Source organism: Podarcis bocagei (genome assembly GCF_964188305.1).
Source record: "Podarcis bocagei genome assembly, chromosome: 1".
Classification (NCBI taxonomy): domain Eukaryota; kingdom Metazoa; phylum Chordata; class Lepidosauria; order Squamata; family Lacertidae; genus Podarcis; species Podarcis bocagei.
This window is the reverse complement of record NC_138125.1, coordinates 85,726,762-85,870,364: the sequence shown is the minus strand read 5'-3', so window position 1 is coordinate 85,870,364 and position 143,603 is coordinate 85,726,762. Positions and strand designations below refer to the sequence as shown.

At 42.2% G+C, this 143,603-nt stretch overlaps 14 protein-coding genes across 23 annotated transcripts in view; 4 read left to right on the top strand and 10 right to left on the bottom strand.

The window, feature by feature from the left end:
* The window catches only part of LOC308594233 (olfactory receptor 5AR1-like), a gene marked incomplete at its 3' end in the record, with an annotated part of 12,431 nt that extends 11,920 nt beyond the window's left edge, over positions 1-511 (bottom strand). Inside the window, exon 1 of the mRNA XM_081207146.1 lies at positions 416-511. The remainder of the gene's footprint in view (positions 1-415) is intronic.
* A 3,634-nt stretch (positions 512-4,145) lies between these two features.
* On the bottom strand, positions 4,146-5,081 carry LOC308573082 (olfactory receptor 5AR1-like; the record flags this gene model as incomplete). Its single annotated transcript, XM_081169789.1, has 1 exon — positions 4,146-5,081. One exon carries the CDS (start codon positions 5,079-5,081, stop codon positions 4,146-4,148), a length of 936 nt encoding a protein of 311 aa, XP_081025915.1.
* Positions 5,082-27,060: 21,979 nt separating this feature from the next.
* Positions 27,061-31,164, top strand: LOC308572925 (olfactory receptor 5AR1-like; the record flags this gene model as incomplete). Of its 2 annotated transcripts, none has more annotated exons than XM_081169474.1 (3): positions 27,061-27,160; positions 29,220-29,308; positions 30,204-31,164. In XM_081169474.1, exon 3 carries the CDS (start codon positions 30,211-30,213, stop codon positions 31,162-31,164), a length of 954 nt encoding a protein of 317 aa, XP_081025600.1. In that variant the 5' UTR covers positions 27,061-27,160; positions 29,220-29,308; positions 30,204-30,210. The 2 variants fall into 2 exon arrangements, with proteins under 2 accessions (XP_081025600.1, XP_081025601.1); XM_081169475.1 differs by lacking the exon at positions 27,061-27,160 and adding an exon at positions 28,512-28,550 and having other exon boundaries at positions 29,223-29,308.
* A 3,853-nt stretch (positions 31,165-35,017) lies between these two features.
* Positions 35,018-35,974, bottom strand: LOC308594225 (olfactory receptor 5AR1-like; the record flags this gene model as incomplete). The annotated part of the gene is made up of 1 exon (XM_081207135.1): positions 35,018-35,974. The coding sequence occupies one exon, from the start codon at positions 35,972-35,974 to the stop codon at positions 35,018-35,020; it is 957 nt and encodes a 318-aa protein (XP_081063261.1).
* Positions 35,975-39,616: 3,642 nt separating this feature from the next.
* Positions 39,617-41,233, bottom strand: LOC308572981 (olfactory receptor 5AR1-like; the record flags this gene model as incomplete). The annotated part of the gene is made up of 2 exons (XM_081169599.1): positions 41,173-41,233; positions 39,617-40,571 (listed from the first exon to the last, which is right to left on the bottom strand). Exon 2 carries the CDS (start codon positions 40,562-40,564, stop codon positions 39,617-39,619), a length of 948 nt encoding a protein of 315 aa, XP_081025725.1. The 5' UTR covers positions 40,565-40,571; positions 41,173-41,233.
* Positions 41,234-43,057: 1,824 nt separating this feature from the next.
* Positions 43,058-64,496, bottom strand: LOC308594219 (uncharacterized protein; the record flags this gene model as incomplete). The annotated part of the gene is made up of 3 exons (XM_081207121.1): positions 43,058-44,003; positions 47,227-47,318; positions 63,579-64,496. 3 exons carry the CDS (start codon positions 64,494-64,496, stop codon positions 43,058-43,060), a joined length of 1,956 nt encoding a protein of 651 aa, XP_081063247.1.
* Positions 64,497-69,072: 4,576 nt separating this feature from the next.
* On the bottom strand, positions 69,073-71,363 carry LOC308572970 (olfactory receptor-like protein COR4). Of its 2 annotated transcripts, none has more exons than XM_081169578.1 (2): positions 71,033-71,363; positions 69,073-70,097 (listed from the first exon to the last, which is right to left on the bottom strand). In XM_081169578.1, exon 2 carries the CDS (start codon positions 70,085-70,087, stop codon positions 69,140-69,142), a length of 948 nt encoding a protein of 315 aa, XP_081025704.1. In that variant the 5' UTR covers positions 70,088-70,097; positions 71,033-71,363; the 3' UTR covers positions 69,073-69,139. The 2 variants fall into 2 exon arrangements, with proteins under 2 accessions (XP_081025704.1, XP_081025705.1); XM_081169579.1 differs by having other exon boundaries at positions 69,073-70,092; positions 71,203-71,363.
* Positions 71,364-71,555: 192 nt separating this feature from the next.
* LOC308572883 (olfactory receptor 5AS1-like) lies at positions 71,556-85,427 on the top strand. Of its 8 annotated transcripts, none has more exons than XM_081169353.1 (7): positions 71,556-71,691; positions 71,995-72,269; positions 72,370-72,454; positions 79,012-79,113; positions 79,511-79,649; positions 82,163-82,228; positions 83,666-85,427. In XM_081169353.1, the coding sequence occupies exon 7, from the start codon at positions 83,762-83,764 to the stop codon at positions 84,728-84,730; it is 969 nt and encodes a 322-aa protein (XP_081025479.1). In that variant the 5' UTR covers positions 71,556-71,691; positions 71,995-72,269; positions 72,370-72,454; positions 79,012-79,113; positions 79,511-79,649; positions 82,163-82,228; positions 83,666-83,761; the 3' UTR covers positions 84,731-85,427. The 8 variants fall into 8 exon arrangements, with proteins under 8 accessions (XP_081025479.1, XP_081025480.1, XP_081025478.1 ...); XM_081169354.1 differs by having other exon boundaries at positions 71,583-71,616; XM_081169352.1 differs by lacking the exon at positions 71,556-71,691 and adding an exon at positions 71,699-71,895 and having other exon boundaries at positions 79,563-79,649.
* On the bottom strand, positions 75,261-107,489 carry LOC308594215 (uncharacterized protein; the record flags this gene model as incomplete). Its single annotated transcript, XM_081207106.1, has 6 exons — positions 75,261-75,451; positions 88,966-89,782; positions 91,137-91,185; positions 100,991-101,046; positions 103,506-103,652; positions 106,581-107,489. 6 exons carry the CDS (start codon positions 107,487-107,489, stop codon positions 75,261-75,263), a joined length of 2,169 nt encoding a protein of 722 aa, XP_081063232.1.
* LOC308573007 (olfactory receptor 5F1-like) lies at positions 94,273-95,217 on the bottom strand (the record flags this gene model as incomplete). Its single annotated transcript, XM_081169651.1, has 1 exon — positions 94,273-95,217. The coding sequence occupies one exon, from the start codon at positions 95,215-95,217 to the stop codon at positions 94,273-94,275; it is 945 nt and encodes a 314-aa protein (XP_081025777.1).
* Positions 98,319-99,263, bottom strand: LOC308573019 (olfactory receptor 5F1-like; the record flags this gene model as incomplete). Its single annotated transcript, XM_081169675.1, has 1 exon — positions 98,319-99,263. One exon carries the CDS (start codon positions 99,261-99,263, stop codon positions 98,319-98,321), a length of 945 nt encoding a protein of 314 aa, XP_081025801.1.
* Positions 99,376-114,101, bottom strand: LOC308594212 (olfactory receptor 5T7-like; the record flags this gene model as incomplete). The annotated part of the gene is made up of 7 exons (XM_081207092.1): positions 99,376-99,498; positions 100,455-100,586; positions 100,991-101,046; positions 103,499-103,652; positions 111,231-112,060; positions 112,991-113,070; positions 114,070-114,101. 7 exons carry the CDS (start codon positions 114,099-114,101, stop codon positions 99,376-99,378), a joined length of 1,407 nt encoding a protein of 468 aa, XP_081063218.1.
* A 2,011-nt stretch (positions 114,102-116,112) lies between these two features.
* On the top strand, positions 116,113-117,039 carry LOC308573199 (olfactory receptor 8U3-like; the record flags this gene model as incomplete). The annotated part of the gene is made up of 1 exon (XM_081169910.1): positions 116,113-117,039. The coding sequence occupies one exon, from the start codon at positions 116,113-116,115 to the stop codon at positions 117,037-117,039; it is 927 nt and encodes a 308-aa protein (XP_081026036.1).
* A 9,512-nt stretch (positions 117,040-126,551) lies between these two features.
* LOC308594197 (olfactory receptor 8U3-like) lies at positions 126,552-127,496 on the top strand (the record flags this gene model as incomplete). The annotated part of the gene is made up of 1 exon (XM_081207056.1): positions 126,552-127,496. One exon carries the CDS (start codon positions 126,552-126,554, stop codon positions 127,494-127,496), a length of 945 nt encoding a protein of 314 aa, XP_081063182.1.
* Positions 127,497-143,603: the final 16,107 nt, after the last annotated feature.

Here is a 143,603-nt window from a genome sequence, read left to right as displayed (position 1 = left end):
ACCGAACTATCTCTTCCCTTTAACGGAAAGAATGCAGAGATATTGCATAAACCCACTTCCCTCAATGCCAACTAATATGACGAGTCTCTTAAACTTGAAACTTAAATGTTTTATCTGAGCTGAGTTTGAAAATTTGGCTGCAAAGCCTCATGAAAACACTGCTTGGCTAATTAATTTCAGTCCACGTTTAATGAGATCTGCTTTATCTGTTGTTCTCTTAACAGTCACAGACAACATGCAGCATCATACAGAGCCAGTCCATACAGCTTCTGTGAACAGAAAATGAAAATAATTTCTCTGCAACTGATTTGCCTTCAGATAACTAAGCTGTTCATTAATCTGAAGGTTAGAAATTAAAATTCACAAGCACTTTGAGATTTTATCAGGTTAGTCAACATAGCCCAAGTAACTTTACCTGTGAAGATGATAGATGTCATTTCTCAAGCCTTCCAAATCAAGATGCGTAGATAGAACTGCTCATTTTATACTTCATTTGGTCTAGAAACCAAATCCCTGAAATATATGAATGAGACCTGTATCATTAAAATGTTATGTAGGATCTCTCAGCATAATCACCTGAGGACATGCTGTGTGGAAATTTGTTCTTGTTCCCACTGTTCATCCTTAATTAGTTTGAAACGGGACTACTGGCTTTCCATTCAGCCCACACAATATGGTCACAATCCTCATTAGTTATTTTTCTCTACCTTGTTTTCAAATAAGCTCATTGATAAAGAGTATGGTAGAATCAGAAGACTCTTTATTTGCATCAGCCACTAGCCATATCAATAAAATAAAATAGAATATACTGAAGACAGGGATAAATACTTAAGTATAAAAAATACGTTCTGGAAGTATACATCAATAATCAAATAAAATATCTTATTCCAATTGCCCCTGCTAAAAAATTGCAGTTTTTACTGTCACCTTATTATCTTGATTTGCCAGAAGAAAGGACACAGTAGCAATGGTTGAGCAACCTAGTATGGATAGTAGTAGAGGGGTAATAACCTCACTCCTCAAAAAGGGGTATCATTGTCTATTCCCAAACTCATGAACATTGAAGCCAACCCAACAGTGCCAAAATACTTATCATTGGAAAGTGTCTTATGAGTTCTTTGTATTTTGAGTGTGCATTGTTCTCTTGGAAGATATTTAATAGGATCAGTTCTAGGGTTGCTTCTAATACCTGTTTTGTTATTTTGCAGATTTCTTGTAGGACTGATGTCCAAAAGTGTTGAATTTTAGAGCATTCCCACCAAATGTGGAGGTATGTGCCTATAGCGTTGGACCTAGTGGTGCAAGCAAAGCTTGCAAGATCTTGCTGGCAAATCAGGGTGAGGATTCCAACCAGGAATTCAACGTCTGAGTGTGGGGTGCCGTGACCAATCCCCCTCCTCTGACCCCTTATGAGGAGCCCCCTTTACTATGTTGATCCTGCCCTATGCCATTTTTGCATCTGTACAAAACCTTCTTTTCCAAAACTCAGAGGGAGATCTTCTTCCTGTGAAACCCCACAGGAGCATGACATGGGCAGAAGTCTGTCCCTCGGTTGAAGCTCCTCTAGTCCTTACCCCACCAGGCAACAGGGTGCCCTGCCTATTTTGGCCTAAAATAAATTCCACTGTATTAGTGGCAATTCACACAATCCTGTGCACCAATTGTGATCAAGCACAGATGTTCTTTTATGTGTCTCACCATGTTGAGAAGCAGATTAACTTCCCCAGCCTCTCCTTTAAACTGAAACACATAACAAAAAAACCTCACATCCTATTCCTCAAACTCTATTTCTAAGACACGGAATGTGATGTGACCTCTTTTCACACCCAAAACAGACACTTCTAAACATCTACATTACACACCTACACAATTTATTCCCCAAGCACTGAGTTTAAGAAACATAGGGGGTGGGAGACAAAAATCCCACTGGGCTAGCTGAAGTACCCTTTGTGAATCAAGTTTTATCTTCAATGCAGATTTTAGTTTAGAAAAGTCCTCCATTTTTCTTAAATACACTTCCCTTCTTTTCTTTCCCACGTCCAGACTGATTTATTATACCCATTCCCAGGGTTGCCAACTGGATTATTTCAAAGATGAGCTAGTGTGGGGATTTCCATGGAGATGAAAAGGTGAAAAGCCCTGTAGTGGGACTGGGAATTTCTCAATCCAGCATTTTCTTTTATTCAGCCTCTGATGCAGCCTCCCACCCCATCAACTTCGAGAAATGATCCCTCTCGTCTCCACTGCACTGCAAATGAACATAAATAATAAACACCTCCTCTGGTCCACACTTTCCAGTTTCCAGTCCTGTCTCTCAGCACTCCAGCCTCCATAGGCCATCCCAAAAAATACTGCAGGTGGTGGAGGGAGCAGTGCTAGCCTCCTGCCACTCCAGCTCTTTAGTTTGCTCTACTTGGTTTCCAGCCCTGCATCTCACGCCAGGTGTGCAAATTGACTCAAAGCCCCATCTTCCTCTCGAGGCCAGCCCAGTTCTTTTTCTTCATCTGCTCTCCCTCCCACCACAGCGCCCTGGAGACTGAGGCTAATAGGGAGGGGAGGACGCAGCCCCGTGGAGATCCTATGCAATATTTTGCAGAGATGGGAGTTAATTGGGAGAGGGAAGGAAGGCAGACTCCTCAGAGAATGTATGCAATAATTTGCAGTTGATTCCAGCTGGGCTGAAGCTGACTAGCTCCACCTGCAGTCTTCTTTAAAAAATATTTTTTTAAAGACACTCTTGCCCACCAGTAGATCCAGGCTCTCCCACTGCCACCTGGAAAAAGCCAGGCAAAACTGGAGACTTCAGGTCAGCCCTTGGGGATCATACAGCCCCAAATCTTCCCCCTGTATATTTCCAAATTCTATACCAACACAATGAGTAAAGCATTTTACTGTTCCCCTATATTATAGAATCATGGAATTGTCAAGTTGGAAGGGAAGTCAATCCTGCCCAGTGCCATTTCTGCATCTGTACAAACAAACTTCTTTTCCAAAATTTAAGGGAGATCTTCTTCCTGTGAAACCCCACAGAAGCATGACATGGACAGAACTCTGCCCCTCAGTTGAAGCTCCACTAGTCCTTACCCCACCAGGCAAAAGGGGCCCCAGCCTATTTCAGCCTAAAATAAAACCCACTGCAATTCACACAATCCTGTGCACCAATTGTGATCAAGCTCAGAGGTTCTTTTGTGTGTCTCACCATGCTGAGAAGCATAACTGATTGGGATACAAGACAGGGCCTTTTCTTTCTAAGCACTCTCCTGAGAGACATTCATCTTATCTCCCCACTTTCAACTTCAGATTAGCAGCTAGAACCCTTTTGCTCTGCCTAGTTTTTGTGTGGCTTTATTTTACCCCCTGTTGGTTTAAACTGTTAATTAAAAGTGAATACAAAAATTGATTTTAGCAGTTTGGACTATTTATATTGGCTTTTTAAGATGGGAGCCACTGTGAATTAATCTGATAACTACCGTATTTTTCGCTCTGTAACACGCACCCAACCATAACAGGCACATAGTTTTTAGAGGAGGAAAATTCGTAGGCATGCCACCCGTAGGCATTCCCTCCATAACACGCACAGACATCTCCTCTTATTTCTAGGAGGAAAAAAGTGAGTGTTATGGTGCAAAAAATACGGTAAATGTGAGGTATAATTTTTAAAGTAAATAAAAGAGAGTAACATAGAGTGGACAAAGACCATTCATCCACAGTCTAGTAGTTCCAGTATTTAGATCACTGAGTACTGCTGTTGTGATCTGATGGCTGAATACAAAGTCAGACACTTTAGGTTGGCTTTCAAGCCACTTTATTGATTCTGAAACAAAACCAATCAAAACCTGCAGAAGGAAACTTATGTAAGTGCAGAAATCAACTGTAAACTCCGAGGGGAGCCCCTGGGCCAAAGAGTCCAAAAAGCCAGCCTTGTGGCCAACTCCTAAGAAGATCGCTTAGGTTAAACTTGCTTCCTGCACCTAACCACTAAAAGTGATTGAATCAACCCGTTTACACACTATGGACTACAACTGCCACTCAGCAGGTGTAGACAAACAGGCAACTCAGTAGGCTGCTCACAAAAAACAAATACACATTTTCTTTCTTGGTTAATATCTATTGGAAACTGAAACTCATCTTGAAAAGGAAATGAATTAATTTAATGAAATCTTCCCTCTCGTCCTTAGGAAAGCATCTTTCACATCTTTATTTCTCAAACTGTAAATCAATGGATTTAGCATTGGGATCACAAGAGTATAGAACACTGAAACGATTTTATCTTCATCGTTTGAGACCCCAGAATTGGGCCTCAGATACATAAAGATGATAGTCCCATAGAAGATTGTAACGGCCATAAAGTGAGAGGCACAAGTTGAAAAGGCTTTGTGTCTGCCCTGGGCAGAGCGAATCCGCAGGATGGCAAAAATGATGTAGGTATAGGAGATGAGGATAATCAACAAAGTGGTCATGATTATTGAAGTAGCAAAGATGAAATGCACAGTGTTAGCCACTACTATGCTTGAACAGGAAAGTTTCAGGATGGGAGGAACGTCACAAAAGAAATGATTGATAACATTTGAGCTGCAGAAGGACAGGCTAAATATGAATGAAGTCTGAGCAGCTGAATTTACAAAGCCACAAATATATGCACTTGTTACTAACACCAGACAGAGCTTTTTAGACATGGCAACAAAATAAAGTAACGGGTTGCAAATGGCAGTAAAGCGATCATAAGCCATAACAGCTAGAAGACAAGTTTCAACTGTGACAAACAGACAGAAAAAGAAGAATTGCACAGTACACTCTGTGAACGGAATAGTGCTATTCTTTTGTAGAAAGGTCATCAGCAACCTAGGAGCAATAGTAGTGGAATAGCCAACGTCAACCAAGGATAGGTTGCTGAGGAAAAAGTACATTGGGGTATGAAGGTTTGCATCAAGAGCGGCTAGGATGATGATGCCAAGATTTCCTGAGACTGTGACAATGTAGATCAAGATAAATGCCAGGAAGAGAATGGTCCACAACTCTGGATGGTCCATGAAGCCCAGAAGGATGAATTCAGTCACAATGCTGTGATTCGTGTATTCCATTATTTACCCCAAAGTTTCCCTAGGAGGAAGAAAATGAAATTGTGAAACAAGTACCGTATATATTTTTAATCCTCTTGTAAATTTCCTAGCAGTTTAGTGCAAATTTCTTCTAATAAGCACATTTTTCTATGCAGTTTTGACTAATATGAATTTTTTGAACTGATTTTCCCTAATGTAATCCAGTTTTGAAGGTTATTTTCACTAATATATGCATTTTTGTACCTAATGAAGGTGGCATCATAAAATACAGGGTAGTTCACATTTCTAAGCATAGCTGAATTTTGGTTTGCATATTGGTTCAAGAAGTACAAATTAAATCATTTCCACTAAAATGCAAACAAAATTCAATTTAACCTCCATCGCTAGTGGACCTCAAAAATCCACTCAAAAATCTGGGACCGATTCTTCCTATCACCTCCCATGACCTCAAGCCCAGTGGGAGAATTCAGTATCACCTTCCTGGGAGGCAAAAGTCCTTGAGGAGGGTAGGCTAATGAAAGGCATTGTCTAGTGAGGAAGTGTTAGCTTGGAAGGGTCCTATGGACTTAGACTTACTTGAGGACCACATTTGTCACAGTCCTTACACAGTCCTGTGACAGTCCTGAATGTCACAGTCCTGACATTCTTTACTCCCTTACACGAAGAGTGTCTGCATGTTACTATGTCACAGTGATTCAGTCTCCTGTTAGCTGAAACCATGAACAAAATGTTTAACAGTAATTAGAACAACAAATGCTCCTGGCTGGAATCTGTCTCCGGTGACATCTGTTTTTGCTAAAGTCACTTAAAGGGAAAATACTGGAACTTTCTCTGTTAGTGTTTTAAACAACTGGAAGACTGCACTGGATATCAAAACAGGATTTTCCAAGTACTGCACTTCAACTGAAGCACTCCTACCCAGCCTCTGCTTTAAACTGAAACACACACAACATTTATTCCTCAGAGTCAGTGTTTAAGATGGGAATTGTAGTCCACCAAAATAACAATGGCAAGGACCTCTTTTCACACCAAAAGCAGTCATTTCAACTTTCTATATTACACAACAACACCATTTATTACCCCCCCCCAAAAAAATACCACTGGCTAGTTGAAGCCGCCTTTGTGAATCAATATAGCTCTATTTTCAGTCCTGGTTTTAATCTGAAAAACTCATCCATTTTTCTTAAACATACTCTCCCCTTCCACCACTCCTTTCTTTCACTCTAGCATTTTTTTATTCAGCCTCTGATGCAGCCCCCCATCCCCCCTCTACCCCATGCACTTCTTTAAATGACCCCTCTAGTCTCTACATGAAATAAAAATAAATAATAAAACCTTTTCCAGTGCAGACTCTCCAGCCTCCAGTCCTGTCTCTCAGCACTCCATGCTCCACAAGGCATCCTGGAGATGCTGTAGGTGGTGAAGGCAGGAGTCCTAGGCTCCTACCACTCCAGTTCTTCAATGAACTCTCCTTGATTTACAGCCCTGCCAGGTGTGCATGAACACTCAAAAAACCCTCTTCCTCCTCTTGTGACCAGCCCAGTTCTTTTCCTTCACCTGCTCTCACCCTGGAGACTGAGGTCAACTGGGAGGGAAAGATGCAACCCCCCCCCCCGAGAGTCTATGCAATATTTTGCAGAAATGGGAGTTAATTGGGAGAGGAGAGGAGAGGAAAGCAGACTCCTCAGAGAATCTATGGAACTTTTTAGTTGCTCCAGCTGGGATGAAGCTTGCAAGCTCCCTCTTCAACCTTCTTAGTCATATCTGAGCAGGATGGTAACAAGATGAGATTGTCATATTGCTTTATGCTGTCAGTGGCAAAGAAACACAATCCTGTGCATTGACTATGCTCAACTTCAGAAGCTTCCAATATGTGTCTCATTTACAGTTAATTTGGCTTTTTGCTCAGAATATATTGCTTGAATCCCTTTCTTAAAATTTTCTCCAAAATTCATTTCTTCAAGGACTTTTTTCATAAATTCCCATGAAATGTTATCAAATGCTTTCTCAGCATCTATAAACACTAATGCTGCCTTCTTTTCATTTCTTATTTTCAAGTATTCTACGATATCTATAATATTTCTTATACAGTGGTGCCTCGCAAGACGAAAAGAATCCATTCCGCGAGTCTCTTCGTCTTGCGGTTTTTTCATCTTGCGAAGCAAGCCCATTAGCGGCTTAGCGCTATTAGCGGCTTAGCGGGCTTAGCGGGCTTAGCGGATCAGCTGATAAGCGGCTTAGCGGATCAGCTGATAAGCGGCTTAGCGGATCAGCTGTTAAGCGGCTTAGCGGCTTAGGATCAGCTGATAAGCGGCTTAGCGGCTTGGGAAAAAGGGGGAGGAGGAAAAAAACCTTGCAGGAACATTTTCGTCTTGCGAAGCAAGCCCATAGGAAATTCGTTTTGCGAAGCACCTCCAAAACGGAAAACCCTTTCGTCTAGCGGGTTTTCCGTCTTGCGAGGCATTCGTCTTGCGGGGCACCACTGTATTATCCTTCATTTCTCTCCCCGGAAGGAAGCCTGCCTGGTCATGATGTATAAATTCCTTCAGTATTATTTTCATCCTATTAGCCAATATGTTAGCAAACAGTTTGTAATCATTATTTAATAATGAAATAGGTGTATAATTTTTTATTGATGTCAAATCTGTCTCTTGTTTCGGGTTTAAAGTTATATATGCTTCTCTCCAAGCCTCTGGGACCTTCCCTAACTTTAAGATTTCATTCATTGTAGCTTGTAATGCTGTTAATAATTGTTTATCTAATTTTTTATAGTATTTAGCTGACAGTCCATCTGGTCCTGGCGATTTCCCCGTTTTTGCCTGATTGATTTCTTCCAATAGCTCTGTGGATGTCATAGAGGCATTTAAAATTGCTACGTTCTCATCTCTGATTTTTGATAGTTTACTTACTTTCAAATATTCCTCTATCTCTGTTTTATTTTCTGATCCTGTTTTTTTATAAGTCTGTAAAATACTTGACAAATTCTTTCCTAATCTCTTTTGGGTTGTCTAGAATTTTTTTCCTTGACTTTAATTTTACTTAGAGTATTTTTTTTTTGTTTAATCGCCATGCCAACATTTGCATGCTCAAAATATATTTGTTTCTTTTTAAAAATTTTCCACTCTACTTCTTTACAGTGGTACCTCGGGTTACATACACTTCAGGTTACATATGCTTCAGGTTACAGATTCCGCTAACTCAGAAATAGTACCTCGGGTTAAGAACTTTGCTTCAGGATGAGAACAGAAATCACTCAGCGGCGGCGCAGCAGCAGCGGGAGGCCCCATTAGCTAAAGTGGTGCTTCAGGTTAAGAACGGACCCCCGGAACGAATTAAGTATGTAACCTGAGGTACCACTGTACTGATAATCATTGAATATTGTTTGTAATAGCTTGATAGCTTGCTTTGTACTCTCTTTGTTTGGTTTGTATATTAACTGTTTTTCTTTATTTATCAGGGCCTCTAAGATTGCCCTTGTTTTTTGTTCTCTCAATTGCTTTTGGTATGCATTTTGTTGAATTAAAAAAACCGCTTATCACAGCTTTACTGGCATCCCAAATCACCTGAAGGTCCGTTCCTTTATTTAAATTTGTCTTGAAATAGTCCCCTAACATTTTCTCTGCCTTTTCTACCAAATTTTGATAATCTAATAAATCTTCATTCAATTTCCATCTGAAAGTAGAATGTTTTTCATTTTGTAATTCTTAAATTAATGGATTGTGATCTGATATTTTTCTTGGTCTTATTTCTTTTTTTAAACTATTAATTCTAATTCTTTAGAGACCCACATTGCTTTGATTCTTGCACTGCTTTTATGCACATATAAAAAAAGTGAACTCTATGCCTAATGGGTGCTTAAAGGTAAAGGGACCCCTGATCATTAGGTCCAGTCGTGGACGACTCTGGGGTTGCGGCGCTCATCTCGCTTTATTGGCCGAGGGAGCCGATGTACAGCTTCCGGGTCATGTGGCCAGCATGACTAGGCTGCTTCTGGCGAAGCAGAGCAGTACACAGAAATGCCATTTACCTTCCCGCCGGAGCGGTACCTATTTGCACTTTGACGTGCTTTCGAACTGCTAGGTTGGAAGGAGCAGGGACCAAGCAACGGGAGCTCACCCCATCATGGGGATTCGAACAGCTGACCTTCTGATCAGCAAGCCCTAGGCTCTGTGGTTTAACCCACAGCACCACCCACGTCTTGAATGGGTGCTTAGTTCTCCATATAGCTATCAAATTTAGGTTCTCTATCATGCCACAGAATCTTGTTGGGAGTCTCCCTTCTTTAGTGTCTTTTTCCATTTCAAGTGAAAACACCCTATTTAAATTGCCCATTAAAATCATTTTCTGATCTGCAAATTCCAATAATTCTGTCATTCCTATATATACATATATATATATGTAGGTTTTGGTGTCTTCGGGTGTCTTCCCGTGTAAGAGTTGGGGTGTCTAGGCGACGTTTCGACGAGGTCTCACTCGTCATCTTCAGGCTGGTGCTTTCGGCTTCTTGTTACTAGAACAGTCTCGCTCTGTTCTAGTAACAAGAAGCCGAAAGCACCAGCCTGAAGATGACGAGTGAGACCTCGTCGAAACGTCGCCTAGACACCCCAACTCTTACACAGGAAGACACCCGAAGACACCAAAACCTACATTCCTGTACCCGTGAAAATCTACGAAAGCATATATATATATATATATATATATATATATATATATATATATTCTGCTTTCTTTTCATTTGGGGCATAGATTCCAACTAATAGAATTTTTTCACCTTGTACTACAATCTGTACTATGATCACTCTTCCTTGTTTGTTTTCAGGATTTGTTTAGGCTCTAATTTTGGTTTAATGTACAAAACCACGCCTCGTTTTTATTTATTTATCTGCTGTTATAATTTCCATTCCTAATTTTTCATTGATTAGGACTCTTTTACAGTATGTCTACTTGCTATGTGGGTCTTTTATAAGCAAATTACATCTAAATTTTGTTTTAGAATTATATGTTCAGTTTTATTTCTTTTTACTTCATAGTTCAAGCCATTTACATTCCAGCTCCATACCTTTAGATCTGTCATTTTATTAATCTGTTTTCTTTTCCCCTAGTCTTATCTTTTCCTCCTCTTGGTTATTTTAATTATCTATCCCCCCGTATCTCCTTCACCTGTTCCCCCTGTTGCTCCAACCGGTTCTGATGGTGTATATGGGTTATCAAAATCTGTGCCATATCTTTGCCAGAAGTCCTGTGCCTGCTCTGTGTTTGTAAGTCTGTGTCTTTGTTTCTTGTATGTAAAGGAGATTTCTTCTGGAAACTCCCATCTGAATTGTATGTTAACTCTAGTCAAAACATTTGTCAGGAATTTGTACTTTTGGCATTTTTGTAAGAAACGGGGAGGGATTTCTTTCAGCATGAAAATCAGGTTTCCATCAATCTGGAGTCTGTTTTCATAATTATTCTGGACTATAGCGTCCTTCAGCTTTTTAGAATTAAAGATCACCAAACAGTCTCCAGGCAACTCCCTTGCTTTAGCAGATTTAGTCCTCACATGATAACAGCTGTCCATTGCTTCTGCAATGTAATCCTGTTCTTCACCCAAGCATTGAGCAATTACGTTGGCTAGGTAGGTCTTAAGATCCAATTCCCCCTTGTCTGCGACACCCCTCATTCTTACCACCTGGGATTTCTGCCTCATCTCTAAAACCGCTTCACAATCTTCAAATTGATCCGGTCTACCAGACAGTACCACAATATCATCCCTTATTGTCTCCTGTTCCTTCTTTATGTCTGCATTCTCACTTGCAATTTTTTGAGATTTAGCCTCTAATCCTTTCACAGAAAGGTCCAAAGCTTCTGTTTTGTTTGTTTGTTAAATTTTCCAGTTTGTTGGACATTTCTGTGACCATCTCAGTATTTTCCCCCAATTCAGCTACCACCATTTCAGACTGTTTTTGCATTTCTTTTAACATATCGTTTTAAAATTCTGTCAGAAAATCTGCCATTTCTGGAGAGACAGGTCTATCAGGTGTCTCCTGCATAGATCCTCTTCTAGCCACAGGAGCCTGTTTCTTAGTTGTTGTCATTCTGAGTTGCACTACTTCTTTACCAACAAAACTTCTTTTCCCCTTCAAAGCAATAATTCTTTTAACACTATCTTATCACCCCTCCAAGGTCATAATTCCCCCTTGTTTTGTTCCTACTGCCTGACCTTAGTTAGAGCACACAGAGTGAAAGAAAAAGAGAAAGTATCAAACAAAGGAGAAGGAGCAGTTCAGTAGTACAAATACCCTGGATTACAAAGACATCTCCAGAATGTAAAAGTAGAGATTGAAATTTTGATTAATCCTCTCAACATCAGTCTGTCGCCATCTGTTGGAGCTGTTAAAGAAAAAGGCCACAAGAGTAAAGATTAATTTTCTCCAGTCCAAGTAATGTCCTCTGCCTTCCTTTTGTAGTCAAATGTAACTTTCATCCAAAATCCTAAATGCTCTGGTTTTCACCAATCAATTTATTTAACTTGACAATGTGCAAAACCTCCAGCTATTTCCAGGCACTCACCCCTTCCTCCTTGTTTCCAAGGTTAGATAAGTGTTCCCCTGCATAGCTTTGGTTTAGATTGTGAAGATCCAGGTATTTTCAAATAATTCCAAAGAATCCAGTAATATGTTGTCCAAATAAAAGGAAAAAGGAAAAAAAGAAAAGAAAAGAAAAAGGAAAGAAGATTCCGGTGCTCTGGTCTTCACCAATCGTTTTATCTGGCCTGACTACAAGCCAAACCTCCAGCTATTCCCAGGCACTCACTTTCCCCCCAAAGTTAGATGAGTGTTCTCCTGCGTAGCTTTGGTTTAGATTGTGAAGATCCAGGTATTTTCAAATAATTCCGGAGAATCCAGTAAGATGTTCTCAAATCTAGGAACTGTCACTTCAAGTTCAAGATCAATATTATATCCAATAGAGTTCAAGATCAAGATCATTATTTTGTCCAATAGAGTTCAAGTTCAGCAAAGCCATTTCCGCCTCGGAGGAGATGGGGTTGCGGGCCAGCTCCACCCACACACGCGCGGGGGCTGGCCTTTGCCCCCGCGCGAGAGCAGGGAATCCCCGGGCGTGTCACTGAGCCGGCCAGCCAATCAGCTGGCCGGGGAGGTGGGGCCTGGCCTATTTAAGGCCAGGCACGCCCGGGGACCGCCCTCTTTTCACCTGGGCAGCAGAGAGGTTTTACCTTGAGGTTTTCGGAGGGGTTTTCTTTTTTCCGTCTCTTTTTCCGTCTCTTTTACTGCGTCAGCCGCCGCAAGCCTCACCTTCAGTCGCGTGCACATAGCCCTGTTGGAGCTGAAATCACTTTTGTGCTGAGCTGAAATCACTTGGGCTGCGGAGGTGCGCTGCAAAGGAAGGCTGAGGGGAGCGAGCAGCCACGCAGCCTGCTTCGCGCTGGGAAGGAGATGGACACAGCAGAGAAATTATTCCATTCCCCGGAGCAGAATCACGGACCGATCTGTAAGCGTCGCGCTCGACGAAGAGGGGTAACGTATACAGGCGTCTGCCTTTCGCCGCTCCATCCAGAAACCATCCCGTTGCTCCCCTCCTGCCCGTGTGCGGACTGCCCCCGGTGGTTTTTCCCTTCTCCAATTTCTGGTTCCCTTTCGCTGTAGCGCCCTTCCAAGCTCGCTGATCCGGCTCACAGCCACACCGGTGTTCTCTCTCGCCTCTTGTCCCCTTCCCTCGGTGTTCCCCTTCCCCCTGGGTATTTGTCCTTGCCTTCTCCGTTTCATTGTAACTTGCTTTCCTTCGCTTCACCGTCCAACCCCCCCCCCCGTGCTGGTCTCTGCTTAGAGTGCTTTCCATTCCCCGGGTGACTTTGGTTGGGCTGGAGTTGTTTTCGCTGTGTTTTTTGCCGCGTTTTGCCGTGCTCCAGGTCTCGGCTGCCGCCGCCTTCCTGGGCGTGAGCATCGAAGCCGCAGCTACCATTACTATTAAGGGCTCTTGGAAGGGCAGCCTGAGAACGCCATCTTAGGGGTGTGTGAAGCGGCCACTTTTTGGCAAGGAAGGGGGAAGAGGGTAGTAGCGGGCGCCATCTTGGTGAGGTCCACGTGGTCAGACCCGGCAGCCATTTTAGGTGTGTCCAGTGTTGTCTTTCGACCCCAGTGTTTTACTGTTACCTTTATTTCAGCTTGCCATATTTACTGATCCTTTGCTGCAAGTCAGTATTGTTCTTAATTTTCCCGTTTGCTTTCATCGGTTGGCTATTCCCTTTCCTGCCTACCCGCTACTGGGTGTTCCAGTTTGAAAGAGATAAATCTCGTTTACTTTGTTGTTAGCCAGAAGTCTTATTACTGCCCCTAATTTTACTGTTTTCGTTCAAACAGTTATAAGGTTCCAGCAGCATCTATAACAATACCCCACTTGGTTGCAATATAGCATTAGCTTTATAGTAAATAAATAAATAAATAAATAGATAGATAGATAGATAAACAAACAAACAAATAAATAAACAAATAAATTAAAAAAATTATTTTTTTAAAATAAATAAATAAATAATAATAGTAATAAAACTTTTCCAATAAATAAATAAATAAATAAAAAATAGTTAAAATTGAGTAATAAAAGGGAGGGTTAGGCCCTTGCATACTCCTGAAGGTCTCAGGGCGACTGCCCTGATTACCTGCTGGCCTTTCTATAGCAGCTGAAACCAATACTCAAGAACCAATTGGGTCACAGCGTCCCTTTCTAAGATTAGTTGGACCAAAGGCTTTTTGCCTGAGTCGGTTTTGATATTACTGAACTAGTTTAATCGGTAAACGGGTAGGCCAGTGTTGAGAATACTGAACTGTTAGTAATCTGCAAGCTAATACAGCGCTGACAATACCGTGCAGGGCGCAAATTACACCACTAGCTGCGCAGGTTTAAATCTCTAGGCGTATATTTAGGGGTCGGTTACCCATCCATTACACTATGGCTTCCGGAGGAGACCAGCAGGCATCTACTTCAGCCAATCTGCCAGCACTTCCTGCGGGCAATGGGGGCGCCCAAGTCCCTTCCTTGCCTTGTGAGCCTCAAGATTTCGCCCAATTTTTTATGGCCTTTGAAACGTTTTATAAACGGTGCAGGTCGAAAGGGGGTCTGGTACCTTCAGCACCGGAACCTTCACAAGATGTCATACCCGACACTCCTCCCGGCCTGGTCCAGCAGGACATCCCCGCTATCGCAGGCTGCAGTAGCCAGGCTGAAACAGTGAATATGGGTCGCCCTAATACCCGTTCCAGGGCAGCCACCGCTAAGAAAACAAACCAAAGCATAGACAAAGGAAAGGCGCCAGCTAAGGGCTCCGGCAAGGGGAGGGCCACATCCAAGGGCACCAGTGGTAACCATGGCTCACAAATTCCAGACATTCCTAGTGTATTTCAGGAACAGCAGGCCCACTGCAGCTCAACTGAGGACAGTGCGGGTTCCGCGCTGGAGGACGAGCACGTGGAACCGATCACCCCCCAGCCGGCGGCAAGCGCGAGCGCAGCCAACGTCGAGGTTCAAGGTGGGAAGAGGAAGTCCAAAAAGAAGCACACGTCCTCTAAGAAGAAGAGAAGTAAACAATCAGAGACCGAGGATGACTCAAGTACGTCATCCTCCGATTCAGATAGCGAGGGCACCATGGATTGCTACTGGGGGTTGGGGGAAGAGAATCACGGGATCCCGCTTTGGACACACGAAAGGAGGGCCAATTCCCATCGCAAGACCTTTAATGGCGTGTTGGCTTGGAGGGATGGGGCATTGGTGGAGGATGTCAAAGTTGCCACTCATCAATCCACCGATTTTATCTTGGGGTACCATTTGTCCCAGAAGAAGAGGAATAAGATCCTCAATGGGGACTACGTGGACATGTTTACCCTTCTCCCTCCGACTAAGTTAACAGGAAAAGGGGAAAAGAGGCACTCTTATGGTAAGCGGAGGTACAGGACGCCTAGGGCGGAGCGCACCTTTGAGAACTGGTTGGACGGGTACCAGGTGTTTATGGGAGTTGTGTGTGCCGCTTATCCTAGGCGCTCTATGGATTTGGTTGCCTATTTGGCCCACATCAGGAGGGCACACGCCCTCGTGGGAGAAAACGCTGCTTTAACGTACGATGAGAATTTCCATAGAAATGCGTCTCTCCTGCCTTCTACCCGCTGGGATCTAACGGATCCTAATTTCTGGGGCGAAGACGTCAACCCCTACATCGAGAAGAAAAACCAGGAGGCCTCCAAGGCGGGTAAGACAGAGCCGAGGCGCCGCCGACAATGCTGGGAATACAACAGGGGCGTATGCTCGCGGCCCTCCTGTAAGTATTTGCACGAATGTGAGCGGTGCTGGGGTAGCCACCCCGCCTCTGCCTGCTTCAAAAACAAACAGCAGCCCTTTCAGGGGGGCCGGGGGTTCTTCCACAACAATAATAGGGGCGCCCCCCGGATCCACCCACCAGGGGCCCGCTAACCGTCAGTAATCGGTACCTTGGTTTAGCCTCCTCCCCCATCAAACTTCAGCCCCTCAAGACCTTGCTGGACCAATATCCCGATCGAAAAGCGGCACAGTACCTTTGGGAGGGGTTCTCCATGGGTTTCAGAATCCCAGTGGCCTCCCCCCAACACCGGGGACCCACAAAACCAAAAATCTGTTAGGGAGAGGCCAGAGATAGTAAAAAAAAAAGATAGAGAAGGAAATCAGCGCAGGCAGGGTAGCAGGTCCTTTTACAGAGCCCCCAGTGGAGGGTCTTCACTTATCCCCGCTGGGTATCGTGCCAAAAAAGTCCCCAGGGGAGTTCCGCATGATCCACAATCTCTCCTACCCAAGGGGAGGCTCAGTCAATGATTCGATCCCTCAAGAGCTTTGCACGGTGAAATATGCCTCCTTTGATCAGGCTGTAAAAATGATCCGCAGATTTGGGCGTGGGGCGCTCCTTGCCAAATGCGACATTGAGTCCGCGTTTCGCCTGCTTCCGGTTCATCCGGCAGATTTCCGTTGGTTGGGCTTCCGATTCGAAGGGGCGTATTTCATCGACAAAGCTATGCCCATGGGCTGTTCCATGGCTTGCTCTGCCTTTGAGGCCTTCAGTACCTTTCTTGATTGGGCCCTTCACGCCAGGAAAGGGTCGTAGGGTGTGTCCCATTACCTCAATGATTTTATTTTGGTGGCAGAGGACGGGCAGCAATGCGCAGCGCTCTTGGACGCCTTCACGGCATTGGCAGACGAGCTGGGGGTGCCCCTGGCCGCCGAAAAAATGGAGGGTCCCGCTACCGCTCTAGTTTATTTAGGCATTGAATTGGATACCGTGGCCCAAACCTCCAAATTACCCAAAGAAAAGTTGTTAGCCCTCAAGGAGGTGATTCAGCAGCTTCTCCCCCTAAAGGAGGTTACACTAAGGCAGATTCAATCCTTATTGGGCCACCTGAATTTCGCTTGCAGGGTGGTGGCACCGGGTAGGCCTTTTTGCGGCCGGCTGGCCAGGTTGTCTGCAGGCCTAAGGGCACCCCAGCATAGGGTCCGCCTTTCCAAAGATGTCAAAGCTGATCTAGAAGTCTGGTTACAATTCCTCGAGAATTACAACGGTGTATCCTTATGGCAGGATTCTATGGCTCTCAACGCTGAATTCCAAGTTCAGTCTGACGCTGCAGAGTCCCTAGGTTTCGGAGTCTATTTCAGGGGGCAATGGTGCGCAAGAAGGTGGCCAGAGGAGTGGTGGGGCCAGCCCATTTCTCGGGACCTGACGTTCTTAGAATTCTTCCCTATCCTGGTGGCAGTTCATCTTTGGACCGAACAGTTCCGCAATCATAGAGTTTGTTTCAACACAGATAACCAGGCAGTGGTGGCAGTTCTCTCCAGACAGTCTGCGCGCTCCCCCAGGGTCGGAAACCTATTACGGTCCTTCGTTCTCCTATGTCTCAAACATAATATATATTTCTCAGCCAAATTTGTACCCGGCATTAATAATGATATTGCGGATGCCCTATCTCGCTTTCAGATGGAGCGCTTCCGCTCGTTAGCGCCGGAGGCGGAGCTGTCATCGATGCCTTTCCCAGAGCATCTCTGGAGTCTTGGGAGCAGGAAGTGTTGAAGGGAGTATTCGGTGCAGTTTCCCCCTCCACAATGAGATCCTATAAGAAAGCGTGGGCCGACTTTCTGAAGTTCCACAGTAGATTACCCAAAGCCATACCGAATGCTGTCCCCTCCACAAGGGAGGTCTTACATTATTTGGCATACTTGAAGGACTTGGGCCGGGCACCCAAGACTCTCAATATTCAGTCCGCCGGGATTTCATATTTCTGTAAAACCTTTTTCGCCACTGACCCGTGCGCTTAGTTTATAGTACGCAAGACCCTAGAAGGCTGGCGCCGGCTCCAGCCTCCCAGCTCCGACAAGAGGAGGCCCATAACTTATGATGTTTTATCCCAGATACACGTAAAATTACGCGAAATTTGTTGGTCAAAATATGAAGCGCGCCTATTTTCCGCAGCTTATTCCTTAGCCTTCTTTGGGGCCCTCCGCATAGGGGAAGTGGTCTGCGAGGGAGGGGCCACCCATGGCCTGAGGGGCATCCTCATAAGTGATATTCAAGTTCAGCAATCAAGTTCAAACAGTATTAGCACTAAAAAACCCCTCACAGAAGGTATTTCTTACCAGAGGGATTAAGGTAGCCTGTAAGACTTCCACTTACAAATCTCTTCCCAGCAGTTGGCAGATAGCCAGAAAACAGAAGTTGACTTCCTTTTTGATTTCCGTTTTCACCAAATTAAAAGAAAAAAAGGAAATAAAAGTAAAGAAAGCCCAAAGATGTTTCGGTTTAGTAAAATTAGAATAAAAATCTCCTGCTTACCGTGACAGTCTGAGACTTGGACTCACAGGTTCGCAATGCAGACGCAAGTGCTCTCGACCACTGTCCCTCCCCCCCGCCTTTCAACAGTGTTTTACTGGGCTGTGTGTGGCGGCAGAAGAACCCTTCGACGTTCCACAACCCCTAGTTCAAGTTCAGCAATCAAGTTCAAACAGTATTAGTCTCACAGAAGGTATTTCTCACCAGAGGGATTAAGGTAGCCTATAAATCTTCCACTTACAAATCTTTCCCTAGCAGTTGGCAGATAATCAGAAAACAGAAGTTGACTTCCTTTTTGATTTCCGTTTTCAACAAATAAAAAGAAAAAAGGAAATAAAAGTAAAGAAAATCCCATGATGTTTCGGCTTAGTAAAATTAGAATAAAAATCTCCTGCTTACCATGGCAGTCTGAGACTTGGACTCACAGGTTTCGATGCAACCGCGAGAGCTCTCAACCGCTCCCCCCCACTTGCCTTTCAACAGTGTTTTATCGGGGATGGGGGGGGTGGCAGAACATCACGCTCTGCCGGACCCTTCGACATTCCACAACCCCTAGTGGAACTTTCGGGGGGGGGGGAGCCTTGCCATGGTGCTTTCCTCTCTATCCCCTGCAGGTCTCGAACTCATCAGACGATCAGTTCTGCGCTGCATTTTCCTATTAGCAGGAAACCGGAAGTGCCAAAAAACCACAAAATTTTTCCATGTGTGCCTCTCACTTTATGGCCAATACAATATTTCATTAAATTAAGTCAGTTCTTTTTCAAGATGAGCTTGAGTTTCGAATAGATATTAACCAAGTAAGAAAATGTGCATTTCTGGTTTTTTTGTGTGAGCAGTCTACTAAGTTGCCTGTTTGTCTACCCCTACTGAGTGGCAGTTGTAGTCCATAGTGTGTAAATGGCTTGATTCATTCACTTTTGGTGGTTAGGTGGAGGAAGCAGGTTTAGCCTTAGCGATCTTCTTAGGAGTTGGCCACAAGGTTGGCTTTTTGGACTCTTTGGCCCAGGGGCTCCCCTCGGAGTTTACAGTTGATTTCTGCTCTTGCAGAAGTTTCCTTCTGCATGTTTTGATTGGTTCAGTTTCAGAATCAATAAAGTGGCTTGAAAGCCAACCTAAAGTGTCTGACTTTTTATTCAGCCATCAGGTCACAACAGCAGTACTCAGTGATCTAATAATGGAACAACTAGACTGTGAGTGAATGGTCTTTGTCCTGCTCTATGTTACTCTCTTTTATTTATTTTAAAAATTATACCTCACTTTATTTATCAGATTAATTCACAGTGGCTCCCATCTAAAAAAGCCAATCTAAATAGTCCAAGCTGCTAAAATCAATTTTTGTACTCATTTTTAATAAACAGTGTATACCAACAGAAGGGTAAAATAAAGCCACACTAAAACTCAGCAGAGTAAAATGGTTCTAGCTGCTAATCTGAAGTTTAAAGTGAGGAGATCAGATGAATGTCTCTCAGGAGGGTATTCTACAATCTGGGTGCTTAGAAAGAAAAGGCCCTGTCTTACATCCCAATCAGTTATGCTTCTCAACATGGTGAGACACACCAAAGGATCACAACTGATGCACAGGATTGTGTGAATTGCAATGGGATTTATTTTAGGCCGAAATGGTTTGCTAGTAGTGGCTTAGTCATGCTGGCCACATGACCCAGAAGGTGTACGGTGGTACCCTCAGCCAATAAAGCGAAATGAGCGCCGCAACCCCAGAGTCGGCCACAACTAGACCTAATTGTCGGGGTTCCCTTTACTTTTACCTAGGCCGGGCCCCCTTTTGCCTGGTGGGGTAAGGACTAGAGGAGCTTCAACTGAGGGGCAGACTTCTGCCCATGTCATGCTCCTGTGGGGTTTCACAGGAAGAAGCTCTCCCTCTGAGTTTTGGAAAAGAAGGCTGTTTATACAGATGCAAAAATGGCATAGGGCAGAATCAACATAGTAAAGGGGGCTCCTCATAAGAGGTCAGAGGAGGGGGATTGGTCACGGCACCCCACGCTCAGACGTTGAATTCCTGGTTGGAATCCTCACCCTGATTTGCCAGCAAGATCTTGCAAGCTTTGCTTGCACCACTAGGTCCAACGCTATAGGCACATACCTCCACATTTGGTGGGAATGCTCTAAAATTCAACACTTTTGGACATCAGTCTTACAAGAAATCTGCAAAATAACAAAACAGGTATTTGAAGCAACCCTAGAACTGATCCTATTAAATATCTTCCAAGAGAACAATGCACACTCAGAATACAAAGAACTCATAAGACACTTTCCAATGATAAGTATTTTGGCACTGTTGGGTTGGCTTCAATGTTCATGAGTTTGGGAATAGACAATGATACCCCTTTTTGAGGAGTGAGGTTATTTTTTTTTTTTATAAAAATTTTTTTATTGCGTTTCTTTCCATAGGTGAACAAATTTGTTTGGACGACAATATACAAGAAACATTTTCCATATATATAAAGAAAAACATAGAAAAAAGAAAAGATCATTATAAAATTTTTTCGACATCTTTTTGGACCTCCTCGCATCCTCTCAGCATTGCGTTCATCATTCTAACCAATTCAGCAATTTATTATCTTATTTCCCAACTTATTATACCTTTGTATTTATTATGTTACCAATTTCAAAAATTTGTAATTTAATTTTAACACTCTTAATAAACATAATATTTTGTTTCTAGTTTGTCTCATTTTTTTCCATCAATACTTACTTTATCATTTACTTAAAATAAATTGCAGAAGCATAACGTTTCTTAATCGTGCACAATCTTAACACTCAAACAACTTATAATGTTTTTGCAAATAGTCCTTAAATTTTTTCCAGTCCTCCTCCATTGTTTCTTCGCTCAGATCTCGAATTCTGCCGGTCATTTCTGCCAACTCCATGTAGTCCATCAGCTGCGTCTGCCAGTCCTCCAGTGTGGGTAAATCTGGTGTCTTCCAGAACTTTGCGATAAGAATCCTAGCTGCTGTGGTTGCATACATAAACAAGGTTCTGTCCTTCTTTGGCACCTTCCGGTCCACCATGCCCAGAAGAAAGGCCTCTGGTTTCTTAGAAAAGGTATATCTGAATACCTTTTTCAACTCATTATGTATCATTTCCCAGAAGGCCTTTACTTTCGGGCAGGTCCACCAGAGGTGAAAGAATGTCCCTTCTGCCTCCTTGCATTTCCAACACTTATTATCAGAAAGATGGTATATTTTAGCCAACTTGACTGGGGTCATGTACCACCGGTATACCATTTTCATAATGTTCTCTTTCAAGGCACTACATGCCGTGAATTTCATACCGGTGTTCCATAACCTTTCCCAGTCCTCAGACATAATGTTGTGTCCTACATCCTGTGCCCATTTTATCATAGCAGATTTAACTGTCTCATCCTGTGTGTTCCATTTAAGCAGCAAGTCATACATCCTCGAAAGTACCTTAGTCTTTGGTTCTAGTAACTCCGTCTCCAGTTTCGATTTCTCCAACTGGAAACCCACTTTTTTGTCCATTTTGAATACCTCTTGAATTTGAGCATAATGTAACCAATCTCGCACCTTACCTTTTAATTTGTCCTGGCTTTGGAGCTTCCAATTGTCTCCAACTCTTTCAATCAGTTCCCAATATTTTGGCCAATAGGCCTCCATATTGGGCTTTTTTTTAGAAATCTTGGCTTCCACAGGTGATAACCACCTCGGGGTCTTGTTTTCTAATAAATCCTTATACTTCATCCAAACGGCAAAAATTGATTTTCTGACAATATGGTTTTTGAACAATTTATGAACCTTCGCCTTGTCATACCACAAGTATGCATGCCAACCATACACATTATCAAACCCCTCCAGATCTAGGACATCGGTGTTTTCCAACAGGAACCAATCCTTCAACCAGCAGAAGGCTGCAGCTTCATAGTACAACCTTAAGTCCGGCAGGGCAAACCCCCCTCTTTCTTTTGAGTCGGTTAATATTTTAAATTTTATTCGGGGCTTTTTGCCCTGCCAGACAAACTTAGAAATATCCTTCTGCCATTTTCCAAAACATTCCATTCTGTCCACGACCTGAAGGGTTTGAAATAAGAATAGCATTTTTGGCAAAACACACATCTTTATAGCTGCGATTCGGCCTGACAAGGTAAGTTTCAATCTTGACCAGATATCCAAGTCTTTTTTAATTTCCAACCAACATTTTTCATAGTTATCTTTGAAAAGGTTTAAATTTTTGGTGGACAAGTATACCCCCAGGTATTTCACTTTTTTAACCACACTTAGCTCTGTCTCTTTCTGATACCCCTCTATCTCTGTAGGTGTCAAATTTTTGACCAAAACCTTAGTTTTTTGTTTGTTTAACTTGAATCCCGCCACCCGACCAAACTCCAAAATAAGTTCCAAAACTCTTTTTGTGCTAGATACTGGCTCCTGTACTGTCAAGACTAGGTCATCTGCAAAGGCTTTCAGTTTGTATTGTTTCGCTCCGACCTCTATACCTTGCACCAACTGGTCCTCCCTAATCATATTCAGCAATACCTCCAGAACAGAAATAAATAGCAGAGGGGATAAAGGGCACCCCTGTCGTGTCCCTTTTTCAATTAGAAGTTCATCCGACACCACATTGTTCACTATCAACTTGGCTTTTTGCTCTGAATAAATTGCTTCTAGTCCATTTTCAAACCCCCGTCCCACTCCCATCCCCTTCAGGTTTTTCTTCATAAACATCCAAGAAATGTTGTCAAATGCTTTCTCCGCATCAATAAAGATTAAAGCAGCCCTTGTGTTTCTAATTCGCAACAGCTCCAATATATCAATAATATTCCTGGTGTTATCAGACATGTGTCTACCAGGGAGAAAGCCTGCTTGGTCCTTGTGAATTACTTCGTTTAAAACGTTTTTAAGTCTACTTGCTAAAATGTCTGCAAATATTTTGTAATCCACATTCAGGAGTGAGATGGGACGGTAGTTCTTAAGCTGAGTCTTTTCCTTCTCTGACTTGGGAATCAATGTGATGAATGCTTCTTTCCACGTTTCCGGTGCCCTTCTCCCCTCCATAATCTGGTTGCAAACCTCCAACAACGGTTGTATCAAACAATCCTTCAGAGTCTTATAATATTTGGAGGTGAGACCATCTGGGCCTGGAGATTTGCCAAGTTGCATATTTTGGATGGCACCTTCAATTTCCTGTTGAGTTATTTTACTGTTGAGAATTGATCTTTTATCTTGACTTATTTTAGATAGTCCATTTGTCCTCAAGAATTGGTCTATTTCCGATTCTTTCTGAGGCCCCTGTGCATAAAGTTCCTTAAAGTATCTGTGGAAGCACTTTCTTATTTCTTCTGGTTTCTGAACTATTTTTCCTTGAATCTCCAGGTTTGTGACTGTGTTTAGCTTTTGTCTTTTTTTCAATTGCCAAGCTAACAACTTTCCACATTTATTTGCTGATTCAAACGATCTCTGCTTCATTTGTTTAATTTTCCACTCAATCTCTTGATTAATCAATTTCGAATATTGTGCTTGATGGAATTTGATCTCTCTTAGCACCTCTTTTGACTTCGGATTAGTTCTCAGCTTTTTCTCTCCTTCACTTATTTTCTCTAGAATTTTTTCCCTTTTTCCATTCCAAAATTTTTTCTTTATTGTATTCTGTTGTATCAGAAACCCTCTCATTACAGCTTTGCTTGCGTCCCAGATTGTTCTTTTCTCCACCGTAGTGTTCAAATTTATTTCAAAGTAGTCCTTTAGCGTTTTTTGGGCCTTCTTAACGATCTCTTGATCTCTTAGCAAGGTGTCATTCATTCTCCATCTGAAGGATCCAGTTGGGAAAAGTCTCAATTCCATTTTTAAGGCATTATGGTCGGAGCAGGTTTTTGGGCAGATTTCCACTTTTCTCGTTTTCGGGGCCAGTCCTCTAGATATCCAAATTTGGTCGATTCGTGTCCATGACAAGTGGGCCTCAGAAAAGAAGGTTCCTTCTTTACCCAAGGGGTTCCTTGTCCTCCAAATGTCAATCAAGTCCATATTGTCTGTCATTTCAAAAAAGGTTTTAGGGAGTCTGCCGTCTGTTGTTAAATTTTGATTTTGGGATTTGTCCATATTTGTAGACACCACCCCATTCATATCTCCCATCACGATAATATTAGAATAGTCCAAATAGTCCATCATTGTCTCATGCAGCTTCTTATAAAATTCTGATTTTCCATCATTTGGCGCATAAACTCCTAATATCAAAATCTTTTCCCCTTGTGTTTGGATTTCAATTGCGAGAATTCTTCCATGATCATCTTTAAATAAGAATCTTGGTGATAGGTTCTCCTTTGCATAAATTACAACACCTCTTTTTTTGACTTTGTCTGATGAGATAAATTCTTGGCCAAGTCTTTTATTAATTAATACTTTCCTGTGGAGCCTAGTCACATGTGTTTCTTGAAGGCATATTACATCCAATTGTTCTTTTTTCAAAATATGGAATATCCTTCTTTTTTCCGGAGAATTCCCGCCATTTATGTTCCAGCTAAGTAGCTGCAGAGACATCCTGTTCTATTTTAAACGTTCTTAAGATGGGGTGCCTTCCTTTTGCTCAGATCCCGAGGGTGCAGGCGTTGGCCCGCTTTCAGGCAATATTGGTGCTGGTACAGCTGGAAGCCAATCCACTCCTTTTTGGAGATCTTCTCCGTGGTCGTGAAGGAACTTTTGGTTATCTTCAGGTGTTCTAATTTTAACCTTCCTTTCTTTGTAGGTGAAGGATAGTCCTTGTGGAAACTCCCACCTATAGGGAATTGCGTTGTATCTCAGCAATTTTGCTAGTTCTGAATAGGTGGCTCTAAGATCCAACAGCTGTCTCGGAATATCTCTATAGATTTCCACCCTTTTGTCTTGTATTTCAATTGCTTTTTTGAAATGAAGACCTAGGATCTTATCCCTCTCTTCCTTTGATCTTAAAATTATCAAACAGTCTCTGGATCTATCTTTCTTTACCACTCTTCCCAGTCTATATGCCGAGACAATCTTAAAATCTGTGTCTTCCTTTAAACCCCAGAACTTCGAAAATTCTTGTGTTAAGTATCCAATCAAATCTCCTTGCTCTAGTTCTGGTATGCCTCTCAATTTGATGTTATTCTCGCGATTTTTCAGTTCCACCATTGACAGATAAACTTGTTGTTCACCCACCTGTTTGTGCAGGGGCTTAACTTCTCCTTTTATTTCTTCCACTTCTTTTTGTAGAGCTCCCACTTTCTGGATTGCTTCTCCAGCCAATTCCCGATTTTCCGCTGTTGCTCCTTGCAAATTCTCTATGGCTTGTGTGTGCTGGGAAACTTGATCAGTCAATTTTTGAATCGAGGAAGTTGCTTTATCTATCTTCAAAGACTGGTCGTCCACCTTCTGGTTTAAACTTGATAGTTGCTCCAATATTTGTTTAAGTAGTGTATCTGACCCACCTGCTGCCATATCTTCCTCAGTGGACTTCTCAGTTGTTTCCCCTTGTTCCCTTTGGGTCACCAGTACAGCTGGAACCGACGATCGGCGTCCTTGGGTCAGTGTTGTTTGTACAAATTGTGTTGGTTTTCTTTCCTTTTCTTTCTCCTTGGCCTCTTTAGATTCCTTAGCTTTAGATGCTCTTGTTCTCCCTGCACCACTCATTACACATCTGTCAGTGTTCAAGGTCAAATTGTCTATTGTTCCATGGGAAAGACAAATTCAATTATGAACAACCGGTAAAGTGGAATTCAAAACAAAAGTCAGTTCCCAGGATTTTATAATCCGAAAGCCCTGTAGGGGGAGTGCCACCAAGTTTCAAAGACAAAGAAGGAAGTAGTCCGCCATTAAAGTTCCAAATTTTTTTTTTTGACTCAGTAAGTTCAATATCCAACAGTCCCTTCAAAGATTCAAAATTCCCCAGAGCACCTTTTAAAGTTCAACAAAGTTTCACAGGGGGTGCTTGCAACAATATCACATCCAAACTTTCCTGCTCAAATGTATCAATTATACTCCGACAAAGTTTTTACAAAATTTGCAACTGTTTCCGCAGTTTAGCACAGTCTCTCTCTCCGGCAGCCCGATGATCTGGCTCTTTAAAGATCACCCCAAAGGGAGGGGGAGGTAGGAGGAGACCCCCCGTTACTCGTTCTTATAATCAAAGTCCCTTTCCACCTTCAGTTCAGCAGAAAAAAGAGCAGATTTAATAGCACGAAAAAGTTAAAGCTTCCCAAAGTCCCGTTTCAAGCGCTTCCGCTTTTTAAAGCTTTGCTTTGATCTTGTCAGCAATGTCGGAAGACGGACTTCCCTTTTTTCGTCTCCCGCTTTCAGCCAAATTTACGAAATTCTTTGCCAAATTTTAGTCCCCTTTACTCACGGGTATGTTACTTGCAGTTTGGTGTTGATTTTAGGAAGAAGGATCAGCGCTCATCTGTAACAGCCGCGCGGCTTCACTTCCGCGGAAAGAGCGATGAACTCACAGCACCGCTACCCCTCCTTCACTCCGGGTCTCCTTACGGGGTCCCTTCTGTGTTTTCGGAGCAGCTTCTGGTGCCCGCCGAGTCCCACGGCCACGGGCTCACTCTACCCGTGGTTTATCTTGATGGGTCGTCGCTATGCCGCAGCGAACGACCCTTTTCCGCGGAGCCCCTCTTCAGAGCTCGAAGAGGACCGCCATTACAGTTTCGCGCCGCCCCCGGAAGTCTGAGGAGTGAGGTTATTAACCCTCTACTACGATCCAAACCAGGTTGCTCAACCATTGCTACAGTGTCCTTTCTTCTGGCAAATCAAGATAATAAGGTGACAGCAAAAACTGCAATATTTTTAGCAGGGGCAATTGGAATAAGATCTTTTATTTGATTATTGATGTATACCTCCAGAACCTATTTTTTATACTTAAGTATTTATCCCTGTCTTCAGTATATTCCATTTTATTTTATTGATATGGCTAGTGGCTGATGCAAATAAAGAGTCTTCTGATTCTACCATACTCTTTATCAATGAGCTTATTTGAAAACAAGGTAGAGAAAAATAACTAATGAGGATTGTGACCATATTGTGTGGGCTGAATGGAAAGCCAGTAGTCCCGTTTCAAACTAATTAAGGATGAACAGTGAGAACAAGAACAAATTCCCACACAGCATGTCCTCAGGTGATTATGCTGAGAGGTCCTACACAACATTTTAATGATACAAGTCTCATTCATATATTTCAGGGATTTGATTTCTAGGTAATACCAAAGCAAGTATAAAATGAGCAGTTTTATCTACGCATCTTGATTTGGAAGGCTTTAGAAATGACATCTATCATCTTCACAGGTAAAGTTACTTGGGCTATGTTGACTTACCAGATAAAATCTCAGTTATACAGATTTATTTTCATTTTCTGTTCTTAAAAGTTGTATGGCTGGCAGACCTTGCTACATATTGTCTCCTGCATGTTTCCTATGGCTGTTAAGAGATCAACAGATAAAGCAGATCTCCATTAATGTGGACTGAAATGAATTAGCCAGGCAGTATTTTCATGAGGCTTTGCAGCCAAATTTTCAAACTCAGCTCAGATAAAACATTTAAGTTTCAAGTTTAAGAGACCCGTCATATTAGCTGGGCATTGAGGCCAGTGGGTTAATGCAATATCTCTGCTTTCTTTCTGCGAAAGGGAAGGGATAGTTCGGTTGGTAGAGCATGAGATTCTTAATCTGAGGGTTGTTGGTTCAAGCCATATTGCAGGGGATTGGACTAGATGATCATTGTGGTCCCATCCAGCTCCAAAATTCTCTGGTTCTATGTATTTGCAGCTTAAACACTGCAGGCACGTTCCTTTTTTATTCGCCACAGCAGCCTAACAAATGAATGGGAAGACACACTTTCAGTAGGAAGAATAGCACAATTCTTCCCAGCTTTAAATTTCTGTTTACTCAAGTGGCAGAGATGATGACATTAAAGTAAAAAGAATGAGAAAAAAGAAACATGAAACTACATGGAAGCCTAATATTTGATGGATTTAGGAAGGCTAGATGGACCTGTCCCTTTGCTGTAGTAGCGTGCTACAAAGGCTGATTAAGGATGTTCTAAAAGATCAACTTTTTGTGAACAAAACATATGGGTCATGTGGAGAAACTTGTGACACTAGTCAGAATTAGACTAGTGAATCTGTCAATTTCAGTTTCTCTTAGTGCCTCATTTTTCCAGTCACTAATTCTGTTTTCCCCATTTCCACAGCAGTTTGCAAAGTTTTATTTTTTTAAAAAAAATATATGTGGGGAAATACATATCAATTTTTGATGGTATTTTGCCTAATCAAGAAAAAAATATAGAAACCAAACACTTCCATTTATCATTCTAAGCTGCTTGGGGAAAGTGGGTACTATGTTTGCAAAAAGCACCCACTCCTGTCAAAAAATATAGCAATTAAAAAAAATCCTAGTTAGTGAATGGGCAGAATGAATTAGGCTAAGACAGTGCCACACTTTTCTAACTATTCTGTCTGTGCAAGCATTAGAGCTTGTCAGATGAAATGACCACCCCCCTCTTTCCTCTGTGTACTATTCTGCAGGTTACCCTTGAGTCAATTTCTGGGGTGTTGGGGGAAGGAGAGGGCCAAAAGCCCTGTTGTAAAAGTGTAAGTCTGTGTCTTCCTCTGTCAAGGCTGGTGAGGTGAATCCTGCCTTTAATTTCTAATCTCAAATGGCATCTCGGAGAAAAGCAGGTGAGTTTGCAGTGGGAAAGTGGGGAGCAGAGATAGGGTTCAACACACCCTCTTGCCTTTCATTTGAAATTTCTCCCACCCCTGCCATTTTGTGCCAGTCTTTGGCACAACTTGCATTTTTAGGTCATAAGTCTGTCCTGTACTGACTTGCAGTTGCATAACATTGAAACCTCAGCTCAGAGTTTGCAATATTATGCACATGTATTTGGGCTTAAAATCTACTGATGTCAGAGTAGCTAATGCCTCAGTAAAACAAGATAACATGGGATTGCATCTTTCCATCTTCCTTTAAAATATGGGAAAACTCTGTCCATGCTATATATTTTATTAATTATGATGAGAGGTCCTAAAATGTGAACAGTGAAAATAAGGAATTAGTGACAAACCTACATTTGTGCTAAGTCAAAATATTATCTTCTACAGAAATTAGCATATGATAAAATAAAGATGAGTACCAGTGCATCACATCTGAGGTTGCCAATATGAATGACACATTGTGTATTATGAGTGAAATGACCATAGCTTCCATTGGTTTGGTTCAGAAATAAACTAGACACACATACACACAATGAAATGGGGGAAATGAGACTGAACATTTATGTGCCAATCTGTTCTTTGCTCCCTGACCCTCAATTGGTAACAAGAACTGTCCCGGTCATTTGCTGTTAGTAGGCTGTGGAGAAGAATCCGAACATCCACAGAGGACCCTTGAGACAAGAGCAAGTGAAGAATTCCTGGTTGCTCACCTCTTCTGTGAGGTAAGAACAGCCTTTGATTAAATGAGAGAGGGAGAGAGAAGAGAATATCACTTTACATGTTGCTATGTGTTACACCTAGAGAAAAGGTTAAGCAGCTCCATGTCACCCTAGTCATAAGCATGTGGCCTCATAAAACTACTGCTGTTTGGAACAAAATGTTAAAGATGATTTGCTATTCTGTGTCATATCGATTATGGAAGTAGTTCTCTTTCATCATTGTTCTCACATGAGAGCACACCTTTCTGAAATGGAAGAGGGAAACTTCACAATTACTGAGTTTGGGATTCACAGATAATCGGAATACGCACTTACTTCTCTAGCAAGCTGATTTACATGTCATGACAGAACATTCAGAAGAACCTAGCACTTAATTCCTCCCATTGTGCTTCAGGTCATGGAACATGATATTTTAAAAGATTGTCATGGTTTCTGATCCCTTCTGCAATTTTCATACAAGTCATCACTTGATTGTGCATTAATTAGCCCCAGTGCTGGTAAAGATAGTCATAACTAGGGGTAGATGAGAATTTGGTTTGGGTTTTAATGAGAAACCACCCAGTTTACACTTTTCAAACCAATATGATAACCCAAATCTTTCAACCAAATCTACACTTCTCTGAATTTTGTGATGCAGTTCTCCCAGCTAATAATATTTTTTTAAAATGCATATATTGTGGAAAGGGTGCACAAAAATGAATATATTACTGGAAATAACGCAGAGAACTGAATTAGGTGAAATCACTTGCCAATATGTATATATTAATTGAAACTTCATGCAAAAATGTGTTTATTGAAAGAAATTCACACTAAAATGCTGACACATTTTCATGAGAATTTTTAAGAATAAATAAATAAAATTACTTGCTTTTTATTTCCTTTTTGCTTTTCCTCTTAGGAAAACTATGGGATTAATGATGGAGTACACAAATCAAACCATGGTGACTGAATTCATCTTCGTAGGCTTTATGGAACATCCAGAAATGTGGGCCCTTCTCTTCCTGCTGTTCCTCTTGATCTACATTGTCACAGTGTCAGGGAATATTGGCATCATCATACTAGCCACCCTTGATGCAAACCTGCACACTCCCATGTACTTTTTCCTTAGCAACCTTTCCTTGGTTGACGTTGGCTATTCCACCACTATCGCTCCCAGGTTGCTGATGACCTTTCTGGAGAGCAATAATGCTATTGCATTCACAGAGTGTACCGTGCAATTTTTCTTTTTCTGTCTGTTTGTCACAGTTGAAGCTTGCCTTCTAGCTATTATGGCTTATGATCGCTTCACTGCCATTTGCAACCCATTACTTTATTTTGTTGCCATGTCTAAAAAGCTCTGCATAGTCTTAGTAACAGGTGCATATATTTGTGGCTTTGTGAATTCAGCTGTTCAGGCTTCGTTGATATTTAGCCTTTCTTTCTGCAGCTCAAATGTTATCAATCATTTCTTTTGTGACATCCCTCCCATCCTGAAACTTTCCTGTTCAAGCACAGCAGTGGCTAACACTGTGCATTTCATCTTTTCTACTGCAATAGTCACAACCACTTTGTTGATTATCCTCATCTCCTATATCTACATTATTTTTGCCATCCTGCGGATTCGCTCTGCTCAGGGCAGACACAAAGCTTTTTCCACCTGTGCCTCCCACCTCACGTCTGTCACAATCTTCTATGGGACCATTATCTTTATGTATCTGAGACCCAATTCCAGTGTCTCAATGGATGAAGATAAAATTGTTTCAGTGTTCTATACTCTTGTGATCCCCATGCTAAATCCATTGATCTACAGTCTGAGAAATAAAGATGTGAAAGATGCTTTCATAAGGATGAGAGGGAAGATTTCATTAAGATCTCATTAAATTAATTCAGTTATTCTTCAACATGAGTTTGAGTTTCCAGTAGATAATAACCAAGAAAGTGTGTATTTGTTCTATTTGTGTGTGTGTGTGTATGTGTCCTGGTGTGTTGCTTTTTTTGACCATTCCACACTTAATAGTCAGTAGGTGGCATTAATAGTACATAGCATGGTTGGCTAGCACCTGTCTGTCTTGGGAGACAATGGATGAGTTTGTCCTCACGGGTGAAGTCAAAACGTTGGAGAGTTACATTGGGCGGTTGGACATTGGGGAAGCCTTGATATTGGGTAGAGGGCAGCTTGTAGCCTCTGTCTGCCCCTCCTTGGTTAAGGGTATTTTGTTAAAGGGATCGGGGGGGGGTGTATGACTGACGCCCGGACAGGGACCAGGGTCATATCACACCTCTAACAGGGACCTGCCAGGGGGATCCGCTATTTGATGTAGGTCATAGGCCCACTGCCCATGGTGGTCTACCATTAGATGCATTCCCAGCAGATGGCCTGGAGTGATTTAAACTGGCTTCACCCAATGTTTATGGTCTTTTCTCCTTTGGTCACTACTGTGGATACATGATCTGTCTCCAGGCATTAGCTGGAATCTCCTTTCTTGTAACTTAAATCCATTGGTTTGGATCCTAGCCCCCACAGAAGGAGAAAACAATCTTGCTTCATATTCCACATGGCAGCTCTTTAGATATTTGAAGCTGACTATTGTATCACCTCTCAGTCTTCTCTTTTTCAGGTTAAACACACCCAGCTCCCTTAACCATTCCTCATAAGGCTTGGTTTCCAGACCTTTTATCACCTTGGTTGCCCTCCTCTGTACACGTTCTGGGGATCACGTAGAACCCCCAAAAGTGGCATGTCTGGGAATTTCCAGAGGTATGGCAACCCTACTATTAACTCATGTTCAGCTTGTCGTTTACTGAGACCCTTATATCCTTTAAACATGTACAGTACTTACTGGTAAGCCAGGTGCCACCCATCTTATATTCATGCAGCTGGTTCTTCCTGCCTAAATATAGAACTTAACATTTCTCAATATTGGAATTCATTTTGTAAGTTTTGATTCAGTCTGTTCAGGTCAGATTGAAACAACAACAACAATTTATTACTTATACCCCACCCATCCGGCTCAGTTTCCCCAGCCACTGATGTGGGTGGAGAATTTCCTTTGCTAAAATTCTTCCCACCCTCCATTCTTCCCAGTCTCAGTGGAGGATTTTGAATAATCTATTACATGCAGCTTGCATTTTTCAGATTGGCACTCAAGCTGCAATATCATTCTTCTAGTGGTGTGCTGTGTGTGATACACTCCAAAGGATACACATCACTGCCAGTAGAGCTTGTGCAGGAGTTTTTAACTGTTAAAAAACATGCACTATCTAGTCAGAGACTTCTAAGTAAGCTTAGCAGTAATGGGAATAAGTGGGGACAGTTCCTCTAGGGAAAAGTAAATGACCGAAGCGGAGGAAGCTTAGAGTAGGAATAAACAGACCATTCTCACAATGACGGAATGCAAGAAGTGGGTCACACAAGGAGCTATGCTAAGACTGGTTCTTTTGAATTTGCTTATAAAATACCTGATGTTATCTGAGCAGGGTGGTAACATGATGAGACTGTAATGTCATCCATGCTGTCAGTGGCAAAGAAACACAATTCTGTGCATTGACTGTGCTCTACTTCAGAAGCTTTCAATATGTGTCTCATATCCAGAAGAATGATTGGTTGGGATGCAAGACAGGGCTTTTAAACTTCAGATTAGCAGCTAATCCATTTTATTCTACTGTGTTTTAGTCTGGGTTGCCTAGTTTTTATACTATTTTTTTTGGTCCCTCTGTTGGTTTTAACTGATTACTAAAATTGAGTGCTAACCATGATTTTAGTAGTTTGAACTGTTTTCATTGTGTGAGTATTGTGATGGTGATCTGATGGCCAAACCAATCAAATCCTCCAGAGGGAAAACCCCTCTAAGTGCAAAAATTAACTACAAACACCAGGCAAAGCCTGAAACCCATAAGGGAAGCAAACCCCTGCCTGTGGGAAGTGGAGATGTGGCAGTAGTACCACCTACCCACTTTACCTGGCCAAACCCTGAAGGCAAATAAGCAGGTTTCCCCTGCGTGAATCCAGCCCAGGGTCCTAGAGCTCCAAGCAGATGAGGCAAGTTGGTCTCATAGGTGTTCCCTATCCAGCTCCAGGGCCCCAGAGCCCAAGATTCAGCTTCAGGGACATCCCCTCACCCCAAAAGGTGCCTAAGGAGAGGTTAAAGCTGCCAAGGAGTGTGGTGGAGTGTGGTGGAGTCTCCTTCTTAAGCAGAGGCTTGACAACCATATGTCAGGAGTGCTCTGATGGTGTTTCCTGCTTGGCAGGGGGTTGGACTCGATGGCCCTTGTGGTCTATTCCAACTCTATGATTCTATGATTCTATGATTCTATGATTCTAAGCTCCTTCCTACACATAACCATCCAAAGTGACTGAATCAACATATTTATATGCCACAAGAGCGGAGGGCAACCTATAGACTTCAGGAGCAAGGCTTCAACACCTCCCAAATGCAATGCGTCAGGAAGATTTGGGGCATGGCAAAGCAGGACAGAGTCTCAAACCCACATTCCCATCACGTTCACCTCCCAGAATCTCTCAGTGACATCTATGCTGGCTTGGTCATGACCACAGAATGGAAAACGACAGGATCCCCAAAAACATGCTGCAAAGGGAGCTGGCTTCTGGCACCAGGCCAATTGGCAGACCAACTCTGTGTTGTGAAAGATGTCTGTAAACAGGACGGGAAGGCTGGCAACATTAACACTGTTGTGTGGGAATCCCTTGCAGGTGGCCATAGTGCCTGGAGACAGTCAGGCTGTGTATTCACAGCAGTGACGAGAGGAGGAAGGACGGCTGGATGGAGTGCAGAAAGAAGGAACGCCATGGTGCATCTTTAGCAGCAAAACCAGATGCCTTCATCTGCCCCAGAAGCAGCAAAACATGCCTCGCCTGTATCATGCTCTACAACCAAAGCAGGTGCTGTAAATCTCCAGCACTTTGACTTCACCCATGAAGGCACACTCATCCATTGTTTCCCAGGGCCGACAGAAGACAGCCAATAATACTGTGGGATAATAATGCCACCTACTGACTACTCAGAGAGGAATAGGCAAAAAAAGCGCAACCTATGGCAAACCTATGGCACGCATGCCAGAGTGGTGGCAAACCTATGGCACGCATGCCAGAGTGGGCACATGGAGGCCTCTCTGTGGGAACGCGCGCCATCGCCCCAGCAGTGCCATTCTAGGTGTACATCTGCCCCCCATGTCATTGTGGGGTGGAAATGCTCCCTAGAGCATTCTCTGCCCGCAGCAGCCTTGGGGGAAGTAGCGTTCCCACCAAGCAGCTAGTTTCTGTCCACGCTGCTACCCCCACACCACTGTGGGTGTGAAACTGTTTGTGTAGGAAAATGAAAAGGTGCACATGTTGGTTGCTGCGTCAATGTTTTTTGTTGATTGCTCCCTGCCATTGAGCATTGAGACTATCAGTTGCTTCTGCTTCTTTTCTGCGTGTGAGTGTTTTTCTGCAACCTCCCCCCCTCAAAAAAAAGCTTCAGCAACTCAACAACTCTTAGCAATCCTCCCCCCAAAAGCTCAACAACTCTGGGGGCATGGTATACACAAAAAATTGCAGTATATTCATTTGTTTATCCTGGAAGTGCCATTTTGATACGTGGGTTTTTGGTTCCAGTTTGGGCACTCAGTCTCTAAAAGGTTTGCCACCTCTGCAGTAGGACAATTACACACACACATACAAATGAAACAAATACACATTTTATTTCTTGGTTAATATCTATTGGAAACTGAAGCTCATCTTGAAAAGGAAATATATTCATTTAATGAAATCTTCCCTATCATCCTAATGAAAGCATCCTTCACATCTTTATTTCTCAGACTGTAAATCAATGGATTTAGCATTGGGATCACAAGAGTATAGAACACTGAAACAATTTTATCTTCATCCGTTGAGACACTGGAATTCGGCCTCATATACATAAAGATGATGGTCCCATAGAAGATTGTGACAGACGTGAGGTGGGAGGCACAGGTGGAAAAAGCTTTGTGTCTGCCCTGAGCAGAGCGAATCCGCAGGATGGCAAAAATAATGTAGATATAGGAGATTAGGATAATCAACAAAGTGGTCACAACTATCACAGTACATAAGATGAAATGCACAGTGTTAGCCACTTCTGTGCTTGAACATGAAAGTTTCAGGATGGGAGGGATGTCACAAAAGAAATGATTGATAACATTTGAGCTGCAGAAAGAAAGGCTAAATATCAACGGAGCCTGAACAGCTGAATTCACAAATCCACAAATATATGCACCTGTTACTAAGACTATACAGAGCTTTTTAGACATGGCAGCACAATAAAGTAATGGGTTGCAAATGGCAGTGAAGCGATCATAAGCCATAATAGCTAGAAGGAAAGTTTCAACTGTAGCAAACATACAGAAAAAGAAGAATTGCACGGTACACTCTGAGAACGGAATACTGCTATTCTTTTGTAGGAAGGTCATCAGCAATCTAGGAGCGATAGTAGTGGAATAGCCAACGTCAACCAAGGATAAGTTGCTGAGGAAAAAGTACATTGGGGTATGAAGGTTTGCATCAAGAGCGGCTAGGATGATGATGCCAAGATTTCCTGAGACTGTGACAATGTAGATCAAGATAGATGCCAGGAAGAGAATGGTCCACAACTCTGGATGGTCCATGAAGCCCAGAAGGATGAATTCAGTCACAATGCTGTGATTCGTGTATTCCATGTTTTACCCCAAAGTTTCCCTAGGAGGAAGAAAATGAAACTGTGAAACAAGTACTGTATATATTTTTAATCCTCATGAAAATTTCCTAGCAGTTTAGTGCAAATTTCTTCTAATAAGCACATTTTCCTATGCCGTTTAACTAATATGAATTTTTTTGATGTGATTTTCCCTAATGTAATCCAGTTTTGAAGGTAATTTTCACCATTATATGCATTTTTGTACCATAATAAAATACAGGGTAGTTCACATTTCTAAGCATAGCTGAATTTTGGTTTGCATATTGGTTCAAGAAGTACAAATTAAATCATTTCCACTAAAATGCAAACAAAATTCAATTTAACCTCCATCGCTAGTGGACCTCAAAAATCCACTCAAAAATCTGGGACTGATTCTTCCTATCACCTCCCATGACCTTAAGCCCAGTGGCAGAATTCGGTATCACCTTCCTGGCAGGCAAAAGTTCTTGTGGAGGGCAGGCTAATGAAAGGCATGGTCTAGTGAGGAAGTTTTAGCTTGGAAGCAGTGGCGTAGCGTGGGGGGGTGCAGGGGGGCCCGGCCGCACTGGGCGCAACATCGGGGGGGCGCTCGCACTCGCAGCTCTCTGCCCCTACCTGGCTCACTCACTCTCTCTCACTGCAGTGCTGGCTGTGCGAATCCGATCCGAGCAGCTGGGTCACCGCCCACTGTGGAGGGGGTGGGTTCCAGGCGTGCGGTGCGGAGAGCGAGCGAGCGACTATCTGGGGGAGGGACAGTGCAGTGGCCGCCCAGTGCAGCGCTGAGCACGGGAGAGAACCACACCAGACCAGACCAGGCAGCAGCAAGAAGAAGCTGGCAGCAGCGGCAGGTTAGGGGTTAGGGGGCGCAAATTACTTGCCTTGCCCCGAGTTAGGGGGTGCAAATTACTTCCCTTGCCCCGGGTGCTGACAACCCACGCTACGCCGCTGCTTGAAAGGGTCCTATGGACTTAGAGTTACATGAGGACCACATTTGTCACAGTCCTGAATGTCACAGTCCTGATATTCTTTACTCCCTGTATGCATGTTAGTATGTCATAGTGATTCAGTCTCCTGTTGGCTGAAATCATGAATGAAATGTTTAATGATAATTGGAACAATGAATACTCCTGGCTGGAATAGTCTGTCTCCGGTGACATCTTTTTTTGCAAAATATATTTAAAGGGAAAATACTGGAACTTTCTCTGTCAGTGTTTTTATCAACTAGAAGACTGCACTGGATATCAAAACAGGTTTTCCAAGTACTGCACTTCAACAAAGCACTCCTACCCAGCCTCTGCTTTAAACTCAAACACACACACACAACAGTTATTCCTCAAAGTCAGTGTTTAAGATGGGAATTGTAGCCCACCAAAATAACAATGGCAAGGACCTCTTTTCACACCAAAAGCAGACATTTTTAAATTTCTACATTACACAACACAATTTATTACCCAAGCACTGAGTTTAAAAACACAGGTGTTGGGAGCCCAAAAAATATAACTGGGCTAGTTGAAGCCGCTTGTGAATCAATATAGCTCTATCTTCAGTACTGGTTTTAGTCTGAAAAACTCATCCATTTTTCTTAAACATACTCCCCCTTCCACCACTACTTTCTTTCACTCCAGCATTTTTTTATTCAGCCTCTGATGCAGCCTCCCCCCTCCCATCCACTTCTTCTTGAAATGACCCCTTTGGTCTCCACTTGAAATGAAAATAAATAAGAAACACCTTTTACAGTGCAGACTCTCCAGCCTCCAGTCCTGTCTCTCAGCACTCCATGCTCCACAGGGCATCCAGGAGATGCTCTAGGTGGTGAAGGCAGCAGTCCTAGGCTCCTACCACTCTAGTTCTCCAATGCACTCTCCTTATTTACAGCCCTGCATCTCATGCCAGGTGTGCATGAACCCTCAAAAACCCCTCTTCCTCCTCTTGTGACCAGCCCAGTTCTTTTCCTTCATCTGCTCTCACCCTGGAGACTGAGGTCAACTGGGAGGGAAAGATGCAAACCCCCCTGGAGAGTCTATGCAATATTTTGCAGAAATGGGAGTTAATTAGGAGAGGAGAGGAGAGGAGAGGAGAGCAGACTCCCCAGAGAGTCTATGAAGCTTTGGAGCTGGCTCCAGCTGGGATGAAGCTTGCAAGCTCCCTCTTCAACCTTCTTAGTAATATCTGAGCAGGATAGTAACAAGATGAGATTGTAATATCGCTCTATGCTGTCAGTGGCAAAGAAACACAATTCTGTGCATCGACTGTGCTCTACTTCAGAGGCTTTCAATATGTATCTCATATCCAGAAGCCTAATTGGTTGGGATGCAAGACAGGGCCTTTTCCAATGTGGCACCCAGATTGTAGCATTACCTCTCCAGAGAGAAACACCAGACTCCCACCTTTTAAACTTCAGATTAGCAGCCAATCCATTTTATTCTACTGTGTTTTAGTTTGGGTTGCCTAGTTTTTATACTAATTTTGTTGGTCCCTCTATTGGTTTGAACTGATTACTAAAATTGAGTGCTAACCATCATTTTAGTAGTCTGAACTGTTTTCATTGTCTTTTAACAATGTTATAGTTCTCTGCAAACCATGATGGCTTGGATTTATATTTAAAATGTGAAGTATAAATTTTTAAATAAAGAAAAGAAGATAACATTGAGCAGAAAATAAAGCAAGCCAACTGGAAGACTAGCTCTGCATTACAAAAGATTTCTGCAAACGTGACATGAATGCTAGCAACATTAACCCCATCATGTGGGAATTCCTGGCAGACAACCACAGTGCCTAGAGACAGTCAGATCATGTATCCACAGCAGTGACCAAAGGAGGAAAGACCACTGGGAGGACCACAGAAAGAAGAAATGTCATGGTGCATCTGTAGCAGCAAAACTAGATGCCTTCATCCGCCACAGATGCAACTACACATGTGTCTCTTGTATCAGTCTCTACAGCCACAGCAGCTGCTGTAATTGCATGCCAAGACCCCATGGACCTGCAGCTCCCTAGGGGTGAATACATAGACAGGCAACAGTATATACGATTTGTGGATCAAATAGGCCACCACTTTTATTAGTTACAGATGTGAGTGGTTTTTCAAAAACATTGGGTGAAGCCAATTTAAATCACTCCAGCCCATCTGCTGGGAATCCATCTAATGATAGACCACCATGGGGAGCGGGCCTATGACCTACATCAAATAGTGGATCCCCTGGGCAGTCCCTGCTAGAGGAGTAATATGACCCTAGTCCCCGTCTGGGTGTTGGTTATAGGCCACTCTCCCCGGATCCCTTTAACAAAATACCCGTAACCAAAGAGGGGCAGGAAGAGGTTACAAGCTACCCTCTACCCAATATCAGGGCTTCCCCAATGTCCAACCACCCACTGTAACTCTCCAGCGGTTTGACTTCACCCGTGAGGACAAACTCATCCATTGTCTCCCAATACACACAGATGCCAGCCAACGATGCTATGTACTATTAATGCCACCTACTGACTATTAAATGTGGAATGGGCAAAAAAAGAAAAAGAAGAAGAAAAAGCAACACATCAGGACAATTACACACACACACACACACACACACACACACAGAGAGAGAACAAATACACACTTCCTTGGCTATTATCTACTGGAAGCTCACTCATCTAAATAACTGACTTAATTTAATGAGATCTTTCCAGTCATCCTTAGGAAAGCATTCTTCACATCTTTATTTCTCAGACTGTAGATGAACGGATTTAGCATTGGGATCACAAGAGTATAGAACACTGAAACAATTTTATCTTCATCCATTGAGACACTGGAATTGGGCCTCAGATACATAAAGATAATGGTCCCATAGAAGATTGTGACAGATGTTAGGTGAGAGGCACAGGTGGAAAAAGCTTTGTGTCTGCCCTGAGCAGAGCGAATCCGCAGGATGGCAAAAATAATGTAGATATAGGAGATGAGGATAATCAACAAAGTGGCCGTGACTATTGCAGTAGAAAAGATGAAATGCACAGTGTTAGCCACTTCTGTGCTTGAACAGGAAAGTTTCAGGATGGGAGGGATGTCACAAAAGAAATGATTGATAACATTTGAGCTGCAGAAAGAAAGGCTAAATATCAATGAAGTCTGTGCAACTGAATTCACAAAGCCACAAATATATGCACCTATTACTAAGACCAGACAGAGCTTTTTAGACATGGCAACAAAATAGAGTAATGGGTTGCAAATGGCAGTGAAACGATCGTAAGCCATAATAGCTAGAAGACAAGTTTCGACTGTGATAAATAAACACAAAAAGAAAAATTGCACGGTACACTCTGTGAATGCAATAGCATTATTGCTCTCCAGAAAGGTCATCAGCAACCTGGGAGCGATAGTGGTGGAATAGCCAACGTCAACCAAAGATAGGTTGCTGAGGAAAAAGTACATGGGAGTGTGCAGGTTTGCATCAAGGGTGGCTAGTATGATGATGCCAATATTCCCTGACACTGTGACAATGTAGATCAAGAGGAACAGCAGGAAGAGAAGGGCCCACAGCTCTGGATATTCCATAAAGCCCAGAAGGATGAATTCAGTCACCATGGTTTGATTTGTGTACTCCATCATTAATCCCATAGTTTTCCTAAGAGGAAAAGAAAAAGAAAAAAGTAAGTAATTTTATTTATTTATTCTTAAAAATTCTCATGAAAATGTGTCAGCATTTTAGTCTGAATTTCTTTCAATAAACACATTTTTGCATGTATTTTCAATTATTATACACATATTGGCAAGTGATTTCACCTAATTCAGTTCTCTTTGTTATTTTCAGTAATGTATATATGCATTTTTGTACATATTAATTGGTGGAAGAACTGCATCACAAAATTCAGAGCAGTGTAGATTTGGTCTAAAGTTTTTGACTATCATATTGGTTTGAAAAGTGTAAACTGGGTGGTTTCTCATTAAAACCCAAACCAAATTCTCATCTACCCCTAGTTATGACTATCTTTACCAGCACTGGGGCTAATTAATGCACAATCAAGTGATGACTTGAATGAAAATTGCAGAAAGGATCAGAAATCGTGACAATTTTTAAAAATATCACCTTCCATGACTTGAAGCACAATGAGAGGAATTAAGTGCTGGGTTCTTCTGAATGTTCTGTCATGACAAGTACATCAGCTTGTTAGATAGGATGTTCCATTACCTTCTCCCACTGAGTGAAGTTTGGGGTTTCTCCTTACCAGGGCTATAGGGGAGGAGAGGGAGAAACCCCTGTTGTGAAGTTGGAAGTCATCAAATGGGCTCCTGTTCATGAGAGTTGTTCATTGAATCCCACCAAATAGTTATAAATGTCAGCCATTGTTGAGCTTAGGCATGAGTCATCAGGTCATAATCAACACATGATGTAAAGGACCCCTGGATGGTGCAGGTATGAGAAGGATTTTTTCCAAGTGAGATGCACATTACCTGGTGGACAGCTTTCTGGAGTATACATGGCAGTTGGGTGGGATCGGATCGGCACACACCCACGAAATCAGAAATCCTCAACTGATGCCCATTCATTTCTCATGTAAGCATAGTACTCAGAAACAACCAGCTCAAGCATAAGACTTTGAAGAGTCTGGTGCAATCATCAAGTGCATGTTTCATATTGTTACATACCCACATTGCTGCTTCCTAGAAAGATTTGCTTCCAGTATCTTTTTGCAGCAGCTTCCATCCATACCACCTGCTATTCTTGAATCTTGGACAATAAAACAAGCTTCAATAATTAAGGCTGCAGTTATTAGGGGGAGTATATATGGCTGAACTCAATGAGTTTTACTTCTAAGCATAATATTCCATATTCTATTATGTTTAAACAAATACAACTGGGCACAGGTTCTTTCTTTTGACTCCCCCCCCCCCTGATTTTGTGTCAGTTTGCTGCAAATGTCAAAATGAAAGGCTTTTAAAGAGTTGGTACAATTGAATGCAATATCTCTTACCGACATAACAAAAATGCAGAAAAAATGATGATGGTATCTATTTCAGCTTTATTAGTCAAGCTGGTAACTCTTACCAGTGGAAAGAAAGGTCATTTCATGACTACAAGCGTATCACTGTGTGCATTAGCAAGATGTGTTTATATATGATTCCTTGGAAACTAGGGACATAGACCCCATGGGATTTTCTAAGTAAGATATAGCTGAGATTGCAACATTCCCTTCAGGTCCACTAGGGAATAGTAGATGACTACAAAGTAATATATTGTCTCAGATCTAGAGCACCAGTTCACATCACTTCTTGGTAGTTGTTGTTGTTTTATTTAACCAGTCTACATTCCAAGAATACATGAGTAGTGTACAAAAACAGAATATCAAACAGAATACAAATCATAAAGCAATGCTAAAAACACAAAGCCAACAAGAATTTGAAACTGCAGAACTAGAATGGACTAATTCAGGAAGCTTTGGGAGAAAACAAAAATTCTCAACACATTTGGAAACGTAACAATGGGTGGTATCCAACTAACATGTCTCATTAGTGCATGGATTTTGACTTGCACAATGAGACTTTCCCCCCTCTCCCCCCCCGTGCATCTCCTGTGGACTCCCCAAATCTGCTCCAGAGGGCTGAGAGAACCCCAGAACATATTTAGGGGCATGTGGAAGGAGAAGGGGGGGAGTCCCATTGCGCAAGCCTTAGCTGACAATGCATCAAAGTGAGTTAAACATATGTGATAACCAGGTGTGAGGCTCGGGGGGGGGGAGGGGGAGGGGAGGGAATCCAATACCACCCAAGGCATGGATCAAAACTTTCAGAATAAATGGAGAACATGACCAACAGAGAAATCATTTTTTAAAAGGTCAATGTATTTCATCCCAAGAGCAATGTGTGTGTGATGAACCTACCATGGTTTTTCATAGTTCACACAGATGCCCAAACACAAAGAATTTAACTGAACATCACTGGCTCAAAACAAGTCCCTAAAGAGTCACACGTGTTACAGGTAGCATCAACAGTAACAGGAAAAGTGGCTTGCTTGTAGGAACCATTGGCCACTGCTGTGGGGTAACTGGACAGGGGGAATTCATGCCCTTATGGCAATGATGGTGGAGGCAGGATGAAGCAGTTGCAGAGTGGCTACTTCAGAAATGCCACTTTGCCTGCTATCCTGCACACAGCATCTTTCACATCTTTGTTCCTTAGGCTGTAGATGAGAGGGTTAAGCAGGGATGTCACGAGAGTATAGAACACAGAAACTATTTTGTCCTGATCCTTTGGGAAACTGGAGCCAGGCCGTATATACATGAAGATGATGGTTCCAAAGAAGATAGTGACTGTGGTCAGGTGGGAAGCACAGGTGGAGAAGGCTTTGTATCTGCCCTGGGCAGAACGGATCTGCATGATAGCAAAAACTATGGCAATGTAGGAGACCAAGACAATGAGAAAAGTCGTCAGTGCAATGACAGTGGATAAAATGAAATGCACCGTGCGAGTGACATGGGTGTCAGAACAGGACAACTGGAGTATAGGAGGAACATCACAGAAAAAATGATTAATGATATTTGAACTGCAGAAGGACAAATTGAATATGAAAATGGTATGGATAGTTGAACTTGCCAAGCCACAACTATATGCAACTACCACCAATATGGTACACAACTTCTTTGACATAACAGCAAAATAGAGCAGTGGGTTGCAGATGGCTGTGAAGCGATCGTACGCCATCACAGCAAGAAGGCAGGCTTCAGTGGTCACAAACAAACAAAAAAAGAAAAACTGCACTGTGCATCCCTTGAAAGAAATGGTTGTCTTCTCTGCCACAAAAGTTGTCAGCAACTTGGGGGCAATGGCAGTTGAATAACCAATATCGATAATGGAGAGGTTTCTCAGGAAAAAGTACATTGGGGTGTGGAGCCGAGCATCCACACTGGTTACTATGATTATCCCAAGGTTGCCTATTATTGTGACTACATAGATAACCAGGAACAAGATGAAGAGGGGGACTTGGAGGTCAGGGTGGTCCATGAATCCTACAAGGATGAATTCCATTACAGAAGTGAGATTTTGCTTCATTATTATTCCTCTATAATGAGATAAAAATAATTATTAGCATAATGTGACAATCAAGGTCAACCACATATTTGCTTTTCTACATCCCTCAGGAGTATATTGTGAAAAGGCAATAGAGATGATCCCTGCTTGATGTGTAATAGGAGGAAATTCAAAAGGGTAGGTACCACCACACTAAAAGCCTGATTCCTATGTCATATGGTATGGACTTTCTAGTAAGATGGAATCTGCAGGAGGCCCTCTCCTGAAGTGTGAGGTGACTGATCTGGTACATAATGAAACATTACAATTTCATAATACAGCATCAGACAATTGCAAAACAGGGACAGGGCCACATTTTTAAAAAAATAAATCATAAAAATAAAATGATTTCAGGGTTCCCCAACCTTGGTGCAGCCACTGGGAATACCTTCTCTTTTGTCCCATCCTAAGTGGGACACTGAGAAGAGTCTCTCATTATTATTATTATTATTATTATTATTATTATTATTATTATTATTATTATTATTAAATTGTTTTGTCAGAAACAGTAACATGGTTTCTGCTTTGATGAATTTGTTCACTAGACATTGATGTGAAATGAATAAGAAAATTCACTGAAGCAGCCCTTATTTGGGGGAAGACCAGTCTCATAATAACTGGATTGCTTGGAAAAGTAGCCTCCATCATTTCATGTAAAGAGAGGTTGAGAAAGCCTTCGTCAGACATTTTCTAGAGCACAGTTTCAAGTCTACCGACTTTGCTTTAAATAACCAGAATAAAAATCCATTAATGAAAAAAGAGCTATAACCAGTGCCTTTTTTCTGGGGGTATGCATACCCCTAAACATTTTGTGAATCTAAATTTGGCCTCATTGAGAGGCAGTATTTCAATATGAGCAGGAAAATGAGAGTACCCCTAAACATTATTTTAGAAAAAAAGCACTGGGTACAATGGAGGTTTTGACTGAGTAGTTCTCTACCTACTACATTGAATGAGGGAGTTAGCATTCTTACCAGCAGTTTTGAAAGGAATAACTTAAAATGTTGTTGTTTCCTACCTTTTCCTCCCCCCTTTCTTTGTGTAGAATTCAGGTAGACTATTTTGAGTAGCAAATCAGTTTGACATCAGAACATATATTTAGAATTAGGTATAATAAGCACTCAAGTAGGCTTGCCAACATGCATTCTAACTGTAATTTCCACAGCAACGTCCTTCCTTCTGGGAGGATGAAGTCTCTCTCTATATCTTTCTGTATCTCCTTGTCTCTCTCTTTGCACAAAACTTGCTAAAACTGAATTGCTGGCATTTTGAAATTCTCTCACCCCCACCACATGCAGAAGTGCAATCTATTGTGCCTATATTTTGTGGGATGTACTTCTGGATGAATAATGGGCACCTATTGGCTAGTGCTCACAACATCATTAATGTCCAGTGATGCATCTTTTCCATCCATATACCAACATTCTTTTACACATCAAAAAGTAGGTATTAAAAATTATGTTATTCTATGAATTTTAGATTGCAATCCTTAAACACATTCACATCAGAGTAAGTTCCGTGCTCCCAAATTTTACAGTGCAAATATAATATGCCAGTCAGAACTTGTTGCACCATTGCAGCTGGGCAGTGTGGATAATCTAGCCTTTCAAAATATTTCTGCACTGGTTGCACCCAGCACTTTTTTTTAAAGAAAGCCTGGATTGTGGCTGTGAGTCCCAGAATGGTTTCTCTTCTCCCACTTCTCCCACCTGTGAAAAGCCCCTCCCCATTTATTAAATAAATAAATAAATAAATAAATAAATAAATAAATAAATAAATAAATAGCCCTGCAGCACCCAAACAGTCCTTAGGGTTTGCTGGGTCACAACAAATATAGATAAATAAGGAGATATTATAAATGGATGATTAAAAAGATAATGCACCAATAATGATCCCCTTGACTTTAAAGTGGTTTTGCATGGGTTGGAGTTTGGCAATGCCAAAATGAATAAACTTCTAGATTAATAAATGGATGATAATACATGGATGAATCTATGTGATGTTCGTACCTCACTCAATGTTTCTGAAGATCAGCTTTGGCTGCGTAGATCCCTAGGAAACCTGCAAGAGATTTGTAATGCAGCATCACAAAGGGCTTTCAATCTCTACCCATCTTTGGTGGCTACTGAAAACTTGTTTAGCTTCCAGACAATTTAGCTGCTTATACTTCTGATTGCCAGAGAACATTTTTTTTGCCAATATTTCATGTGTCAACCATAATAAGAAGAAATAATCTAAGAACTCTTACCTGTGAATCACAAAATGTAATTCCCAAAGCTTAAAAAGCAATGAAATGTGGATAGAATTTCTTGCTTTATAGCTGGTTTGGTATTGAGCTAGAACAGAATTGCTGAAATTCTCAAGAGAGAAACCCATATCATTAAAATATTCAGTATGACCTCTTCGCATAGTCATCACCTGAGGACCTGCAAGCTGAGAGTTTATTTCCATAATTGGTTTGAAACAAAACTGTCCCCATGCCACTCATTTCAGTACATATTTTCAACCATTAATCTACTCCATGCCACTTTAATGTAAGCTTGCAGATAGAAGTCATTTATTCTTTGCTTATTGCTGCTTATTTCTGCACTATTTCTGCTAGTGCAATACTCACAATGCAGTAAATCAGGCTTCCTCAACTTTGGCCCTCCAGATGTTTTGAGACTACAATTCCCATCATCCCTGACCACTGGTCCTGCTAGCTAGGGATCATGGGAGTTGTAGGCCAAAAACATCTGGAGGGCTGATTGAAGAAGCTTGCAGTAGATTCAGCAGCAGCTGCAGTGTATCTTATCCCCCAAATAATGAGCAATGAGGCTAACCTAACAATACCAACATATTTGGTATGTTGGCCTTTGGCAAATTAATCACTATATGGCCTTTAAAAATATATAGGAGGTTTATTGTTTTGGTTTGTTACTAAGTGTTTTGTGTTTTTATATTGTAAACCATCCTATCATCCTTGGATGAACGGTGGTATACAAATATTATTATTATTATTATTATTATTATTATTATTATTATTATTATTATTATTATTATTATTATTTCTCATTACCACGTGTGAAGTTAATACTTTGGGCTTCTTGTCATCACACACTTTGAATAAAATAGTGCAAGTCCCCCTGGGAGTGAGGGGACTCGATGCACGTCATCTGTCTCAGGAGGAACTGTATTGATAGGGGGAACATGGCTGTCCCCATGTAAATACTGACACTCCTGTCTTTACTGGGAACTCTGGTCTTGTGCTGGTCCCGGGGGGAAGGTTACCATTGGCGTGGTCAAAGTCCGGTCCTGGGTCACTAGTCTGGAAACAGTTCACAAAGAGCGAGGCGGGGTCCGAAGCAGGAAGCCGGGCGGGGACGGGAACACTGGAAGGTCAGGTCTGGGTCCGGGCAGGAGCAGGTATTCAACGACGTTGCTCCCACAACCTGGGACCGGGCTGACTGGCCTTCATCTTCTCTGAGGCCAGGGGCGGTCCCGGCCCCCAGGAGACCCGCCTCTCCCGGCCTTAAGGCGAGCACTCCTCCTGGGAGAAACCAGTTCCCTCCGCCTCTCTGCCCTGAGCCTCTGCAGTTCAGGAGAGGCTGAGGAGTTACTGGACCCAGGGGGAGACTCACCTTCCTCTGGCAGGGCCGGGAGAGGCGCACCTGTAGGCACTGTGTCCTCAATCACCTCTGGAGCTAGAGTGGAATCACCTGGCGCCTGCTCCTGAGGATCCGGCACAGGTGCAAGCGCTTCAGATCCAAGGCCCCGCCCCAGCTCAGCTGGCCCTGGAGGTGGGGACTCCTGTTCAGGCTGGGGTTCCTCCGGTTCAGCCTCTGAATCGGATTCCCAGGCCATTACAGGTCTTTACCAGAAACTGGGTGGAGGAGGCAGAGGAAGTAAGATGCACTTAATCAACATCACACTAGTAGATGACTAGGGCCACTCCCCTTCCCGGGGGGGGGCGGTGTTGCAGGCAGGCCACACACTTTCCCCGTGTACAGCGGGGGGGGGGGGCTGACAATGCCGCCTGTGTCACGGGGAGTCCTGGCCATGTCACGCCCTCGGCTGACCAATCCAGTCGGCCAGGGGGCATGGCTTGTGCTATTTAAACAGCCACGTGGCTGGGGGCTCTTCCTTCTTGCTTCCCACTTCGTCGAATCTTCCGCCCTCCTGCCCTTTTTTCATGCATTTGCCATCTTGGCCTTGCTATGGACCTCAGTTGGTTGCCTGTTAAGGGGGCCAGGTCGGAATTTTTCCACTTGGCAAATTGACACCAGCCATGTGGTTTTCGCCTGCCTCGTAGCAATCGTCACAACTTTGTAAGGTTTGGCAGTTAGGCATTGGTAAAACCTGGTTTATGGGAGGGGAGGTTGTGGCCATCACCTGCCCCTCCTCTTTAAGGGTATTCCGTTAAAGGGATCCGGGGGTGTGGATCTTGTCCGAAGCCCGGGTAGGGGCTAGGGCCATGCCATGACCCCATTAGGGACCCTGGGGGAGCTCTCAGTTGATGTACATCAACAGGGCTCCCCCTACTGGTGATTGACCCTTACTGGACTACCTGCATAGTGGGCAGGAGTCAGATATAGTCAATTCAATTCCAGTGACTAAGCCAATACCACTCTCATTCTGTAACCAATAAAGTTGTGGCCTTAATTATCCCATTAACCTAAAATACTGGTGTCTTATGTGTTTTATTATTCAACAAATGGGGGAGGGCTCAGGGCCTTGACATGCAGCTAGCCTTCCTCACTGATATCAGCATCCTCTGTTCATGTGTTGCATCTAACTAATCAGCATCTAACTAATCAGCACTTGAACAATTCTACTTATCCCATTGGTTTCTGGTAAGGGTGGAAATTCCTCTTTTTGACTGCACCACAATGGAATCTAGAGGTTACTACTGGACGGCACTGCTAGAGTACACCATGGGCAACAATGCATCTGTTATAGCATCTTCCATGGTATAAAAAAGCACCCATTTTCCCTTTCTTAATTTTGAAATGTATCATTACCTCTTAGTAAAGGTTAATGGTGGTGATCCCTTTAGCAGCTTTAAGTTATGTGCCTGACAATGATATTAAGGATTTGTTTCAGTTTTCATGTCAACATTTGATCTGCTGATGATGGGTCCTAGTCGAGGTCCCTACTTCAAGGACACAGTGGAACAATCCAGCAGTTGCATTAAGGAAGAAGTTGCATTGAAAAATAAAAATAAACATGGAAACATCCATGCCTTTCTTTTAGGAAGGCACATAAGGCTGCAATACATGCCTGGATTGTGAAGATTCTAGTCCTTGTGTCAGAGGACATTTTGACAGACACAGGGAGATACAAAAGTGGTATAAATAAAGCAATTTTAGACAAAACAGGTATGTGGCTATTTATTTAAATGGGCAGTGGTTAAACATATGTTTAACTCTTGTATTGAGTTCACTGCTGCTTAAGTGTGGTTGGCTTGTGTCCTAAATGTAATAGACATTAAAGCCACAATGGTAAATATATGGTGTGTAAGTAAATCCCACTGATATTTTGAATGGATGTGCTGTTGGTTATAACTTTGATACATGTACTAGTGGTTTCAGACGGAGCAATTTCATAGCTCTATAAATACTTGAAGAGGAACATTTCACAAGTTTTTGCTCAAGACAGCTACATTTTATTAAATAAACAAGGTTGTTAAAACAGCTAAAGCAATAGCAAACAGTGTGATGGACAGATCTAACCATGTCCAGGAAAACTGACATTTTGGTGACACTATATTTATTGATCATGATGAGAACTGTAATCTGCTATATTGGTCATTGAAAGGTGACCAATCTTTAACAAGATGCAGAAGATGGACATATATTTAGGTATGCCTAGATTTACATTTTTGGATCATATCAATTGACTGTGAGTGACAAGGAAGTAGAGTTCCTGAAACTGACATGGTAAAAGGGCACATGCATGTGGATGCAAGCCCGCACCCATTACTGATTTTGAGAGTTGATAGCGGCTAACTTTGCAAGCTTGAATGGCACATAAAAACTGTTCAAGTTCAAAATCACAGTGCTGATAGCTTTCTGTTACAGAACCATTTATTTATTTATTTTTACATACCAGTCCCTAAGCAAAGCTTTTATTGAGAAGAAAGTTTCCTTTGTATAGACCTCTTCAAAGCAACCTTCACTTCCTTGTTCCTTAGGCTGTAGATCAGGGGGTTTAGCATAGGAATTACAAGAGTATAGAACAAAGAGATGAATTTGTCATGGGCAACTGCAAACCTGTAATCAGGTCTTACATACGCGAATATGGCAGTTCCCACAGCAGTCAAGTAGGAAGTAATAGTGGAGAAGGTTTTGCATCGACCTTCTGTAGAATTGATTCAGAGAATGGCTGCCAGGATGTATATGTAGGAAACAAGAACGGTTAAGATGGTGCTTGACAAAATAATGATGGAGAAGATGAAATGTACAAGGTGGGTAAAATAGGTGTTAGAACACGACAGTTTCAGAATGGGGGGCACATCACAGAAGAAATGATTGATGACATTGGAGCCACAGAATATCAAACTGAGTATGAAAATTGTCTGAACAACTGCATGCACAATGCCATAGGTATATGCAACCATAATCAAGAAATGCAGAGTCTTCTGGACATGATAACTGTATACAGCAATGGGCTGCAGATGGCCGTGAAGTGATCATATGCCATTGCAGCCAGGAGGTCACACTCCCTGGACACAGAAATGCAGAAAAAGAAGAACTGAATTGCACACTCATTGAATGAAATAGATTTGCTTTCCATCACAAAAGTTATCAACATTTTGTATTCTGTATTGTTGTATTCTGTTGTATATTCTGGTGTGATGTGGGATGTTGTGTTATTAAATGTTGTCTGTCAAATAAAGTTTAATAATGATGGTGATGTGATGATGTTATCAACATTTTAGGAGCAATGGTCATTACATAGGCAACATCCAAGAGAGACCGGTTGCTGAGGAAGTATGGAAGTACATGGGAGTATGAAGTTGCCAATCCATCCTGAGCAACATAATCACCCCAAGAGTCACAACATAAATGAACAGAAACACCAAGAAGAGGAGCATCTGGAACTCTGGGTGCTCTGTAAAGCCCAAGAAAATAAATTCTGTCACAATGGTCTGGTTTTTTGTCACCAATTAGCCCAGATAAGGTCTCTTCTGCAGGTGAATATATATAGGATCTACAGTTATATAGTAAGCAGATGATGGTTGGATTGCTTTCTTCACAATTCCTATATGCCAGGGACTGGCAACCTTCTTGGGTACATTTGCAAATCAGGAAAATTGTCATGAGCGCCACACACACTACAACCAAGTACACAATGCATCTTATCCTATTGGTCAAAATAGGATGCTTCTTTCAAGCCCAGAAGGGCAACCTGTGGGCAGCAGAGAAGGTCCATGGCCACCTGATTGATGATATTTTCTATACGCCTTTGCAAAAGTAAGCTCTCGTTGATTTCAGCTGCAATATCTGTGAGCAGGATTGCAACTTTAGGTTCTAGCCTTGCACTAGTTTCACTTAGCTGAGTAAGAGCAATGAAATCCTAGCAATGCCTATGCAAATCTCTGCATCCATCTGGTATCATCAGGTGGCTCTCTTCTGCAGAGAAAAACAAGATGAATTTGGGATATTAAGGGGTAAGGGTATCTTTCTCATGAGTCCCAAAATCATCTGAGTTAAAATCATCTATGATTAAAACATTAGACATTGTCTGACTGATGATTGACTTAAACTTGAGTAAAACAAGATTGATAATTGCTAGCATTACTAACTCTCAGGAATCATTATTGATGAAAATGTGCTCTTTGTTAGAGATCTTTAAAAGTTAAACTATTTCATCAGTTCATGAGTTTTCTTTGAAACTCATTAAAGGTGATGTGTAATAATCTTTGGAGGAGGCATGCAGTCATGTGATTAGGTCCCGAAGGCATGAACAATAACTGAAGAGCATCATGTGCCTCATCCAAAATTCATATTGTTCCGAATCGCATCCTCAGCTAACCATTAAACTATATCAAATGCAAATGCCTCATGGAAATAACACATTATGCTGTATTGTGCAGGAATATTTTGAGAACAGACACTCTTCCTGGGTAAGTTAATTTATTCCAGCTTTCTTGAAATAGAGTTGAAAGTGAGAGGGCTGGGTCAATTGCCAGAAGAGGATGCTTGTAGAAATCATTCAAACAAATTTTACTCAGGCTTCCTTCACCTACCGCTGGCTATCTTCCCAGACTCATTGTAACACAGGGATATCTTTTCTTCTAAAACAAGGACAGGGAACCTGTGGCTCTTCAGAGAGTGTGGGACTCCAGCTGTGTTCAACCTGACCCAGCATGGCCAATAGTCAGGGATGTTTTATGTATGTTCTATATGAATATTTCTGCTACAGGAGCAGGGGGAGCTGCAAGCAGGAGTGGGAAACTACAATCAAATAGATTGCAATAATACTTATTCTCATTTCATTTCTTAAGAACAACCTTGAAGTCATTTATCATTGCACTGAGTACAATGTTCCACAAAATTGGAAATATTAGGGGTGGTAGTCAACTAAATATTTGAATACAAGGATTAGCACGAGGGCAATGGGACTTTCATTCCTCCATGTCATCCCGAAATCTGTGCTGGGGGGTTGGAAGAAATCCAAAACAGATATAGGGAGCTAACAGAGGGAACAGATGGGGAGAGTGTTCCAATGTACAGGGAGAAATACTTTTGCTAGTAGAACAATTTGCTTAGTGCTATGTTGAACTTGATTTAGTCCTACTTCTGTAAGTATCCCAGCTCAACATTTGTGTAAAACTCCTGGATTAGAAATATTATATGGCTATTTCTATTGATACTTAAAACTTTTCAGTAGCAAATGGGACAAAGGAGGTAGATAGCAAAGGAGGGGAGTACCACATATTATTTGTTTTAGGAATAAATAAGCAGTAAGAATAGAAATGCTGGATTAGTATTGCATCCTTGTATGGACATCATGTTGGTATTTTGCAGTTATACAATATTAGAAATTACATGGTCATTATTAAGATATATATATTTTTTTAAAAAAGGTAGGATGTATTTCAAACATAGCTTCAGCTTATTTCAATGGAGCAGGTAAAATGGAATGTAACATGGAATGTAAAAGAGTTTAACTTTAGTAACACTGTACTAACTATAGTAACACTGCAATTCTAAGCAGAACTCAATGAGAGTTAAAGACGTGGGGAGGACTGGGCTGCTGGTTTGAAGGCCATTTGCCAAGCAGCATCACATTAACTCAATGAAGGATGTTACGGAGCAACCGATATACTGGGGTGCCTCTGTGTTTCTCATCTAAATTTCTCCTCAGGTTTTGAAATTTCAGAACTGGAGAATTTCCCCACTGTTTTATATTTTATTGTTTGTATTTCTGAATGTTGCACAGTGCCCTGTACATGCACATTTTACCACAGATTTTTGTGCATTTAATGCCTTCTAGGGTCATGTCCAGTAAATTTATCTTTGTGGGGCCCCGTAAATTTTGCTGTAATGTGCATGTGTGCAGCAAACTATCATAACATGTATTGTAATCCATGCCCCACTACAAAACACCTGCACATCTTTGTGTGTGTGCGTGTGCACGCATTGTTGCTTAGAGCCACATTCAGTAGCTTGAAAAGAAAAACCCAGAATGGTGAATGCAGAAGAGTGTTTTATTCCATCTTCAAACTTGTTTTCTAGCCACATGAGGGCTGGCCCATGCATTCCACCATATTGGTGAAATAATTCCTATCTGCTCGGTAACAAATAGGGTGTGAATCTCTTTCCCCATTTCTTACCTCTATTTGTGATCTTCCCATACTGTTTGCTATACTATGGCAGCTATTGTATTCACAGTACTATTTTTGCTCTCCAAAGCAGTCTTCCAGGTGTTAAAACCGCTGACAAAGAGGATTCATTTCCAGTATTTATCTTTGAAATATATTCTACGAGGGCAGCAGAGAACAGTGTCACTAGAAACAGAGTATTTCAGCCAGGTGTTTCCATTGTGCCAATTACTCTCAAACATTGCTCTCTGTTTTCAAGTGAGGCTTTTGGGTGGCTGATGAAGATACAGTTGTAAAATGTGCTGACAATTTTGGAATCATTTTCCTATGAATGTGACCGTGTCAGAGACTGGGCAGAGGAGGAATGGTGGAGACTGTCTCCCCAGTTTGACCCTTCCAGGGAGAAGGAAGAGGAAGACAGTTTAGAATTACAACAGGGGTTTGAGGGAGGTCACAGCTCAAAGGCAGATGAGGGGGAAAGTTGGGAAATAATGGGAGAGGAGGAGAAAGTACCAGGAGGCAGTGCCGGATTTATGTATAGGCCAAGTATTCTGAAGCCTAGGGCCTCTAAATCTAGGGCACCTCGCCAGCCTGTCCGCTCCCCAGTGGGCAGTCTCCCCTCTCCCAAAATTGCAAACCTAAGACTTCATGCAAGGGCAGGGCAACTCAGGCCCAGCAACTAAGAGACTCAGGGCTAGCCAGTGGGGCCCAATTTGAAGCAGTGGGGCGTAAGTTGATTTTTTTTTGGTAGGGCCTTAGTTCACAGCCAAATATAATAATTTATACCCCGCCCATCTGGCTGGCCTTCCCAGCCACTCTGGGCGGCTTCCAACAAAATATTAAAATACACTAATGCATCAAACATTAAAAGCTTCCCTAAACAGGGCTGACTTCAGATGTCTTCTAAAAGTCTGGTAGTTGTTCTCTTTGACATCTGGTGGGAGATGTACCAAGAAGACCCTCTGCCTGATTCCCTGTAACTTGGCTTCTCGCAGTGAGGGAACCGCCAGAAGGCCCTCGGCACTGGACCTCAGTGTCCGGGTAGAACAATGGGGGTGGAGATGCTCTTTCAGATATACTGGATCGAGGCTGTATAGGGCTTTAAAGGTCAGCACCAACACTTTGAATTGTGCTCGGAAAATCCATCTAGATTGCCCTGGTGTGGGGGCCCTCTTAGGAGTGGCACGCAGGACCCAATTTGGCCAAATTGCTCCAATTGCCCTAAGGTCAGCCCTGATGAGACTGTGCAGGGGTTGGACTGACAAGCCTTCTAGGTCCCTTCTAGGTCACCTTCTATTCAGAGTACAGGCTCAAGGACTTGTTATGTAGCAATGGAGATTTATGTTACTGCTTTATGAATGAACACTGTGTTTTATGAATTACCTAAGAGCCACCAATAGGGAGCTCTAGAATCTGACAGCTAACCAAACAGCGACCTCTATTGCTAAAAGCAGGTAACCAGCAGGGAACACTTCAGCTCAGCCTTTGCACTGTTGACTGAACATCCCCTGCTGTGCAGATAATGAAGAAAGCTCATAAATTGTATCCCTTCTTTCGTCCTGGCCAACTCTATTACGCTGGTGTAAACCCTGGTGCACCGGGAACCCAGAACAACAGCAAATAAACTCCTCTCATACGTCAGCAACTGATAAGACTTGTCAACCAGCTCTTCCAAAGTCTTCCTAAATTATAAAGCTCCAAAATACAGGCCAAAAGAGAACAGGCCTGGGAAGAGCGAGGCATGCAATGGGCACCACCAGTGAAAAGGCCCTGCTCCATGTAGCTCCTGCCCTGTCATTTGATAGGGTGCCCACTTGCCCTCCTTCTTGACATGGAATGCTCTTGACATGGAATGCTCTCTACTGGAGTCTCCAGATCCAGTACAAAGACCATAAGAAGGGAGAGCAGGGACCTTGAAGTTCCTAACAGCTGTTAATCAAGCAAGCAAGCACACAGGTCACCTTTGTCACAGTCAGGACACCTATTTCCTAGCCAGGCCTGTGCCCAATCTTGTTTTTGTACAATCTTGTTTGTTCTGAGTAACCAAAATTATATTGTCAGCATATACAAGCAGAAAAGTTGTTTTCCTTCATTTGCAAGGAATCGTACAAAACAAAGTGGCACTAATAAAGAAAAGTTCCAGGATGGCAACAGAAAGCAAACTAAAAATGCTTTTGCAGTTCATCAAAACTATCCAGTACTATCAAGTTATAGGAAAACTGGTGCTATTAACAGTAATCCTTCTAGTTGATTAATTGATTCAGCAACTTCCATGCACATGATATGTGATGCTAATTATTTCCCCAGATAGTTAAATGATAATAGAGGCAGCTACAGTTGCAAATGACAACAAAATATCTGTGAAAGGAAGAGGAGCAGGTTTGCTCAAGTGTGTTGCAGGTAGAAATACTGTTTGTAATGAAGTGAGAGAAGTAGTTTACTTGCTCGAATTAACAAATAAGAAAGTTTTGAGAATTTAAATTCTACATTAAAATTAATTACTTAATTGAGAAGGGGATTGTAACATAAACCCTGGGGCCTAATTTGAATAGCAGAGTGCCTGGTATCTGGTGGGCAATCTCATCCTTTATTTCCACACTGTGGCTGCAGACCAAATCACCTGTCAGGAGAGTTATGAGAGTCAGGTGAGGGTCAGATGCCTTGTCAATCCCAGCACGTATATAAGAGGCCTTTGCCCTGGACGGGCCTTTGCCCAATAAATGACTGTACAAAAATAACCTTCATGCAATCACATCACATGCTTTTGGGCAGCATGTCATCACTGCTACACACAGGTAATGTTGGACAAGGAAGAATCTCAAATGAGCTCATGGAGCCCAAAGTAACAAACATTGCATATTCCAATGCTAGAATTAATTTTAGGAATTATTCTACTGAGAAATGTGAATTTATAATAACAACTTTGTGTCAGTCCATGTATAAGATTGAGAACTGTGAATTGGGTTGCTTCCCACTGAAATGCAAACAAAATCAAATTTCTTCCTTATCCCTAGACTGCAGACAACACACCTGCAAATTAGGTTAAACTGTGTTGAAAACTTTTATTTTCTCCCAAGCCTTCCTGAATTGGCCCTTTCTATTTCTGCAAATTTTAATTATGGTTGGCTTCATGTTTTTAACATTGTATTATGATTTGAATTATATTTGATATTCTATTTGTGTATACCAGCCATGCATTCTTGGATTGTAGACTGGTTAAATAAATAAATAACCCAAAGAAGAAGTAATGAAGGTATGTGAACTGGTGCTATATCTGAGAGTTGTTACTTCACAGTCATCTACAAATGCTCAGTAGGCCTGAAGGGAATGCTGCAATCCCAGCTATATCTTACTTAGAAAGGTCCATGGGGTCTATGTCCCTAGTTTCCAAAGAATTATATATAAACAATGCTTACTAATTCACACAACAAGACTCTTGTATTCATGGATGAAATACCTTTTCTTTCCACTGGTAAGATTCATCAGCCTGACTAATAATGTTGAAAGAGTTGTTGTTGTTGTTGTTGTTGTCCTTCTTCTGCATCTTTTTAAACTGTGTGCAAAATAGATATTACGCTCATAGAATCATAGAATTATAGAGTTGGAAGGGATCATGAAAGCCATTTAGTCCAACCTCCTGCAACGGAAGAATCTTTTGCCCAATGTGGGGCTCGAACCCATTAACCTGAGATTAAGAGAAGCGAACACGGAGCAATGGATCCAAACTACAAGAAAGAAGATTCCACCTAAACATTAGGAAGAACTTCCTGACAGTAAGAGCTGTTCGACAGTGGAATTTGCTGCCAAGGAGTGTGGTGGAGTCTCCTTCATCAGAGACAGGAGTGCTCTGATGGTGTTTTCTGCTTGGCAGGGGGTTGGACTCGATGGCCCTTGTGGTCTCTTCCAACTCTATGATTCTATGATTTTAAGAGTCTCATGCTCCACTGACTGAGCTATCCCAAGTTTGCTGGACCAGCTTTTTAAAGGCATTTCATGTTGTCATTTACACCATACTGATACAAGATCTGGGAAAGAAGTGTTAAAAGAAAAAACAGTGTCTAATTGCATTTTTGAAAACATACTGCAACGTGGAGTTTTATGCCTAGAAGTGAATCTCACTGAATTTACTCCCACTAGTAACTGAGGAAAAGACTGCAGCCTTAAATGGTGAAACTTGTCCAACATTCAGGAATAATCAACTGGAGTGGTGGTGGTGTAGATCAAAGCTGATGCACAGAAGATATTGGACATACGATTTTCATATGTTACCATATGAAACATGTATCCAATGATTGCACTGGACTATTTAAAGTCTCATGTCTCAGTAGGGTGTTTCTTTCAGAGTACAGTTTACTGCTTGGCAGGGGGTTGGACTCGATGGCCCTTGTGGTCTATTCCAACTCTATGATTCTATGATTCTATACTATACGTTAATGAGAAATTAATGGGCTTCAATTGAGGATTTGTGCTTCTGTATAATGTCAGAATGATTCTTCCTAGTTTCATCCAGTGTGGGAATCTACCCATCTCCTTTCTGTTGCTCCATAAACTTTTCAAGGCAAGGCACAGTTTTCTTATTTTTCTTTGGATATAAGGAGTGGAAAGGTTTGTATGTACCTCCACTGAGAGAGGTGGTAGGCTTCTGAATACCAGTTGCTGGGAATCAAATAAGAGAGTGCTGTTGCCTTCAAGACCTGCTTCTTGGCTTCCAACAGCCATCTGGTTGACCGCTATGAGAACAGGATGCTGGACCAGATGGGTGACTGGCATGTTCAAGCCGTCTTTTCATATGTCCTTACTTAAAGCTTGCTCGGAATGCCTATTGGCAGGATACATGGATACATAATACCAACAAAAACAATGGGCTATATCCGCTCATGCACTTCCATTTGCAGAAGGCTCTTTGATTTAGCAGAAGCCTCGACTAATGGAAGCAGTTTCCTTCTATTTCTCCCTGCAACCTTCTCTACCACTTACAGTGCTGATTTGGGGTGCCCGCCAATCTTTAGGAGCAGAGTTTTGGAAGGCAAAGGGGATGCATGGGAGATTTCTGAAAATCACTTCCCACCCTTCTTTTGTTCGTGGAAGCCTCTTTTGGATCAGAAGTCCTTCTATGGTGAAAGAGCAGCATTTTATTTCATTTATTTTAGCAGAACGTTTATACTACACCCTTCTTGTGTATTAAGAACATCACTCTGGCTGATAACATAAAACATCTGTTGAACTTTCTATATGTAAAACAATTATGAAAAAGAGAAACATTGGATACAACATATTAGCCAATGTACAGTGGTGCCTCACAAGACAAAAATAATTCGTTCCGCGAGTCTTTTCGTCTTGCGAAGCACGGTCCGTCGCAACTGCGCCTCTTCAAGCGGCTTAAAAAAAAAAGCGCAAGACGTTTTCGTCTTGCGAAGCAAGCCCATAGGGAAATTCGTCTAGCGAAGCAACGCAAAACCGAAAAACCCTTTCGTCTAGCGAGTTTTTCGTCTTGCGAGGCATTCGTCTTGCGGGGCACCACTGTATTGGACATTTTTCAAGGTATTGGAAATGTAGAACAGAAGAAGGACCTGGTTGGCTGAGATTAGAGGATCATCAGCTCCAACATATTGCTTCAAACAGTGACCAGGTAGATGCCTCTCAGAAGCTCACAAACAAGGCATGCCTGTGGTAGACCTCCCCTGTTCTTCACTCCAACATGCAGTATTCAGAGAAACAGCCTCTCGCTGACTTTTTAAGAGAACTTAATTTCCCTTCTCCTTTCTGCTGACTTGCCTCAGATCGGTAAAATGATGTTACCATTCCATCCCAATAATATTTACTCAGAAAGAAGACTCATTGCAGCTAACCGATAGTACTGGAGACTGGAGTTAGGTGTGATGCTTGAGGCTCTAGTGGAGCAGTGGCTATTTTGTTTTGACCTGAGGGTAACAGTCAACCTTGGCCAATCCTCTGAGGGGTGCATGCCAGTGATGGGCATGGACATCCATGCTCTTACACCTGCTGTTATGTGCATGAGAGATGCAGGACATCGAGGACACATGCACAGCTTCTCCTTAACTAATCTGTGCAGAGAGGGTGGTTATCAATGCTCAATCAAATGATCAATCTGGATGCTGGGTTGGATGAAGAGATTTAAATTTCTTTGCCTACCCCTGTACCATGTCTACTTAACCCCCCCTTTTTTGGTAGGGTTGGGTAGAATAAAGTGTTGGGGGACTGTACCACTAGGACCATCCCTGCTCTAGTGGAAGGAACAAAACTGCTACTGTTAATGAGTGTTGTGGAACCTATTGAGGTGCATCATGCAGTAGGCATTTGGAATGCAGTCATCAAAGAAAGGGCTGGCATTATTCAAAAATGGTGGACCAAGCAAGTGTGCATGAACTTGTCTTGAAGAACTATTAATGTTGGTGCTCATTTAATTGCAAATGCTCCTTCTCTCTTTCAGTGGAGAACAAAGGAACATAGATGGAAAGAAAGAATCATACCAGTGTGACAGAATTCATTTTTGTGGGATTTATGGATCACCCAGAGCTTCAGATTCCTCTTTTTGTGCTGTTCCTTGGTATTTATATCACCACCCTGGTGGGGAACTTTGGTATGATTATTTTAATCCGGATTGATGCCCGACTTCAGACTCCAATGTATTTCTTCCTCAGTAACCTGTCTCTTGTAGATGTTGGTTATTCAACAGTCATTGCCCCTAAGATGCTCATGACCTTTATATCTGAAAACAGAACCATTCCCTTCATTGAGTGTGCTGTGCAGTTTTATTTTTTCTGTATCTTTGTAACCAATGAATGTTGTCTTTTGGGTGTGATGGCCTACGATCGCTTTGTAGCTATTTGCAATCCATTACTTTATCACACCGCAATGTCCAAGAGACTTTGTATCTCGCTTGTCATTTTGTCATACATAACTGGTTTTGTGAACTCCACTGCACAGACAATTTTTATATTTAGTTTGTCTTTCTGTGGCTCCAATGTAATTAACCATTTCTTCTGTGATATCCCTCCAATCCTGAAGTTGTCCTGCTCTGACATCCACAGTACAGACATTGTTCATTTTACCTTGTCCACAATAGTTGTCATGAGTACTATCTTGATTGTCCTAGTGTCTTATGTTTCCATTGTCATCACCATCTTAAAGATCAACTCTGCTGAGGGTAGGCGCAAAGCCTTCTCTACCTGTGCATCCCATATCATGGCTGTCACTATCTTCTATGGAACTCTGATCTTTATGTATTTGCGGCCTACCTCGGGCTACACAATGGACCAAGACAAAATTATCTCAGTGTTTTATACACTGGTGATCCCTATGCTAAACCCTTTGATTTATAGTCTGAGGAACAAGGAAGTGAAGGAAGCTGTGAAAAGGGCAATCGGCAGAAAGATCTTTGCTTGTTGATTAGTCAAACTTCATTTGAGAAAAAACTGATTTGGTAAGATAACTTTCTGTACCCATTGTTAAAGTATCTATTAAAATCTCTTTGATCCTGTTACACTTTACAGTCTTTCCTCAAACTCATCCCTTTTGAGGTTCCTCAGAATACCAGACCATCTTTGTTTAAAAGCAGACTTTGTGAGCCCTTTGTCCCCAGAACTCAGGAGCCTGGTTCATCACAGGACCCTCCTATGGGCTTCTCCTACATTCTTATGCTCAGGTTCCCCCCTCTTCCTTCTCTTAGTCTAACATAAACAGTATTACTGCTTCCTTTCTCCTCCTAGAAACCTTCCCCTTGGCTCCCTAGAAAGCTAGGTTGCCAGCCTCCTCCTTGGCCTGTCAGCATTTGGGTCATCTGTGGCATTGAGGCAGAGGGATCCACCATCTTCCTTGCCTGTCTGTGTTCCTGTTGGAAGCATCAGATGCTGTGGGTGTTTTACCCATAGGACTTTTAAAAAGCCTTTCATAAAGTCCATCACCACTGAGTTCTGAGTAAGTCATGGGATAAGGTGACCAGTGCTTTTATTGATAAGTAACTGGAAAAAGAATAGGAGGCAAAAAGTAGAAATAAATGAAATTTTCACAATGAAGAGAAGTAAGGTGTATGGGGTTCCACAATGATCTGTATTGGGACTGATACTTTTAAATCTGTTCATAAATGAAATCAGAGGTAAGCAGTGAGAAGACCAAATTTGCCATTGTTGGTGACACCCAGTTATCAGGGCTAGTAAAAACAAAAAGCAACGGTTCAGAGGTTCTTGTGTAGCCAGGGATATGAGCACAGAAGTCCACTTCATGGGGGGAAATCACCACCTAGACTGGTGTGTTTCCTTCTGAAAATTTTTCTTTTGAGCCTGAGTCCATCAGCTGGAAACTATGAGAATCTAAGACACTTGAACCTGAGCACCCACACACAATGTCAGGGGCTGGACTGAGGAGGAATGGTGGGGGCTGCCCCCCTTCTTCTGAACCTTCCTGAGAACAGGAGGACAGTGTAGATTTAGAGCAGTGGTTTGCAGAAGGGTATAGTTCACAGGCTGCAGAGAACAGAAGCTGGGAAATACTAGAGGAACAGCAGGAAGAAAGAGAAGCACCAGGAGAGAGGCAGCCAACAGACGTGGTGTCTTTGGAGAGCATTCCTGACCCCCCTCCCCCAGGATTAGGAGTGCTGTGAGAGTAGCCAAACATAAAGCTCAGAGACAGAAAGCCCAGACCAAGTGGCACAGGGATGACGTAGTATGAGAGAGATGAAGGGGGGGGGGAATGTTACTTGGAACAATGTCATTTCTAGGAGAGAGATGCATTATTTTGTCTCTTGCTGTGATTACTGAATAAACTAATTGCTAAGAACTCTTCTTTTATCTGCTTCTTTGCTGCTGCCGTGGGAGTGATAGGATTCATTGAAGCCTTGACACCCAAGATGAATGAGAAGGCTGTGATTTTCAATTATCTGTTAGCAAAAAGAGCACTTGGGAAAGAAACAAGTCACCCCAAGAGTGCTATCACTCTTCTTTCTGCTTTCACTGTTCTCTCACAGCCAAAACGTAGGACAAGGTTGCTCCACATGAAGAACGACTGTTTATTTCTCCCTTAAATCACTGTGATTGGAACAGACTGTATTTTTCTAATTAATATTTTAGATTAGAGGGTTGTTGTTCTTTAAATCAAGTAAACAGTAATATTACACACACACACACACACACACACAATCCCATGTGATGTTAGGTAGGTTCCATTACTGGATGTAAAAACTATATTTCTGCCTTGTCTTTCAGGAACAAATTGTGTCTGGGTATCTGATTGTGTGGCCTGGCCTTGGTGGCTTTATTATGCTGCTTTTCTGATATTATGTTGGACAGCTAGATTTTAAAATATGGGATTGTTTCACTGGTTTGTTTTGAAATGTTATTGATGTGAATTTTGCTTTTGTATTTTGTGTGTATTGCCTTGGGAAGCATTTTATTCTTGGGAGGCGATAACCAAATGAAATGAATAAACAAAGGCATTTTCTACACCAGCTTATTTTCCCTCCATTTTATTTTATTTGTACATCATATTTGTATATCAGACAAATTAAGACAATATCTGCTCTCCCCATTTGACCTCCAACTCATTCAAAAGAAATGACTGAATATGGTATGGGGAATCTTTGACTTTGAATCTTTGGATATTGTTGGACTCTAACTCCCATCCACTCCAGCATGCCCAGTGGCCACAGATATGAGCTATGGTCCAACATCTGGAGGTCCACAGATTGCCCATCCCTGCAGTCTAAACTATCCTGAGACGAGGAGACTCAGATTATTTCTTTTGGCAATTGATCACTTGCTTCAAAGCATCCTTTACCTCTTTGTTTCTCAAGCTGTAGATTAATGGGTTCAGCATTGGGACCACCAGGGTGTAGAACACAGCTGAGATCTTCTCCTGTTCTACAGAGTACATGAAACTGGGCTGCAAGTGACTTAAGCTTACTGGTCCATAGAACAAAGTCACAGCTGTCATGTGGGAAGCACAGGTGGAGAAGGCTTTGATTCTGCCCTCAGAAGTGCGCATCTTTATGACAGAGGAGAGGATGTAGAGGTAAGAGATTACAATGACCAGGAGTGTAGAAATAGCAACTGTCGCAGAGAAGGTTACCAACAAAAGTTCATTAATATGGATATCAGAGCATGCAACTTTCAACATAGCTGGGGTATCACAAAAGAAGTGGTTGATTATACTAGGGGCACAGAATGACAGTCTCAGCAATCCAGAAGTATGTGTGATGGAATTCAATATCCCCCCAAAGTATGCCCCTGCTACTAAGTAAATGCAGACACTTTTGGACATAATAGCAGTATAGAGCAGGGGATTACATATGGCAATATAACGGTCATATGCCATTGCAGCTAAGAGGAAGCCTTCGGTACTCACGAACACTACAAAGAAGCAATGCTGAGTGATGCATCCTGCATAAGAAATGATATTAGATTGTGCTAAATTCATCAACAGCCTTGGGGCAAAGATGGAAGAATAGCAGAGATCAACTACAGAAAGATTGCTAAGGAAGAAATACATAGGGGTGTGAAGCCGGGGGCTAATCCTGATCAGTACTATCATCCCCATATTCCCAGCCAATGTCAGAATATAGATCAACAGGAATATCGCAAAGAGAGGAACTTGAACCTCCAGCCGATCTGTTAGTCCAAGAAGGATGAATTCAGTCGCCATAGTGTAATTGTCTGCAGCCATTTAGTTGTGATGACATGATACTTGCACCTGGTTAACACAATGAAAAGAAGAGGGTCATCACTTCTGATTGGTGGCACTGTTGGTAGCACAGTTACCAAGCCACTATAAAGATTTAAATAGTTATATATTGTTATATCACATTTAAATGTGAGCTTACCTAATTCAGACTTTTCAAAAGAATCAGCAAGCCAAAACACACACATACTTTGGCACTTGCACTTCTCTGAATCTTGCAATGAAGTTATCCAGTCATGTACTGTGTAACAAATAAATCCTATACTAGTGTGTTGTGTATAAAAATCCATATATTTGTTAAAGTAACATGCAAAAAAGCATAATAGCAAGGGAAATGGCTTTGTAAAAATGTTTTTATATGTATATTAGGAGGAAATTGCCCAGAAATGTGTGTATTAGGAGAAATAATGAAAATAACACTTCTCCTTTTAGAGGCCTACCGAATTTTTGTTTGTCAGAGCTACACATTATGAGGCAAACAGAAGGTACTCAACTATTGTCTTCTTCCTAATACTAATTTACAGGAGGAAATAAGCAGGAACTGGATATGGGACAGCCATTTTATCTTGGTTTCCCTTCAGCTGGACTACATGACTGGAAATTAATCCAAGGGAATGACATATTGGAAGGGCACTTGAAGGGAAGAATTGGGGGTAGGGCACAGAAATAGTTAAGAATCTCTATCTTCTGATTTACCCCTATAAATCCCCACCACCACCATTTGCATTATTTCATCAAATTAGGGAACTCACATTTGCTGATGGGTACTTATGTTTTCGGGACACGGGTGGCACTGTGGGTTAAACCACAGAGCCTAGGACTTGCTGATCAGAAGGTCGCGGTTCAAATCCCCGCGATGGGGTGAGCTCCCTTTGCTCGGTCCCTGCTCCTGCCAACCTAGCAGTTCGAAAGCACGTCAAAGTGCAAGTAGATAAATAGGTACCACTCCGGCAGGAAGGTAAACGGCGTTTCCGTGTGCTGCTCTGGTTCGCCAGAAGTGGTTTAGCCATGCTGGCCACATGACCCGGAAGCTGTACGCCGGCTCCCTCGACCAATAAAGTGAGATGAGCACCTCAACCCCAGAGTCGGTCACGACTGGACCTAATGGTCAGGGGTCCCTTTACCTTTATCTTTACTTTTGTTTTCAGGCCCTTGTAATTCTAACATTACATTCCTGTTCAAGGAAAGTATTTTTTAAATGAACAAACTGAATGAATGTTTATTATTACGGCTATACAGCCAGCATAGTGAAATCAGAAATTCAGAATATTTTTTACATAAACATTAAAACAGTCAAAATGGAATTTAACAGTCAATATACTAATTGAATAGATTTAAAATATGTGTCCAAGGAAATATAAACTCCAATTAAATAGGCAAACAAACTCTGTTCTTACCAGCACCTTTGTTGGATTTGTCAGGTTCAGGCATGAATCACATACATCTTCATTATCAATCAGTTTGCAATGGAAAACGAAACACTGAATGCAGTTTGCTTGCTGCTACCTTAAAACATGCAAAGGAAATCTGGAAGTCCCAGCTACAGCCGACACCATCTGCAAATAATAGAGGAAGGCAGTCTACCTTGACCAGGAGGCTGGAATGAGTGCATGGCAGCATCACTGCACAATTTTTACAGGACAGTTGATCCCAGATTCAATGGTTTATGATGGGGAGGGATTTTTTATTATTATTAATGAAATCCCTGAAGCAACTCTAGTCTCAGAGAAAATAATTAAAAATTACACTTGTGGGAGCTCTGTTTTTTAAAAAAGTTAATTAAAAATTGAATTGCTGTTCTTTCCCCCCTCTATTTGACTATAAATAATGAACATACCTTTCCTCATAATTTATTTTGTTCATGCTTCAAGTACAAGGAACACCATAATCAATATTTGAGTTAGCCCAGTCTTCAGCATGATATAAATAATTTTCTCAGTTTTATATATGCCATATGGGCAGTGGCGGACTTTGGGCTCTCAAATTCCAGTGGTGTCCTGTGCAATGTCAAAATTCAGCACCCCCTGCCCCTCGTGCTCCTTTCTACAGCATTGTTGTGGTGCCCTTTGTGCCCAAACTGGTCATGCTAGCAGTTTGAAAGCATGCCAGTGCAAGTAGATAAATAGGTACCACTGCTGCAGGAAGGTAAACGGCATTTCCATGTGCTCTGGCACTCGTTACGGTCCTTCATGCACCAGCAGTGGTTTAGTGATGCTGGCCACATGACCCGGAAAACTGTCTGTGGACAAACGCTGGCTCCCTCAGCCTGAAAGCGAGATGAGCATTGCAATCCCATAGTCACCTTTGACTGGACTTAACCATCCAGAGGTCCTTTACCTTATCTTTACCTTGCTACCCAAAAACTGTCTTTGATATGGGGAATGTATTCCATTGCACTTGAGCCAGAATCCAACAATGGCAGAGCTGGATCCTTTCCACCTGTCTGAATTGCACAAATGGTGGTGGTGTATGTACTCCAGTGTACATACAGAGTACAGTATGTACTCTTGAATCAGACACAGTCTCCACAATACAATTTGACTGGGCATTTTGTACTGTTTTGTATCTAATTGGCCTAAAGGGCTGTAAAGGATAGCATGAAGTTTAGGAGTGGATAGGACTTTTGCTTCTCTTCCTTCATAGATTCAAGAAACTCTCCTTGCCTGTCATATCTACCATGTCCATGTAAGGATCTCCCATGTATCACTACGAGGGAAATTCTCTCAACACACACAGTGGTATTGCAGTGCATTCAGTCATTCAAATCCTGTAAGAGAGATACATTCTTGGACGGTCTTTCTGTGCACATATGCAACCTCCCACAGGTGTTGCTAAAGACACTGATGTGTGTCAGCATGCAGACCCCAAATACCACTACATTGCTTGACCAAGAACTGTTGCACATCTAAAGGATTCACTTTAAATTGCATTGTGTGCGGTGTTTCATTTTGTTAATTAAGTTGCACTAGTTTTTGCTGTCTTCTAATCTTTACAACCTTTGACACATTCTTGCATGTCTGTAATGGGGAGCTTAACTTTTGTGCTCCTATTCCAACCATAGGGTGTTAGCTGAGGCAGTCACGTATGCTGCTTTTGTTCTTAGCAAAGACATGGGTGGCACTGTGGTCTAAACCACTGAGCCTTTTGGGTTTGCCGATTGGAAGGTCGGCAGTTTGAATTCCCGCAGCAGAGTGAGCTCCCGTTGCTCTGTCCCAGCTCCTGCCAACCTAGCAGTTTGAAAGGATGCCAGTGCAAGTAGATAAATAGGTACTTCTGTGGCAGGAAGGTAAATGGTATTTCCATGCACTCTGGTTTCTGTCACGGTGTTCCGTTGTGCCAGAAGTGGTTTAGTCATGCTGGCCACATGACCTGGAAAGCTGTCTGTGGACATACACCAGCTCCCTCGGCTTGAAAGTGAGATGAGTGCCGCAACCCCATAGTCACCTTTGACTGGAATTAACCATCCAGGGGTCCTTTACCTTTTACCTTTTTCATTCTTAGCAATGCAGCTGCTACTTTCATGGTCACTCGTTTTGGTCTAGTTTCTGCTCTGAAGTAACCTGACCATGTCAATTTCCCCAACCACTAAGGGCAGAATCCCATTGTTGATAGCAAATGATCTGCATTTGACTGGCGTGGAAGGACTGTGTCATGCTCCCATACCAAAACACAGTAACGGTGCTTCTTAACCAGGAATAAGGAAGATATCTTTATTCAGGCTAGTGACAGAAGAGGCTCAGCAGCAATCACAGGGCCCAGAAATCATGATTCCAAGGTACAAGGGTTAGACAAGAGATACACATTTGAATGGAAGCAATGAAGATGTCCCAACAGTTACCACACTCCTCCCACCATGATTTTAAAGACAGGGCGAGCTCTCACACATGACTTTCTTGCTTTACAAGATTTCTGTGAGCACAAATGTAAGCTCTGTTTGGGCTGATGCATGGGCTCACTGTGTCTTGCCCTCAGACTCTGGATTCACTGCCACCTCTTTCTGTTCAGTCCCTCCTATAGGTTGGCCGAAGTGCTCCCCCTACCCCAGTGAAACTCTGTGCTTCACAGGAGGGGCAGTGGAGAGAGCCAGCAGATTTGCTTCTCCCCCCCCCCCCGATATCTAGAGTTGCAAGAGGAGAACCTCCATCTTCCATCCCCGGCTGGCAGCCTTCAAGGTTCAGCCTCCACCACTTCTTCTCTCTGCTCCTCTTCCATTTGGGACTGCCAAACCATGCTAGATCCTGATGAAACTGAGAGGCCTATGACAGACTGAACAGAGAAGGAAAGCACAGTGTATGCATTTAACATATCCAGGGAATTCTGAAATACACACCTTCTCAATTCCCTCATCTCCTGACAAGACAATTGGCATTTAATTCATTCTTTGTAGGGTAATGCTGGACCTGAAGTTCCATGTCCCTCGATGTCCATAGACAGGAAGGTTTAAGGTATATGTGGTGGGCTGGAAAAAGATGCAGTTGCTAGGATTTTATTATTCTATTGGTATAGGTCACCAAAATACATTTGGAAATGTTCCAGTATGTTCAGTTGATATAAGGCCATGCCTTAAGATTTTATTGGCATATAGGTGGCCCAGTCCACCTATACTTGGTAACTGTTAAAAGAGATATTTATTGAAATACCACTTTTCTCTGAATCACTTTTCTTAGAGCACATTTTACATCCTTGTTCCTCAGACTGTAGATCAAAGGATTCAACACAGGTATTATCACTGTGTAAAACACAGAGGCTACTTTGTCTGTGTCAAGAAAGTAGCTGGAGCTGGGTCTGAAGTACATGAAAAGAATGGTCCCATGGTATATGGCCACAGCTGTGAGATGGGAGGCACATGTGGAGAAAGCTTTATGCCTCCCCTCAGCAGAGCGAATCCTGACTACAGCTATAATGATGAATACATAAGAGATTATAATGACCAGCAAGGTGCTCATTTCAAATAGGCTACCAAAAATGAATACCAGCATCTCATTGATGTAGATATCATTACAGGCCAGTTTCAGAAGAGGCGTGAGATCACAAAAGAAGTGATTGATGATATTGGAACCACAGAAGGACAGTCTCAACAAGCCACCTGTCTGAATCAGAGAGTTCACAATACCCAAGAGGTAGGATCCTGCTATCAGACCTGCACAAAGTTTCTTGGTCATCACAGAAGCATAGAGCAGGGGGTTGCAGATAGCCACATACCGGTCATATGCCATGGCTGCCAGAAGAAAAAACTCAGTAGTGGCAAAGATTGCAAAGAAACAATATTGTGAAATGCAGGCAGCGTAAGTGATGCTTTTGTTTTCTACTAAAAAATTCACCAGCATATTAGGTGTGATGGTGGTGGAATAGCAGGCATCTAGGAAGGACAGGCTGCTGAGAAAAAAATACATTGGGGTGTGCAGTTGAGGATCTATGCCAATCAATATAATCATCCCAAGATTCCCCACCAGTGTGGCAATATAGATTATTAAAAAGACCACGAAGAGTGGAGGACACAGCTCCAGATTTTCTGTTAGTCCAAAGAGATTGAAGCTGGTTGCCATGGTGTAATTTTCTTTAGCCATTGGATTCATTCACACTTTCCTGTTAGGAAAAACAAAGCAAGATTTCTTTATTAGATATGGGACACCATAGCATTTTAACCTCTTTTTGTCTCTTTTTCTCTAACCTCAGTAGTTGAACTGTGTGAGCTACAATTGTTTGGCTGAGAGGTCCTCTTTGATGGACCTTTATTAACTGGAGACTTTTTTAAAAAGTGATATCTGGTGGAGGGTTTTAAATCTGGTTTTGCCATTGCACCCATCAATCACCTGGACAGACTGTAAATTCCACAAAATTAATTATTGCAGCTAAAGTGAGCCATTAACGCTCTTAGACCTCTTGGCTACTTCACAGTCCTGCTTCAATTAGATGGAATCACAACTCAAATAAAATGGAATTTGGCAAGAGCAGTGGTCTCTATATGCTTGCTCAGAACTGAGTTTAGGTTACCATGTACAGATTTCACCACATTAGAAGTACATAAAATGTCAAACTGGAAAAAGCAGAATGATACCATGTCCTCTGTGGGCTGCTGGGGAAAGTTCCATGTCATGTCAATTCCCAATACCCTCAAATGATACAACTCTGACACCATTCTAGCTCATAACAATTTACTGTTTTAAGTTACAATAGTGAGCCTGGTGGAATCTGCACACATTTTTTAAAAAAACGCAGTGAAAATGCTTTTAAAAAAAACACGTTTTGAAAAATACATTGAATTTGTCATAGCTCACTCTCGCCATCTAGTGTCACATTTGTATATTGCACATTACAACACACTTAAAACATTTTATTTGCAGCTGTATAGCTGGGTCCCCTACCCCCAGTTTCCATAGTCCTCTAGAACTGGAGTGTTAGAGCCACCTTAAACGTTGGGCTACCCATTCCCTTATCTTCTAGTTCAACACTCCCTGCCTCTGAATTTGACACTGCTCTGGAAGGTGAAGTTCTCTCCACTGTTGACTATGGACCCCTACCACACTGGCATCAGCTGCACTACTCCTCTTTTGATGCTTCCAGACTCTTCTCTTTTCTTCCCCCACAGCTCTTCATCCCATTTCCATTTCTCAAGATCTTCTACCTAACTCTTCCCTTTGAGCATTATTCTTTCTCTTAGACAAGTGTCTCCATCATGGACCTGGATCACTCTCCCTGATTGAACCTCACTTCTATGTCTCCTCACATTTACATAAGTAGATATGTCAAAGTTTCTTCTAGTCTGAACAATGTTGCCCTTTTCCCAGATCACTCCAGTGAACGTTAGGAACATTCTCTTAAGTTTTCAAAATTGGAACAGTTGAATAAAAGAACCACACATTCTCCAAGTCTTTCCCCACATCTGGCTGCAACCACCCTCCTAACCACAAGAGAAACGGAAAGTTAATTCATGGCTAAAGTTTTATTAATTGTTTGGCTTTTATATTCAATAAAACTACTAATGACATCACAAAACTACTAATGACATCACAAAACAAATTTATTCATCTTTATTTGGAAAATATGAATCTTGGATGAAATATAACAGACCTTATTCTGGAGGGCACAAATCAGACTATTTCTGGTATATCAGTCTATTTCAGGGAACCTGCCAGCACCACCCAAAGTCGGGAACGTTGTGAGCTGCCATATGAGATGGGTAAAGAGAACTGATATCCATGAGGCTCAAGGCAGCCCTCAAATGACCAGAGCAATTGCTGTTATATGACTGGGGGTGGGGGACATTCTCTGGGACATGGACCAGATTGCACAACTTAAGACACACGGACCATGAACACAGAGCTTCTCCTATGTTGTTGTTGCATCTCCCATTTTAGAACTCAAAGGCAGCCAACAAAACCAGGTCTATTGATCCTCTGATGCGTCACCACATTTTCCTAGTGAGTTTGACAGGCCCAAAACAGACCTGAGATATTGTAATGATTTTCTTTATGCTTTTCAGACATTTGATAAACAAAGTGAAGAGGCAACCATGAATAAATATTTAGCAAGCTACAAAAAGAGAAAAGTCACTAATGCTATGAGAATTACCTGTAGAAGAAATGGAAGATATCCAGTTGCTTAAGAAGTCATTCCTGAAACGAAGTTGTGCTTTTCTGAACTACTTATGTGTATCATAGAGAGATTTGAGGCAAATTACATGACGTTTTCAAAATTATCTCTAATAACAAAACAACACAATTAAAGTTTCTCCCAGTGGTGTGTTCTCCAAGAAAGGTAATTGATCTCAAAGGTATTTGTGAATATTGTCCCTGTTTGTCAAATGCTTCTTTTACTCCAAAGTAATTTTTGAACTTTTCGTACTTCTGCTTTGCAGTTCTAACCACGTGTTTATTATCAGCAGCACTGTTGGCAACAGATGTCCCACCCACCCAACTTGCATGTTTTGCCCCTACCCAAAGGTAAGCAGGCAATACATGTGTATGGCCTTGCTGTGGAGTTACTCGGACACCATATTTGGGGCCAAGGAGGAAACAGCCTACATAATTTGCCTACAAATTGGGCTGGTTTGGAGGTTTTGCTTACCTCACAACAAATGTGATGTAAACTTGCTGGTGGATAAAGGCATTGAGCTGAATCCTTAATCTAAACAGAGGGGGTGGAAATAAGCCCAATTCCCTTCTTGTCAATCAAGAAGGTTCACAAACCTGCAGGGACGCCATTTAGCCCCATTGAAACAAAATTAATATAGCAGAATTTCCTGTAATGCCTGTCTCCATAATGGAGGTGGAAGTACAGCCTTAAAGTAGGAAGCACAGGAATATAAGATGGTGATGTACTCAAACCCCTGGCTCTTCTAACTCAGTATTGTCTACACCTACTGGCAGTAGCTCCATAAGGTTTCAAGCAGGAGTCTCTGAAACCCTCCCTCAAGATGCTGAGGATTAAACCTGGGACCTTCTGGAAGCAAAACAGATGCTCTACCACTGAGCAGTGGCTTAATAATACTCACCCCTGGAAACAGAGCTAGAATATATCCATGAAAAACGTAAATCAGTACAACTTATGCTAGCTTTCCATGCTTAGGATTGCTCCCTAAACCACCCTTTTCAGTGGAAATACATCCCAGTATCAATTCCCAGTGAAATAAGGGCATATAACTGATGAGATTGTTTATTTTATTGGACCAAACAAAGGCATATTCTTGTCCCCGCCCCCGGTTTTAAACAGCATGATTCTATGAATGTTTAATTGGAAATAAGTACCATTGGATTCAATAGTTCTTATTATCAAATAAGTGTGTATAGAATTGCAGCCATACTACCCAGTCCTAGTATTTTCTGGTAAGTGTGCACAGAATGTTATAGTTGTTCAGTGGAATTCCTGATCTGCACCTTGTGTAGAAGTAAATGAGAGTTCAACCCCAAGAATGCATTTTAATGTTTTACTGTGGAACAGTTTTAAATGCTAGTCAGGTATAAACATTACATGAACAGAATAGTAAAGTAGCACAACTGCAAACAAGCAATGTGGTTCAGTTCTTTATGTTGTTCAGTAAACTTTCCTCTCTCAAATCCCATCTCTGACTTCCGAAGTTTCATTTCCTACTGTAAGAGTTGCAGCTCTGGTTTCCTGGAGATGAGTCATCAGGAAGTTTAGCTCCTTGAAATCTAAAAACACCAGCCTTCCGCTTTCACCCAGAGTGGAACCTCTCGTTTAAGGTAAATGTCTCTTTACAACATTCCAAATACAATGTGTTCAAACACAACATTTTATGTACATGAAACTTACAACTTTAACACAGAAGAGGACTGCAGTCTTGCCCTAAATTCCTAATGAGTGAAGAGGTCATAATGTTTTACGCTCAAGTTGAAGTCGCATTCATGTTCATATTGGATAATACAACTCCTACTGGCTTGCACTCTGCTCAGTCCAATGTGCTCTGAGATGTCTGGCTTCCAATCACCCTTCAATATGTGTGCAAATATTCCTGTCTAAAATTCAAAGAAACAGTAGTTTTATTCCTATCATCCTAAAGCAAGAATGTCTGGAAGTTTCACATCAAAGAATACTCAAAGATATTTGGGTGCAAGTATAGATAATGAACATTTTGCAAGTGTGATATGAAGAAATAGCTCAGAAAAATATCTGAGGGAGGATAAACCCAGTTTCACTGGTGCTAAATAAATAAATTTTGTATTATAGTGAACTTATTTTCACTCTTTCTAAAAGCATTTCATTCTTCTACCAGTCTTATCACACCAAAGTGAAATTTAAGCAAAAAGATCAATCACTGAAATGCCACTAAACTAATGCTAATCATCATTAGCATATTATTAATTACTATCATTATAATAGTCACCTAATGCAGGAAAGGTAACTTATAGAATAAAAATGCAGAGTTAAAACCATCAACCATCAATTCACTAACAAAAAAATAACTTCAATAATTACAGCAACATCAGCAACAGTACATTAGTGGGCCACAACAAGCCTGTCACAATTAACCAAATGCCTGGGGAAAAGAGAATGGTCCAAACTTTTTGCCAAAAAGGCATTAAAATCAGTGGGAGATTTTTCACTGGGGCCACAACTGAAAAAAGAAAAAACCCTTCTCTTTCTTTACATGTGGTATTGATGGACAGTCCATACGTATGTAGGGGAGCAGGGTTGTGCCTGCTGCCCTGCCAATTTCTATATGCATTGCACAAAAGCCTGTTCATCTACACACTTTTTACCTGTTTTATTTAACTTAATTTTGGAACCATTTGTTATGAAACATCTCAAAGTGACGTAACAATAAAAACAACAAAAGTAAAACTATATATGAAACAATATCATACATTAAAACAAGTTCAAATCCAATAAAGGCAGAGACTGGAATTAAAATCTCCACTGAAAAGGATTGTTGATGACATGTACACTTCCCACCCAATTATGAACCATTAGCAGGGCATGGATTTGTACATAAGGAGGTACACTCTGTCTGTGTAACATGCTGAACTTGTGCAGAATGAAGAGGAGACCCTATGGGTGAGATCCTGTGACATCTTTGTGTACATCAGTGGCATGTAGATGCACAGTGTGGACTGAATTGGATTTATCCTTTAAGCTCATAGGTAAACATTGTGCAAAGCTGTCTGCTGTCAGCTCCACTGTAAATGGGTTTACAAAATGGGCATCATGTGTCAGAGAAGGTCAGATGTGGTGCTGATCAGATCCATTCTTCTATAACAGAAAATAGATTTGCTTGTGTTTCTTTCTTCATTAATGTAATAATAGCCTTCTCTGTGCCACTCTCCTCAGGGCATCCTTAACCTCCTTGTTTCTCAGGCTATAGATAAGGGGATTGAGCATGGGAATGACCACAGTATAGAAGACTGAAGCCACTTTGTCTGTACCCAGGGAATAACTAGATCTAGGTCGGAAATACATGAAGAGAACTGTGCCATGGAAGACTGTAACTATCGTGAGGTGGGATGTGCAAGTGGAGAAGGCTTTTTTCTTTCCCTCAGCAGACCTTATCCTTAGCACAGTAATGGCAATGAAAACATAGGAAATAATGATTGTGACAATGCTGCTCATTTCAGCAAAGGTGCCCAATACGAAAACACATAGTTCATTGATGTAAGTGTTTGTGGAAGAAAGTTCCAGCAAAGCAGTGATATCATAGAAGAAATGGTTGATGACGTTGGAGTGACAGAAAGACAATCTGAGCAAGTAACCAGTGTGTGCTGAAGAGGTCATGAAACCCATATGAATGTTACTGTCAACAGCTGTACACACCTTTTCGGGGCATGATAACTGCATAGAGCAAGGGGTTGCAGACGGTGACGTAACGGTCATATGCCATCACAGCAAGCAAGGAGGCACTCTGAGGTTGCCAAAAAGATGAAAGCGTAGTATTGAAGAACGCAACCTACATAGGTAATGGTGGCTTTTCTTACTAAGAGGTCCGCCAACAGCTTTGGAGTGATAACTGTTGAATAAAAGCTGTCAACTATGGACAAGCTCTGGAGGAAGGAGTACATGGGAGTCTGGAGGTGGGCATCAGCATGGATCAAGGCTACCATCCTGAGATTCCCCACCTGGGTGACCAGGTAAATCATTAGGAACAGCTCAAATAAGGTGATCTGCACCTCCCTGGAAGCTGTCAGTCCCGAGAAAACAAATTCAGGGGTAGATGTAGTGCAACTCATGTTCACCATTCATTCAATTCCAAGAGTTACTGCACCAGAATAAAAAAGGCAAAATTTAAACTAGGATAACACAGAGAGCAATTCTTGCAGCCTTCCCCTTGGTTCACCACTGTAAGCACAAAGTGCGGGACTAGATGGGTCATTGGCCTCATCCAACATGGCCTTTTTATGTTCTTCTGAAAATAGATGTATTGTTATATGTCTGTGTTCTGATATCCATGCACATATGTAGCAGAATCCAATGCAACCAATCACCTTTTAATGGTCAATGCTGTCTGTTGCTGAAAGCAGCAAAGCAAGTTGCTAGACTGCTTCTGTGTGCCATCTGTCCTCTACTTTTACCCTGTGTGACAGTTTACCAGGACCAAGAAAGACTTTTGCTCTTGGGCACAAGAGTCCTGTCAGAACAATGAGTGCAAATGAACAGTCTTTCTCATATACATAGACCCATGGATTGGAGACCATGACTTATTATTCTTTGCATTGCTATCTCCCCACTCTGAGGAATTCTTGAACTATTTTAATATATGACTTCAGAAAGAAATGATGGGTGATAGATGATAGATAGATAGATAGATAGATAGATAGATAGATGATAGATAGATGATAGATAGATAGATAGATAGATAGATAGATAGATAGATAGATGACTGACAGACAGATATAGATATCACATATGATTATATCCTGATTTCTTTTCTGGCAACCTGAAATCCATTTGGATGCATAACCATGCTTACGGGATGGGATTTTTTTCTTGATTCATGGAATCACAGAATTGGGTGGAAGATCTAGGTTTTTGTGTGTAGCATGCTATTGCTGTGGAAGAGAATGCACTGCAGAGCTGTTCTGGGTTCATTATAATGCCTTTCACCACTTGGGAGCAGCATTAATCACATAAAGTTGAGCATTCTTGGGGAATAGCAGAGAATTATGCGACACCTTAGTGGTGCCACGAGACATCTCCCTATCCACCCTCTGCAGCTGATGAGCATGTTCACTCCTCTAGAATGTAAACGTCTTGCAATGTTGTGTAAACATTTCTCATTTATTGCTTCTTAATTAGTTACAGTTTACAAACTGAAAATCTCAAACTTGCTTCAAGAATTCTTCCTGGTGATGGAACACACCATACAACAAACGTGCTTGATGCTTGGAATACAAGATTTCCTGCTGCAGTAGGTTGTCCATTTAGCTCCCAATGTCACCCATCAATGAACTAAGTCAAATTAATGGGGTGGGGCAAATTTTTCAGCCTGAAGGCCACACTCACCTTAGGGCAATTTTCTGGGGGCCACATGCAAGCGGTGGGAGGGGAAATGCCCTTAGGCTTCTGATTTTATTAAAATGTTAAACTAGCATTTTAGCCACCTTCTCTGATTGACTTTTTTAGTGTCTTTGTGTGCTGGCATTTTTAGTTGCACTTTGAGGCCCCCAGGATTCCACCCCCCTTGAAATAACTTCTTTTTAGTAATTGGAGACATATCCAAATGCTTCATACTCAAAATAGACTCATTGAAATAAATGGTTTTTAGTTGTTATTATGAGTTTTGGGAGGTGAGATCCTCCCCCCAATAACCTCTACATTCAGTGAAGGGTTAGAAATTCATGAGCAAACTCATAAATTCATGAATTTAGCAAGGGCTGGAAATAATACTAGCTAGCTTCCTCATGAGGCTCACTGTGTGTGGGTCATTGAGGAAACAAAAGGCTGATAAAGGCCTGCTTTGTTTGATAATGGCAAGGCATTGGCAAAACATCAGACTCTCTGCCCAGTAGCTTTTAAGGTTGGTAGGGTTACCATTGGCCGGATGAAAGCAATAGCAAAAAAGAAGAAGCAAGCCTTTTGCAGTGGACTTGAGAAACAGAGGTTGCCATGGTTGGGGCAACAGAGGCTGGGGATGCTGGAAGCGGAAGGTTTGTTTTCTGCAGGTACCACTAGGAAACAGGAGGAGGAAGACATGGCAGAACTTCATGTTAGGACTGAAGGGCAGTCGCCATGCTGGCTGGCTGGAGCAGGCTGTTACAGACAGACACAGCTTTGGTGCTCAGGATGCCTCTGAATCCAATGCTGCGCTGTTGGAAAGGACAAGCCCCTCTAGAGATGCAAATGCTGTGAGCTCTCCATAAAACTCAGGTGTAAATATGTGTGTAAAAACCGTACTTCATAAAGACCCTAGCCTCTGTTGTGCCTCATTTCCTTCAAAGAAACACAAACCCTGGTGAAGTGTCAAGAACCCTGGAATCTCTTGCTACTGCTCAACAGAGATTGGGGTGGCTTGATTCCACTCTGAATACAACTAATGTTGGATACAACATTTGGGTTTTCTGAAAGGGGTGGGGAACCTCCAGCCCACAAGTCTTTATACTTTGATCATGTAAACCACCCTGTGATCTTTGGATGAAGGGTGCGATAAAAATTTAATTAATAATAGTAATAAGTCAAGTGCAGGGCCAATTTACAATGGTCCCAGGGTATGATTGGGAAAGCACATGGAGCCATTTGGTAAAGCTGAGCACGTCTGGATCTGGTCAGTACCTGGACAGGTGACCTCTGCAAACCGCATTTATGTCAAATACAAATGTAAGAAAATAGTCACAAATAATTGAATAAAATGCAAAGTAAATGGGATGTCATTGGTAGGACTGTTGGGGCTTTTGGCTGGCTGGAATGACTCCTCAAACTCTCATAATGCCGATTGCTTGCCTGAAAGAAAGATGGAGAGGTGTATGGCTAGGTGTGTAGAAGTTTACTACACAGAGTGAAGAATCACATTCACTGCTCTGTGCACTTCTGCCTCTGTTTCCACCCACCACAGGCATTTGGCTCCCAGAAGCTTGTCAGTGAGGGAATGTGGCCTTCAGATTGAAAAAAGATTTCCCATCCCTGTTCTACGTGAGCAGGAATTCTGAATACACAGGTAAGGCAATAAGTTTCAAGAGACCATTGTGATGAATATAAGATCTGGACTCCAGCATGCAACACTGAACGACCTATTCAAAGGGACCTTATATGGTGTCTCTCTCCCTCTCGCCAACCAACTTGACAACCAAAATGACAGGTATTATTTCCCTTTTAACAAAATGAGGTGCTCAGGTTGTTCCATCAAAATGGGTTCTTTACTCATCTTCATGTCAGGCAACAAACTTCTGTGCTTTTAAAGAAAGTACTGTGTTTTTGTTTTTTGCAGTTTGCTAAGTTTTCCTATCAAATGTTAGTCAAAATACTATGAACTTTACTTAACTTTTCAAGGCAACTTTTCTGCATGTCATTAATCTACCCCCCAGGAGATGCAAAGGGCATTTTAATTTTCCCAGCAGGTCTTGTCTTGAAAGACAGAGATATGAGTTTATCTCTCTATCAAAGCAGCATTATGTTGGATGGAAGGAAACCATCAGCTCTGTTCTTACATATCCTCTGGAACAGAGAATGGCTGTCATCCTTCTTATCTAACAGGTATGACCATTTCTCCAATGTAAAGGGGAAAAAGGGCTGGTGATGAGATGTTCAGAGAACTTAGAAGCTTTGAGTGAAGCACGTGTGCCAAAGTGTGAGAAAGTGATGAGAAAGATACTCTTCTTTGGAATATTTCAAAACAGTACTGTTGCTTTCTTAAAGTATCTTTTGAAGCTCTTGTACTAACGCAAAATATAATTTCAATAAGACTGAAGGCTTGATTGGTAGATATATCAACTAAAGTTTGTTAGTTGATTGAGTGAAGGTTGGTAACTCGAATTAGCAAGAGCCAAATGTGGCAGAGGAGCCAAGAGGTTATTAGGGGGGCTAAATTAGTTGCTACGAGTTTCTATAAAAGGGAATCAATAAAAGTTAAGGAAAACTTTTTATTCTTACATTAAATTCAAGTTACATTGCACTTTAAAAGAATATATGAAAAGGAACCTGTGTTTCTTGTAAAATCACTATGGGATGTTTTATGGGAAGCAATGCATAAACAAAATGTTACAGAGGCTTGACTGACCTCACTCAGAAGCCATGCATTTAGTGTCATTGGTCCTATGCTGTAAAACAGGGACATCCAACTCCCAATAGACTGCAATCTGCTCACAGTATACAAAAACTGGCAGTGATCTACCCATTGTTGTTGAGCTTTTTTGGGAAAGGCAAAATTGTTTTAGGAAGCCAAAATTGTTTTCCCCCCTTTGGGTGGTCAGGGGGAGGAGCTCACTGAGGGGCCCAAGATCTACCAGCATCTACCAGGAACACCCCACAATCTACCAGTGGATCATGATCTACCTGTTGGACATGTCTGCTGTAAAACACTCCCCAACAGAGATTGGGCAGGCATCCTCCCTTTTGACTTTTCAGATGTCTCTTAAAGACTTTTCTATGGCCTATGCAGTTGTTTAGAATTTTATTGAGTAACCAATCATAATAATTATAATAATTGCTCTGTATTACCTTTAATGGTTTTTATGTTTTTATATTGCACCGTACTGCCCTGATATTTTATGAGATGGTGGTATATAAATACATCAATTAATAAATAAGAGTAAGAATAAGAATAAAGAATAATGAGGTATGGGTAACATTACATTATTTTAATGAAATTGACTAATTGGTTAAAGAGCTAAAATTATATTAAATTCGTTGATAATCCTATATTAAAATTATGCTTACCTATATTTAAAATTAACTAAAAGGCAGACAAGGTTTTAAAAAGCATTTAGGCACCCCTTAATCATGATTATCATGCCTCTCTCCCCCTGCTCTGTCATTGCTATACATCTATATATTGTGATAGTATTATATGCCCTAATGCTGAAGTAGGGAGTGCCTCATCATTTAACATATAGCACTTTTAATTTGCACAGTGTTTCATAATCTTACAATGAGCACTGACACTTTATGGAATAGATTACTGCTCCCACCTTTCAGAGGCAGTGTGTTTTTCAGGGCCAAAAGATGGAGCATGAGTCTCTTAATCTCAGGGCTGTGGGCTTGAGAGCCACATTGGGCAAAAGACCCTAACGATCCCTTCCAACTCTACAATTTTATGATGCTATGATGCAAGTTCTCCAGGCCATAGTTCCAACCCGATCCGACAGGTTTGGTGTGAATTATTATGAGAGCATTGCATGGGTTAGTTATCCCTAGACCCTGCACTTTCTCTCTGAAAGTGCTATGTGAAGTAAAAATGCTAATCTGCATTCTTAGTAGACATTGAAGGATATGTTCCTCCTGCTACTGAATTCATGCTCCCCACAGTGCAGATGGCAATGGAAGCAAAAGCCTGTCACAGGGCAGAAACTAGCAAGGAAAGGGCCAGAAGGAGCACCTTAGTCATATTATTGTCTCTGATAATACTTGAAGCATTATCCCCAAGTTTCTTCAGATGCTGAAGTGCTAAAACATTTTGCTCAAGTTTTTGAATATATACACCCACCCATATGGTTGGAGCCCGTTATGACTGAATTCCCGTTTTTATAATATTCTTTTACTGGTTCTATGCTGTAGCTTTGTTTTTATGTATTCACTGTTTTATTGTATTTTGAAATAATAGGCAGCTCAGAAATGTTTTCAAACAAACAAACAAACAAACAAACAAACAAACAAACAAACAAACAAGATTTTATACCCCCTTTCCACTGAAGTACACAAGGCAGCTTACCTAAAATCAGCACAGTACCAAAATACAACCCCAAAGCAAAATGACATATTTTCCCTATGTACCCCTCAGCTAAGTTAGTGAAACTCTTCACAACGAACTCCTCACAGAAACTCCTCACAATGAAACTGATTTACCTTCAAGTTTTTACACAGTGGCTGGATATGGGGGTCGTCCCTTATGAAGTAGTCTCTGTAGCTACGGTGGAGCAGGTGAACAGGGAATCAAACAGAAACGGCTCTCTCGATTGGTTAACCTGGATTTTTTTTAAAAAAGGTGAACTTGTGTATACATTCTTGGACTGTTACGTGTACAAAATGCTAAAACTTTCTCTTTCTTGCAGATACCCCCCCAAAAAATTTGTCACCCCTCCTTACATTTTTCTAGTGATAGCCATCATCTCATGGAAGTAAGTACTGTGCTCACTATCATCATGATTTGTTTTATCATCATGATTTACTAGCAGCTTTGGGGGGCAGAGAGGGATTATTTAAGAAACCAGAAAACAGCTCAGCCTGCAATCCTAACTCTGCTTTCTTTGGAGTGAGCCCCACTGAATTAAGTAGGACTTCCTTTTAAATATACATGGTTAAGGTTGTGCTGTAAACAAGCTCTCTTGTTCTGAGTTTTATATAAAAAATAAAGTATTATATGTGCATAATTGTGCTTATATACTGAGAGAAAGATAGAGCAAAGAAGGAAGCAGGGAAGTACCATAGTATTAAAAATACTTTAAATGCACACATATCAGTGGTGTAGCGTGGGGGGTGCAGGGGGGGCCGACCGCACCGGGCGCAACATCTGGGGGTTAGGGTTAGGGGGCGCAAATCCACGGGTTAGGGGGCGCAAATTACTTGCCTTGCCCCGGGTGCTGACAACCCACGCTACGCCACTGACACATATATACAGTGGTACCTCGGGTTACAGACGCTTCAGGTTACAGACTCCGCTAACCCAGAAATAGTACCTCGGGTTAAGAACTTTGCTTCAGGATGAGAACAGAAATTGTGCAGCGGCGGCACAGCAGCAGCAGGAGGCCCCATTAGCTAAAGTGGTGCCTCAGGTTAAGAACAGTTTCAGGTTAAGAACGGACCTCCAGAACGAATTAAGTTCTTAACCCGAGGTACCACTGTACACACACACCTCTGCCCCCATTAGTTTTTCACTGATTAAACATTTGTATAAGCTACTGTTTTATTGTTTTAAAGCTGTGACTGTGTAAATATCTTCCTGTTGGTTTATAGTTTAATGCAGAGGTGAATAACTGGTCGGCCCCATAGGTTGCTGGCATCCTAACACTCATCAACCCCAGTCAGTCAGTTGTCAGGCATGATGGGAGTTGTAGTACAGCAGCATCTGGAGGTCCACAACTTCCCCAACTCTATTCTACTGACTGGTGTTCTTTATTCTGAAAGTTTTATTCTGTTTTAATACAAGTTTTAAAACTAATATATTGCATTATGAAGCATTGCCTTGTTGTGTTTTATAGTTATATTCCTGTTCACCATCTTGAATGCAAGTAATGCAGAAAGGTTGTGTGTGTGTGTGTGTGTATCATAGGACATTAATGGCAGACATTGCTGTTACATGTGGCACATCTCCCTTTTGCCTTCAGCAAGCAGGTTTTTCAGGATTTGTACTGTAAAGCTACTGATTCTCAATTTATTCACATCTCCAAACACTATATGCACAACTTGAATATATTCATATTATGCCAAATAGGGCCACTCATTTTTATTACCTGTATGACAACACTTGTGAAGTTTTTCAGTGGGATAAACGGTGATTATACAAAGCAGCGTTTCAGAATGGATGGGTTGTTAAGCACATTCACCTTCTCTTTCAGATACAGGTAACAGACAAAATCTGAGGGGAAACCTGCTCTTGGAACAACTTCTATGCCGTCTCCCTACTCAGATTGGCAAGTGCTGCTTCTGCATATATGAATATGCAGACAGAAGCAATGGTCAAGGGGAATCAGACAACAGTGACTGAGTTCATTCTCCTTGGTTTCACAGATCATCAAGAGACACAGGTAGTCCTCTTTGTGCTCTTCCTGGCCATCTATGTGGCCACCCTGGTGGGGAACATCGGCATCATGACGTTAATCTGGATCAGTCCCTCTCTGCACAGTCCGATGTACTTTTTTCTCAACAATCTGGCCTTCCTAGACCTCAGTTACTCCTCTGCCATTACTCCCAAGATGCTGGCCAGTTTCTTAACAGGAAGGAAAACTATTTCGCTTGCAGGATGCATTGCGCAAATGTATCTGTTTGCTTCCTTTGCAGATGCGGAATGCCTCCTGCTGGCTGCCATGGCGTACGACCGCTACATGGCCATTTGTAACCCGCTGCTTTATCCGGTTCTCATGTCACGCAAGGTTTGTGTCTGGCTAGTAGCTGGCTCCTATCTCACAGGCGGCATGAGCTCATTTATGCACACTTACTTTACATTCCGCCTCTCCTTCTGCAATTCCAATGTCATCAATCATTTCTTCTGTGACATCCCTCCTCTGTTGGCCCTCTCCTGCTCCAACACCCACTTCAATGAAATCCTGCTCTTTGCCCTTTGTGGATTCATCCAAACGAGCACTTTCGTGTTCATCCTTATTTCTTACGCCTGCATCCTTTGCACCATCCTAAGGATCCACTCAGCAGAAGGCCGCCACAAAGCCTTTTCCACCTGCACGTCCCACTTGACAGCTGTCACTTTGTACTATGGTACTCTTCTCTTCACATACTTGCGCCCAAGCTCCAGCTATACTCTGGACACAGACAAAATAATCTCAGTGTTTTATACTGTGATTTTCCCCATGTTGAACCCATTGATCTACAGCTTGAGAAATGAAGAGGTGAAGGATACCCTCGGCAAAATATTGCAAAGGAAAGTGATGGTACTCAGAGGTCGATAGCAAGATTTCCATTTATTATTGGCGGCATAAACACCACCACTTGCCATACAGATTTGAATCTACGGATCCACAACAACAGAATGCTACACCCTTTACAGTACTTGTGGTTGTATTGTATTTAAGGTTGCCCCACATCTGGAATTTCCCGGGCATATCTGGAATATTGCATTTGGAAGCAGTGTCTAGGTAGGAATCGCAAAAATATTTGGGAAAATCCAGACGTATGGCAACCCATGTCAGCAATATTGTTTTTGGCTATTTCCCTTAAAAATAACTCAAAAAACTTCAAAAGGGTTTGCCCAACAAATTTGGCCAAAATTCAAAAAGCTAAACAACTTTGGCAAAGGAAGAAGAAGCTCAGCAACTTTTCTGGCTGGATTTTCACCATTTGGAATATGTTGACCCTAATAATATTGCTTCAATTCGGTTTTGCAGGTGATCATTACTTCATTTAAAACCATTTACTTAACCAGTGATATTTAGATGTTTAATGGCTGTGTGGGACATAGCAGCTTTCTAATGGAAAAGTTGGAGAACATTACATCTTTTGGAAGAGGTGATGAAGACATTTTCAAATAGATACACTGTGAGTCATGTGATTTGTGGATCACGGTCATAAAGTTTCTATCAGTTATGAAAACACTGTAAGTGCTCTGGATAAGAGTTCCTATAAACAATTTATTGGGACAGTATAAAATAGTATTTTCACTGAAGCTTTATTCAGAAATTGCTCTCTTCATGCTCAGAAGCATCTTACTGAAAACACAATGCTGGAATAGATGGACCTGTGGTTTGTACTGTCAGTGATCACCTTCTAGACCTGGAGACACATTTCTAATCATTTTCTGAATCGCCATGAGTGCATCATGATTATATGTCACACACAGTTAGGAATGGGCCTAATGTTTCCCAGTGGACAATTCAGTGTAAAAGAGGGTGTTTCAGGGGTTGAGAGATCCCCATATGAATATATTTAGGGTAGGCCCTTATGCATCATCAAAGAGGCGGACAAAAGAGGGCACATATTTGCATAAAATTAGCATCGGGTAATGCACACAGATAGAAATAAATAAATTACTATAATTTAAATAGAAATATGTCTCACCATAGTGAGAAGGAATGTGACCTGTGTGCCTTCTCAATCTGTTGTGGTTCAGGTGTTGTTGATGAGGAGTTTCAAGGCTTCCTCACCCTGTCCCTCCTTGTGGTTCTTTAAGCTGGACTAGACAGCTTTAAACAGTGGACTGTCCTCTGTAAAAGTAGGACACACAACCACCCTAGTCATATTTGCCACCCCCAACAGGTGTTACTTGGGCATTATTTTTGTTCCCCTTTAAAATTGCCCTTTGCAATCCTAGTAATGGTGATGTTGCTGCCCAGCCAATCAGATTTGGTTATTTGAGGGCAAGCACAGCTAATGAAGAGCAAGTAAAGGTCTGAATTAGTTTGTTTTGCTTTTGGTGACATCGTCACATAGCCAGATCAGAGTGGCATTGCCGCTGTTACTGGTGGGAGATGGGCACTTTGATGAAAAGTGCCACAGTAAAGCTGCAGCCATTTTCAGTAGCAGTAGCCACCAGTTATAGTGTTGCCATTGGAACAGGGAGCACCGAGCTAAGGAGCACACTCACTGCCTAAATTGCTGGGACTTCTCTCTGTAATGGCCTCAGGAGAAAAGGGGCCCTGATCACAAACGGTGAGTGGGATTTTTGCCAGGGGAGGAAACCACATACACCCCCATTATAACCCAGCCTTAAGGTAAAGGTAAAGGGACCCCTGACCATTAGGTCCAGTCATGACCGACTCTAGAGTTGCGGCACTCATCTCGCTTTATTGGCCGAGGGAGCCGGCGTACAGCTTCCGGATTATGTGGCGAGCATGACTAAGCTGCTTCTGGTGAACCAAAGCAGTGCACGGAAACACCGTTTACCTTCCCGCTGGAGCAGTACCTATTTATCTACTTGCACTTTGACATGCTTTCGAACTGCTAGGTTAGCAGGAGCTGGGACCAAGCAACGGGAGCTCACCCCGTTGCGGGGATTCGAACCGCTGACCTTCTGATCGGCAAGTCCTATGCTCTGTGGTTTAACCCACAGCGCCACCCACGTCCCTAACCCAGCCTTAGATAATAAATTATTTGAAGGGTGGTTGTGAGTGCTCACAGAAAAGGACAAGAAGCCCAATTCATTTAATTTGTGTTTCAGTGACTGAGCCTGGTCTTCATTAATCTCCACCTGCTGTGTGTGTGTAATTCCCCCCCCCCAAAGGATACAGAGTGCATCTCCAGACATGCAGTGAACATGTACCTGGAAGCATAGGTGCCAATTCCCTGGAGCCCTGGGTGCCTGAGCACCCACAAGATTCCTCATGAAGGGGCCAGGCACCCACAAATTTCAGTGCCAGGGGCATGTACACTGCATGGCACCCACAGCCCTGGCGACCCATGGTCATGGGCCCAAGCTGGCACTCCTGCCTAGAAGCCATAGTTATTATTTCATTTTAGCATGCGTTTATGGAAATGGACATCTCTACTTGACATTGTATGATTTTGCCATAGTAAATACCAGCAAATCTGTTCTGCAACCAAAAGCATGAACTGGCCCTTTCATGTTGTATTCCTGCACACAAAGAGTAGGGAAGGGGGAGAAATTTTATTCAGTTCTCCTTTAAAGAGGGAATCTAACTAAACTGCACTTTCTGAAACAACACAAGGAGCAAAACACAGACATCCTTCAGAATTTACAATTCTGAAAATTTTGCAATGCAGTTCCCCAAGCAAGTAATCTCTCTCTCTCTCTCTCTCTCTCGCTGTGTGTATGTGTGTGTGCGTGTGTGTGTGTGTGCGCGCGGTGAGGTATGCATGAAACTGCATATACTGGTGAAAAGCATACAAACGTGCATTATATTAAGGGAAATTGCTTTGCAACTATGTGTGTATTCGAATAAATTCACACTAAAATGCTGATGAATTTTCATGAGGACTTTAAAAACTAATTCACATTAAAAAAACAACAACCTTCTACATCAATTTGTAAGTGTGGAGAAATGAACTCCAGATTGGAAAAATGAGAAACTGAAATCAGCAAATTTGCCCATCATCACATGGGTGTAAGCTCAGTGGAAACTGCATGGCTGACCCATGAGGAAACATGTATAGGATTGTTCTCTCAGTGAAGCAATGCTGTTTTTTTTTTTTTTGCTGTTGATGTTCAGGCTCACTGGTTGAATTGGCTCATTTCTGCTACCTGGTTTTCTGCCAATTTCTATCTCATGCTTCAACTTACTCACTGGGAAGAGAGAGTGAAAGATGGCACCAAGAAGCAATGAAGAAACACTCCTTTTCTCTTGAGTCAGTACTATTCTGTACTAGGGGATCCTCAGATTCTACTTCTTTCTCACATTACATCAGCCCTTTAACAAGCACAAATCAAATTTCATGCCAAAAAGAAAAGAAAGAAGGAGGATGAGATGAATAATGGAGGATGTGGAGGAAAGAGCCAAGTAATTCTTTCCCTATTAAATATGCAGGAATACGGTACAGGGAAACACCAATTATCAATGAATAGGTTTTAAAATGTTTCCACATTTATGTAATGTGGTTTCAGGGTTGGGGGTGCTTCCTTCTCCCTGTTCAGAACCCCTCCCCCTGCAGTGTCAGATGAACAAAGATATCACTGAGAAAATGACATTCTTCCATTCAGAATAGGAATCATGGAAAGATGCTATATATCCTAAGTCAGACAATTGGTCAATCTAGCACAATATTTTTTTACTCTGACTGGCAGCTGCTCTCCAGTATTTCAGATGGGGATCTCTCCCAGCCCCACCTGGGATCTTCTGCATGCAAAGCAGATGCTCTACCAGTGAGCCACATCAAAACAACATAGTACATTAGAACCAAACCATGTAGAAGTGTGGCTTCTTCATACTCAGGTGTCTCTGACCAGGTTTATATATTCTTCTAGACCACTCCTTTACAAGTCTATCTGTACACAAAGTAGATAACAAATGGACTAAGAAGAGCTTGTGTCCCCTTTTCTCTGCATTTCATCACTAACAGCAGCACGCATTTCTCTCCAATGTTCTCTTCAAGGCGTCCTTCACCTCTTTGTTCCTCAGGCAGTAGATCAAGGGGTTCACCATGGGAAACACCACTGTGTAAAACACTGAGATTATTTTGTCTGTGTCCATGGCATAGCTGGAACTAGGACGTAGATACATGAATAAGAGGGTGCCATAGAAAAGGGCAACAGCTGTCAAATGGGAGGTGCATGTGGAAAAGGCTTTGTGGCGGCCATCGGTTGAGGGGATCCTCAAGATGGTGCAAAGGATGCAGGCATAAGAGATAATGATGAGCACAAATGTGCTCATTTGGATGAATCCACACAGGGCAAAGAGTAGGATTTCATTGAAGTGGGTGTTGGAGCAGGAGAGGTTCAACAGAGGAGGGATGTCGCAGAAGAAATGGTTGATGACGTTGGAACCGCAGAAGGAGAGACGGAAGGTAAGACAAGTGTGCACCAGTGAGGTCATGCTGCCTGTGAGATAGGAGCCAACTACCAGACATATGCACACTTTGCGTGACATGAAAAGTGGATAGAGGAGTGGGTTACAAATGGCCATGTAGCGGTCATACGCCATGGCAGCCAGCAGGAGGCATTCTGCATCGGCAAAGGCAGCAAACAGATACATTTGCACAATGCATCCTGTAAATGAAATGCTCTTCCTCTCTGCTATGAAGTTGGCTAGCATCTTGGGAGTAATGGTGGAGGAATAACTGAGGTCCAGGAAGGACAGATTGTTTAGGAAAAAGTACATCGGGCTGTGCAGAGAGGGACTGATCCAGATTAATGTGATGATGCCAAAGTTCCCCACCAAGGTGGCCAGATAGATGGCCAGGAAGAGCACAAAGAGAATGGTCTTGATCTCCTGACGATCCGTGAAACCAAGGAGAATGAACTCTGTCACTGCCGTGAAATTCCCCTTGGCCATTTCCTCCCGTTTTTGTTTCATTGCATCTGGATCTATGGTAGGTGAATCAAGAAGAATGAGCTGTGGGGACAATGAAATGGTTTTAGACAGTAGTTTCCTCTGCCTCTCTCTTGAAACTAGAAGAAGGAGAGTAAATATTCTCAAAAGCTGCCTTGTATATTTTATAGGGAGGTGTGTGATATATGGCAAAATTAAACAAACAAACAAACAACAACAAATATATAAATAAATATTATCCTTGTGAGAACATATTGGGTGTGGTTGCAGCTGCTTGAAGGAGCAGTGTGGGAGGGCTCATTGCAGAGAACAGTCTTCTTTTTGAAAGATGTTCTCTATTTGAAGGGCTACCTGGTTCTCAGCCAGGCTATCACATGACGGCTCCTGAGGCTGCCTCACCAGTAGTGGCTGGTGAGGAGGGGCAGTGCCCATGCTCATGGCCTTCTGTCAGCAGAGCTGCTACTACTTACTGGGAGTCTGAGGCAATGAGGGGGTTAATGCTGTGCAAGTGCACTGGTGGAACCACTATTAGTTTAGTAACTTGGGCCACAGCTTAATTGGCATTTCACGAAGGAGATCTACAGAACTCTGATTGTGGTGTAAACTATTGCTAGAGTGTGTAAAAGTACCTTAAATGGTTAATTTGTAAATGCTATGGCTCAAGTATGATTAGAAACCTCACTTGCTGACCTGAATTTGCCTTATCTCTTTGATGATAAAGGACACTTTGCACGTGCTCAGAGCTACTGTATCTTCCTTATTGCCATGTATTTCTCAGAGTTGAGCCTTGGCATTAAAATATTTTACAGGGCTTCAACCTCATGAAATTAATGTGAAATTAAGCCAAAAATGGCACTGCATAATAGTCAACATGCTTAGAAATAAGTTGTCTTTCTGTGTGTTTACTGACTGCTCAGAACAACTTGCTGCCAATAGACGTCTGTTTATAGAACTTCATTCTGTATAACCACTTGCTTATTTTTTTAAAAAAATACCCAAAGTAGTATATGCAAAAGCAGTAAAATGCAAAAGCAGTACAAACAGAACACCTAAGTGCCCTCATAACATTATTGGAAAGAATAGGTCACTTATACTATTGTATAGTTTCTTTTCACCCTATGCAAATTATAAGAAAACAAGTTTTCTTACTTTTGGAGGTTGTGCTTTCCTGACATTTTTAAAGGAAAGCAATAATTTGATGAATTAACGCAATTTGAGCTCAGAAAACCATGTAGAAGAACATACAGTAAAGTGACTTTGTGAAGCGTTTATGAATAATAGTCACAAGCTGGAATCTTTGAAGTGTCTGCATCAAGGAAGACAGCAATTTACCACTGTGTTGCAGCTGCTAAGATAGCAAAAATTACCATATTCAGGTCAATTTCTCCTTAAATGGTTCTCATTTGTGGCAACTTACCTGTGAAGCACGTAATGGATTATCCATTGTCTCATTGCAGGAACTGTTGCTTTTGAAGGTTTGCGTTAATCATCATGCTGTTGAGACAAAGTCCCTGGAGAACTTGAGGGAAGCTGGGGAAGGGTCCAGGAGGAAAGGGACTGTTGCATATCCAAACCAAAGAGTTACAGGTATATCACAATACTGCAGGGGTAAAACATGAATCCATGAAGGTTGGTGTCCTAAGTTTTTAGGATGGAAACACCAGTGCTCATATTAACCAGTGCTCAGAAAGCTTTTGAAATGCTTTCCCTTGTTTCCACTACAGGAAAACAGCCCTAAATGGCTCAGGCGCCAAATACCTGAAAGACCTTCCCTAAAGACCCTCTCAGGTGCTGAGATCAGCAGAGGAAGCCCTCTTGGTAGTTCCTCTGCTCTCAGAATCTCAGGTGGTGGCGGCATTCTCTGTGGCAGCCTTTTAATTTTATTGGGTTTTTTTATTTGTTTATTTTGTATTGCTGTTAGCCGCCCTAAGCCCGGCTTCAGCTGGGGAGGGTGGGATATAAAGAAAAAATTATTATTATATTATTATTAATTTGTGGAACTCCCTTCTCACAGAGGTGTGTCTGGCACCTTCATTATACAATTTCTGGAGAGTGCTGAAGGCGTACTTCGTTACTCTGGCCTTTGAAACTTGTGTATGTTTTCAGGACCCACCTTATTTTTATGATTGACATTTTTTTAAATGATGTTGTGCTTTAATGTGATAACCCACCCTGGAAGCTTAGGATGAAAGGTGGGCAATAAATAAATAAATAAATAAATAAATAAATAAATAAATAAATGTGGACTTCGGATACGTGAATGTGACACAGGTATCTTGGCCCTATTGTCCAGCATTCACCAAGTGAAGTTTGCTTCTGGCCTAGATTGGAGTGGTGGTAGATGTTCCTCACTGCAAGGGTGATGGAACACATTGGGTAGCTCACCCCCAGAGACTGATGGAACCTGTTGGATTCCTGAATGCTCTGCCAGGCTTTCCAGTGGAGAAAGCTGTTGATCATGGTCTCGCTGTGGAATGGGAAGATGAGACAGGTGGTTGATAGAGTCACTGCTAAATGTCCACTCCAGCATTGTGGAACCCAAGTGACTCCGGGGTATTCTGGTGAGCTACAGGCTATGAAACAAGCCAGATGAAGACTAGAGTACAAATGATGCAATTCATATTTTGAAGTCCACCCAACACTGGTTAGTACACAGAATCATGTCTCCCATGTGGCAGGTGTCCTGAGCACACCCAGCCCAAAGATGACAAACGGATGGTAGTTTAATTCTTTATTGACAAAGCACACACAGTAGGTGCACTAAACATACCCGCTTCTGGTGCCTAAGTAGCTTGCATCCTCTCCTCAGACTTGTGCTCCAAGCTGGACCGTTGGAGCAATAGCACGTCCATGCCTCTGCCCAAACTTATGTACCATCATCTGATGGCGCGCACACAAGCAACCTGCAACTTCTCCTACACAGAAGTTGCCGCTGTGCCTGCTTCTTCAAGCCCTTTGTGGTCCTGGAAGACAGCAAGGAAGGGACGGAAGGCAACCAACCCCCTTCCTTTGGCAAGTGGTCAAGAGAGGAACTGCAGGCATTTTGAATGTCATGCATTATCTAGATCATTCTAATCTGGGTCCACACCTGGCCATGAGATGGAGCCAGTCTTGGTTGCTCTGATGGATGACCATTACCAAGAGTGGGACATGGGAAGTTCAAGCTTTCTCCTGCATCTCTGTCTCTCTGTGACCTTGGATTCCTCCATCTTGGGCTGGCTCTGTGGGATGGGAATTGAAGGCACTGTGTCCTGGTAGTTCTTGTTCTACCTACTGTACATGGTCATGTCCAGTAGCATTGGGGAAGTGCTTTTCAGCACCCTGGCAATTATGCTTTGGAGTGCTGCTGGAGCACTGTTGTATACCCAGTGTGTGTGTGTGTGTGTGTGTGTGTGTGTGTTTGTGTGTGTGTGTGGATCTAGCCTTGAAGACATAGCAAATATTTCTAGAAGATTACAAATTCACTTAAATGGAAGTTAAGTACTTAAGTACCCCATGTCACCAGACTAGAATACTTGAAAATATCTAAAAGGTAATCCATATCAGTGGGTAACTTACAGAGAATTGCTGTACTTTACAGGGGATTACAATACCATCAGTTACATGAAATGTTTAAATTAGATAGAAAAAAAAATGTTTTTCACACCAAAGCTCACAATTCGAAAAAGAATTTCTACAAAACAAAGAGAAACTTTTGTACAAAATATATAAGTTGTTATTAGACTGGGAAACAAAAGATGGGCGTGTTAAAGCACACTGGGCGATAGATATAGGACAAAACATAGATTTTAACCTCTGGGGGAAACTGAAAAATTGATTTGAAGTTTACAACATGTTATTATTTGAAGGAGAACTACTTGAAAATGATTTACAGATAGTATCTAACTCTGAGTAGGCTTGCAAAAATGTATAAGGCTGAATCAGATAAGTGCTGGAGATGCAAAGATGTGGAGGGAACATTCTTTCATATGAGGTGGATTTGTAAAAGGTTAAAAGAGTATTGGGAAATGATCCATAATAAACAGAGTCTTTTCTGTTGGGGGTAACTCAGACTGAAATTCCCAAGTGTCAAAAAAGGTTATTTATGTATACTACTACTGTGGCCTGTGTTTTGTTAGCCCCAAAATGGAAAACGAGCGAGGTCTCAACCAAAGAATGGCAACTTAAACTGACAGAATATAAGCAGCTTGGATACTTAACATATAGACTAAGAGAACAAGAAGAACACGTGTTTAGAGAATATTGGGAAACATTTATTGAATATATGGGAAATAATTGTGTACAGCTGAAAACGTTGGCAGCATTAAGATAAATTCAACAGTATAAATAGTTGTGATGGATGCAATAATGGAATACTGAATGGTATAGTTTTTGTAAAATATGCAGGGATTTATGATACGTAATGAACCATGGAAAGGGAAGAAGGAAAGTCATTGATATTTTAAGGATGTAAAAATGAGTATTTTAATTGTAAAGTAGAAAATTTAATAAAAAATATATACAAAAAAATAAAAGCTCATCCATCTGACTTGAAAACCTTTTAAAGTAGCAAGCTATAGTAAGTGAGAAGATGCGCTTTTACCTGTTACTCTCTTCATTGCCTCCTTTACCTCCTTGTTCCTCAGACTGTAGATTAAGGGGTTGAGCATTGGGATGACAAAGGCATAAAATAGAGAGGCCGTTTTATTCTGATCCCCTGAATAGTTGGAACTGGGCTGTAAATATGTAAATAGGCCAGTTCCATAGAATATGATCACAGCAATCAGATGGGAGAAGCAGGTGGAAAAGGCTTTCTTGCGGCCCTTGGCTGACTTTATCCGGAGCACCGTGAAAAGGATGTACAGGTAAGAACTCAGTATTATCAAGAGAGAGCCCAATATATTGATTCCAGCACAAATGAAAACTAGTGTTTCAGCTATGGATGTATCAGAACATGAGAGCTTGAGTAGTGGGGGGATCTCACAGAAGAAATGGTTGATTTCATTAGACCGGCAAAAAGACAAAGTACCTACCAAAGTGGTATGAATGATTGAGTTCAAGAAGCCGGCTGTGAATGCTCCCCCAGCCATCCTGACACATCGGGTGTGTGACATGATTGATGTGTACAACAAAGGGTTGCAGATGGCCACATAGCGGTCATAAGCCATCAGCCCAAAAAGCATGCATTCTGTACTTACCAGAGCAACAAAGATATACAGTTGGATGAAGCATCCCAGGAAAGAAATGGTTCTCCTCTCTGATAGTAAAGTTCTTAAGGCTTTGGGGGTGATGTTGGAAGAATAGCAAAAATCTAAGAAAGCCAGATTACTGAGGAAAAAGTACATGGGGGTGTGAAGCTGAGAGTCCATTCTGATCAGCAAAATCATCCCTAGGTTGCCCACCACAGTGATAACATAGATCAGCAGCAACAATGTGAAGATGGGAATCTTCAGTTCTGGTACATCTGCAAGTCCCACAAAGATAAATTCAGACACAACACTGGTATTTTCTGTAGACATTTTTGTAGCTGATTTATTCCTGCTATTTTTATTTCGAATGAAGATGGATCTTTTTATGATTTCAGTTGGGGGAGAGAATGGATTCAGCTGGGAAGAGCGAATGATATACCTTCAGTAGTCATAACCAAAAAAGTCTGGTTGTACTAAGTAATGCATTTCTTGGGTTGTCAATGTGTACAGACAGCTTGTGTGCCTTAGGTTGTAGAGCATAATTTTTCTTTTTCTTCTCAATCTGCAAATAAAAAATAAAGTAAGCCTTTTCTGTCTGGATTTTCACTGTTTGAAAAATGGCAAGCCTATGTCAGAGATCTCCACTGTACATGAGCACAGATGCAGAAATTCCCAACTTTCTTGTTTATTCACTGATTAGAAATGGAGTTTCTTGTTGAACTGAATGCAATTGTATTTTCTCAGGGTCGTTTTTTTTTTAAACCCTCAGTAAATTATATGTAATTAGTTACACATTTATTACGTATGTGCTGTGCTACTACACTAATAGATGACTCATTTCCCTAACTCTCTGAATTATATGGCCCTGAAGAAAGTAGTTGTCCACCCATGAATGATGGGCAATACCTCCATCATTCATGGATGAACAACAGTTACTATGGGGGGATGATGGTTTTGTGATTGGCCTTTACCTGCGTCCCTAATGTTAAATAGAGAGATATGGGGCAGGTCTGGATAATATAATGAGTCTGTGCATGACACAAGTATGTGACGATTGCTGAGGGATTGCAGCTTTCAGCAACGTGGATTTTGGGGGTCCTGTCTGGATAATGCCCTTAGACCCTTCCAATTATTGGGCTCCTGTCCCCAGTAAGGGTTGGAATCTAACAGAGGAGATTGCTGAACTAGTCAGAGAAGTTTCCTTGTAATAGAATGGCTTTAGCTGACTCCTTAAGTATCCTCTGTGGCATCCAAAACAAATGAGCTAGGCTAGCACTAGGTGATGGTGCCTTACAGACTAATAGGGGGGCCTTTCATCCACTTGCGCTCACCTAGCTGCTAGAGAGGAAAACAATAATCTGGTGGGTGGGTGTGAAGTGAGCTTGAAGCAGGATGGAAGCTGGAGAAACAGAGACATGCTGGAACTGTGCTATATCCAAAGCTGGGACTGATAGAGAAACAAGATCTGGTGGGGTGTTAATGCTGTGAGCTCCTCCATCTTATGCTCAGATTATATACTGTATGTGTCTAAATGAAACTAGATATCTTAAATGCACCACAGTCTTCGCTGAGCTTCATTCCAAGGAAAACGAAACCTGAAAAAGTGCTGGAACCTCTAAAATCTCCCACCACTTGGAGATTGGGTCTGCCTGGAACAGTATTAACATTTCTTTGGAGGATGATTCCATCTGATACCTGCACTGAAGTCCTCCCATTTCACATATATACACTGTTCACTCTCCTTTTTTCCACACATCTCACATTCTAACTACCCAAATGCCCCATTCACACATCAAGCAGTACTCACCCATCCCTAAAAATACACAGCCCATTCTCTCATGCGCACACTCTTTCATATATATGTGGGTGTGCACCGCACACAGAGAGAGACACACATGTACACAAAGCCACCATTCATAACCTCAGTCAGAAGCACTGTAAAAGGGCAATAATGATAGAACACATGTAACTTGATGGGATCAGAAACTACCTACCTGTATGACTATGAAGAAAGTCACCTGACATTGGAAGTGCCCCACCACCAACCTTCAGAAGTGTTTTCTTTCTGTGACTCAGTGATTCACCTACCAGGTACCATTAAGTCCTCAATAAAGTAATCATCCTAGTAAGCAAAGAGTGTGTGACTGATTTCATTCAGGGTCATGTCTACCCCATCTGCTGAGGTTAACAAAAGAACTATATCTTTCTGCCACTGTGCCTTAAATTCCTTTTGCAAGTATTCATATGGGAACAAACATTTTTATACTAATTAGAGCATACATTTTTTTATCAGGGACTTTAATCTCCAAGGAATAAGAAAGATCCAGAGACTCAGAAGTTTCCATTTCCATATTATTGGACCAGCTAAAAGGTAGACCATTAACAGACACAACTTTATTAATTGAGCTTGCAAGCAACACAGACCACATTTCCAAGGCAAGGATGAACTCAGCTCAGCTACTTCTCCACATAGTATAAACTCTTTCCATATCCCTTTAGCCCTGCAGATAATTGCTTGTACTACCACGTGAGGTATGAAACCAGCCACCCAAGTTCTTTGGATTCTTTCAGAAATGTATATTCTATCTTTCTGAATATAAGGGCACTTCTGTACAGCCAGCTGAGAAAAGTCTGTGTACTTCCTCCAATATCATTAAAATGGCCAACCAAGATTGCTTCTGTCCTTCCTTGATTACATTTCAATTGATTTTCTTCCAAAACTATGAAAAGTTTAGAATTTGCAGTGCCACGCCAGGATTGAATTGTGGAAGCAATAAGTAAGAGCTGGGTGTCATCAGCATTGTGACGACATCCCACCCCCAAACTACAGGTGACTTCTTCAGGTAGATGTCAAAAGCATGGGAGACAAGATACAACCATTCAGTGCCTACCTGTCAATGGTCACATTTTAGGGAAACAGTACCCAGCACCATCTTGTATTTCAAGAAGTAGCATAACCACACAGAACAATGTTTTTTTCTCCTTCCCCAAAACCTTCTTACCCTTATGGTCCAGAAGGATTCTACACTGGGTGTGGATGAAGGAAATCATCAGAGTCCAAAACAGTCTGGAGGGCCCCAGGTTTCCCACCCATTTTAATCAATTTGGGAACACATGCATTCAGCTCTACCATCATTTTTGCATTGCTTCTTTCTTGCAAATTTTGAGGGCCTCTTTTGGGGGTATGTTTTCTAATAGCTCAATGCTCATTGTATCAGGGTGAATACTTGACTATCAACTCCAAATACAATGGGGATCCATATGTTCTCTAAAATATTTAAAAATATGGCAAAGAACATAGACAGTTCTGTTGCATTACAGATATGTTTAAATGAAGAACATGCTTAAGTACTTTACATAACAAGGCTAGAGGACTTGAATAAAATCTAACATGCAATCTAATTAATTCGACAGTCTGTTGATATAGTATTTTATAGTAAATGTGAAAATGCATTCTTATCCATCACTCTCTTCATTGCCTCCTTCACCTCCTTGTTCCTCAGACTGTAAATTAAGGGGTTGAGCATTGGGATGACGAAGGAATAGAACATTGACACAACTTTATTCTGATCCTCTGAATAGTTGGAACTAGGTTGTAAGTAAATATATATAGTAGTTCCATAGAATATGATCACAGCAATCAGGTGGGAGATGCAGGTGGAAAAGGCTTTCTTGCGGCCCTTGGCTGACTTCATTTGGAGCACCGTGAAAAGGATGTACAGGTAAGAACTCAGTATTATCAAGAGAGAGCCTAACATATTGATTCCAGCACACATGAAAACTAGTGTTTCAGCTATGGATGTATCAGAACATGAGAGCTTGAGTAGTGGGGGGATCTCACAAAAGAAATGGTTGATTTCATTAGACCGGCAAAAAGACAAAGTGCCTACCAAAGTGGTATGAATGATTGAGTTCAAGAAGCCGGCTGTGAATGCTCCCCCAGCCATCTTGACACATCGGGTGTGTGACATGATTGATGTGTACAACAAAGGGTTGCAGATGGCCACATAGCGGTCATAAGCCATTAGCCCAAAAAGCATGAACTCTGTACTTGCCAGAGCAACAAAGAAATACAGTTGGATTATGCAACCCAGGAAAGAAATGGTTCTCCTCTCTGATAGGAAATTGCTTAAAGCTTTGGGGGTGATGTTGGAAGAATAGCAAAAATCTAAGAAAGCCAGATTACTGAGGAAAAAGTACATGGGAGTGTGAAGCTGAGAGTCCATTCTGATCAGCAAAATCATCCCTAGGTTGCCCACCACAGTGATAACATAGATCAGCAGCAACAATGTGAAGATGGGAATCTTCAGTTCTGGTACATCTACAAGTCCCACAAAGATAAATTCAGACACAACACTGGTATTTTCTGTAGACATTTTTGTAGCTGATTTATTCCTGCTATTTTTTATTTCAAATGAACATGGATCTTCATATGATTTCAGTTGGAGGAGAGGATGGATTCAGCTGGGAAGAGCGAATGATATACCTTCAGTAGTCATAACCCAAAAAGTCTGCCTGTACTAAGTAAAGGGCATTTCTTGGGTGGTCGATATGTACCGACTGCTTGTGTGCCTTACGTTGTAGAGCATGATTTTGCTTTTTCTTCTCAATCTGCAGATATAAAATAAAATAAGCCTTATCTTAACGTCTAGGGATATTACAAACAATATTTCTATAATTTAACAAATATCATTTTGCAACGTTCCATTCCTTAAACAATGTTTTTTTTCTTCAGTTTTCTGGAAAATCCATTATCTTTAAGATTTACAGTAATATTTTGCTGTATGAATTTGCATCTGCTTTCTTTTCATTTTCAGGTTTGAGAATTTAAGATGCAATTCATATATATATATATATATATATATATAATTATTTGAAGCTGTTATCCTAGGCTTACTTACCTGGGACTAAGCCACATTGCATTCAGCTGGAAATACCTCAGGGTAGACTTATATGGGATTTTGTTCTTAATAACTTAATAGCTAAATAAGACATACAGAGCTATATATTTTAGTGCTTTAGCCTACAATTGTCACCTTGTTCTAGGAAGGACTATGCAGGCATACCAGGGGGCTGCTACATGCACATCTTCTGCTCGAAGGAGAACTCTTATGTTTGTGTCTGGTTTAAAGCCAGCCCTGCCATTAGACACAGTAAGGCAGCCATGAAAAGTAAAGTGGGAAACAGCCGCTAAGCATCAGGGAGCTCTGTGTACCCAGTGAGGGTTAGAATCTAACAGAGGAGATTGCTGATGTAGTCGGAGAAGTTTCCTTGTAATAGAATGGCTTTAGCTGACCCCTTAAGTGTCCTCTTCGGCATCCAAAATGAATGAGCTAGGCTACCACTAGGTGATGGTGCCTTTCAGACTAATAGGGGGGCCTTTCATTCACTTGTGCTCACCTAGCTGCTAGATAGGAAAACAATAGTCTGATCGGTGGGTGTGAACTGAGCTGGAAGCAGGCTGGAAGATGGAGAAACAGAGAATGCTGGAACTGTGCTATATCCAAAGATGGGACTGACAGAGAAACAAGATCTGTTGGGGTGCTAAATGAAACTAGATATCCTACATGCACTACAGAAATAAACCCTGGTTTGATTACACCTGTTTTGAGGCCAAGAGAGTCCTGCAAAATGCTTACAAAGCCGCCCTGACAGCTGAAAATTCTGTCAGACAGCAAGCCTATCTTGCTGTCCGTGCCCTAAAAAAAGAGAGTATAAAGACCTAATAATCCACCAAAATAACGCCTATACCAGAAAATGTTGGCTGGAATTAATTAGTGCGGCAAAAGCAAAAGATCAGACACTATTCCGGAAATTGGTAGCTTCTGGCACCCATAAGGCTATTTCCCCCTTAACCTCGCAAATTCCCCCTAACCTTTAGGGCTCATTCTTCCAATCTTAGTATGAGAACGCTGAACCTCCATTATGGAATTATAATATAGAACAACTGGCTAAATGGCCACCAGTTTCAGTAACTGAAGTGAAATCATATATAAACCAACTGAAAACGGCCAAAGCCCCAGTCCCAGAAGGCATTATGCCAGAAACGATAAAAGCACAGGCGGATTTGTGGGCACCTTTCTTAGACATCCTCTTTACTTACATAGATGACACTGGTCGCATCCCAAGGGAATGGGGAACAGCCATAATTGTCCCATTCTATAAAAAGGGTAATAGAGGGGACCCAGCAAATTACATTCCGATCAGCTTAAGTGTGATTAGTAAACTCTACTCAAAGCACTTCCTTAATAAGTTGACAGAATGGCTAGAGAATGAAGATCCTGGCAATAGAACAAGCGGGCTTTAGACCCGGAAGGTCCATGATAGATCACTGTCTAACGTTGCAACATCTCATCAATAAATATAAATCAGGAGGGCAGGCCTCACTATATGCTGCTTTCGTTGATCTAAAAGCAGCCTTTGATACAGTCTCCAGAAGCAGACTCTGGGACAGACTACAGGGTACCACAATAGATAGAAGGCTTCTGTTCCTAATTCAGGCACTGCACGCAAACACTGCTCTTAGAGTCAGATGCTTAGGACATCTAACAGACCCCATTAAAACCTTCAAGGGAGTCAGGCAAGGGTGCCTTTTGGCCCCCTGCTATTCAATTTCTATTTAAATAATTTAGGATCTGCACTCAATGACTTAGAACTTCACCCTCTGAAGCTCGCAAATCGGCATATTTCGGTCCTGTTATATGCTGATGATACGGTAATTTTATCTAGAACCCCCATTGGACTCAAAAGAGCACTAAGAAAGCTCGCAGCATACTGTGAAACTGAATGTCTCAAAATCAACGATCAAAAGACCAAGATACTCACTTTTGGGGGAAAACCAAAGCTTAGAAGCTGGGAACTTCGAGGCCATAAATTAGAACAAGTCACAAATTATAAGTATCTAGGAATGGTGGTACAGGCCTCAGGAACAAACTTCACATAAACTTCATCGGGAGCTCAGCAGAAAAAACCCACAAACTGTATTCTTAAATTTTTTAGAGCACAAGGGGGCTTTTTCATCCCTGCGGCACTAAAATTATACAAGGCCAAAATGTTGACACAGCTCCTTTATGGATCCTTTCTGGGCCCACCTTCCTCTGCTTTCTCCCCCCTTGAGAGAGTTCAGTCTAAACTCCTTAGAGCTCTCCTACAAGTCCCCAGATGTGTTTCAAATGCATGGATTAGACTAGAAACGGGGATGATGAGAGTGGAGGCTTATATCTGCCTAGCATCAATTTACAAATGGCTGACATTGAATCTGCTCCCCCGAGGAATAGCCTCACTGATCCTCTGCGACCAGTTCCAGTCAGGCTGGCTGACAACAGTCCTGAACACCCCTCAGAAACTGGGTTTTGCCCCTCAAGCCCTTCTAAGTCTGGGGTTGGGCCAGTCAAAAGCTATGGTCAGGCAAAGAATCACAGACACCGAGAGACATCAGGACTGCTCAAGGTGCCCTGACTATAAAATTGGAGAAATCGAGAGATATATAGCCACACTGGCAGCATATCTCTTCTTTCTCGTATCCAAAAATGCTAGAAGGGCCTTTACACTCACCAGAAGCTTGGCTCTGCCCTCGCTGGTCCTGGAAGGAGCCTTTTAAAAAGTCCTATATGCTCAGAGACTTTGCGCCTGTTCATTGGGGGATATAGGAAGCCCAGAACACTTGTTCTTTACATGTCCCTTTTATGAAGAGGCACATAGAAAGACCATTGATCCCCTACTGGTGAGGCTCGCAGATCTACCGGAAAAGCAAAAATTTGACCTTTTCCTGTTAGGCAAAGATCATAAGACGACATGGATGGTTGCCAGATTCTGTGTACAGATCTGTAGGCGCAGACCATCCCCCGACTCAGACTAGTTCATGAAGAAAATCCCCAAACTCAGTTCCATGGGTGACTCTGGGTCTTATCTATGCGGTAGCTTATCTTAAAGTTTTAAGTGTCTATATGCTTATCACATTTATAAATTTTAAATTTATTGTGGTACATTGTTTTAACTGTTTGTTTTCTTTCTGGGATTGTACCCCAAGTGTGTTTTATAAGCTGGTCTCCGACCGTAATAAATTATCTATCTATCATGCACCACAGTCTTCGCTGAGCTTCATTCCAAGAAAAACGAAACCTGAAAAAGTGCTGGAAACCCTAAAATCTCCCATCACGTGGGGATTGGGGCTGCCTGGAACAGTATTAAAATTTCTTTGGAGTGTGATTCCATCTAATACCTTCACTGAAGTCCTCCCATTTCACATATATACACTGTTCACTCTGCTCTCCCCCCATCTCACATTCTAACTACCCAAATGCCTCATTTACACATCAAGCAGTACTCACCCATCCCTAAAAATACACAACCCATTCTCTCATGCACACACTCTTTTATATATGTGTGTGTGTGCACCGCACACAGAGAGAGACACACATGCACACAAAGCCACCATTTATAACCTCAGTCAGAAGCACTGTAAAAGGGCAATAATGATAGAACACATGTAACTTGATGGGATCAGAAACTACCTACCTGTATGACTATGAAGAAAGTCACTTGACATTGGAAGTGCCCCACCACCAACCTTCAGGAGTGTTTTCTTTCTGTGACTCAGTGATTCACCTACCATGTACCTTTAAGTCCTCAATAAAGTAATCATCCTGGTAAGCAAAGAGTGTATAACTGATTTCATTCAGGGTCAGGTCTACCCCATCTGCTGAGGTTAACAAAAGAACTATATCTTTCTGCCACTGTGCCTTAAATTCCTCTTGCAAGCATTCCTATGGGAACAAATATTTTTATACTAATTGGAGCATACACTGTTTATCAGGGAACCTGATCTCCAAGGATTAAGAAAGATCCAGAGCCTCAGAAGTTGCTATTAACTTATTTATTTATTTATTTTCTATACCACTCTATATTTTTAAGAAAAATCGCAAAGCGGTTTACAGCAAATTAAATCTATAAAACATAAATAAAGCTATCTGAAGAAAGTCAAATATAGAGTCAAAGCAGCATAATATAAAACTAAAATATTATCTTAAAGATTTCTAAAAGGTAGATCATTAACAGATACAACTTTATTGATTGGGCTTGCAAGCAACACAGACCACATTTCCAGGGCAGGGATAAACTCAGCTCAGCTGCTTCTCCCGATAGCATAAACTCTTTCACGCTCCCTCTAGCCCTGCTGATAAATCCTTCTAATACCACCTGAAGTATGAAACAAACCACCCTAGTTCTTTAGATTCTTTCAGAAATGTATATTCTATCTTTCTGAATATAAGGGCACTTCTGTACAAAGAGTCGAGAAAAGTCTGTGTACTTCCTCCAAGATCATTAAAATGGCCAACCAAGATTGCTTCTGTCCTACCTTGATTACATTTCAATTGATTTTCTTCCAAAACTATGAAAAGTTTAGAATTTGCAGTGCCTCCACAGGATTGAATTGTGGAAGCAATAAGTAAGAGCTGGGTGTCATCAGCATTGTGATGACATCCCACCCCCAAACTACATACATTGTGATGACATCCCACCCCCAAACTACAGCTAACTTCTTCAGGTAATACTCTTCTCCAAGAGTATTAAAAGAACTGGCAGATGTGATCTCAGAACCACTGGCAGTCATCTTCGAGAAATCCTGGAGAACAGGCGAAGTCCCGGCAGACTGGAGGAGGGCAAATGTTGTCCCTATTTTCAAAAAGGGGAAAAGAGAGGACCCAAATAATTACCGCCCAGTCAGTCTGACATCAATAGCAGGGAAGATTCTGGAGCAGATCATTAAGCAAACAGTCTGTGAGCACCTAGAAAGGAATGCTGTGATCACCAATAGTCAGCATGGATTTCTGAAAAATAAGTCATGTCAGACTAACCTGATCTCATTTTTTGACAGAATTACAAGCCTGGTAGATGAAGGGAACTCAGTGGATATAGCCTACCTTGATTTCAGTAAGGCATTTGACAAGGTGCCCCATGATATTCTTGTAAAGAAGCTGGTGAAATGCGGTCTTGACTCTGCTACCACTCAGTGGATTTGTAACTGGCTCACTGACCGAACCCAAAGGGTGCTCATCAATGGTTCCTCTTTATCCTGGAGAAGAGTGACTAGTGGGGTGCCACAGGGTTCTGTCTTGGGCCCGGTCTTATTTAACATCTTTATCAACGACTTGGATGATGGACTCAAGGGCATCCTGATCAAATTTGCAGATGACACCAAACTGGGAGGGGTGGCTAACACCCCAGAGGACAGGATCACACTTCAAAACGACCTTGACAGATTAGAGAACTGGGCAAAAACAAACAAAATGAATTTTAACAGGGAGAAATGTAAAGTATTGCACTTGGGCAAAAAAAATGAGAGGCACAAATACAAGATGGGTGACACCTGGCTTGAGAGCAGTACATGTGAAAAGGATCTAGGAGTCTTGGTTGACCACAAACTTGACATGAGCCAACAGTGTGACGCGGCAGCTAAAAAAGCCAATGCAATTCTGGGCTGCATCAATAGGAGTATAGCATCTAGATCAAGGGAAGTAATAGTGCCACTGTATTCTGCTCTGGTCAGACCACACCTGGAGTACTGTGTCCAGTTCTGGGCACCACAATTCAAGAAGGACACTGACAAACTGGAACGTGTCCAGAGGAGGGCAACCAAAATGGTCAAAGGCCTGGAAACGATGCCTTATGAGGAACGGCTAAGGGAGCTGGGCATGTTTAGCCTGGAGAAGAGGAGGTTAAGGGGTGATATGATAGCCATGTTCAAATATATAAAAGGATGTCACATAGAGGAGGGAGAAAGGTTGTTTTCTGCTGCTCCAGAGAAGTGGACACGGAGCAATGGATCCAAACTACAAGAAAGAAGATTCCACCTAAACATTAGGAAGAACTTCCTGACAGTAAGAGCTGTTCGACAGTGGAATTTGCTGCCAAGGAGTGTGGTGGAGTCTCCTACTTTGGAGGTCTTTAAACAGAGGCTTGACAACCATATGTCAGGAGTGCTCTGATGGTGTTTCCTGCTTGGCAGGGGGTTGGACTCGATGGCCCTTGTGGTCTCTTCCAACTCTATGATTCTATGATTCTATGATTCTATGATTCTATGTCAAAAGCATGGGAGACAAGATGCAACCATTCAGTGTCAAAGGTCACATTTTAGGGAAACAGTACCCAGCACCACCTTGTACTTCACGAAGCAGTATAACCACACAGAAAAATGTTGTCCTCCCCCCAAAAAAACTTCTTACCGTTGTGGTCCAGAAGGATTCTATGCTGGGTGTGGATGAAGGAAATCATCAGAGTCCAAAGAAATTTGGAGGACCCCAGGTTTCCCACCCATTTTAGGCTCATTTGGGAACACATGCATTCAGCTCTACCGCCATTGCTGCATTTTTTTTTTTTTTTGCAAATTTTGAGGGCCTATTTTTGGGGAGTGTTTTCTAATGGCTCAATGCTCATTGTATCAGGGTGGATACCTGACGATCTCCTCCAAATACAAGGTGGATCCATATATTCTCTAAAATGTTTAAAAATATGGCAAAGAACATAGAAAGTTCTATTGCATTACAGATATGTTTAAATGAAGAACATGCTTAAGTACTTTACATAACAAGGCTAGAGGACTTGAATAAAATCTAACATGCAATCTAATTAATTTGACAGTCTGTTGATATAGTATTTTATAGTAAATGTGAAAATGCATTCTTATCCATCACTCTCTTCATTGCCTCCTTCACCTCCTTGTTCCTCAGACTGTAAATTAAGGGGTTGAGCATTGGGATGACAAAGGAATAGAACATTGACACAACTTTATTCTGATCTTCTGAATAGTTGGAACTAGGTTGCAAATAGACATATATAGTCGTTCCATAGAATATGATCACAGCAATCAGATGGGAGATGCAGGTGGAAAAGGCTTTCTTGCGGCCCTTGGCTGACTTCATTTGGAGCACCGTGAAAAGGATGTACAGGTAAGAACTCAGTATTATCAAGAGAGAGCCTAACATATTGATTCCAGCACAAATGAAAACTAGTGTTTCAGCTATGGATGTATCAGAACACGAGAGCTTGAGTAGTGGGGGGATCTCACAGAAGAAATGGTTGATTTCATTAGACCGGCAAAAAGACAAAGTACCTACCAAAGTGGTATGAATGATTGAGTTCAAGAAGCCGGCTGTGAATGCTCCGCCAGCCATCTTGACGCATCGGGTGTGTGACATGATTGATGTGTACAACAAAGGGTTGCAGATGGCCACATAGCGGTCATAAGCCATTAGCCCAAAAAGCATGATCTCTGTACCTACCAGAGCAACAAAGAAATACAGTTGGATGAAGCATCCCAGGAAAGAAATGTTTCTCTTCTCTGATAGTAAAGTTCTTAAGGCTTTGGGGGTGATGTTGGAAGAATAGCAAAAATCTAAGAAAGCCAGATTACTGAGGAAAAAGTACATGGGGGTGTGAAGCTGAGAGTCCATTCTGATCAGCAAAATCATCCCTAGGTTGCCCACCACAGTGATAACATAGATCAGCAGCAACAATGTGAAGATGGGAATCTTCAGTTCTGGTACATCTGCAAATCCCACAAAAATAAATTCAGATACAACACTGATATTTTTTGTAGACATTTTTGCAGCTGATTTATTCCTGCTGTAGTTATGGTGAATGAACATGGATCTTTGTGCACCTTCAGATGGGGAAGGAAGTGAAGTCTGCAGTGTAGTGTGCTGCCTATTTTGACATCTTGCTCTGTGAAGAGGTCATTTGACTTCTCCACCCCCTTGCCAGATATTAAGGGTGTGCGTGGACAGAGGCAGTTGGAGATAGAGTGTGCTGAAATGCCTTCAGAAGTCATAACCCAAAATGTCAGAATGTACCACTGTACTTAATAATGAGTATTTCTGTGATTATCAATTCGTACAGGCTACTTGTGCGCCATAGCTTGCAGAGCATGAATTTCTCCTTTATCCTCAATCTGCAAATATAAAAAAACATTATCATAATACCTAGTGATATTACACAGAATAGTTATATAATTTAACAAATGTTACTCCCATAGTTCATTAGCGGAATAAATTCCATATAAATTTTAGGGGGAAATCTATTTTTTTCTTCATTTGCACTAATATCCAGCTTTGTGAATATGCATCTTTTTAAAAATCATTTTCAGATTAGATCATTTAATATGCAACTGTTATCTTTAAAAATGCTTTGAAGCTGCAATCCTATGCCTTATTACTTTGAAGTAAGCTCCAAATCATTCAGTAGCCGTTACTTCAGGGTAAACAGGCATCAGATTGTGGTACGGATTTAAGTCAATGTTTTAAGAATTACACAGCTATATATTTTAGTGCTTTATACTACTATTCTCACACTGGTCCAGGATGTCCTAAGCAGGCATGAAATTCTGCTAGTCTCACTGAGCCTAGCTCACTGAGTCTCATCCAGCAAGTTTGAGGGGAAGGTGCCATGGGAGAGGTTAGGGTCTGCTTCTTTTATGTTTCTGACCTATCAGATACCCCATTCACAAGTAGTATTCATCTTCCCCTAAACACGCACAGAAACATCATTCTCTCATGTACACATATTTTCATATACATATACATTCACACACAAGCTCCCAGAAATACACTCAGCCACCATTTCTATCCCCAGTCATACGCACTGTCCAAGGGCAGTAAGGAGACAACTCATCTGATCTGTTGTGATCATGTACTACCTACCTACCTTAATTAATGTGAAGAAATTTACTTGACAGTGGAAGTGCCTCACTGCCAGACTTCAGTACCATATTGTTTCTGTGGTTTGGTGATTTTATCGTAATGTAAATAAGTCCTCAAGTAAGTAATTATCACAGCAACTATAGATCTCACTGAGGCCAGTTGTCCAGTCAGCTGAGGTTGGCAAAAGAGCTATATCTTTCTTCCACTGTGCCTTAAATTCCTTTTGCCTTTAAATCCCTTTTGCATGTATTCATATGGGAACAAACACTGTTATACTAATTGGAAAGATATACTGTTTACTAATTTGAGGGACTTGATCTCAGAGGAGTAAGAAAGACCCAGAGATGCAGAAGTTGTCATTTCCATATTTACTGAACCAGCTAGAAGATAGACTATGACACAACTCCTAATCAATAGCCACAACTTTATTGATCAGGTTTATAAGCAACACAGACCATATTTCCAAGGCAGGGATAAATCACTCAACATTGTATCAGGATAAGTGCCAGGACCAATGATGGTATCACTTTCAGGTTAGTAGGCTCCATACAGATAACTGAGCTCAGCAGCTTCCCCACATTAGATGAGAGACAGGATGGAACCCTTCAGTGCTTGCCTGTCAAAGGACACAGTTTAAAGCCACAGCTCCCCAGCACCATTTTGTGGGACCTTTATTCCAGGAAGAAGTTTAACTAACGAAACATTCTTTTTCTCAGAACCATATTATGCTCATTGTCTTGAGGGGAACAGTCCAGAGTCTTCTCCAAAAATAAAAACAATTCATATGATCTCTAAAATTATACATAATATGATTGGAAGCATGGATACTTCTGTTAGATTACTGATACATTTAAATGAAGAACATGCTTAAGTACTTTACATAACAAGGCTAGAACACTTGAATGAAATCTATGGTGAAATCTAACTGAAGAAGAAGAAGAAGAGTTTGGATTTGATATCCCACCTTTCACTCCCTTTAAGGAGTCTCAAAGCGGCTAACAATCTCCTTTCCCTTCCTCCCCCACAACAAACACTCTGTGAGGTGAGAGGGGCTGAGAGACTTCAGAGAAGTGTGACTGGCCCAAGGTCACCCAGCAGCTGCATGTGGAGGAGTGGAGACGAGAACCCGGTTTCCCAGATTACGAGACTACCGCTCTTAACTACTACACCACACTGGCTCTCCTGAGAGGCAGAAGAAATAATTCATCCTCAGCTAGTGGACCTATTTACCTAAAAGTACTACCCAAAGCTTCATGTTGATAAATTAGCTTACTGAATGCTGACATAGCATAGCGGCTGAGTGACTGGGTTATAAATCGGGAACTCCCCTTCAGGAATACATCATCTCACTAGGTCTGTGGTGAGGAACTGGAGCTGCCCAGCGGGCTTCATTCTCATCTCCCCCATTCCCCATGGGCCAAGCTTGACAGGAAGGTGGTGTCCATGTGTCATTCACACAGTGTCAGGACAACTAGGTGACTGTCAGGACTTACAAAGAGCTATAAGCAAAGCCATGGAAGGTCTGATTTTCAGCTGACTAGTAGACTTATGAAAGCTGTTCTCCCTCAGTCCACAATGTGGGTTAATAATACCAATTTACCTTACTGGGATTTTGTATAGATTACAGCAAAGCAACACATAAAAAGTTCATTGAACATGTCCTTCATTTATATAACATGCTCTATATATGCAATTTTCTTTTGTTATACTGGCGTTTGTCCTTAAGGTTAACCTGAGTATGAGACTTAATACTGAAGCTGTGCTCCTTACAACTTTGGTGCTCATCCCGAAAGGCAGAGATTATCATTACCTACACAATAGCCTAAAGATGGGAAGGAGCAACGGCTCATTAATTGCCTGCTTCACATAGCACTGTGAAGCCTGACTGGTGTGATTTAATCCATTTTAATCTGTCAAGATAAATTGTACAGGACTAAAAGCATTCCAGTGCAATTATTCTGGGAACCTTAATTGTAGAAAAGGCAGTAAAGGTCAAACTCACTTATGTGAAACACACCATCAGAAAAAGAAGCAGACTCCTCTCCCCATCATACCAAAGGCCTTACACAGCTCATATTTGTCCTTTCAGTTTGTGACATCAACAGCAGACTCAAAAGAAACAGAGCAAAGTTGGGCATGTGGTTATTATGGCACTCAAATATGGATTCCCCCCTCTACTTCCTCTTTGCACAGAAGTGACATCTAACTTTATCAAAAAGTATAAAACACCAATGTATTGCACATCATGCAAGTGGAATAGATGATTCTGTACAAACAAAAATCGCACAGAGATTCCTGTACCAAGTCAAGAACAGGGCAGGAATGTATTTCTTAAAGAGGGCAGCATTTCCAACATATTATGTGATGGCAGATCCTGTGGGCATTCCCCACTTGTGGACCACCTGTGGCCCTATAGATGTTGTTGGACTTCAGCTCCCATCAGCCCTAGCCAACATGGTTCATGGTCAAAGACAATGGGACCTGGAGTCCAGCAACATTTGGAGGCTCACAGCTTCCCCACCTCTGCCCTGAGACCACCAGACATTTGGTTAGCCACGCTGCCTGGCTCTTGCATCAGAAAAATGTATGACCCCCCCCCATCTTACTGTGCAGTTTTAGTCATCAAGAAAGGAATCTGCCTCTCACTTTTCTAAGGGCATCTTTCACCTCCTTGTTCCTCATGCTGTAGATGAGAGGGTTCAACATGGGGATTGTAACTGAGTATAGAACAGAAACCACCTTGTCCTGATCTAGGGAATAGCTTGAGCTGGGCCTTGAATACATGAAGAGGGAACTCCCATAGTACAAAGCAACAGAGGCCAAATGGGAGGCACAGGTGGAGAAGGCTTTGCGCTTGCCTTCCGTTGTCCGCATCTTCAGGATAGTGGTGAGGACAGACAAGTACGATGCTAGAATGATAACAGTGGTGACTATGATGTTGAAGCCAACAATCGCAAAAAGCAGCATCTCATTGAAATGTGTGTCTGAGCAGGCCAGAGTTAGGAGTGGAGGCCCATCACAGAAAAAATGATTGATCCTATGAGAACGGCAGAATGGCAGGCGAAAGATGGAAATGGTGTGTGTGGCTGAGCTAATCACGCCAGCAGCGTACGCCCCAGCCACTAGCCCTATGCAAAGCTTATGAGACATCACAACCACATACAGCAGAGGGTTACAAATGGCAACATAACGGTCATAGGCCATGGCAGCCAGCAGGTAGCACTCAGTGGTAGCACAAGCTGCAAAGAAGAAGAGCTGAATGGTGCATCCGGAGAAAGAAATGGATTTGCTGTTTGCTAAAGAATTCATCAAGGTCTTGGGGACAATTGTAGTAGAATAGCATACATCTAGGAAGGAAAGATGGCTAAGGAAAAAGTACATGGGTGTGTGGAGCCGGTGGTCCATCCTGATTAACACAATCATGCCGAGATTCCCAGCCATGGTGAAAATATAAATGGCAAAGAAGAGCACAAAACCTGGAGCTCATGCTGATCTGTAAATCCTAAAAGGATGAAGTCTGTTCCCAAGGAGCCATTTCCCTCAGACATTCCTTCAATGCTGCTCTTGCATGCCAGTCTTTGTCTGTCTCTGTCACTTGATGGCACTGGAGCTGAAAGAAAAAATATTTTATTTTAGTTGGCTGCTAATGCTGTAATAGTCTACAAGGTCAACTCCTTTGTGTCCAAGTTTGGGATCATCTCCAACTCATCTCCTTCCTTCTCCTATATCCAAGCCATTTCCAAATCCTGCCATTCTCTTCAATATTTCAAATCCTACCTTTTCTCTACACCTCCTGGCAAAACCTTTAGCCATGTCTTTGACACCCCCTAGTTTGAGTATTAAAACATATATTTACTGGTTAATATATAGAAGGCTGATCGCCAAAGAATTAATGCTTTTGAATTATGGTGCTGGAGGAGACTCTTGAGAGTCCCATGGACTGCAAGAATGGACTATCCATTCTTTAGGAAATCAGCCCTGAGTGCTCACTGGAAGGACAGATCCTAAAGCTGGGGCTCCAATATTTTGGTCACCTCATGAGAAGAGAAGACTCCCCGGAAAAGACCCTGATGTTGGGAAAGATGGAGGGCACAAGGAGAAGGGGGCGACAGAGGACAAGATGGTGGGACAGTGTTCTCGAAGCTACCAGCATGAGTTTGCCCAAACTGCAGGAGGCAGTGGAAGACTGGAGTGCCTGGCGTGCTCTGGTCCATGGGGTCACGAAGAGTCGGACATGACTAAACGACTAAACAACAACAACAACATATACATTAAACTTTTGGCAGAAAAAAACCTCTTCATCAATTTAGAATGTTTCTGATTTGCTTTCTATTCCCATCTCTTTAAATATCTTCACTGCTATTTTATGCTCCATGTTTTTAATTGCTACACTTGAGGCTTCTCACCATTCATATCCAAATGCACAAATATCATCAACAACCGATATATCATCATATACATATAAAACTTTTGGAATAAGATATTTCTAAGAAAGGAAACAAGATCAGATTTTAAAATTTTAACTGTACCTTTAAGAGGCTCCTCTGCAAGCTCTCAGCACTGTTTAACTGCATGTATGAAACCACAAGTCACTGGAAATACTTGTTTCTCTCCCCAAGAGTGCCTATACCGTGGCCTCACCCCAAGGGCACAGTGATTCTGCATTTGTTTGTTTCTTTTCCAAGTTGTTGCTGCACTTGGACTTTGTTTATCTGCGGTAGGTTGGGAGATGAAAGCACAAGAGGATTTTTGTCTTAAGGGAAAATCTCCTTGAAACTATCCAGAACTTAACTCATTAGTTCATATGACACCCTGCATCTTTGCACACAGGTCCTGGTATTAGGGCATTGGTGTAGCATGTGGTACACAAGACTGCTCTGGTGCCACATATTATTCTTATCTATGTCCTACATGGAAGAATAAGGTATCCTTGATGATGAACTGCCACATAAACAAGTTTAATTAATTAGTTTTAGAAGTTTAACTTTTCATCCATTGGTATAGGGAGCTCCTTAAGACTGCAACTTAGGCTGTGTTCAGACTCCCCTTTAGTGTGTACTCAACTGCATTTCCAGTGCTGGACATGTTCACATGCCATTACCCAAAATACACATGTATCTAGTACTTTCTTATACAATGCTACTATTTGATGCATTGTATCTCAAACCAGCTTCACACCGATTGGAGTCCTTAAGCCGTCCTAATTTGTTTGCTAAAGTGCTCTGTGAAGCACTTTGCCCTCCATTTAAATGCAGCTGCAGCATGGTTTAATAAGGGAGTGGAGATTTTGCCCTCCCTGCCTCTTCATAGGGCTAGGGGCAGATAGTCAGGTATAGCACCAATCTGACTTTCTACACAATTACAGCTGTGTGAAGCGGAATGCCTAAATAGAGCTATACAAGCCCAACTGAAGGCAGCCAAAGTTTAATTCAGTTCTGACATTTATTCACATGAGCAGCAGATTGCCTATGCTGTACAGTAATACCTCCGCAATCGTCCACCTTGTCTAGTGTCCATTCCAGCAAACGTCCGCAGCAAAACCAGAAGTACCAGAACGGGTTACTTCCGGGTTTGCTGCTTGTGCATGCACAGAAGCACAAACCGCTCCATGCGTGTGCACAGACGCATGGCTTTGCCCTGCGTCCTTTTTGGCTAGCGGCCAGGACTCCAGGACAGACCCTGGCTGCAAAACGAGGGATGACTGTACTTCACTTAACAGTCGTACCTTGGATCCCAAATGCTTTGCGAGTTGAATGTTTTGGCTCCCGAATGCCGCAAACCCAGAAGTTAGTGTTCCGGTTTGCGAACGTTCTTTGGAACCCAAATCTCCGACGGGGCTTCTGCAGCTCCTGATTGGAACCTGCGCCTTGGTTTCCAAAATGTTTTGGAAGTCGAACGGACTTCTGGAACACATTCTGTTCAACTTCTGAGGTGTCACTGTATTGAGAACCCATGTTCAAAGGATCTCTAGGTTTCATTAGAAAATCGATCGCCCAGCGCTCTGGTCTTGTAAGTCAGGGAGCAAGAGTGGAGCCTGGGGCTGGTGGAGCAAGGAATGGTAGCAGTGTTATTTGTTCCTTTAAAGATTGCTGTGCATTTTAATAATCAGTGCTTTTTTCTGGGGTGACGCAAGGGTATGCATACTCCTAAACATTTCAATGTGAGTATGAAAATGAGAGTACCCCTAAACATTTTTTAAAGAAAAAAAAAGCACAGATAATAATAATACAACTGATACAGTGGTTTCTTCCCCAGTGGGTACTCAAAGGGATGCAGTACTATCATCTCTTTTTGTTGTGGTTAAAAAGTGTGGCACTTGCTGTAACAACTTCATGGTGAGTACTGGCACCTATTTTTTCTAGGGAAAAAAAAGCATTGCAACTAAAGTTTTGTCATAATGTTTCTTTTCTCCAAGATGGGGAATTCTCAAAATGCTCCAGAGATTAAACCCCAAAGGCCATAAAAGTGAATGAAAAACAGCTCCCACACACTCAAGTAGCATTTGCTTTTGAATTCAAGGAAGAGCATCATCTCTCTTCCTTCACGGCTTCCCATGATAAGGATCAGACAGGTAAGAAGGGCAGGAACAAAGTTAGGATTGGTCCCAGAAAATGTTGGCCACTGCAACTAAAAACAGTTCTCAGCAGAACTGGAACCCTCTCTTTCCTTCCAGGATCCTTCAGAGGCAAAGACCTTCCCTTCAGCATTAACTCTCACAATAGCCACATAGCTTTTCATAAACTTTACCCCAGATTTAGACAACTGGCGGGAGATTTTCCTTCTCCTTTCACATTTTGTGGTCACTATAACACTAGCTATGTAACCTGGAAGCAATTTCATGTACCCATTTCTAATTTGATCAGTAAATAAATGTTGTAAAGACTTCAATGGGTCCATCCCTTGGCTGTCTAGTAAGATATGTGAAAAATACACCTTTCCCATAGTCAACATTCTAATAGTTTTTAATACTGATATTAAATTGACCTGTTTCATAAAGATTTTTGCACACAGTATTTTTTCCAGCTGAGTTTTCTTCTAGAATGATATTTTTAATCACATGCTAAACACATGAGAAACAAAAGCATCCTTTGAAGTAAAAATAAATAAAAAATGTAGTGAGTGGACTTTGAATTTAATATGCTTCTTGCATTTTATTTCTTTGTAAATTAAATTTATATGCTATCCTTCCTCACAAAGGAACACAGGACAGCAAAAAAGAAATGATAAAACAAAAACATATCCAGTATAAATACAGAATATTTCATAGTGATGAACCTTTAGATTAATCTGGTTCTCTTTCAAACCAATTACAGGATCATTTAAGTCATCCAGATCTCTCTATCCAGCTCACAAGACTCTACCCAGACCATGCACAGAGGTGTCAACATGAAGCCTTTACTGCGGCACTCTTCATTGACAAAATAATATGGCAACAGATAATCTTGTTCAAAGCTGATTTTTGAGTCAACAATCTTGTATCCACTACCATCTTCCCCAGTTCTTAGCGATAAAGCATGATCTCAAAGGAATGGAGAAAGGAAATTACACTTTGGTATCAGAGTTCATCCTCCTGGGATTCACAGACCACCCAGAGCTGCAGATCCTCCTCTTTGTGGTGTTTCTCACAATCTATGTTGTCACCTTGATGGGGAATTTTGGCATCATCCTCATAATCTGGCTCGAAGTGCGACTCCACACTCCCATGTACTTCTTCCTCAGTCACTTGTCCTTTATTGACATTTGTTATTCTTCATCCATCACACCCAAATTGCTCGTGGACATCATCTCTGAGGCCAAAGGAATTTCTTTCTCTGCTTGTGCAGTACAGATGTACCTCTTTGTTAATTTAGTGGTGGCTGAATCTTACCTTTTGGCTGTGATGGCATATGATCGCTACGTGGCCATTTGTAATCCCTTGCTGTACACAGTGGCCATGTCTAGAAAGCTCTGCACCCAACTGGTAGCTGTTTCTTACATGTGTGGCATGGTTTGTGCCCTAGTTCACACTTGTTCTGCTTTTCGGCTAGTTTTCTGTGGGCCAAATGTCATCCATCACTTCTATTGTGACATTTCCCCAGTGTTAGCCATATCCTGTTCTGACAACAGCATCAATAAGATGTTACTTTTCATTTTTGCTACCTTTGTGGAGACTAGCACCATAGTGATCATTCTCATGTCCTACATTTTCATTATTATATCTGTATCCAGGATTCGCACCAATGAAGGGAAATACAAAGCCTTCTCCACTTGTGCCTCTCACTTCACAGCCATCACTATATTCCATGCTACCATTCTCCTCATATATTGCCAGCCAAATGCTAGCCATTCTTTGGAAAGAGACAGAATTGCTTCTGTATTCTACACAATAGTGATCCCCATGTTGAATCCCCTGATTTACAGCCTGAGGAACAAGGAAGTGAAAGGTGCCTTCAAAAGGCTGGTGCCCCTCAGGTAGCATGTGGATCTAGGGTAGAGGAGCCCTCCCACCTTAGCTCCCCAATGTTGTTGAACAACAGTGGCTAGCATGGCCAAGGGTCATGGATGCTGGGAGTTGTAGTTGAACAGCATCTAGTGACCCAAGACTAGGAAAGTGCTAAATTCGAGGACTCCTTCTTGTTTGCTGTTCTGGTGACCAGCTGCAGTTGCAACGTGGACAAAGTTATTCCTTATGGTCATATGTTCATAAAAAGTGTTCTTTGCAAGTGTTCTTTGTAATCCATTTCCAGAAGAGGGTCTAAAAGATGCATGCATGCAACCAATATTGAGATCTATACCATATTTTCCAATGACAGCTGGATATATCTATGTATGTATTCATTTTAGAACATTGCAAAATAAAACTAGAAATATGAATCAAACTTAGAATGGGAACAATATTTATTTGGGAACCATTGTTCCACATTTAAAAATATGGTAGATTTTGATGACCACCTTTATATTATGAGGCTGAAGAAGGCTTATTTGATTAGGAAGGGGAGTAGCACCAAAACTGCAGAAGGCCATGAAGGCATGCACAATACTTTATGCAACTTTGGCAAAGGTTACATTCTGGGAGTTTGCACACAAAGGCAAAGTACTGTGATGTCAGGAAGACCCCAGGAACCACCCCTGCATGATTATCCCAACTTTTGGGGCTGTGGGAGGCTTGCAGGGCCATCCAGGATCTCGCAGGAGCTTTCCACAGCCTTCTAGAGGCCTTGAGTGTCCTCCCCAGAGCCCAGTAAGCAGGTTAAGGTCTTAAAAGTATTTCCAGTGTGAAAAGACTTTGTAAGCCCTCCACCTTGCTTACCGGACCCTGGAAAGATGGTGTGAGATCTCAAATGTCCTGTTCTGACTGTTTCCCTCCTGTTCTCCATTTATTTTCCTGCCACACATGCAAAGCCACCACTGTAAATGATGCATAAGTTGCAGGTCTATTGTATTGCCTGAATCTGTCTGGGCTGAAGACTGCTCAGAACTGTACAAAAGCAGATGCCTTTTCTGGGCAGCTTCTTTCGGGGTAGGTGGGGGGTGGGTTGGGTGTCTCTCCAAAATCTCTCATCTCAAAATCACAATTAATATTGGGGAAAATTTTGGAGGGCAGAAAAAAATATCATGAAAGTTGTTCCCATTTCTGTTGTAAAAGGTATCATGGAAACTCTATTCAGTAGGTAACATTTATCAGTGCAAGCTGCTCTACAGATTATGACACTTGCTACATGCAATATTTGAAGCCCGTTTTCAAGTGACTTCTACACTGTAATCAATGATCATACAAGAATGGTGTAGGTAGAATGAAAGTGTGGCTCTAGATCTCATGCAGCTTGGCCAAAGAAAATCTGCCTCCAGCGGCTGAAGAAATTATTAATGGGTTTACCCTGAGTTAGACAAACACAGAATACAACCCAATCATGAGAACGTTTCATGGATATTAATTGATGATTTTTAATTTTGTATTATTTTCCTTGAATGAGGTTCTAAATAATAGAAAGGCAGAATCATACCCCTAAAGATTCAGTATTCCCTTGACATTGCTTGCATACCTGTGGTTTTAATTGCTGCAGACAAATAAATAAATACACACACATATCTATAGAGGAAAATAAGCAGCTACAGCTAGGAATTTAGTTAGACACACACATCTTATTTCCCTCTCAAATGAGCTTGTTAGGTTGATTCTCCCAGGGACAGATTATGCAGCATTTATATCCTGACCCATGTGGTCCTTTTGATGTAGATCTAGCCATGATTATCCATGGAATAGTCCCCACTACCACCCAAACACACCAGAGCACATTAGTTTTTGCCATATTAAAATGCTGGTCAAATAAATGCCTTTATTCAAAACCACGGGCATGTCTCTGACAGGGCAGAAGTCCAGCTCACCGAGGGCTGTTAGCTGTCATTACACAAACTATAAATATTGTTATCATGTTCTCTCTCTCTACATATGGACTGTGTAATTTCCCTATACATGCAACAAGCAGTTTTTAATAAGGCATACTGGGTATTAGCTAAAAGCCCAATTACAGCTTTACTTTAAAGTGGGCAATCAAGAAAGTTACAAGAATAAAGCAACAAAAGAAAAGAAAAGAAAAGAAAAGAAAAGAAAAGAAAAGAAAAGAAAAGAGAGTGAGTCACCATGTCACCTCAACCTCTTGGCTTACCTTAGCTCCATGTAGGAAAGCAATAGCAAGGCCGACACCAAGGGGTTGGCTCCACACACAGCCCTGCTCACTTTCCTACCATGAGCTGGCGTTATATGTCAGGGATGTGTATACCTGTGAAGAGATCCAAGATTTAGAACCTCAAAGCCAAAGTGAGAGCATTTGGGTCAAAATTAAGGGAGAGAAGAATAACAGAGACCTCATTGTGGGAGTTTACTATAGATCCCCAAGCCAAACGGAGGACATAGATGATGCCTTCCTGGAACAGATGGCCAAGCATGCAAAAGGAAGGGAGATAGTAGTAATGGGGGACTTCAATTACCCGGATATTTGTTGGATGTCAAACTCAGCCAAGAGCATAAGGTCAAACAGATTCCTCACTGGCCTTGCAGACAACTTCATTGTCCAGAAAGTGGGAGAAGCAACAAGAGGAACAGCCATTTTAGATCTGGTCCTAACCAATGTTGATGACCTGGTTAGTGGGGTAGAAGTGGAAGGATCATTAGGCGCGAGTGATCATGCTCTTCTGAAGTTTACTATACAGCGGAAAGGAGCAGCCAAGCATACTAGGACTCAATTTCTTGACTTTAAGAAAGCCGACTTCATAAAACTTAGGGAAGTGCTGGGTGAGATCCCATGGACAGTAATACTAAAAGGAAAGGGAGTTCATGATGGCTGGGAGTTTGTTAGGAGGGAGATAGTAAAAGCACAACGTCAGGCAATACCAATGAGACGGAAACATGGAAGGTGCCTAAAGAAGCCAGGGTGGCTAACTTTTAACTGAGTTAAGATTAAAAAAGGATGTGTACAAAAAATGGAAAAGGGGGGAAGCCACCAAAGAGGAATTCAAACAAAAAGGCCAGCACGTGTAGACATAAAGTCAGAAAAGCTAAAGCACAGAATGAACTCAGGCTTGCTAGAGAGGTTAAAGGCAACAAAAAAGGCTTTTATGGGTATGTTCGTAGCAAAAGGAAGAACAAAGAAACAGGGGGTCACTCAGAGGAAAGGATGGTGAAATGCAAACAGGGGACACAGAAAGGGCTGAACTCCTCAATGCCGTCTTTGCCTCAGTCTTCTCTGATAAAGAAAACAATGCCCGACCTGAATAATTTGGAGCAAATGATTCAGCAGAGGAAACACAGCCCAGAATAACTAAGGAGATAGTACAAGAATACTTGGCTAGTTTAGATGTATTCAAGTCTCCAGGGCCAGATGAACTGCATCCAAGAGTATTAAAAGAACTGGCAGATGTGATCTCAGAACCACTGGCAGTCATCTTTGAGAATTCCTGGAGAACAGGTGAAGTCCCGGCAGACTGGAGGAGGGCAAATGTTGTCCCTATTTTCAAAAAGGGGAAAAGAGAGGACCCAAATAATTCCGCCCAGTCAGTCTGACATCAATACCAGGGAAGATTCTGGAGCAGATCATTAAGCAAACAGTCTGTAAGCACCTAGAAAGGAATGCTGTGATCACCATTAGTCAGCATGGATTTCTGAAAAATAAGTCATGTCACACTAACCTGATCTCTTTTTTGACAGAATTACAAGCCTGGTAGATGAAGGGAACGCAGTGGATGTAGCCTACCTTGATTTCAGCAAGGCATTTGACAAGGTGCCCCATGATATTCTTGTAAAGAAGCTGGTAAAATGCGGTCTTGACTATACTACCACTCAGTGGATTTGTAACTGGCTGACTGACCGAACCCAAAGGGTGCTCATCAATGGTTCCTCTTCATCCTGGAGAAGAGTGACTAGTGGGGTGCCACAGGGTTCTGTCTTGGGCCCAGTCTTATTCAACATCTTTATCAACGACTTGGATGATGATCTCAAGGGCATCCTGATCAAATTTGCAGATGACACCAAACTGGGAGGGGTGGCCAACACCCCAGAGGACAGGATCACACTTCAAAACGACCTTGACAGATTAGAGATCTGGGCAAAAACAAACAATATGAATTTTAACAGGGAGAAATGTAAAGTATTTCACTTGGGCAAAAAAAATGAGAGGCACAAATACAAGATGGGTGACACCTGGCTTGAGAGTAGTACATGTGAAAAGGATCTAGGAGTCTTGGTTGACCACAAACTTGACATGAGCCAACAGTGTGACGCGGCAGCTAAAAAAGCCAATGCAATTCTGGGCTGCATCAATAGGAGTATAGCATCTAGATCAAGGGAAGTAATAGTGCCACTGTATTCTGCTCTGGTCAGACCTCACCTGGAGTACTGTGTCCAGTTCTGGGCACCACAGTTCAAGAAGGACACTGACAAACTGGAACGTGTCCAGAGGAGGGCAACCAAAATGGTCAAAGGCCTGGAAACGATGCCTTATGAGGAACGGCTAAGGGAGCTGGGCATGTTTAGCCTGGAGAAGAGGAGGTTAAGGGGTGATATGATAGCCATGCTCAAATATATAAAAGGATGTCACATAGAGGAGGGAGAAAGGTTGTTTTCTGCTGCTCCAGAGAAGCGGACACGGAGCAATGGATCCAAACTACAAGAAAGAAGATTCCACCTAAACATTAGGAAGAACCTCCTGACAGTAAGAGCTGTTCGACAGTGGAATTTGCTGCCAAGGAGTGTGGTGGAGTCTCCTACTTTGGAGGTCTTTAAGCAGAGGCTTGACAACCATATGTCAGGAGTGCTCGGATGGTGTTTCCTGCTTGGCAGGGGGTTGGACTCGATGGCCCTTGTGGTCTCTTCCAACTCTATGATTCTATGATTCTAAGCTTGCTGTTGCAGTGTGTGTTCATACTAAAAGTTTATGCATTTGTTACCCACCCTTAGAAAACATTTCATCCTCTCATACACACATCAAGGCTTGCCTGACACCTTCACTACATATCTTTAGGTGCCAGGTGAAAATGTTCCTCTGTACCCTAGCGTTTGGCCTTTTAAATGTGTGTGGGGGGTGTTTTGGGGTTTTTTTATGGGGGTTATTGGTTTGTTCTTGTTTTATTATGTATTTTGTGTTCTCATTTTGTATTTTGCATGTTGTGAACTGCCCTTTGGTAAAAGGTGGTATACAATGTGCAGGGCTGGATTTAGGTTTGATGAAGCCCTGAGCTACTGACGGTAATGGGGCCCTTTATATGTCCAGCTGTCCTTTGTCAACAACCAATTGTCATTTTTTTGTGTTGAATATATGCTATATGGTAATTTATGGACCTAATAGCTATCTAAAGCCATTTGCACATGTTGCCATGCAACCAGTCCATGCAGAATGTAGGCACCCTATATATAGAAATGATAAAACCAGTGATATTCTAGGGAGAAGGCTAGCAGGCGGGGCCTATTACTTACATCATAGGAGCCTACACAACACAAAACACTGTTGCTGTATGTAGGTTTTATTTTATTTGTTTTTTATCTTATATTTTGGAAATGTACATCCAGTTTTTCCCTTTAATTTTTTATATGTTTTTTATTAATTTTCCAATAAAGACAAATTTATAACATCATTAAACATCAAAAACTCATCACATATCTTTTTTTTCCTTTTAGACTTCCATCAACAGGTCTGATAATTTTCCGCAATTATCACAAATCTGTTGGGAAACTGCCAGGGAGATATAGTCCATCATGGCCCCAAGCCGTGTGCCGGACGTCCATCAATCTCCCGTAGTCACGCAGATCCAGCAGTTAGCGACACGAGTTTTCTGGAATACCTTGCCACATTCCAGGGCTTGTGCACACTCTTTATCAGCAGAAGCACAGCCAGAAAGTTGCACAGAAGAAGAGCATTTTTACAGACTTTATTTAGCGTTGAACAGAACAAAGGAAAACATGACCGTTCTGAGTCAGTGTCTCCGACAGACTGCAAAATCGAAAGGAACAGCAAACATAAACATCCTGTGAACAGGACATGCGCAGACTCTGTGACTCACAAAGCCTGCTCCCTTTTAAGGTGGAACGGAAATATCCTAACATCCTCCCCCTTTCCGTGTAACCTGTAGTACCTGTGGTTCAACCCAATTGCAACCTTTGTACATAAACCTTAAGTTGTTCTCTGTTAACAACCTTCGACAACAGATCAGCAGGAATTTCATTTCCTGGCATGTAGGACACCTGAATAAGTCCTTTCTGAATACACTCCCTTGCACGATGTAGCTTAATCTGCAAGTACTTGGTTCTTTGCTTGCAACTCTCCGAGTTCAGCAAAGCCAAACACGGTCTATTGTCTTGATACACTTGTACAGGACATTTCACAGACACTCTGATGTCCTTAAACAGTTGCATCAACCATTCACAATCCATGCCTAGACACTCTCATTCTCATCGGTGGGGTCTGGTGTGTAACTTCCCCCCCAATCAGTTCCCTCCCATCAATGGTGGTGACGTGCAGAAGTGTATCCAAAGGTAGCAGGTGAAGCTGATGCTCTAAGGCAAAGTCCCTGCTAAAAAAGTTGCATGAGCTTCCTGAGTCCAGCATACCCTGAACCCTCACTGGGTGCCCATTAGGGAGTTCTAGTACCACCTCAATGGCAATTGCGGCTCTTGGAGAATCTGGTTTGGGCACATTCATTGGTTGTTGGCTCGGCTGCTGTGCCCGCTGATTGGCAGCCAAGCGTTTCCGTTTCCCTGCTCCGGAGTCTGGGGTTCTTCCTCCTCGCCTCCCACGGCCCCCACCATTCCTTGCCAGGCCTTTCTTTGTGGGCAGACTCTGGCAAAATATCCTGCCTGTTGGCAAAGGAAACATTTCTTGGTCGTTTTTACATCCTTTCCCTCCTTTTTGCGACTCTCGCTGGAGTTTGAAACTTCCTGGGCGCGCGCACCGCCTATTTCCATTGGCTCCGCCGGCGGGGAAGGCTGCCTAGGTAGTCTAGGAATGCGGTAGTCATGACAACGCTGCTCTCTCCCTTCCCGCCTCTCTTGAGCCCGCGCTTCCTGTCTTACGCCAATCGCAAGGACTGCCTTGGTCAGCTGATCCATAGACTGTGGGCAGGGTGCGCGCGAAAGCTCATCTTTGACTGTTGGTGACAACCCCTCCTCAAATAGCATTTGTATGGGCTCTGAGTCCAGGTGCCACCCCAGGCGATGAACTATCATGGCAAAACGTGACCAATAGTCTCTAACTGACCCTTCTCCCTGCTTACAGTTCAGCAGTTCCCGTTTGGTCACACTCTGTTGCACATCGCTACTGAACATCGCGTCCATCGCCTGAAAGAATTTTGGTAGATCCTCCATGGCGTCATTCTGCGTCGCCATAAGTGGTCGAATCCACTCTCTCGCCCCGTCCTGCAAGTGCCCTACATTATAAGCAACTTTGGCTGCGTCATTTTCAAAATCGTTTTGCTGCAGCTTCAAGGCATATTCTATTTCTGTTCTAAACGCCCCATACTCTTGAGGCTTTCCCCCAAACTTGTGCACCAGTCCCGGTACCTTCCTTGCTATGGGGGTGGGTTTCCCCTGAGCATCCTGAGACCGTCGTTCGTCCAGCCTCGCCGTCAGGATGGCTATGTGCTCTTCCAGATCGCGGTTTCTCTCCTCCAGCGATTGGCCTCCAGCCGCCCCTCTCGTGGCTCCGACTTCTCCGGTCTTACTCATGATGCCCCCCTTCTGCTTGTTGCGCACGAGCAACTTTCAGTGACAGACAGATTGCTATAATGGTTGGGAGTTACTCGTGCGTAATCCTGCTCCGTTTGAGCATTAGATTGCCTGGTTAAACCCTCCGGACTGCACAGCCCATCTCAGCGTGGCTGCCCTTAGTCACTCATAGAATTTGTCTGTGGGCGTTTCTTAAAGCGTTGCCAACATAAGAGTTGTTTGACGCCCAATCGTCTCCGCCTCTCACTGCGCGGGAGTCTCCTGCGCAGGGTGGGCGTGGGCAGCGGGGTGCTTGGGCTCTCCTCACTAACTTCCAACGAAGAGTCCTGGAGCCCCTGCACCTCCCTGTCCCGTTGCTCTCCTGGATCCCTGGGGTTACACTCATTCTCTTCCCCTTCTTCCCAGCTGAGTCTCCCCCTAGCGCTGGGACCTTCTCCTGCAGAATCAGAGACCCTCTCCTTCTCCCGTGCCTCTGATGGCAGTTCCCTGACACACAGATAATAATAATACAACTGATACAGTGGGTTTTTTCCAGTGGGTACTCAAAGGGATGCAGTACTATCATCTCTTTTTGTTGTGGTTAAAACGTGTGGCACTTGCTGTAACAACTTCTAGGAAAAAAAAGCATTGCAACTAAAGTTTTGTCATAATGTTTCTTTTCTCCAAGATGGGGAATTCTCAAAATGCTCCAGAGATTAAACCCCAAAGGCCGTAAAAGTGAATGAAAAACAGCTCCCGCACACACAAGTAGCATTTGCTTTTGAATTCAAGGAAGAGCATCTTCTCTCTTCCTTCACGGCTTCCCATGATAAGGATCAGACAGGTAAGAAGGGCAGGAACAAAGTTAGGATTGGTCCCAGAAAATGTTGGCCACTGCAACTAAAAACAGTTCTCAGCAGAACTGGAACCCTCTCTTTCCTTCCAGGATCCTTCAGAGGCAAAGACCTTCCCTTCAGCATTAACTCTCACAATAGCCACATAGCTTTTCATAAACTTTACCCCAGATTTAGACAACTGGCGGGAGATTTTCCTTCTCCTTTCACATTTTGTGGTCACTATAACACTAGCTATGTAACCTGGAAGCAATTTCATGTACCCATTTCTAATTTGATCAGTAAATAAATGTTGTAAAGACTTCAATAGGTCCATCCCTTGGTTGTCTAGTAAGATATGAGAAAAATACACCTTTCCCATAGTCAACATTCTAATAGTTTTTAATACTGATATTAAATTGACCTGTTTCATAAAGATTTTTGCACACAGTATTTTTTCCAGCTGAGTTTTCTTCTAGAATGATATTTTTAATCACATGCTAAAAACATGAGAAACAAAAGCATCCTTTGAAGTAAAAATAAATAAAAAATGTAGTGAGTGGACGTTGAATTTAATATGCTTCTTGCATTTTATTTCTTTGTTAATTAAATTTATATGCTATCCTTCCTCACACAGGAACACAGGACAGCAAATAAGAAATGATAAAACAACAAAAACATATCCAGTATAAATACAGAATATTTCATAGTGATGAACCTTTAGATTAATCTGGTTCTCTTTCAAACCAATTACAGAATCATTTAAGTCATCCAGATCTCTCTATCCAGCTCACAAGACTCTACCCAGACCATGCACAGAGGTGTCAACATGAAGCCTTTACTCTTCATTGACAAAATATTATGGCAACAGATAATCTTGTTCAAAGCTGATTTTTGAGTCAACAATCTTGTATCCACTACCATCTTCCCCAATTCTTAGCGGTAAAGCATGATCTCAAAGGAATGGAGAAAGGAAATTACACTTTGGTATCAGAGTTCATCCTCCTGGGATTCACAGACCACCCAGAGCTGCAGATCCTCCTCTTTGTGGTGTTTCTCACAATTTATGTTGTCACCTTGATGGGGAATTTTGGCATCATCCTCATAATCCGGCTCGAAGTGCGACTCCACACTCCCATGTACTTCTTCCTCAGTCACTTGTCCTTTATTGACATTTGTTATTCTTCATCCATCACACCCAAATTGCTCGTGGACATCATCTCTGAGGCCAAAGGAATTTCTTTCTCTGCTTGTGCAGTACAGATGTACCTCTTTATTAATTTAGTGGTGGCTGAATCTTACCTTTTGGCTGTGATGGCATATGATCGCTACGTGGCCATTTGTAATCCCTTGCTGTACACAGTGGTCATGTCTAGAAAGCTCTGCACCCAACTGGTAGCTGTTTCTTACATGTGTGGCATGGTTTGTGCCCTAGTTCACACTTGTTCTGCTTTTCGGCTAGTTTTCTGTGGGCCAAATGTCATCCATCACTTCTATTGTGACATTTCCCCAGTGTTAGCCTTATCCTGCTCTGACAACAGCATCAATAAGATGTTACTTTTCATTTTTGCTACCTTTGAGGAGACTAGCACCATAGTGATCATTCTCATGTCCTACATTTTCATTATTATATCTGTATCCAGGATTCGCACCAATGAAGGGAAATACAAAGCCTTCTCCACTTGTGCCTCTCACTTCACAGCCATCACCATATTCCATGCTACCATTCTCTTCATATATTGCCAGCCAAATGCTAGCCATTCTTTGGAAAGAGACAGAATTGCTTCTGTATTCTACACAATAGTGATCCCCATGTTGAATCCCCTGATTTACAGCCTGAGGAACAAGGAAGTGAAAGGTGCCTTCAAAAGGCTGATGCGCCTCAGGTTGCATGTGGATCTAGGGTAGAGGAGCCCTCCCACCTTAGCTCCCCAATGTTGTTGAACAACAGTGGCTAGCATGGCCAAGGGTCATGGATGATGGGAGTTGTAGTTGAACAGCATCTAGTGACCCAAGACTAGGAAAGTGCTAAATTCTAGGACTCCTTGTTTGCTGTTCTGGTGACCAGCTGCAGTTGCAACGTGGACAAAGTTATTCCTTACGGTCATATGTTCATAAAAAGTGTTCTTTTTCCAGAAGAGGGTCTAAAAGATGCATGCATGCAACCAATATTGAGATCTATACCATATTTTCCAATGACAGCTGGATATATCTATGTATGTATTCATTTTAGAACATTGCAAAATAAAACTAGAAATATGAATCAAACTTAGAATGGGAACAGTATTTATTTGGGAACCATTGTTCCACATTTAAAAATATGGTAGATTTTGATGACCACCTTTATATTATGAGGCTGAAGAAGGCTTATTTGATTAGGAAGGGGAGTAGCACCAAAACTGCAGAAGGCCAAGAAGGCATGCACAATACTTTATGCAACTTTGGCAAAGGTTACATTCTGGGAGTTTGCACACAAAGGCAAAGTACTGTGATGTCAGGAAGACCCCAGGAACCACCCCTGCATGATTATCCCAACTTTTGGGGCTGTGGGAGGCTTGCAGGGCCATCCAGGATCTCGCAGGAGCTTTCCACAGCCTTCTAGAGGCCTTGGGTGTCCTCCTCAGAGCCCAGTAAGCAGGTTAAGGTCTTAAAAGTATTTCCAGTGTGAAAAGACTTTGTAAGCCCTCCACCTTGCTTACCGGACCCTGGAAAGATGGTGTGAGATCTCAAATGTCCTGTTCTGACTGTTTCCCTCCTGTTCTCCATTTATTTTCCTGCCACACATGCAAAGCCACCACTGTAAATGATGCATAAGTTGCAGGTCTATTGTATTGCCTGAATCTGTCTGGGCTGAAGACTGCTCAGAACTGTACAAAAGCAGATGCCTTTTTCTGGGCAGCTTCTTCCGGGGTAGGTGGGGGGTGGGTTGGGTGTCTCTCCAAAATCTCTCATCTCAAAATCACAATTAATATTGGGGAAAATTTTGGAGGGCAGAAAAAAATATCATGAAAGTTGTTCCCATTTCTGTTGTAAAAGGTATCATGGAAACTCTATTCAGTAGGTAACATTTATCAGTGCAAGCTGCTCTACAGATTATGACACTTGCTACATGTAATATTTGAAGCCCGTTTTCAAGTGACTTCTACACTGTAATCAATGATCATACAAGAATGGTGTAGGTAGAATGAAAGTGTGGCTCTAGATCTCATGCAGCTTGGCCAAGGAAAATCTGCCTCCAGCGGCTGAAGAAATTATTAATGGGTTTACCCTGAGTTAGACAAACACAGAATACAACCCAATCATGAGAACGTTTCATGGATATTAATTGATGATTTTTAATTTTGTATTATTTTCCTTGAATGAGGTTCTAAATAATAGAAAGGCAGAATCATACCCCTAAAGATTCAGTATTCCCTTGACATTGCTTGCATACCTGTGGTTTTAATTGCTGCAGACAAATAAATAAATACACACACATATCTATAGAGGAAAATAAGCAGCTATAGCTAGGAATTTAGTTAGACACACACATCTTATTTCCATCTCAAATGAGCTTGTTAGGTTGATTCTCCCAGGGACAGATTATGCAGCATTTATTTTCCTGACCCATGTGGTCCTTTTGATGTAGATCTAGCCATGATTATCCATGGAATAGTTCCCACTACCACCCAAACACACCAGAGCACATTAGTTTTTGCCATATTAAAATGCTGGTCAAATAAATGCCTTTATTCAAAACCACGGGCATGTCTCTGACAGGGCAGAAGTCCAGCTCGCCGAGGGCTGTTAGCTGTCATTACACAAACTATAAATATTGTTATCATGTTCTCTCTCTCTCTCTACATATGGACTGTGTAATTTCCCTATACATGCAACAAGCAGTTTTTAATAAGGCATACTGGGTATTAGCTAAAAGCCCAATTACAGCTTTACTTTAAAGTGGGCAATCAAGAAAGTTACAAGAATAAAGCAACAAAAGAAAAGAAAAGAAAGTGAGTCACCATGTCACCTCAACCTCTTGGCTTACCTTAGCTCCATGTAGGAAAGCAATAGCAAGGCCGACACCAAGGGGTTGGCTCCACACACAGCCCTGCTCACTTTCCTACCATGAGCTGGCGTTATATGTCAGGGATGTGTATACCTGTGAAGAGATCCAAGATTTAAAACCTCAAAGCCAAAGTGAGAGCATTTGGGTCAAAATTAAGGGAGAGAAGAATAACAGTGACCTCATTGTGGGAGCTTACTATGTGGGACATAGATGATGCCTCCCTGGAACAGATGGCCAAGCATGCAAAAGGACAACATTTGTTACCCACCCTTAGAAAACATTTCATCCTCTCATACACACATCAAGGCTTGCCTGACACCTTCACTACATATCTTTAGGTGCCAGGTGAAAATGTTCCTCTGTAACCCAGCGTTTGGCCTTTTAAATGTGTGTGGGGGGGTGTTTTGGGGTTTTTTATGGGGGTTATTGGTTTGTTCTTGTTTTATTATGTATTTTGTGTTCTCACTTTGTATTTTGCATGTTGTGAACTGCCCTTTGGTAAAAGGTGGTATACAATGTGCAGGGCTGGATTTAGGTTTGATGAGGCCCTGAGCTACTCACGGTAATGGGGCCCTTTATATGTCCAGCTGTCCTTTGTCAACAACAAATTGTCACTTTTTTGTGTTGAATATATGCTATATGGTAATTTATGGACCTAATAGCTATCTAAAGCCATTTGCACATGTTGCCATGCAACCAGTCCATGCAGAATGTAGGCACCCTATATATAGAAATGATAAAACCAGTGATATTCTAGGGAGAAGGCTAGCAGGCGGGGCCTATTACTTACATCATAGGAGCCTACACAACACAAAACACTGTTGCTGTATGTGAAGGGAGAGGGGAACGGTTAATCATTAATATTACCTACACATAGTAAATTCCTGCACTAAGCTTACTTCTGCTATTGTGGTTAAACAGCTCAAGACTGCAGTTGCTTGCAAAATCTAAATCAGACAGGTCAGGAGGTCGTTTCCTGCCTAGCCAGCTAACAGAAAATGATGTGTTAACTAAAAACCAACTAGACAAGCTGTTTCCTGCTTGCGCTTCTGCTTTAGTAATGCAAGATAAGAAAAGACACATACAAGGAAGAGGGGGTGCTTAGCCAGCAGAAAGACACGTGTACGAAGGAGTGCTTAGCTAGCAGTGCTTAACCAGCAATATAGATATGCCCTAAAAGGGAATAAGTTGAAAACTTGCCAGCTGATTGGGGAAGTTTTGGGGGGGAGGTCTGGGAGGAGGGTGAATGCTTTCAGGTATAAGAATGCTTGCTGGACTAGTAAAGTCACAGCCAGATTTCAGAAACTATTCTGCTGGTTGTCTCTGTGCACAGATCGCAATAAACTCTTTTCTCCAAAGAAGAAACTTTCCTGGTACTTTTTTTGTTCTTTCCTCGGTCCTGGGGACGCGGGAAAACGATTCCCTGGCAAGTATAAGGCATAAGCCTACATATGTAGGTTTTATTTTATTTGTTTTTTATCTTATATTTTGGAAATGTACATCCAGTTTTTTCCCTTTATTTTTTTATATGATTTTTATTAATTTTCCAATAAAGACAAATTTATAACATCATTAAACATCAAAAACTCATCACATATCTTTTTTTTTTCTTTTAGACTTCCATCAACAGGTCTGATAATTTTCCGTAATTATCACAAATCTTCACATTTCTTAATTTATATTGCACTATATATATCTTATCTTACCATGTTGTTTAAACAATATTTCTACCAAATCTTCTTACAGAGGTTCTTAAAAACTTACAAACGTTATATCATTATCACAAATATTTTTAATATATTCTGTAAATTTACTCCAGTCCTCAGTGAATCTTTGGTCTCGTCGGTTGCGAATCCTCCCTGTCAATCTGTCCAGTTCCGCGTAATCCATTAATTTCAATCTCCATTCTTCAATTGTAGGCATTTCTTCTTGTTTCCATTTCTGGGCCAAAAGAGTTCTGGCTGCTGTTACTGCATACAGGAATACTTTCTGATCGTTCCTTTTTATTTCACCACCTAATATTCCTAATAGAAATGCTTCTGGTTTTTTAACAAATGTATATTTCAGTATTTTCTTTATCTCATTATATATCATTTCCCAGAAGCACTTCATTTTTTTACATTCCCACCACATATGATAAAATGTCCCTTCTTTCTCCTTGCATTTCCAACATTTATTACTCAACTTATACATCTTACTTAATTTAACTGGTGTTATATACCATCAATATATCGACTTCCGGTCGGTGCCAGCGCTTAATGGCGGTCCTGCCTCCGAGCTCCGGAGAAGGACTGCTTCGCAAGTTCGGGTCTTACCCGCTACGGCGAGCGGGGGACCCCTAAAATCTCAGGCGCTGAAGCCTGAGAACAAGGAGACTCGGTGGGCACCTTTGCGCCCCCCGGTACCGTGAAAGAGCCTTTTTAAAGGCTACGTATCGACATCGGGAGTGAGCGCGGTGCTGAGAGTCGTTACCCAGCCTGCGAAGTGAAGCCGCGTCGCCATAAGCGGAGAGCGCCGATTTCTTCCTGAAAAGAAATTCTGGACGGAATTCCCGTGAGTAGGATTTGAAAAACAATTGGGACCCTTTTAAATTTTGAAAATTGAGCTGAAAGCGGGGGATTAAATCAAGGAAGTCTGCCTCCCCCCGACTGCATGAAAGTGAAAGCAACGGAACTTTAAACTTGCATCCGATGAAACCTGCTTTTTAATTAACTTAACCGGGCACTGAGACTTTGGATCTCCCCTCTAGCTAGCAGGGCAGAGGGGAGGTGAATAAGACTTTAAAAACTGCATGATTTACCTGAAGTAAAATCCTCTGCTGTCTCATCTATTGAAAGCACGAAACGGTCTGCCTTCTCAGAACAATAGGTCACTGAACTGACTTTTGCCCGCAAAGTGATACTGTGAAACAAAGTCCACATAGTGACTGGCTACAGTGTATTACAAGGAGAAACAGCATAGACTGGGAAACTGTGGCAATTTATAGCTACAAGCTTATAGCAATATTGACTTTGACTGTGTTAATCTCTTTTTTTTCTATACCTTTGGACATTCTCCTTTGTTCTTGTATTTGGACACTTTATTTTATGGCCATTTTGATTTGCTCCCCCTAGAGGGTAAGTAAAGTCCGACACGGCCTAGGACAGTGGAATTTTCCAACAGGAAACAGCTCCCGTGGGAAGTGACCTTGACATGAGTGGCGCACAAGAAGAGATTGTCACAAGAGCCAAAATTAGGCAACAACAACAACAGCTGCAACAGCAACAGACAAAGAAAAGAGGCTCAATTTCAGCTGCAACTCCAGGACCAGCAGGAATAACAGAACAGGAAAAAGGAGCAGCTGCCTCTATGGAAGCTGTGACAGACGCTTTGCTTAAGATAAATCAAACTCTGGAGTCTTTGACAAAACAGACTTCAGAAAATACACAAAAATTAACAGAAATATCAGTAAGATTAAACCAGAACACAGAATCTATTAATAAATTGGTCGAGGAAAACGCTACTACACGCCAAATTGCCGAAGATGCCAAAGCTGTTGCTGGAGAGACGCAAGAGAAATTAGAGCCGATTGCCAAGAAGGTCTATGAGCATGATGCAACTCTGGCCTTGTGGGAGTTACAGAGGAAAGAGAGAAATTTGAAATTAAGATCGATCCCGGAGAACGAGAGAGACAACCTTGCGGAATACCTGACACGGGAGTTTGCGGACTGCTGGGATTTGGAGGAAGACGAATTTAAAATTACAACAGCCTTTAGACTGGGTAAAAAACTGGACAGAAAGACCCCGAGAGACTGCCTGATTACATTTAGAACCAAGGAGGAAAGAGACAAAATATTAGGACTACATTTTGAAAAGGCCCTGCAAATTGGCAACTCAACTGTACAGATCTTTAAAGATATCCCAAAACATATCTTGGACTTAAGAAACTTCTACAAGGACCTGGCTCTTCTGTTAAAGAAAAATTCTATCCGCTTCAGGTGGGAATTTCCACAAGGATTGTCATTTGATTACAAGGCAAAAAAGGTGAAAATAAAGACAATTCAAGATAAAGACAAATTTTTGGCAAGAAATCAGGAGGACTTACAGAAGGGGACTGTGGATGTACTGGCAGAACAGAGGAGAGCACTAGATATCCTGAATCTCTCGATTGGACAAAAACCACCACCATCAGAAGAAGAGCAACAACTTGGAGCTGTTGGAGGAGCCTTAAGAAAATAACAAGATGGCTTTGCAATTCCTTAGTTGGAATTGTAATGGACTGAATGGGCCATTGAAGAGAAGACAAGTATTTCATATTTTGAACAGAGAACAATTGGATTTGATATGCCTACAAGAAACGCACATAACTAGAGCCCACAGGAGACTACTTACAAATAAAAGGCTAGGACAAGAATTTGTTTCATCAGACAAAGTTAAGAAAAGAGGAGTTGTAATATATGTGAAAGAAAAATGGGCTCCAAAAATGATATTTAAAGATGAACAAGGGAGATACTTGGCAGTGGAGATACAAGTACAAGGAGAAAAACTTTTAGTTGTTGGAATTTATGCACCAAATGAAGGCAAATCTGACTTCTTTAAGAGACTTCATGAAACCCTGACGGACTACCTGGATTACAATATGATAATTATGGGAGACATGAATGGCGTGGTCTCCACTAATATGGATAAGGCACAAAGACTAACAATCAGTAAGGAAGGGAGACTTCCTAAGACTTTCTTTGAAATGACTGAAAACATGGATTTGATAGATATATGGAGAACAAGGAACCCTCTGGAGAGAGAGGGAACCTTTTTCTCCCAAGCAATGCTGACCTGGACCAGAATTGATCAAATTAGGATTACTAGTGGCATGGCTCCAAAGATTAAGAAGGTAGAAATCTGCCCGAAAACTTGCTCCGACCATAACGCCGTGAAGATGGAAATGAAACTAACAACAACTGGTCAATTTAGATGGAGAATGAATGACGCCCTCTTTCGAGACAAGGAAATCCTGATGAAGGCCCAAAAAACCTTAAAAGACTATTTTGAAATAAATTTGAGGGCTGACGTTGAGAAAAGAGTGATCTGGGACGCAAGTAAAGCGGTGATGCGAGGTTTCTTGATTCAACAAAACTCAATAATGAGGAAAAAACAAAATGAGAAAAAAGAAAAGATTTTGGAAAAGATAAAAGAAGCAGAGAAAAAACTAAGAGTAAAACCAAAGTCCCAGGAGATTTTAAGAGAGATCAAGTTATATCAATCACAATATATGGAATTGATGAACTTGGAGATTGAATGGAAGATAAAGCAGATGAAGCAAAAGACATTTGAATCAGCAAATAAATGTGGTAAACTTCTGGCTTGGCAACTGAAGAAAAGGCAGAAACTAAATACAGTCACAAGCTTAGAAGTGGATGGAAAGAATATATCTAAACCTAATGAAATTAGAAATTGCTTCCTGAGTTATTTTAAAAAGCTTTATACTCAAGGCCCGCAAAATGAAGAAGATATAGATAAATTCCTCGATAAATATGGATTACAAAAAATCTCTCATCAAAACAAGATGGATTTGAACCAGAGAATAACAGAACAAGAGATAGAGGCTGCCATTCAGAATATGCAACTGGGCAAGTCCCCAGGACCAGATGGATTGACTTCAAGATACTACAAATCGCTGAAGGAATGGCTGATTCAACCATTGAAAGAAGTCTGCAATGAGATCCTTGAGGGAAAAAAGACACCTGAATCGTGGAAAGAAGCATATATCTCACTCATACCAAAGACAGAGACTGAAAAGACTCAACTGAAGAACTACCGCCCAATATCACTACTTAATGTGGATTACAAAATCTTTGCAGACATTTTGGCAAAAAGACTTAAAAGAGTGTTGATGGAGAAGATTCATGGGGACCAAGCAGGCTTTCTCCCTAAAAGACACCTAGCAGACAATGTAAGGAATGTGATAGATATTTTGGAAAAGCTAGAGGTGAATATAAACACTAAAGCAGTATTGATCTTTGTGGACGCGGAGAAAGCCTTTGACAATATTTCTTGGAGCTTCATGATAAAGAATCTCCATGGGATGGGGGTAGGTCAAGGTTTTGAGAATGGTATGGCCGCAATATACTCTGAACAAAAAGCTAAATTGATTGTAAATAATGTAGTGACGGAGGAACTTAAGATAGAAAAAGGAACACGACAGGGGTGTCCAATTTCCCCATTACTTTTTATCACAGTTCTGGAGGTGTTGCTGAATATGATAAGGGAAGACCAGCAGGTTAAGGGAGTGCAGGTCGGAGCTAAACATTACAAGTTAAGAGCGTTTGCAGATGACCTAGTATTGACTTTGCAAGAGCCAAACACTAGTACGAAAAAGGTTTTAGAAATAATACAACAGTTTGGCCAGGTAGCTGGATTTAAGCTGAATAAACAAAAAACCAAAGTCTTAGGAAAAAACTTAACAGAGGCAGAAAAGGAGAAGTTTCAAGAGGAGACAGGGTTGACACTGGTTAAGAAGGTGAAATATCTAGGGGTTTATTTGACATCTAAAAATGTGAATTTGTATAAAGACAACTATGAAAAATGCTGGTCGGAAATTAAAAAAGATCTAGAAATATGGTCAAATCTGAAATTGTCAATGCTAGGCAGAATTGCTGTGATCAAAATGAATGTATTGCCTAGAATGTTATTTTTGTTCCAGACCTTGCAGATCCTGGATAAGATGGAATGTTTTAAGAGGTGGCAGAAAGATATCTCGAAATTTGTCTGGCAGGGCAAAAAGCCCAGAATTAAATTTAAAATATTGACAGATGCTAAAGAAAGAGGGGGTTTTGCCCTGCCGGACTTGAAATTGTACTATGAGGCAGCAGCATTTTGCTGGCTGAAAGAATGGATGCTCCTCGAAAATACAGACATCTTAGATCTGGAAGGTTTTAACAATGCTTTTGGTTGGCATGCATATCTATGGTATGACAAAGTTAATAGTGTCTTTAAGAATCACATTGTTAGAAAAGCACTGTTTAATGTTTGGAGAAGATATAAAGATCTGTTGGAAAACAAAACCCCTAGATGGGTCTCACCAGTGGAGGCCAAGGCAGTGAAGAAACTCAATATGGAGGTCGGATGGCCGAAGTATTGGGAAATTTTGGAACAGGATGGAGATAAGTTGAAATTGCAAAGTTATGAGAAACTGAAGCATAAGGTACAAAATTGGTTTCAATACCACCAAATAGTGGAATTTTTCAAACAGGACAGGAAAATTGGCTTCCAGACGGAAAAATCTAAACTAGAAACTGAACTGTTAGAACCTAGTACTAAGAATTTATCTAGAATGTATAACTTGTTGCTGAAATGGAATACACAGGAGGAAACAGTCAAATCAGCCATGATTAAGTGGGCACAGGATGTTGGTCATAACATTATGTCAGATGACTGGGAATGGTTATGGAACACCGGTATCAAATTTACGGCATGTAATGCCTTAAAGGAAAACATTATGAAAATGGTATACAGGTGGTACATGACCCCAGTCAAGCTGGCAAAAATTTATCATCTGCCCGATAACAAATGTTGGAAATGCAAAGAGACTGAAGGTACCTTCTACCACCTTTGGTGGACATGCCCGAAGATAAAGGCTTTCTGGGAAATGATCTATAATGAAATGAAAAAGGTACTTAAATGTACCTTTCCTAAAAAACCAGAGGCCTTTCTCTTGGGCATTGTCGGCCAATTGGTGTCAAAGAAGGATAGAGCTTTTTTCATGTACGCTACAACAGCAGCAAGAATACTCATCGCAAAGCATTGGAAGACACAAGATCTACCCACTCTGGAAGAATGGCAGATGAAAGTGATGGACTATATGACACTGGCCGAGATGACAGGCAGAATCCGTGACCAAGGAAAAGAGACAGCGGAAGAAGAATGGAGAAAATTCAAAAGTTACCTTAAGGACTATTATAAACTCAATGAATGTTAGAGTGTTTTGGTTCTTAGGAACAAAGGGATACAGTGACATAAGGTTAGAATATAGAGATGACTAAGATGACTGAGGTTGGAAAGTAACAACTGGGAGTTGCTATAAAATTATAGACATTGGGATGCAGAAAGGGGGGGTATGGGGAAGTCCCAGAAAAGAGGTTTATGAAAATATGTTATGAATTTATACGTGTATGTTTGTTTTCTTAAGTGTTTGTCTGTTTTTTAAAATTTGTAAAACCAATAAAAATCTTTAAAAAAAATATATATATACCATCAATATATCATTTTCATAACATTTCCCTTTAAATTTTTTTTTGGGGGGGGCAAGAGAGGCTTCTTTAGCTTATATGTAAAACCTGCACTGACAATATGGCTGCCATTCGTCTGGGAATTGCTCTGAAAAAATGGCGTCTGGAATTTATGCACATTGCTGTGTGTTTTCCCCTCCAGGGTTATTTTCTCCACTATATGGAGAGGAAAGCAGAGACCTACATTGGCTCCCAGTACATTTCCGAGCAAAATTCAAAGTGTTGGTGCTGACCTTTAAAGCCCTAAATGGCCTCGGCCCAATATACCTGAAGGAGCATCTCCACTCCCATTGTTCTGCCCGGACACTGAGGTCTAGCACCAAGGGCCTTCTGGCAGTTCCCTCCCTGCGAGAAGCGAAGTTACAGGGAACCAGGCAGAGAGCCTTCTTGGTAGTGGCACCAGCCCTGTGGAACGCCCTTCCACCAGATGTCAAAGAGAACAACAACTACCAGATTTTTAGAAGACATAGCGTGTTCTCCCTAAATGAGAGCACGTGTTGCGGTGGGGTCCACTGAGTCACCCCTCTGTTGCCAGGTAGGGTGATAAAATACCGTATTTTTCACCCTATAAGACGCACCTTTTCCCCTCCAAAAATGAAGGGGAAATCTGTGTGCGTCCTATGGGGCGAATACAGGCTTTCGCTGAAGCTTGGAGAGCAAGAGGGGTCAGTGTGCACCGACCCCTCTTGCTCTCCAGGCTTCAGGAAGCTATCAGCAAGCCTGGGGAGCCTGCAGGAGTTCCCGCGGGGCTCCCCACGCTGCGGATAGCAGCCTGCCACCCGGCGCGCGCGGTACCCTGAAGCTGAGCGCCCCGCGCCCCAGGCAGACATCCGCAGCGTGGGGAGCCCTGTGGGAGTTCCCGCGGGGCTCCCCACGCTGCGGATAGCAGTCTGCCGCCCGCCGCGCGGGGTGCCCTGAATCAGAGCGCCCCGCGCGCTGGGCAAACATCGGCCAGCCCCACAAGCTTGGGGGACAGCAGGGAGGTGCAGCGCCGCCATCCTGCTGTTCCCCGACCTGGTTTTTTGGGGGGAAATAAAGGGAAAAATTTCCTTTATTCCCCCCCCCAAAAATTAGGTGCATCCTATGGGACGGAGCGTTCTATGGGACGAAAAATACGGTATCACCCTGACATTTAATTGGATGGCTGTGTTGCTGGGGGAATTTACTTGTTGCAAATTTGGTGGGAGGGACTGAACTTTTTAAATTCCGAGCACGCAGCTTGGTGCTTTGCGTGGACAAGTGGAGTCCCCAGATCCCGAGAGGTCCCCCCCGTCATGTGGAATAACAACTCAAGACAACGTGCTATGGGATTAAATTGGCCCTAGTACGTACATCGCCCCCCTGTAGTACAACACCCCTTCCTTCTCTTCGAACCCCTCTCGTGCTCCCCTCCCATCTTGGAGTTCCCTGATTTTTGTTCGTGCGAATTCATCGTCCCTAGTGAGTCCTGCCAGTTCTCTCGTGCCCACTAGAGTTCCCCCCCACACCCATCGGTCCTCAGGTATGACGTGTCGGGTCTCCGGCGGCCCCTCTCCTTCGAAGTACTCTGGTTTCCGCAGGAGAGCGTCTGCTCTCACCTTTTGCTCACCTGGCACATACTGGATTTCGAAGGAAAACTTGGAAAACTCCTGCGCCCAGCGAATCTGTCTCTGGTTGAGCACCCGTGCTGTCCGCCAGTATTCCAAGTTCTTATGATCTGTACAGACCTGGATCTTGCACTGCGCCCCTATCAAAAAATGGCGCCACCGACGAAAGGCGGCGTAAATTGCTAGCAGTTCTCGGTCGTACACGGTGTAGTTTTGTTCCGACTTGCTCAGCTTCCTCGAGAAAAAGGCACACGGTTTCCATTCTTGCTTGTTCAGTCCTGGCTGCAACAGAACCGCCCCAATAGCTCTGTCTGACGCGTCCGTCTCCAACCGCAGTGGTTTCTCCAAATCCACATGTAGTAATTGTTCTTCCGAAGCGAACGCCTTCTTCAATCTTTCAAAGGATCGCTGGGCTTCCTCCGTCCACACAAACTTCTTTTTACTACTGAGACAGTCCGTGATTGGGGCTGTCAAGTGTGCAAAGTTCTTGATGAACTTCCTGTAGAAATTGCCAAAACCTAGGAACCTCTGCACATCCTTTCGTGTCTTAGGGGTTTTCCACTCCAATACGGCTTGCACCTTGCTTGGGTCCATAGCTAAGCCTTTGTCAGATAGCTTGTACCCCAGGAACTCCACCTCTCGGGCATGAAACTGACATTTCTCTAGCTTGACCCACAAAGCCCTTTCCGCCCCTGCGGCGGAGAGGGTGTTGCGGGCAGGATCCTCCTCCCACATCCGCGGGGGCTTCCCTTGCCCCCGCGAGACTTGGGGGAATCCCCGGGCGTGTCTCCCACCCAGCCCGCAATGGGCGGGCGGGGGAGGCATGGCCCGGGCTATTTAGGGCCAGGCGCGCCCGGGGACCGCCCTCTTTCCCCCTCGCCAGCTGTAGAGCGGTTTTTTACCAGCTGAGTGGCTGGTTTTGCCGAGCGGTTTTCTTTTGGATTCGGAGCCTGGTGGTTTCTTTTCTGCTGTTCTTTTTATTATTATTATTATTATTCTCGTTGCGGCCACCGTGCTTGGAAGTGCAAGGGGCCGTCTGGAACCGTTCCGGGCAGCAGAGCCTCGCGGAAACACCGATCATCTAGCGTATCTGCAGAGGTCCCGAATCGGCGCTTGCATAAAAAGGAAAGGGTAACATGCGCGCGGCTAGCGAGCTCTCTCACCGGCTGCCTCCTGCTTGCCGCTGCTTGTTTACTTTACTCTCCCCCCCCCCATCTGCTTGGTTGCTTTGTCTTTCACCCTTCTCCTTCCACTTCCTCCTCGTGTTTCTCGGTCTACTACTAGCGGAGTTGGGAATCCGATTAAACTTGCGTATCCACCCTCCCCCCACCCTCGCACCCTTGCCTTCGGGGTTTTCTATTTGGGGTTCTTATTCAGGCACTATTCAGTTTCCAGCGCGAGTAACGGCCTCTGAACAGCAGCGCGTTCTGTAGTGTACCTCCTTCTAGTGTACCTCCTTTGCCGGTTTCCTGGGAAGCTTTTGGGCAGCCCCACGTGGGGAGGGCCAGGACGCCATTTTGACTGAGGGCAAGGCGGCAGCCATCTTCCCCCTCGGCCACCATCTTGGTAAGGTCCGCGTGGTGCTGCCGCGGCGGCCATTTTGATTGTGGCATTTTAAGTGTTTTTTCTTCGCTTTTGCTTCTGTTGTTTAGAGGTTATTTAGTTGTTTTCCCTTTATTTATATCCCGTTTTCAGAGGTTTTGTTTGGCGTGGGCCGCACACCCTGCTTAGTGCGGTAGGCCGTGGGGGGGGGGCAGCTGCATATATATCCGGTTATCTAGCCTGGGTTCTCCTCCGCATTTAATCACAGTGAGATAATTTAGGCACGCTTCTGCTTTGCTGCTTTTATATTTTACGGGTAAACACCGATCTTTGTCATTATTACTGGGTAGAATTTAATTGGCTTTGCATTGGTTTTGGTGAATTTGGGCTGTTATTGTGGCAACGATCTTTGCTTCAGGTTATTGTGCTTGAACTGCTTTACTGTCTTCAGCTGAGGGTTTGTTGTGCCAATTCCTAGTGAACACTGCCACCTTGCGGCAGGAGTTATATTACAGCCCTGTAAGTCGGACCCCCTATTTTCTTCAGAATCATATCACCTTTAGCAGTCTGGCTATTTACCCGATAATTGATTTTCAGGCATTGTAAGAGATTTGTTACTATATACTAAGGAAATTAGATAAATATTAGTATTCAATATATATATATATATATATATATATATATATATATATATATATACACACACAATTGGTGCAAATTGTCCGGACTAGTAGAATAGCATTTAAGTAATACTTGAGTACATAGACAGAATTGTATCGGTGATAATATAATTTTGGGGGATTGCAGCATTGAATAAGTTGAACTGCATAAGCCGAACTTAAGGGAATAGTGAAAAAGATAAATAAATAAATAAAATAAAAATAGATATTTTATTATAATAGTAGTAATTATAAATAATAAATAAATAATAATAAAAAAATTTACATAAAAAAGAAAAATAAATAAATAAATAAATAATAAATTTTTTTAAAAAAGAAGGGAGGCCTTACACAGTCAAGGTAGCCCGTGCTGAACGCTTTTCCAGTCTCTGGGTTCTAACTGGTTAGGGGATGGCTTCAAGCGGCGACCAGCAGCCATCCACATCTGGCACCCAGCCAGCATCCAATACCGCTGGAGGCGCGCAATTACCGGCCATGCCATGTGACCCTCAGGCGTTTGCCCAATTCTTTATGGCTTTCAAAACGTTTTACAAAAAATGCAAGTCGGGAGGAGCGTCAGCACCCCCTGCCCCCGAGCCATCACAGGACATGATACCTGATACGCCCCCAAATAACCAGGGGCAACAAGGGTCAGAGGTTAACGCGGTGGGTAACTCACACCCCGGGCCTTCGGTAACAAGCTGCCCCAACACGTGCGCCCAGACAGCTATCGCTAAAAAGTCTAGCCTTGGCACAGGGAAGGGGAAGGCACCAGTAAAGGGTCCCAGTAAAGGGAAGGCCCCTTCCAAGACCCCCAGAAAAGGCACCCTCTCACAGACCGCAGGCATCCCTAGTGTTTTCCAGGAACAACAGGCACAGCACAGCTCTACAGAGGACAGCGCATGTTCCGGCTCGGAGGGGGAGCAGCTGGATCCCCCAAGTGCTCAGCCGGTGGCCAGCGGTGGCTCGCCAACAGGTGAGGCGCAGGGGGGTAAGAGGAAAGCTAAGAAGAAACATACGTCGGCCAAGAGCAAGAGGAACAAGCATTCGGATTCAGAGGACGACTCAGGTACGTCTTCTTCGGGGTCAGATTCTGAGGATCAGATGGATGGGTACTGGGTTTTAGGTGAGAGCAATCACGGGATTCCCCTTTGGGCACACGAGAGGAGGGCCAATTCACACCGAAAAGCTTTCAAAGGGGTACTGGACTGGAAGGATGGGGCGTTGGTTGAAGACACTAAAGTATCCACCAACCAGCCAACCGATTTCATAGTGGGGAACCATTTGTCCCAGAGGAAGAGGAATAAGATCCTCAACGGGGACTATGTCGATATCTTCACTCTTCTCCCCCCGGCCAAGCTAACGGGAAAGGGTGAGAAGAGGCGCTCCTACAGTAAAAAGAGGTACAGAACGCCTAGGGCCGAGCGCACCTTTGAAAATTGCTTAGACGGGTATCAAGTCTTCATGGGAGTGGTTTGCGCGGCTTATCCACAGAGATCGATGGATCTAGTGGCCTATCTGACACACGTCAGAACTGCGTATTCTCTCGCCGGAGAAAACTCAGCCTTAACGTATGATGAGAATTTCCGCAGGAATGCATCTCTCCTGCCGTCCACCCGTTGGGACCTGACCGATCCTAATTATTGGGGCGTGGACGTCAACCCCTACATAGAAAAGAAAAGTCAGGACACGGCCAAAAATGGTAAGACTGAAACAAAAAGGCGCCGCCAGTGCTGGGAGTTCAATCGTGGTGTCTGTTCTCGCCCCTACTGTAAGTATTCTCACGAATGCGAGCAGTGTTGGGGCAACCACCCCGCCACCGTGTGTTTTAAGAGTAAACAGCAGCCCTTTCGCGGGGGCAGGGGGTACTTCCACAACAACGCTAGAGGTGCCCCTGGTCCCGCTAGTCAAGGACC

Bases quoted from the DNA above. Each gene is read 5' to 3' on its own strand.
- LOC308572970 (XM_081169578.1), bottom strand. From the start codon at position 70,087: ATGAATCCAATGGCTAAAGAAAATTACACCATGGCAACCAGCTTCAAT.
- LOC308572883 (XM_081169353.1), top strand. From the start codon at position 83,762: ATGAATATGCAGACAGAAGCAATGGTCAAGGGGAATCAGACAACAGTG.